The following is a 144,179-nucleotide window of genomic DNA, read 5'->3' as shown; positions in this document are numbered from 1 at the left end:
AAAACAGGTTTGAGAACCATGTTGCACTTTTGCTCTCACTAAAGAGCAAATTTCAGAGAGACAAGGGCGGGAACAGTAAGCATGAATTTAAAAACAAAAATTTCAAAGCATTACATTGATAAAGAAATGAGTAATCAATAAAAAAATATAGTTTTAACAGATTCTGGCAGCTGAGCTAACTACTGAAACCTTAATTTCCATTGTGGTTAAGAAGTAGTGTAAGAGAGAAAGAGATTAAGTTTCAAGTTCTGATCACTAGGAAAACGAGTCACAGCAAAGCAGAGTTTGGCTTAACTAATGCTGACTTTACTTTAGCTTCTGGTGGCACATACTTTGAGCTGGCCTTGGCAGAATCCCTAAAAATATGGGCTAACGTGGGTTGCTTTCAAATCTGTTTTTTCCTCTTTTCCAAGCTTGCTTTGTGGAAATGATTTTGGTGAGGAGGAAGAATAGGTGTGTGTCTGGGTAACTCAGTCTTAGGGTTCACACATACAGTCTTTCTCTCGCTTTTTATTCTCACAAATATGTTTCCTTCTTCCTTGTGCATACATTTCATCTTTCTCAAATATACACACACTCTCACTCCCTCACACACAGTCACTCCCTCTAATTGTCACACACATCTCTCTCTCTCTCGCACACCAGTCTCTCTCTCTCTTTTTCTCTTTTTCTCTCTCTCTCTCTTGCACTCATTCTCACACACTTGGGCACCTGAGGTATTAACAAAAGTCATACAAAAGACGACCTACAGAAAGGCAAAGCTGAAACACACCATGTAAAAGTTAAATGTTTACTACAGGAGAGATATTTCAATCATAAAGCCCCAAGCACACAAAAAATCCTTATAACATGGACATCATTAGATGCAGGAACAAACAACGCTGTTGTCAAAATCAGGTAGAAATATGCACTAAGCTGAAGAGAGAAATTACACTTCCTTTTACTGATAAACTTTTAATAAAGGATTATCTTACTGATAAGATAATCCTTTATTAAAAGTTTATCTTAAAATTGAAAAGAATAAAATAAATCCTATATAATACTTATCAAGCATCAAAATAAATCTGACAGAAAAACTCAACTTCATAAAGGGATCTTCACTGAATAAGTAAGGAATAATACAGCATCACATGAAAGTGGGAAGGTTAACCGCTACATTTACAAAGCGGGTCAGAATCCTACAACAATAAGTTTTCACTGAACATTTCAGAAGTGTAAGAAACACTCAGAAGATATCTTTTTCCCACTGCTCAGAGCTTTGTAGTAAAACTTTTCTTTAACTGCTGATTCTAATATATTCATACCGGCAATCTGAAATAGTAAGATTAGATTGCTTACAGTGTGGCCCTTCAGCCAAACCGACCCGCAACCCACCCAGACCCATTCCCCTACACCTAACACTACGGGCAATTTAACATGGCCAATTCACCTAACCTGCACATCTTTGGATTGTGTGAGGAAACCGGAGCACCCGGAGGAAACCCACACAGACACAGGGAGAATGTGCAAACTCCATGCAGTCAGTCCCCTGAGGTGGGAATTGAACCCAGGTCTCTGGCGCTGTGAGACAGCAGTGCTAACCACTGTGCCACCATGCCGCTCACAAAAAATGACATTAAGTTGTATTCTATTCATTTTTGATATTACGTTTTTAGCCTAGCAGTTTACGTATCTGCTGAAAGTATACTGCTTAATTTTTGACTAAAATTATAAATCATTTAAGAGTTTGATATAATTGAAATAAATGTTATCCTCTTAAGTGGTCAGGCGCATGAAGAGAGAAATTCCAGACCTTAAAATGTCTGGGACATTTATAGCATTATTAAGGCTTATTAAAATTAAGCAGACGGTTGAATTATTTAATTAAATGTTCTCTTGCCATGTGGTATGGAAATTTTAATCCTGCTGACCCAAAACTAAGTATTTGTGGGATTGACTGGCGTGAACTCAGCAGATATGTCATCAGAGAAATTCTCCTAATCTAAATAGACCGAGTTTACTGACACCAGTGCATCTCTGCTAGGTGCCACTTTTAACCACACTTTTAAGGAGGGGAGATGCCAGGGCTTAAGGGAGGTAGAGGTCAGGATCCAGGAAAGGTGAGGGGAGTGATCAGTAAGGGGTATGGAGATATGGGATGGGGAGGAGGAAGGCGGAGAAGTAGGGACCAGGGATAGCTGGTTGGGGAAATTGTAACCAAGATCCTGGAAGGAAACGGAGGAGTGGGGGAGGGAGAGAAAACTGAGGAGGAGGTTTTTTGGGGGGAGGGATAGAGAACAAGAGAAGCCTCTATGATTTCCCCCGCTTCCTCCTGGTCTAATGTGCGCTGTCCAGTCTTCTCCCACAGCCCCCTCCAATCATCCCCCAGTCAATCCTGGAAGTCTTTTCTGCCACGGAACCTTGTTCCAATGTCATGGCTGCTCTGTGCATTTGCCTACGTTTTTGTAAATGATGCAGCGCTGGAGAGGGTCTGGTTACTGCAGTAGGGATAATGGAATCTTTCTCAGGATGCCAGCTGGTGACTAGTGGAGTTCTGCAGAGGTCCATGTTAAGACCACAACAATTCAAGTTATACATGAATACTTTGGACAAAGGAAGTGGCAGCATTATTGTTAAGTTTCCATGTGTGCAGGCATGCGTCTGCATGACGATGCAGGCCCATTTGTTTCAGTGTCAACAAACACTGTCTTGATATAAAGGGGCAAATGGTCTATGGGTTATTTACAGTCCTAAGACCTAGGAGCACTATTAGGCCATTTGGGTTATTGAGTCTGTTCCGCTATTTGATCATAGCTGATATGTTCCTCAACCCCATTCTCCTGCCTTTTCCCTGTAACCTTGATCTCCTTACTAATCAAGAACCTTTCTACCTCGGTTTCACTTGGCCTCCACAGCCCTCTGCGGTAATGAATTCACAGATTAACCACCCTCCGGCAGAAGAAATTCCTCCTCAATTGCGTTCAAAATGGTCATCCTGAGGCTGTACCTGTGTGTTCTAGTCTCTCCTACTCATTAGTCAGTCGGATAATCCTCTATCTATACCAGTAATACCATGGGCTCTTACTTTATTTTTCAATCTCTTGTGCGGCACCTTGTCAAGGCTTTCTGCAAATCCAAATCATAGAATCCCTACAGTGTGGAAATAGGCCCTTCGGCCCAACAAATCCACACTGACCCTCTGAAGAGTAACCCACCCAGACCCATTCTCCTACTACTCAATATTTACCTCTGACTAATGCACCTAACCTACACAATACTGAACACTATGGGCAATTTAGCATGGCTAATTCGCCTAGCCTGCACATCTTTGGATTGTGGGAGGAAACCTGAACACCTGGAGGAAACCCATGCAGACCCGGAGAAAATGTGCAAACCTCACACAGTTGCCTGAAGTAGGAATTAAACCCTTGTCCCTGGCGCTGTGAGGCAGCAGTGCTAAAAGTGACTCAGTGGTTAGCCCTACAGTCTCACAGCACCAGGGACCGGGGTTCAAATCCGGCCTCAGGTGACTGTATGTGTGGAGTTTGCACATTCTCTCTGTGTCTGCTTGGGTTTCCTCCCACAATCCAGAGATGTGCAGGTTAGGTAAACTAGCCATGCTAAAGTCACCCATAGTGTTCAGGGATGTGTAGGTTAAGGGGCATTAGTCAGGGGTGATGATAGGATAGGGGAATGAGTTACTCTTCAGCTGGCCGGTGTGGACGTGTTGGACTGAAGGGCCTGTTTCCACATTGTAGGGATTCTAAATGATTCACATCCCTGGCTTTCCATTGTCTAACTTGCTTGTTATATCCTCATTTATTTGGCATGAAGTTGTTGTGATGACTCCATCCTATTTTACATGCACTGACAAATACATTTACCTTCATAACTGCTAGATGAACCTACATGTTAACCTTAAGAGAATCACAAGTCCCTAGAAACAGGGATGGTACATTTTCCAGTCCTCTAGCACTCTCCCTGACTCCTCCAATGGTGCTTCAATCTCCTCAGCTATCTCTTTCACAGTTTTGGGATGTAGTCCATCTGGCCTGGGTGATTTATCAATCTTTAGATCTTTCAGCTTCCCCTGCACCTTCTCAATGATGGCCACTACTCTCACCTCTGTACCTGACTCTTGAAGTTCTGTTATGCTGTTGATACCTTCATCTGAAACTGATACAAAGTATCTATTCATTTCCTTAGCTATTTCTTTGTTCCCCATTACTATTTCTCCAGCCTCATTTTCTAGTGCTTCAATATACATGCTTTCCTCTCTATCCTTTTAGAGTCTAAAAACATCCTTGCAATCTTATGCTACTAGCTAGTTTACTCTCATATTTCAACTCTACCCATTATTGCTTTTTTAGTTATCCTCTGGAAGCAAAGGCTTCCCAACAATCTTTATCACATTGTATGATTTTTCATTTGCTTGTCTGCTATCTCTGACCTGCCTTGTCAGCAATAGTTGCTGCATCTTCTCTTCCTTATAAATTTCTGTTGTGCTTCCCGAATTAATCCCAGAAACCATTGCTACTCCACTGTCTTTCCAGCATGGTTCCCCTTCCTATCAACTCTGGCCAGCTCGTCCCTCATGTCTTTATAGTTATTTTTACTCAATTGTAATACCATTACATCTGATTCCAGCTTCTTCCTCTCAACTGCAGATTATATATTCTATTATCAATACTATCTCCTCAGGATTCCTTCACTTTAAGCTACCTAATCAAATCTGCCTCATTTACACGTTACCAAAACTAGAATTACCTGTTTCCTAGTGGACTCTACCACAAGCTGCTCCAAAAAAAATCTTAGTGACATTCCACTAATTCCTTTTCTTGAGATCTGCTACCAACTTGATTTTCCCAGTATACTGCATTTTGAAGACCGCCATGATGATAGTAGGAGTACCTTTCTTGCATGCCTTTCCTATTTCCTGATTTATTTTCATCCCCACATCCTAACTTTTTTTCCTTTGCAGTTCCTAAACTCTACCTGCACACTCTAAGTCTTGTAGCCCCATATCACTTCTTGCTATTGATTTAATTTTTTTTTACTAAAAGACTACCCTGTCCCCTCTCAGTCCTTTCAGTAGGTTGCCTTTTCCTTGAATATTTCATCCCCAGTCCTGATACATAGCAGCCATATCTCAGCCACCAATTTCAATCTGTATTACAAGCTCATTTACCTTGTTTTCATATATTGCACATACTTATATACAGGTACAGGACCCTTTGCTCTGCAATGACTGCCGCCGTGCCCCCCAATAGTTGTCCCTTATGTGCTGTGAAGTTAAATTCCTGACTCTTTCCATATTCTGTCTGGTAAAACCTGCCCAGACATGATCCTATGCTCAAACTGTGATAATTTCAGGGAGGTGTAGAGAGAGGTTAGAATGGGGACTGGCTTTTGGGGTGGAACTAGCTGGGACAGTAACAATATTCTGGACTGTTGACTGGTATCTCGATGTCACTATCCACCTGCATTCTTGAATCAGTTCAGTCCTCCCCCTCTCTCTTTTCATTCTAACTTTGGGTAAACCTCACAGCAAGTGTCAGAAAATAAACAAACACTGAGAATGGCAGAGAAACCCAGCCAGTCTGGCAGCATCTGCAGAGACAGCGAAACAGAGTTAATGTTTCCAGTCTGTGCATTTGAGCTTCTGCAGGCCCCAAGAGGTGACCACATTCCAAAAGGTGATTTGTTCCTGATAATGGTAGGCAGTTCCTACAAGGATTCCCAAACAGTACCCGCGTTTATGAATAGGAGCTGTGTGTCATATGTGAGGATGTGGAGCTGGTGGAAAAAATATATTGCTGACCAGCGGCTGACCACCCTCCCTGAGTAGGACAGATTCAGCAACAGCAAACAGAGTTTATAATTATCTGTTTAATCTGAATCATAACATCAGTTTCAAGTTCAATCTTTGTCACTCAGTAATATATTTACTAAACTTTTCAGATCTGTTTCCACATCTCTCAAACCATTTCAAACATTTTGTCAAGACCTGCTGTGAAGAGATTATTAAAAGTCATGCATTACAAATTCACACGAACCATAATCATAGTGGTATACAGCATGGAAACAGGAATTTTGATCCAACTTGTCCATGCTGACCAGATTTCTAAAAGTGGCCTCATCATTGTCTTGTACAACCATAACATGATGTTGTAACTCCTATACTCAATGCTCTGATCAATGAAGGCAAGTGTCCCAAATGCTGTCTTCACCACCTTGTCTGCCTTATCAAGGAATTATGAACCTGGAGTCCTAGATCCCTCTGTTCAACAACATTCCCTATGGCCTTGCCATTAACCATGTAAGTGCTGCCCTGGTTTCTCTTACCAAAATGCATTAGTGTGTATTTAACTAATGTAAACTCTATATACCACTCTTGATCCATTGATCAAGATCTAATTGTACTCTTAGATAACCACCTTCTCAGTCCACTACACCACCAATTTTGGTGTCATCTGCAAACTTACTATCCAAGTCTCTTATATTCTCATCCAAATCATTAATATAAATGAACAACAGTGGACCCAGAATCAATCCTTGTGCCATACTGCTGGTCACAGGCCTCCAGTCCAAATAACAATCCTCTAACATCACCCTGTGACTTCTCCAGTTGAGCCAATTTTGTATCCAATTTGCCTTTTTCCTCCCGGGATCCCATGTGATCTAACCTTATTAACCATGCAGGCCCTTGTCGAAGGCCTTGCTGAAGTCCATATAGACAACACCTACCGCTCTACCTCCATCTATCTTCTTGGTTGCCTCCTCTTCGGAAAACTCAATCAAATTTGTGAGAAACAATTTCCCATGCACAAAGCTAACCTTAATTGGTTAGCCTTTCGAAAATACATTGCCTTTCGAAAATACATGTAAATCTTAACTCAGAATCTCCTCCAACAACTTACCCACCACTGACATCAGACTCAGCGGTCTACAGTTCCCTGACATTTCCTTGCAGCCTTTCTAGAACAATGGTACAATATTAGCCACTCTCCAGTCTTCCATCTCTTTGCCTGTGGCTGTCAAAGATATAAATATCTCTGCAAAGAAGCCCCACAATCTCTTCTCTAGGATACAGCTGATCAGGTCCAGGGATTTATCTACTTTTATGATTTTAAGAACTCCAGCACCACTTCTTCTGTAATGTGGACTCTTTTCAAGATATCACTACTTATTTCCACAATTTCCCCAACTTCGATGTCTTTCTCCACAGTAAGTACTGAGGTGAAATGTTCATTTAGTATCTTGTCCATCTTCCACACACAGACAGCCTCATTGATCTTTAAGGGGCCCTATTTGCTTCCTTGTTACTCTTTTCCAGAAATGCACATGAAAAGCTTACAGACCAGAAGTGTTCAGCTATTGTGCATTGGCACCTCCCTTAGTCCTGAGGGGATGGTGACACCGGAGTGAGGTCAAAATCCCTGCTGAGCATCATGGTGAGCCACTAAGTGAAAGTATCCATGACACAAGTGATGCAGTTAAGATCTGAATGCATATCCAGCAGTTACTGACTGTTCTATTGGACTTGGCTGTTCATGGTTACTGTTAGCTGATGCAGGAAACAGCCATTCACTTGCTAAATGGGGCCATCATATTAAACAGGATGTGGGCAGCCTTGTCTGCTTTTCAGTTCAGTCTGTGCAAGTTATCTGGTAACTTTGCCAGATGTTCTGTTGCTTCTTGCGACATCACGATCAACTTGTAACGGCCAGGTCTAGAGGCTCATTTTCTATATTGAACTCAACATTCCTGATGAAAGGCTTTTGCCCGAAATATCGATTTTCCTGCTCCTCTGATGCTGCCTGACCTGCTATGCTTTTCCAGCACCACACTCTTGACTCTAATCTCCAACATCTGCAGTCCTCACTTTTGCCTGGACTCAACAGGGGCCTGCTCTTCAGTTCTCCATGTATCTGGGCTCTTGGTTGTTTGGTTCATTACTTGACATCTTTCCCTTCCTATGATCTTTTTCTCTCATGCCACGATCCCTATCCCCTAACCTTCCACTGAGCTCTGACCATTGATGGATTGAAACTCGCTCCAGTGTTCCTGGCTCCTGCCTTAGGCTGTAGGATTCCCCACTAGGTGGTGCTCAACCTCTCAATCTGACCAAATGCTGGACAGGAAACAGAGTAAATGAATTCTATTGAGGTCTTGCAATTAAATCTGGCAGTGGTCTCTGCACTCATGGTGTTTCTCGATTTTCCAATTGCTGACTGTTCCACACACCCCTCCACCAGCCTGTTCTGTAAAACCCAGGAGTGTCAGTGTCTGGATCCTAAGCAGAAATATCCCCTTCTATGGCTCATTAAAAAGGTGTCCCCTGCCTTATACAAGTAGAGGAAACACACACAAACACCTGCTTTTCACTGTCAGTCACTGTATGTTGCGTTTTGAAACAGATTCAGGAAGACAGACTCTGAACCACACTGGCATTTGTCAAACAACAGTTCCCTGCAGCACACCAGAACTGCAAAAAGAGGAAGAACACCTCTACAATATATTCACCAAAAACGTATACCCCCGCAATTTCATCAACAGATGCCTAAGGGAAAGACAACAGAATGAGGACATGCCACAACCCAAAGGACTAGCCATGTTACCATACATCAAGAACATTTCTGAACTGACAGCCAGACTACTACGACCACTAGGACTCATAACAGCACACAAACCAACAGCCACTCTCAGACAACAACTCACCAGGACAAAGGACCTGATACCTAGCATGAGCAAAACCAATGTAGTGTACAAAATCCCATGCAAGGACTGTACAAAACACTACATAGGACAAATAGGAAGACAGCTAACGATCCGTATCCATGAACACCAACTAGCCACGAAACGACACGACCAGCTATCCTTAGTAGCCGCACACGCAGATGACAAGCAACATGAGTTCGACTGGGACAACCTTACTATTATAGGACAAGCTAAACAGAGAACAGCCAGGGAATTCCTAGAGGCATGGCACTCATCCAAAGATTCTATCAACAAACACATCGACCTGGACCCAATATACCGGTCACTGCAGCGGACAGCTGGAACTGACAACCGGCAGCGGCAGAGACAAACCACTATAAATGCCGGAGGAAACATCACAGAAGCAGTTCACAGGAGGCTCCCAAGCACTGAGGATGTCACCTAGACAGGGGACGAAACGGCTGCAACACAAATTCCTAGCTCGGCGAACAGAACCACAACAACAGTTCCCTCTTGTAACGAAGAACAGCTTTTTCACCCAGTTCCTGTCTTCTTTTGTAGGTGTCCTCAACGAATGATAGTCCTCTCTCTGATGCTCAGAGGCCAGAATCTTCAACGTTACACAGGTCACATTGAGTTCCAGTTCTCATAGGTGCCCACACAGTGTATTACTGAACTCTGTAGTGTGCACCCCAGGAAGAGCTGAGTATGGTGAGGGACAGTCAACTTGGTACTACTTACATCACTTCAAGCACCCATGGACACACCCTATTTTCTCAGACAGATTTAGAGAAGTGAGAGAGCAAATCTCATAAACCCAATTTCAGGGCAGCATGAAAATACTGAACTAACTAAGGACTGATGCCAAACAGTTCCATCTAATGTTGGTCATTATCAGGAAACTCACCTGTACTTAATATGAGCAATTGTGTCACTCACCTTAATTGCATAATCATCTTTAGCATTTTTACCAACCTTTTCCTAGCTACAATCAGTTCTGAAAAAGGGTCATTGGACTCAAGATGTTAACTCTGCTTTCTCTCCAGAGATGCTGTCAGACCTGCTGAGTTTGACCATCAATCTCTGTTTTTGTTTCTGATCCCCAGCATCTGAAGTTTTTTTATTTACCTTAATTGCAGTTTGTGGAATTATTGTTTCTCTAACATAACACAGAAAACACACACACTCAGCTTCACCTTCACAGTAGATGTTTAGGAGTTCCTTGTGGTCAGGGCTCTGTCTGCCTGTTAAGGTTATGCACAGGCTCGATTAGTGTCTGTCCACTGAAAGCCTTGTTCTGTAAATGTGGTTTTAAATGAAAGAAGCAAAGAGAAATTTCACATTTCAAACACATATTCACAGTTGGGTTTGGATTCTCATCACGTAGCCAAACACAACATCAGCTGTAGCAGAAGAAGACTGAATTATTGTATTTTTCCACTATATTGCACAGAATGAGGTCTCATTGCATACTGGGCCTATGGATGAATTTCTGCCAACATTGAGGACAGTCAAAATCTCCTGGGCCAGTTGTCTGGTTCCATACTCTCTGAATATATTTCAAAAAGAAACTGTGCTGACAGGGTACTGCCACAAGGCCCTGGTACAAATGGAGACACAAAGCACTGGTTAATTAGTCCTCTAAAGCTCCAGGGTCCAATGCCGCAACAACTGAAGAGGCTTCGCACAGCACCAGAAAGAAACTGAGAAACCAGAACATGAAGTGAAATTCTGAGAAACACCAGATTGTTGTGAAATTGGTGTGTACAAAATTGTAAATGGGAGAAAGCATTGTGTGGTCCTTTAAAATATTTTTTTTGGTGCTTTGAGTTAAAATGGTTGAATATCAGTTTAAAGTGCAGATTCACAGAGAGTGCCAATATTTTGTATCGATCATTTTACCAAGACAAGTCTTTCTAAATTTAGCCTATCAAATTAAACCAAGCACTTAACTACAGAAAACCTGTTAAGTTTAAATCTGATGATTTTGACAACCTAGAACCAATCTGATTATAAGAAATTAATAGGTCTTCAAGGGTAAAATATGAAAAATTTGGAAAATCAGTGACAGCCAACTGCCATCTGCCAAGAGTTAATAACTTTCAGTTCTCAGAGAAAGCACCATCTAATTAATAAGAGTACCATTGCACTCTTAGCTAATATTCCAGACAGTAAAATTCACAGTAAAATTCTGGAAGATGTATCCTAGCTGTAATTTGGAGAGACTAAGTTTTATTTTCAGTTGTATTTTATTGGAACAGTATAGCATTAGGAATTTGTTTTATTAGGGAATAGTTAGTAGTTAGAGGGGAATTGTTTGGTTTGTTAGTTGTTCTGTCAATCTGTTCACTGTTGGAGCTAAATAAATAAATTGTTACTTGTTGACTGTACAGTGAGTGAAAAGATTTCATTTATCCACTCCTTTATAACAGATTGGAGGGTGAGAGGTAGGCTATACACTTTTCACACTTTTAACAGATTATAAGGTGAGGTGAGCCTCTCTGGGTGTTTCAGTTTTAGTTATTAGAGAGGAGTGAGTTAGGGATCTGGACATATTTGGAAGGATTTGAACAGATTTAGGGTATGAAATGTCCCAGCAGATTTAAACAGACTTGGGTACTAGTGTCCTTGACCTTTAAATAAGACTTAGGTGAGAAGTGGAAAATCTATTTAATTTTGGTTATTTGTGGTTGGTTAAATCAAAAGTGGAGGAAATGGCTCTTAATATTGCTAAAGAGTTCTGGGGTTTGAAGATGCTTCCCAAGTTTGCCAAGAAAGTCTAGAAAGACAGAAAAAGGAGAAACTTTTAGAATTTGCAAACAGGTTAAAATTGGGTTTAACTAGGGACAAAAGGAAAGCTGAAATTGTAACAGATTTAGCCAAGCATTTAGGTATGCAGTGGAGTTAGAAAATAAATTACAATGAGACAATTGGAGTTAGAAACTGAACTGAAAAGTTTGAATTATGGTTAAAGGCAGAAGAAAAAGAAAAGGAGAGAGAGGAAAGAGAAAAGGACAGGAAAGCCCTAGTAGAAGAAAGGGAAAAAGAGAATTTGAACTTCAGAAGTTGGTGATTAGACAGGAAAGTCGATGGAGGTGAGGGTAGAAGATAGGCTTAGTGAGAAGGATCGTGATGATGAGCAAACCCATTGTAGCCAAAGGCCTGATAGGGATATATACAAATATGTCAAACCATTATCATAATTTGATGAAAAAGATGTAGGAGCCTTTTTCATTTATTTTGAGAAGTTGGCTAAACAGATGAACTGGCCAGAGACTGTGTCTGCTCACTAGCCCTGCCTATCAACTTGGTCTGAATCTTAATTCAGACCAAGTTGATAGGCAGGGCTAGTGAGCTGTTTGCAGTGCTGTCAGAGGACGTGTCAAGAGAATATTAAGAAGTAAAAAGAGCTATTTTGAGTGCCCACAAATTGGCACCAGAAGTATATAGACAACGGTTCAGAAATGTAAGAGAGCAACCAAGTCAAACTTGTATCGAGTTTGAAAGAAGCAAACAGAGCAACTTTGATAGATGGATGAAAGCATTAAAGATAGAAAAGACATATGAGGCTCTTAGAGATATTGTTCAGCTAGAGGAATTTAGAAACTCACTTCCTGAAGTGATAAGAGCTCATGTTGAGGAACAGAAAGTTAAAACAGCAAGAAGAGGTGACAGATGAATACACATTAATGCATATTTGAAACCTAGTTTCCAACAGCTATTTCATTCCATGAGGGAAAGAAAGTGGGAAAAAGGGAGATCCTTCAATGAAAACCAAAAAGTAAAGTGGGAACACTTTACTACAGGTGAAAAAGGAAACCCAAGAGGGTGGAAAAGAGGTGAAAGACCTCAGTTGTTTTCACTACAATAGAATGGGACACACAAGGTCACAGGCTGGTAGTTTAAGAAAAGCACTAGGAAAATGGATGTGGTAAAAGAGGCTAAACCAGTGGGATTAGTTGAGGTAGTGAAGAAAATCCTGAAAGAAGTCGAGGAGCTGCAGAAGAGTGCACTGCTTCGTCAGGCTGGATAGTAAGATAGCGCCCGATCTTTTCAAAGACTTCTGGGTAAGATTTACTGAGGTAGAATGGGGAGTATGTAAAGAAGTTAAAATATTGAGAGATACTGGAGCTAGTCAGTTTGTAATAGTAAGAGATTAAAGTATTTGCACTCCTGAAATGTTACCTGAGAGAGTGATAATCTGTGGAATAAATGGAGAGAGAGCAGTGTTCACCACTGTAAGATAAGGCTAGAAAGTCCAATCAAGATAGGGGAAGTGATAGCGCGAGTGATAGAAAGAGTGGCTATTCCAGGAATACAGTTCTTGGAAACGATATGGCCAGATCAAAGGTGGGAGTCATGCCTATTGTAGTGGAGAAGCCAAAAGGAAACTAGGGAACTGAAAAGTTATGAGGAGAATAACCTGGAATTTTTCTGGACTGTGGTGACAAGATTGCACAGTCATAAATTAAAGCAAGAAAGGAAAACCAATGAGAAAGACGAAGGAATTGAGGTCCAATTAGCTGATATCCTGTTTGCTGAAATGGTAAAGGAAGAAACAGCCCCAGCCTGTTCAGCCTCTTCCTATAGCTCAAATCCTGTAACCCTGGCAACATCCTTGTAAATCTTTTCTGAACCCTTTCAAGTTTCACAACATCTTTCCGATAGGAAGGAGACCAGAACTGCATGCAATATTCCAACAGTGGCCTAACCAATATCCTGTACAGATGCAACATGACCTCCCAACTCCTGTACTCAATACTCTGACCAATAAAAGAAAACATACCAAAAGCCTTCTTCACTATCCTATCTACCTGCGACTTCACTTTCAAGGAGCTATGAACCTGCACTCCAAGGTCTCTTTGTTCAGCAACACGCCCTAGGACCTAATGGAGTTACAACAAAAAGATGAGACAATAAAAGATTTCTATAATAAAGCTTATTCTGAAAAGGAATCAGAATGATTTCTGAAGGATAAAATCTTAAGATGGAAATGGAGACCTTGGCAGGTTAGTGCAGACGAGAAATGCGTGGAGGTTCACTAGATTGTGTTCCTGGTAGCGTTCAGACAGGGAGTATTGTGGGTGCACATGAATTACCTGTAGGAGGTCATCCAGGAGTGAGAAAGACTCAGGCTAAGATAAGAAATATTTTCATTGGTCTGGATTACATAAAGATGTAGTTGAAATTTACCATACATGTCATGCATGTCAAATAGTAGGAACGCCACAGGCAGTGATCAAACCAGCGACTTTGATGACAATTCCTGCATTTGAAGAACCTTTCATATGGGTTGTGACTGATTGTGTAGTCCCCTCCCTAAAACGAAAAGTGGGAACCAGTATTTACTAACCATAATGGACACGTCTTCCAGGTTTCCGGAGGCAATTCCATTACGGAGTGATAAGGCAAAAAAGATTATGGAGAAGTTGCTTGCTTTTTTTTTAATCCATTATGGATTACCCATGGAGATTCTGCCAGGCTAAGGGTTCAATTTTACTACCAAATTATTTAAGGAGATCATGGATTCTTTAGGCATTAAGTGCATATCATGCTGAATCACAGGGAGCATGCAAAGGTAGCGTCAGACCTGAAAAATCATGTTGAGGGCTTATTACCAGGATTACCCAAATGATTGGGATAAAGATATCCCATTTATATTATTTGCTATTCGGGATGCTTCAAATGAAGCGACCCAGTTTGCACCATTTGAATTAATATCTGGACACGAAGTAACAGGGCCTTTAAGATTAATTAAGGAAAAGTTGATAAGTCTGAAATCAGAGATCTCATGTTTAGATTACGTATCTGAGCTAAGAGAAAGGTTAAACAGAGTAGGTGAATTAGCTAGAAACATTTGAAGGTGGCACAGCACATATGAAGCAAGAGGCAGATAAGAAATTGAAAATTTGTATGTTTGTCTGTGTGGATAATGTATTGATGAGCTTACCAGTGGTAGGAGATCGCTTCAAAGAAGTGTTTAGTGGTCTCTATCAGATTGAGAAGAAGTTAAGTCACTGAATTATCTGGTAAAGATGGCAGATGGAAAAAGATTTATTGGGTATGTCATGTGAACATGCTGAAACAGTATTATGACAAAGAAAGGGAACCGGAGAAACAGATCATTCATGATGAAGGGCTTTTGCCCGAAACATCGATTTCCCTGCTCCTCGGATGCTGCCTGACCTGCTGTGCTTTTCCAGCACCACTCTAATCTTGACTCTGATCCCCAGCATCTGCAGTCCTCACTTTCGCCCAAATATTAGTTACTGCCAGTAAGAGTGAGAAATCAAATCCAGAAGTTTTGGATTTTGATGTGCCTCAGAGTAAATTGACTATTGAGGAAGTCCTCAAGAAATGGGATAGAGTGGTGAGCTATCTGTCTCAGGAATAGAGAACTGAATTGAAAGACATATTGCAGCACTATGAGGAAGTATGTAGAAATAGAATGGGGAGGATTAATACCATAGTACCTGAGGTTGACACAGGGAATGCTGTTCTGATAAAACAACACCCCTACAGCTGAATCTTCTCAAAGATGTACAGGTACAGAAGGAAGTGGAAGCAATGCTCCAAGAAGACATCAGCGAGCCGAATCAAAATGAGTGGAGTTTGCAGCTTTTGTTGGTTCCCAAACCTGATGATAAGTTGGATAAGCCACTTAGTTCAAAAAGTTGGATTTACTCCGTGGTTCCAGGCAAGTACTTTAGAGAGAACAAAAGAAATTTCTGCTTTTGTAACCCCAATTGGGCTGTATCAATTTAAAGTAATGCCCTTTGAAATGAAGAATGCACCGGCCATATTTCAAAGACTTTTGAACAAGGTTATGCATGATTGATTGATTGTGCCATCTATATCGTTGACTAAGTGACCTTTGGCCATTCGTGAAAAGATCACATGGCACATTTGGCAGCGCTTTTTGAGAGACTACAGAAGGCAAAGTTGGTCATAAATTTAACAAAGATGAAATTCACAAAGGCAGAAGTGACGTTCTTAGGACAAGAATACCAGACAATTTTGTTAGAGTCTTATGTTAGAAGCATTTAATTTACAGATTGTACATGGTGCGGGTTGAGAAAATGTTATTGCGGATGTATTATCGTTGGTTTAAAAGAGATATGTATATATTATATATAAGATAGATATGGTAATGTTTAATAATATATAAATAGAATTTGTATAAAATGTATAACTTTAAATTAATGAGCATTGGATATAGTAATATAATGGAGATAAGGTTTAAATAAAAAGGATGCCATCTTTTCATAATGAAAGTTCATTTTTCTTAAGGGGAAGGTGTTGCGAAGTTAGTGAGTGTAGAATTGTAAAATTGTAAAATGGGGGAAAAGTATTGTGTGATCTCATTAAAAGATGATTTTTTTCAGTGCTTAGAGTTAAAATGGATGTCTGAACAGCAGTTTAAATTACAGGTGCACAGAGAGCATCAGAATTTAAACATTCTGTATCAAACGGCCAAACAGCATTTTTACCAAGACAACAAGTCTTTTCAAATTTAGCCATTCAAATTAAATCAAGCACTCAGCTAACAAGAACCTTTTAAATTTAAATCTAATGGTTTTGACAACCTAGAACCAATCTGATTGTAAGAAATTAATAGGTTGTCAAAGATCTAAAAGATGTGGGCATTTGAAAAATCGGTTACAGCCAACTGCCATCTGCCAAGCGATAACAACTTTCAGCTCTCAGAGAAAGCACCATCTAATTAATAAAGGTACCATGGCACTCTTAGCTAATATTCCAGACAACTGACTTCACAGAGCAAACACACCTGACAGAAGAACTGACCCACGAATTTGATGGAGAGGCATTCGTGATACAAGTATTTGAAGGAGGAGATGTTCCTGAAAAAAGATCAGTGGAGAAGGCACTGAACATTCTGGAAGATCTATCCTAGCTGTAATTTCGAGAGAGTAAGTTCTAATTTTTAGTTGTACTTTATAGGAACAGCATGCCATGAAGGTTTCATTTTATTAGACAATAGTACTTCGAGGGGAATTGTTCTGTTTGTTAGTGGTTCTGTTAATGTGTTCACTATTGGACCTAGATAAATAAATTGTTACTTGTTGATTGTAGAGTGAGTGAAAGGATTTCATTTTATTTTAACCACTCCTTTATAGCCGACTGGGGGGTGAGAGGAAGGTTATACCACTTTTCACACTTCTTTTAACAGATTATATTATTATAAGGCGATGCAAGCCTCCCTGGGGTTTCAGTTTTAGTTATCAGAGAGGGGTCAACCTCCGCTTTATAACAGGGTGCAGGGAATGACAAAGTTAGTTTCCCTTTCAGGACTCCCTCTGGCTGAAGATTTACCCTTTTGGACCTTGAGAGGTGGTTCAAAACGCAAATTGGATTTAAAAATTGCAATTTTACAATATGGAGCCATAATGTAGCAAGCAGGGCTCACAAACATAATTCAAAAAGTAATCAGCTCAGACCACATTCACATAGTTCAATAAATAGCTGGAACTTATAATAAAGAGGGTAAATATTTCTTGCAAGTACAAACTGAAATGTGAAAGAGTTCTCTGGGAGGAATATACACAACAGTTAAAGATGAATCAAAGTGCAAAGGGAGATGTAAAAAAAACAAAGCAGCAGAGAATACAGTCTTAGTAAACCTAACACAAAATATTTCATGTCATTTAGCTGCAACAACAAAGACAAAATAAAATAGAACTACCAAACTCAACACTGAAGAATATAGTCCAAGGCAGAAACTGTTCTGGTCAGGATCACTTCAAGTACTGTGTTCAATTTTGTCTTCATAAAATAGGAATAGGAGGAGATAATTGAGCCCATGGAACTCATTGTTTCATTCAGTAAATAAATCAGCAATAAGGTCTGTATCATAACTCAATCTGTTCGAGTTTATCCTTGAATCCTAAGCAACAAGCTCAGTCTTAAAACTTGTAATTGTCTTCTGGTGTCAGATTTTCACTTTGGTTGTCATTAATGCATATGAACATTCAAGACTGAGCTCTACCTACAAGTTAATCCTTTATTCCCCAGAATCATTCTGTTGAATCTGTGCTGATCTCCCTCCATGGCCATTACATCCCTGCTATGGTGTGAGATTCTGAATCAAAAACATTGCTCTGGGTGGAATCTAACCTCATCTGAATATAACTTTGCATTCCAGGCTCTGAGATAAATGACAACAAAGTGTGGAATTCCTGGGAAGAAACAGTAATATTGAGCTAGATGCATTCAGAATTAGAACAACAAATATTGCTAAAACTTTGATCCTTATTATTTCTATTTCCAGACTCCCTCTGCTGGAAAATGTCTAAGATATTTTAAGTGGATAAATATACAATGCAATTTTCAACAGAATGCACCTTGCATTAGAACTTTATTCATATTTTGCACAAAGGCCCTAAATTTCCCTGTTTCTTCACAGTTCTAAACTCCTCACCATTGAGAAAATACTCACATCAATCATTCTTGGATTCAAAGTGGATGATGCTACACTTCCCCCTCCTGGACTTCATCTCTTCATTGCATGTCAACAACTGGACCTCATCGGAGAGAAGTAGGTCAAGTGAAGGACCATGAGTCAGGGTTGGCGTGGTGAGAACATAGAAGAATGCTGAATTCAAAGAGAGTACACAAAGTGGGTTATACTCTCCACTTTTCCGTACGCTGGATCTGCATCTTAGTCTCTCTCCTGATAGATCAGGATTGTTTGAACATTAAATATTGACTTGAACAAAGTTCACCATTTCTTCAAATAGCATCATGACATCCTAAATATCCACCCGAGAAACAGGTGGAGTCTTAGTTTAACATCTCAGCAGAAAGACAGCCCCTTAATAGAGTTGTATTCCCTTAGTTCTACATTGAAATGTAAACTCTCTGGAGTGGGGCTTGAATCCACAAACTTATGACTCAGAGGTGAATGCTGTCACTGACCCAAGACAAATGCCATAGCAAGCACACTCTGAGGAGGAGAAAACTGGTGAACATTTCCAAGCTTAAGAGGTCAAGAAATGTAGGCAAGTATGAACTTATTCACCTTTAATAACAGGAATAGGAAAGCAGATTAAAGGGCATGAGGCTTGTTAGTATTGATGTTCAACGAGATTTCGAAAGTGCAAGGTGTACAAAAAGTTAGTGTGCAGATACAGTAAGCAATAAGAAAGGCAAATAACATGTTTGCCTTTATTGTAAGGGGAATGGAAAACTGTTCAGGAGTAAAGACATCCCATTATACTTGTACTGGATTTTGGTACAACTCCATGTGGGTTACTGTGTGTAATTCTTGTCTCCACAGTTTAGAAAATACATACAGGCCATTCTACTATAACATGAATTTGTTATAATGCAATTGACAAATTTAGGACAGTGTTACTAAAGCATGAACTTTTAAAACATGTTGGCTGTAACACAATTACATCGCCAACACTTCAAGCACTGTTTTTAAAGCATGATTTTTTTACAACACAGGGTTGCACAAGAACACAACCGTTGCATTATAGAAGAACCATCTGTATGTGAATTGGAGGGAGTACAGCAAATTTTCATTAAATTAGTCCCTGAGATGACAGGGTTGTCTAGGACAAAATTAAGAAGAATGAGAGGTGATCTCATTTAAAATACAGGATTCTAGACAGGCTTGATAAAGTAGACATAGGTAATCGAGAGAACCTTACGGAGATCTCAGTGAATAACAATGAGAAGAGTGAGACGGTCAATACAGGACTGAAGGTATTGTATGCATGCATTGTAAGAAATAATGTAAATAAGCTGGTAGTGCAGATCGAAATTGACAAGTATAATGTGGTGGGCATCACGGAGATGTGGCTGTAAGGAGGGGGTCAGGACTGGAAGCTAAATATCCAAGGATATTTTGTTTTATATGCTTTTGCATTGTTTTGGAGCTTTTGAAAAAAAGTCAAAACAACAGCAGTTTTAAAAGAACAGACAAAGGAAGCACATGGTGAGGTCAGTGCAGGAGAGAGAGAGAGATAGACAGACAGAGAGAGACAGACAGAGACAGACAGACAGAGAAAGAAACTGACACTGCCAATGGATAGAAAGGGTTTGGAGGGATATGGGCCGGGTGCTGGCAGGTGGGACTAGATTGGGTTGGGGTATCTGGTCGGCATGGACAGGTTGGACCAAGGGGTCTGCTTCCATGCTGTACATCTCTATGACTATGAAAAAGACAGGCAGGTGGGCAGAGGGGGTAGGGTTGTCTTATTAGTAAAAAATGAAATTAAATCAATAGCAATAAACAAAGTAGGGTGGGATGATGTAGAATCTGTGTGTGAGTAGAGTTGAAGAACCACAAACGTGAAAAACCATAATGGGAGTTATCTACAGGCTTCCAAACAGTAGTCAGGATTTGGGGCATAAGACACACTAAGAGATTGAAAAGGCTTATAGGAAAGACAAGGTTACTGTGATCATGGAGTATTTCAATATGCAAGTGGACTGGGAAAAACAGGTTGATAGTAGATTGCAAGAAAAGGAATTTGTGGAATATTTACAAGATGGCTTTTTGGAGCAGCTTGTGGTGGAGCCCACTAGGGAAGAGGTAATTCCTAATTTAGTGTTGTACAATGAGGCAGACTTGATAAGGGAGCTTAAGGTGAAGGAACCCTTCGAAGGCAGTGACCATAATATGATAGGATTTACTCTGCAATTTTAAGAGGGAGAAGGTGGAGTCAGATATAACTGCATTACAGTTGAGTAAACTGCAAAGGCAGGAGGGAGGAGCTGACCAAACTTGACTGGGAGAGGAGCCTAGCAGGAAAGACAGTTGAACAGCAATGGTAGGAATTTCTGGGAGTAATTCAGCTGACACAGCAAAAATTAATCCCAAAGAGAAAGAAGCATACCAAAGGGAGAATGAGGCAACCATAGCTGCCCAGGGAAGTCAGGGACAGCATAAAAGCAAAACAGAAAGCCTATTATGTGGCAAAGGGGGAAGCCAGAGGATTGGGAAGCCTTCAAAGACCAACAGAGAGCAACGAAGAAAGAAATAAGTAGGGAGAAGATTAAATAAGAGGGTAAGCTAGCCAGTAATATTAGGAAAGGTTGCAAGGATTTCTTAAGATATATAAAGGGCAAATGAGAGGCAAAAGCAGACATTAGGCTGCTGGAAAATGATGCTGGAGAACTGGTAATGAGGAGCAAAGAAATAGCTGAGAAACTGAATGAGTACTTTGCATCAATCTTCACAGTAGAAGACACAAGTAATATCCCAAAACATAAAGAGAGTTGGAGGGCAGAAATGAGTATGGTGGCCATCACCAAGAAGAAGGTGCTAGAAAAACTGAAAGGTCTGAAAGTGGACAAATCACCTGGACCAGGTGGGCTACACCCCTAAGTTCTGAAGGAGATAGCTGAAGAGATAGTGGAGCCTTTAGTAGTGATCTTTCAGATATCACTGGAGTCAGGGAGGGTCCCAGAGGACTGGAAAATTGCTAATGTAACCCTTTATTTCAGAAGGGAGTAAGGCAAAAGATGGGAAATTATAGGCCGATTAACCTGACCTCCATCACAGGTAAGATTTTGGAGTCCATTGTGAAGAATGAGATTTCTGAATACTTGGAAGTGAATGGCAAAATAGGGCCAAGTCAGCTTGGTTTCATCAAGGGGAGGTCACACCTGACAAATCTGTTAGAATTCTTTGAGGAGGTAATGAGAGAATTAGACCAAGGAAAGCCAATTTATGTTATCTACCTGAACTTCCTGAAGGCCTTTGATAAAATGCTGCATCGGAGGCTGCTGAGTAAGATAAAAGGCCCATGTTGTTAGAGGTACTAGCATGGACAGAGGATTGGCTATCTGGCAGAAGGCAGAGAGTGGGGATAAAAGGGTCCTTCTCAGGATTGAAGCCAGTGATTAGTGATGTTCTACAAGGGTCAGTGTTGAGACCACAACTTTTCACTTTATATATTAATGATCTGGATGAAGGAACTGAGAGCATTCTGGCTAAATTTGCAGATGATACAAAGATAGGTAGAGGGGCAGGTAGTATTGCGGAGGCAGGGAGGCTGTAGATAGATTTAGACAGGTTAGGATAGTGGGCTAAGACGTGGCAGATGAAATACAATGTGGGAGAGTGTGAGGTCATGCACTTTGGTAGGAAGAATAGAGGCATTGACTATTTTCTAATGGGGAGAAAATTCAGAAATCTGGAGGACAAAGGGACTTGGAGTCCTAGTCCAAGATTCTCTGAAGGCAAACTTACAGGTTGAGTCGGTAATTAGGAAGACAAATACAAAATTGTCATTCATCTTAAGAGGACTAGAACATAAATGCAGAGAAATACTTTTGAGGCTTTATAAGACTCTGGTCAGACCACACTTAGACTATTGAGAACTATTTTGGGTCCCATACCTCAAGAAAAAGGGCGGTATGGTGGCTCAGTGGTTAGCACTGCTGCCTCACAGCACCAGGGTCCCAGGTTCAATTCCAGCCTCAGGCGACTGCCTGTGTAGAGTTTGCACATTCTCCCCGTGTCTGCGTGGGTTTCCTCCGGGTGCTCCAGTTTCCTCCCACAGTCCAAAGATGTGCAAGTCAGGTGAATTGGCCATGCTAAATTGTCCATAATGTTAGGTGCATTAGTCAGAGGGGAAATGGGTCTGGGTGGGTTACTTTTCGGAGGGTTGGTGTGGACTGGTTGGGCCAAAGGGCCTGTTTCCACACTGTAGGGAATCTAATCTAAGTCGCAGTATTGTGGGCGGCACGGTAGCACAGTGGTTAGCAGTGCCAGAGACCCAGGTTGAATTCCCGCCTCAGGCGACTCTCTGTGTGGAGTTTGCACATTCTCCCCGTGTCTGTGTGGGTTTCCTCCCACAATACAAAAAAATGTGCAGGTTAGGTGAACTGGCCATACTAAATTGCCCATAGTGTTAGGTGAAAGGGTAAATGTAGGGGAATGGGTCTGGGTGGGTTGCACTTTGGCGGGTCGGTGTGGACTTGTTGGGGCGAAGGGCCTGTTTGCACACTGTAAGTAATCTAAAAGCGGGTTCAGAGGAGGTTCACGAAAATGATCCCAGGAACAAAAGGCTTTTGAGGGATGTTTGAGGACTGTGGGACTGTACTCGATGGAGTTTAGAATGACGAGGGGGGATCGGATTGAAACTTCCAGAATACTGGACAGAGTGAATGTTGGGAAGATGCTTCCTTTGGCAGAAGAGATGAGAACCTGTGGGCACAGCCTTAGAGTAAAGGGAAGACGCTTCAGAATGGAGATAAGAAGAAACTTCTTTAACCAGAGAGGGTGAATCTGTGGAATTCACTGGCACAGAGGGCTGTGGAGGCCAGATCATTGAGTATATTTAAGTCAGAAATGGATACGTTCTTGATTGCAAAGGGGATCAAAGTTTATAGGCAGAAAGCAACAGATTGGGGTTGAAAAACCCTATCAGTCCTGATCGAATTGTGGAGCAGACTCGATGGGCCAAATGGCCTAATTTCTGCTCCTATGGTTTTATGGTCTTATGTGGGCTATGAAGCAGTTTGTGGCAGAATCAGATTAAAATTCTGGTGAGCCCTCTTTGATGCTGAGAGCATTGTGCTTCAGCTCTCATGTTTTTGTCAAGTGGCATGATGAGTTTCTCACTTGGTAGCAGGGAACGTACCAATTATGGGAGGTTATTACTTGTTAAACGCCTTGTTAATGCCTCAACTGTCTTATTAACATTCATCATTCCATCTTATCAAACACAGTGAAAAAGCTAAAGGCCGTAAAACTCGACATTGAAATCAGAACAAGTATATGGCAACTTCAGCTTCCTCTGATGGGCCTCCATGTTGCTTAGAATCAAACAGCATCTCCAGGCATGATCCACAGGTACCAGCTGCGTGCACCAACTGTTGACGGGCATTGGTCAGCCCCTCTTGATCATCATGGCATCTCTCTGATATTCTTGCACGCTGCTCAGAAAGCAGAGACGTGTTGCAGGGCATATCAGCAAATGGCATTGAAAGGCTGAAGCAAGGACATTTTACACATAGGGACGGCACCCAACTCACAGATCTGACTAGGCTGCATCTCAGGGCTGCTTGCTCGCTTTCTTGGCACTCACTCATTTAGTTCTTTCCCAGGGATCTGGCACTTCTTGTCTGGAGCTGGCTAGCTGTGTCATTCATGAGCCATGATCAGTCACCTGCCTGCCCATAACCTCCAAACATTTCTTATTCATGTACTTATCTAAATGTCTTTTAAATGTTGTAACTATATCTGCATCCACCACTTCCTCTGGAAGAACATTCCGCACACAATAACCTGTCCGATGAAGAAAAGCATGCTGTATGCCTTCTTCACCTGTGATCTACTGACCTGTATTTCCATCTTCAGGGAACAATGGACCTGAACACCTAAATCTCCCTATCCATCAATTTTCCCCAGGATGTTTCCATTTACTGTATAGTTCACTCTTGAATTGCATCTTCCAAAATGCATCACCTTGCAACTCTGCCAATCTTAGTGTCATTTGCAAACTTGCTAATCAGGCAATCTACACCTTCCTCCAAATCATTTATCTATATCACAAACAACAGTGGTTCCAGCACGGATCCCTGTGGAACATCATTGGTCACAGCTCTCCATTTTGAGAAACTCCCTTGCACTACTGCTCTTTGTCTGCTGTTACCCAGGCAGTTCTCTATCCATTTAGCTGGAACACCCTGGACCCCATGCGTCTTTACCTTCACTGTCAGCCTATCATGGGAAACCTGATCAAACACCTTACTAAAGTCCATGTGTATGACATCTACATCCCTTGCCTCATCAACCAACTTTGTCACCTCCTCAAAGAATTCTATTGGGTTTGTAAGATTGGTTTTGTACTTTCCTGTACAAAACTATGTTTCCTATCATTGATAAGCCCAATTTCTTCCAAATGGGAATAGATCCTATCCCTCAGTATCTTCTCCAGCAGCTTCCCTACCAGTGACATCAGGCTCACAGATCTGTAATTACCTGGATTATCCCTGCTACCCTTCTAAAACAAGGGACATTATTAGCAATTCTCCAGTCCTCAGGAACCTCACTCATGTTCAAGGATGCTGCAAAGATATCTATTAAAACCCCAGCTATTTCCTCTCTCGCTTCCCTCAGTCACCTGGGATTGTTCCATAAGACCATAAGACATAGGAGTGGAAGTAAGGCCATTCGGCCCATTGAGTCCACTCCGCCATTTATTCATGGCTGATGGGCATTTCAACTCCACTTATCAGCATTCTCCCCGTAGCCCTTAATTCCTTGTGACATCAAGAATTTATCAATTTCGGCCTTGAAGCCATTTAGCGTCCCGGCCTTCACTGCGCTCTGCGGCAATGAATTCCACAGGCCCACCACTCTCTGGCTGAAGAAATGTCTCCGCATTTCTGTTCTGAATTTACCCCCTCTAATTCTAAGGCCTTGCCCACGGGTCCTAGTCTCCTCGCCTAACGGAAACAATTTCTTAGCGTCCACTCTTTCCAAGCCATGTATTATCTTGTAAGTTTCTATTAGATCTCCCCTTAACCTTCTAAACTCCAATGAATACAATCCCAGGATCCTCAGCCGTTCCTCGTATGTTAGACTTGCCATTCCAGGGATCATCTGTGTGAATCTCTGCTGGACATGCTCCAGTGCCAGTATGTCCCTCTTGAGGTGTAGGGCCCAAAAATGGACACAGTACTCCAAATGGGGCCTAACCAGAGCTTTATAAAGTCTCAGTAGCACATCGCTGCTTTTATATTCCAACCCTCTTGAGATAAATGACAACATTGCATTCGTTTTCTTAATCACGGATTCAACCTGCATGTTTACCTTTAGAGAATCCTCGACTAGCACTCCCAGGTCTCTTTGTACTTGGGCTTTATGAATTTTCTCACCGTTTAGAAAGTATTCTTTTTTCCAAAGTGCAAGACCTCACATTTGCTCATGTTGAATTTCATCAGCCATTTCCTGGACCACTCTCCCAAACTGTCTAGATCCTTCTGCACCCTCCCCACTTCCTCAGTACTACCTGCCTGTCCACCTAACTTCGTATCATCGGCAAACTTTGCTAGAATGCCCCCTGTCCCTTCATCCAGATCATTAATATATAACGTGAACAGCTGCGGCCCCAACACTGAACCCTATGGGACACCGCTTGTTACCGGCTGCCATTCCAAAAAAGAACCTTTTATCCCAACTCTCTGCCTTCTGTCAGACAGCCAATCCTCAATCCATGCCAGTAGCTCACCTCGAACACCATGGGCCCTCACCTTACTCAGCAGCCTCATGTGTGGCACCTTATCAAAGGCCTTTTGGAAGTCTAGAGAGACCACATCCACTGGGTTTCCCTGGTCTAACCTACTTGTCACCTCTTCAAAGAATTCTAACAGGTTTGTCAGGCACGACCTCCCCTTACTAAATCCATGTTGACTTGTTCTAATCCGACTCTGCTCTTCCAAGAATTTAGAAACCTCATCCTTAACGATGGATTCTAGAATTTTACCAACAACCGAGATTAGGCTAATTGGCCTATAATTTTCCATCTTTTGTCTTGATCCTTTCTTGAACAAGGGGGTTACAACAGCGGTCTTCCAATCATCCGGAACTTTCCCTGACTACAGTGACTTTTGAAAGATCTATAACGTGGAAAGATCCACAAAGATGTGGCCTTTTAGAATGGTGACTTGTAAGTCTTTGATTTTTAAAATTGACGTGTTACAATAAATTATTGTGCCAGGTCCATTATTCAAATGCTAAACTAAATGTTTACAGAAACCTATCTTTCACTTCAAGCATCATATTTTGTGTCAGATACGTTCTAACATTTACATGACTTTGAGCCCTTTTAATGTGAGATCTTACAAAAAGGGTTGAAAGGTCTGTGAGTTATTTATAATAACCTCAGACTTGATTGAATGCTTATACAGTACTCTGATAGATTCAGGGAGGTGGAGACAGAGTTTGGAAAGTGAGCTGGTTTTCAGGGTGGAGCTAGCTGGGCCAGAAACAGTTACAAGTTAGCCAGGACAGACCTAAAGAGAGAGCTAAGAAGAGCCAGGAGGAGACATGAGAAGTCATTGGCAGATAGGGTCAAGGAAAACCCTAAAGGGGTTTATCAGGTATATCAGAAATAAAAGAATGACTAGAGTAAGATTAGGGCCAATCAGGGACAGCAGTGGAGTCCGAGGAGATAGGAGAAGTACTAAATGGATATTTTTCATCAATATTCACACTGAAAAAAGACAATGTTGTCGAGAAGAATACTGAGATATAGGCTACTAAACTAGATGGGATTGAGGTTCACAAGGAGGAGGTGTTAGCAATTCTGGAAAGTGTGAAAATAGATAAGTCCCCTGGGCTGGATGGGATTTATCCTAAGATTCTCTGGGAAGCCAGAGAGAGGAAATTGCAGAGCCTTTGGCTTTGATCTTTATGTCATCATTGTCTACAGGAATAGTGCCAGAAGACTGGAGGATAGCAAATATTGCCCCCTTGTTCAAGAAGGGGAGTAGAGACAACTCTGGTAATTATAGACAAGTGAACCTTATATCGATTGTGGATAAAGTGTTGGAAAAGATTAGAAGAGACAGGATTTATAATCAGCTAGAAAGGAATAAATTGATTAGGGATAGTCAATATGGTTTTGTGAAGGGTAGGTTGTGCCTCTCAAACCTTATTGAGTTCTTTGAGATGGTGACCAAATAAGTGGATGAGGGTAAAGCAGTTGATGTAGTAGATATGGACTTCAGTAAGACCTTCTTAAGGTTCCCCACGATAGGATATTGCACAAAATATGGAGGTATGGGATTGAGGGTTATTTAGCGGTTTGGATCAGAAATTGGCTAGCTGAAAGAAGACAGAGGGTGGTGGTTGATGGGAAATGTTCATCCAGGAATTTGGTTACTAGTGATGTATTGCAAGGATCTGTTTTGGGGCCACTGCTGTTTGTCATTTTTATAAGTCACCTGGATGAGGGCGTAGAAGGATCATTTAGTAAATTTGTGGATGACACAAAGGTCGGTGGAGTTGTGAATAGTGCTGAAAGATGTTGCAGGTTACAGAGGGGCATAGATAAGCAACAGAGCTGGGCTGAGAAGTGGCAAATGGAGTTTAATACGCAAAAGTGTGAAGTGATTCACTTTGGAAGGAGCAACAGGAATAAAGAGTAAGATGGTAAGATTCTTGGTAGTGTAGATGAACAGAGAGATCTCAGTGTCCATGTACATAGGTCCCTGAAAGTTGCCACCCACGTTGATAGGGTTGTTAAGAAGGCATATGGCGTGTTAGCTTTTATTGGGTAGAGGGATTGAGTTTTGGAGCCATGAGGTCATTTGCAGCTGCACAAAACTCTGGTGCAGTCGCACTTGGAGTATTGTGTATAGTTCTGGTCACCACATTACAGGAAGGATACAGAAGCTTTGGAAAGGGTTCAGAGGAAATTTACTAGGATGTTGCCTGGTATGAAGGGAAGGTCTTATGAGGAAAGGCTGAGGGACCTGAGGCTGTTTTTGCTGGAGAGAAGAAGATTGAGAGATGACTTAATTGAGATATATAAGATAATCAGAGGGTTAGATAGGGTGGACATTGAGAGCCTTTGTCCTCAGATGGTGATGGCTAGCATGAGGGAACATAGTTTTAAATTGAGAGATGAGAGATATAAGACAGATTCAGAGGTAGTTTCTTTACTTCGAGAGTAGTAGGGGCATGGAACACCCTGCCTGCAACAGTCGTAGACTCCAACTTTAAGGGCATTTAAATGGTCATTGGATAAATATATGGATGATAATGGAATAGTGTAGCATAGACAGACTTCAAACTGGTTCCACAGGTCGGCACCAAAAGGCCTGTACTGCACTGTAATGCTCTATGTTCTATGTTCAGTACTCTGGCACTGGTGACTGGTGTCCTAATGTTACTATCCACTTTTATTTGAATCAGTTCATCCGTTCCCTTTATTAAAGTTTTAGTGAAAGAAGAGAGGTTAAAACTTCCCAATAACTCTATGATGTTTATTATGAGGAGAGAATTGTTCCAGCAAGAGGCTTATGGGTAAGGATTAATTATTGGTAATTGTTGTAAAGACTCAGACTAGACACTGGAATATGATCAGTTACTATGGAAACATCTTCGTCCTCTTCTCATTGGTTTGTGAGGATAACAATGTAATTGATTACTAGTGATACTAACATTTAATTGCAAATTAGCAGGAATCTTATGAAATTAAAATTTGATTCCATGTTGCTACCACTAGACAATGTGGGCAAGGTTTTCAAATTATTACAGCAGCAAATGAGATATATCAAATTCTCAAGCTCCTGAGTGAGGAGAGATGCACCACCTGGTTAAGAAGGTTAATTTACAAAGGATACCCCCCCCCTTGTGAGGACCGTTCACCAATATTAAATGAACTGATGCTTTAAAAGAAGTCAATTTAACTAGGCTTTCTTGCATCATCCAAAAGAATGAATGAATTAATTATTAAACATGAGAAGAACACCATAACACATTAAAACAGATTAGAAATACGAGGTGAATTCAAAGAGATAGAAGTTAAAAGATAAACGGTTCAGTTTCTGCATCATTAATTAATTATATTAATTATTTATTACATATATTAATTATATACATTAAGTATATTAATGGTAATAGTTAGTAGATCAGTCAATTTTGAGATCCTTGGCTTTTTAGGCTGACTGAAATTCTTTTGACGTGGAGGTGCCAGTGTTGAACTTGGTTGACAAAGTTAAAAAATCACACAACCCCAGGTTATAGTCCAACAAGTTTATTTGGAAATACACACTTTTGGATCACTGCTCCTTCATCAGATAACTAGTGGGGCAGATCATAGGACACAGAATTTATAGTAAAAGATCAAAGTGTCACACAACTGATGCGATACATAGAACAGACGTAGATTGCTGTTAAGCCTTTAATCACTTAGAATGGGGTTGCAGGTTTTGATTCGTTAATATTTAAATCCCAGAACTTTTTTCACATCACAACTTTTTTCACAAGACTACTTAAGGTTTTATAAAACAAAAGTGACATTTCAGCTCAGATAACGCATTAAAGGTGTGAAGTAGAGGCTAGGCTGTCTGTATCCCAATCTTGAGTCAGACTCTATTTCCAAAGCAGGCATTGATGGAATGTCACATGGACTGACCGCCTACAAATTGTGTGTTTTTTGAACAAGTTGGAATCTATCTGCAGATAAAAATCTGCAAATGCAAATTCATCTCATAGACTTATGTGTGTGTGTGCACGCGTGTGTGTGAGGGAGAGAGTGAGTGAGAGAATGTGTGTATGTGGGAGAGAGGGAGTGTGTGTGTGTGCACACGTGTGAAAGTGTGTCTTTGATAGAGTTTGTGTGCAAGTGTGATGGAGTACATACCTATGAGAAGGTGTACGTGTGAGTGTGGGTGTGTGTGTCTGAAAGACAGCGTGTGTATGAGGGAGGGTCTGTGTGAGTATGATCATGTGTAAGTGCATGTGTGTGTGAAGTGCATAGTGTAGTGGGGTGACCTGTAGTGTGGCGTGAACCCAAGGTCCCAGCTGAGGCCATCACCATGGCTACCGAACATATTAACGAATCAAAACCTGCAACCCCATCCTGAGTGATTAAAGGCTTAACAACAATCTATGTTTGTTCAACACATTGCATCAGTTGTATCTTACTTTGATCTTTCACTATAAATTCTGTGCCCTATGATCCTGCCCCACTAGCTAACTGATGAAGGAGCAGTGCTCCGAAAGCTTATACTTCCAAATAAACCTGTTGGACTATAACCTGGTGTTGTGTGATTTTTAACTTTGAAATTGTTTTGCCCTGTTTCCTTTTGATTGGCTAGCTAGCTTTCAGCACTCAGAGTCCTTTGCCTACAAAACAGGGGTGACTAGTGATGGTTCTTCCACTATGATCTTCACAGCCCACTAGCACTTGATTGCAGCTAGTACATGAATATATCAGCTCACTTGTACACTTCTTCGATTAATACACACACACCAAAACTAAACTAGCCTTTATTCATGTGCATTTTTGAAAAGGGATGATTTAAAATGTGTCTCTCGGCCAGATTGCTTTCTTTTTATCCCATCACGTTCACGCACTGAGATTACTCTCAAGAGGTTACAAATTGGTTTGAAATATATTTCTCTCTTTTAAGTCCATCCTTTTGAAAATTTTGCTACGTCTTGTCAGGTCTGATATTCCAGAGCGAATTTTGTCAAAGACTGGTTCTGCAATCATTGAAACAGCCACACTGATATCAACCTCCATTAGAACTGGGTGACCATTTAACCAGATATTGACTGTGAGTGGTTCTGATTTGGATGTGGACTTTCCATGGTGTGCACTTTCTTGGATACCGGCTTATGAGTTCTCTTACTCAGTTTAGGTCTGGTGGGATTCTTTTGCTGTCTTGGATCCCTATACCAGCAGCAACTGCAATGGCCTGCCCACCGGATCCTGAAGAAAATATTAACCATTTGGCTGAGGCTTGGCTTTGTTTTGGGGTTTTACTGTGGGCTGACCTGGAATTCATCTGTTCAGGATATGTCCTGAGTGAGGCTATGTACAGAGGGACCTCGATTATTCGGCATTCGATTAACCAAGTTTCGGATGATCCGAACAAGATTGCAAGGTCCCGATGTGTTGTTAACCATATTATCTGGCTTTGATGACCCAGCATTCGATTAATCGAACGAAACACTCCCTGTCCGTGTCCTTCAGATAATTGAAGTTCCTCTGTAATTGCTTTTACGCATATGGTATTCCTCAAGCTCAGTTAGATTGGTGAAGTTCCACTTAAATACTCTGCATCTCATATGCTCCACTTGCCGCATTTTCCAATTATAAAGCCAATTGTAGCGCCTGTTTGAAATCCAGTTGGGCTTCAGCTAGTAGACGCTTTTGCATGGTTATATCATTAATCTCACATACCAAATGGTTTCTCAGTTCTCATTAAAGGTTAAACCAAAGTCACATGCCTCTGCCAATCATCTTAACCCTCGTCAAAAATTCTGATATGGATAGTTGTTGAGTAAAACTGATAGCATCTCACAACTAGAGGATGCTTGGGGTCATAATATTCCTTAATGAAATCTGTCAAGTCTTGAAAAGTTTTAGTATCTGGTGCCTCAGGTTCCTAATACCTGAAAAAGCTGCGGGTCCACAAGCTGTTCCAATGTTATTTGCCCCGAAAAACTAACGCATTCTTTCCACATCCTGGGCTCAGTCTTCGAGGCAGGATTGAATGAGTCAAGCTTCCTAAAAACGGCTTGATGCTTCATCCCAACTCAGAGACAATGGTAGCGAGCACATATCTTCAGAAGAATGCTTTTTTTTCTTTGTTGCCACTGAAATTATTCCAGACAGGCCGGTTATCCCGCCACCAAATCACCCTTTAATTACATATGGAGATTCCTTGACACTGATCCAGCTCCCTCAGAGCCAGCTCTGGGAGTGAACAGGATGTCTGACACTCCTAATTATTATCTGTGAGCCAGGGCTCCCTGATTAACTAATTTAACAGTCCCAATTAGAGAACTCATATTCTATGAGGACCACCTGGCTGATCTCATTACAATCATTATAGTCTTGGTACAATATCGGACATGATACTGAGGGTGACAAGTGCATCCAAGCTGAGTGCATGAAAACCAGTAAAATTGATTTATAATAAATTTTGGTTCAACAACTTACACATTCAATGTGCATTGCCACTTTATCTTTCTTCTTTTTGTTCCTTCTTAGTGATAGTTAGTGTGGTCTTGCAACAGTAATGTCTTTCCAGGTGTATATGTAACATTGAGCCAGCAGAAAATTCAAGACAGAACAAAGCACTTTAGGGAAAATGTAAGCAGGGTATCTAATGTTTGTGTAAGGATTTGTAACTTGGGCATATTCGCTGAGCTGGGAAGTTGATTTGCAGATGATTTGTTCCCTGTCTAGGTAACATCTTCAGTGCCTTGGAGCCCCCTGTGAAGTGCTGTTGTACTGTATCTTCTGGAATTTATCTGGTTCTGTCTCTGGTGCTTCTGGTTGACGGTTCCGGTTGTTTGCTGTATTGGCCGGTATATTGGGCTGAGGTTAACATTCTTGTTGATGGAGTCCGTGGCTGATTGCCATGCTTCTAGAAATTCTGTGGCTGTGCTATGTTTAGCTTGTCCTATGATCATTGTGTTGTCCCAGTTGAATTTGTCATCTGTGTGAATGGCAACTAGGGACAGCTGGTCATGGCGTTTAGTGACTAGTTGGTGTTTGTAGATGCGGATTGCTAGTTGTTTGCCTGTTTGCCCTATATCGTGTTTTGTGCAGTCTTTGTATGGAATCCTGTAAATTACGTTAGTCTTGCACATGATGGGTATAGGATCTTTTGTCCTGGTGAGTTGTTGTCTGAGCATTTCTGTCAGTTTATGGGTTGTCATGACCCGAGGTGGTCGGAGGAGTCTGGCTGTCGATTCCGCAATGTTGTTTTTGTAAGGTAGCGTGGCAAGTGAGTTAGGTCGTGGCATGTCCTCATTGTGTTGTTTGTCTGTTAGGCATCTGCGGATGAACTCTGTAAAGTGTTCTCCCTCTTCCCTTTGTAGGTTGGGAGTGCTACGGTGTGTTGTAGCACTTTTGAACTGTGTTCTCGATTTATGTTCTCTTAATGATAACAAAAGTGTCGACTACTTATCTGATCAAGAGTTTGGGTTGGATTTGTGTAGGGCTGTTTGTTCCAATCTTAGCATCAGTGCTTCTGCTTTGAGCTCAGGGATAGGTGAGCCCATAGGTGTTCCATGAATCTGTTCATATATTTGGTTGTTGAATGTGAAGTGTGTCATCAAGCTCAGGTCTAGTAGTTTGCGTATGCAGTCCTTGTTGATAGATTAGATTAGATTCCCTACAGTGTGGAAACAGGCCCTTCGGCTCAACCAGTCCACACCGACCCTCCGAAGAATAACGCACCCAGACCCATTTCCCTCTGACTAATACACCTAACGTTATGGGCAATTTAGCATGGCCAATTCACCTGACCTGCACATCTTTGGACTGTGGGAGGAAACTGGAGCACCCAGAGACTCACAGAGAATGTGCAAACTCCACACAGACATTCGCCTCAGGCTGGAATTGAACCTGGGACCCTGGTGCTATGAGGCAGCAGTGCTAACCACTGAGCCACCATGCCACCTGTTCTCTGTCACGTTGGTCTGTTCTGCTTGTTCAGGAGGTTGGCTATTGTCTGTCTGGCTAGAGTTTTGTCAACTGAAGTGAACAATGCCGTTGCATCAAATGAGATCATTGCTTCATCTTTGTCTATGTTTATGTTCTTGATGTTGTCTAGGAATTCTTGTCATGATTGTATGGAGTATTTGGATCTGCTAATAAGATGTTTTAGTTTTTGTTGGAGTTACTTTTCCAGTTTATGCGATGGGGTCCTCGGGAGTGCCACAAAGGGTCTAACTGGTAAAACTGGTTTATATTAATTGGGTAATCCGTAAAATGTGCACTCGGAACTAACAGACTAACCAAAGAGACACAGCAAACAGTCAAACTATTGTACCTTTACAAACAAAGAAAAGACAAATGAATAATCTCAACACCAAAGAGAGAGACTCCTTAAAAACATTTAAAAATTAGAAGAACATAATCATAGTACCAACGGACAAGGGCAGAATGACGGTTATCATGAACAAGACTGAGTATATCCAGGAAGCAGAGAAACTACTTGCAGATACCAACACTTACCGACAGACAGAGTGTGACCCCATGCCACAGCTAATCAATAGAACAAACAACACACTATGGAACCTTCAAAAAATGGACTAATAACTAAGATTGACCTACAAAGGATGAAACCAGAAAGAAACAACACCCCAAGATTTTAAGGATTATCCAAAGTACACAAACCAGATAGACCACTTGGACCCAGGATTGGCACAAACAGCCTTACCACAAATCCAACCCAAACTCTGCATCAGATATGTGGATGACACTTTTGTTATCATTAAGAGAACAGAAATCGAGAACACACACCAGATTATCAATACCATACTCACAAGGATCTGATTTATGAGAGAGGAGGAAACCAACAATCAACTCCCATTCCTGGATGTGATGGTACAAAGAACACAAAACAGGGCATGCACCACAAAAGTGTACAGGAAAGCCACACACCGACCAGGTCCTGAATTACAACAGCAACCACCCGAACACACACAAGACAAGCTGCATTAGGACCATGTTCAAAAGGGCTACAACACACCGTAGCACTCCCAACCTACGAAGGGAAGAGGGAGAACACTTTACAGAGTATTCGCCAAGAATGGATATCTTCATCAGCAGATGTCTAACAGACAAACAACACAATGAGGACATGCCATGACCTAACTCACTTGCCACGCTACCTTACGAAAACAACATCGCGGAATCGACAGCCAGACTCCTCCGACCACCCCGGGTCATGACAACCCATAAACTGACAGAAATGCTCAGACAACAACTCACCAGGACAAAAGATCCTATACCCATCATGTGCAAGACTAACGTAATTTACAGGATTCCAAACAAAGACTGTACAAAACACGATATAGGGCAAACAGGCAAACAACTAGCAATCCGCATCCACAAACACCAACTAGTCACTAAACGCCACGACCAGCTGTCCCTAGTTGCCATTCACACAGATGACAAATTCAACTGGGACAACACAATGATCATAGGATCATAGCACAGCCACAGAATTTCTAGAAGCATGGCAATCAGCACGGACTCCATCAACAAGAACGTTAACCTCAGCCCAATATACCGGCCAATACAATGAAGAACCAGAACCAGCAACTGGAAGCAGCAGAAATGGAACCAAATAAATCCCAGAAGACACAGTACAGCAGCGCTTCACAGGAGGCTCCAAGACACTGAAGATGTCACCTAGACAGGGGATGAAATATCTGTAAATCAACTTCTCAGCTCAGCAAATATACCCACAACCATGATAGGGTATTTAATATTTACTATGGCTAATTCTTCTAACTATCCTCCAAGGTCCATATTTTCACATTATATTCCTTACAATGTCAAAGTTTTGCATATCTTTCATTTCAGGTTCAACTGAAACTTGTGTAGTGAGCAGTGAAGAAGGTTATCTCAGAGAACAACAGGACACTGATTAGATGGGCCAATAGGCTTAGGAGTGGCACATGGAGTTTAATTTAGATAAATGTGAAGTTTTGCATTTTCGTAAGGAAAACCAGGGCAGGACCTATATAGTTAATGGTAGGATCTTGGGGAGTATTGCTGAACAAAGAGACCTAGGGTACAAATGCATAGTTCCTTGAAAGTGCAGTCACAGGTAGACAGGGTGGAGAAGGTGTTTGGCACACTTGCCTTCATTGGTAAGAATACTGAGTATAGGAGTTGAGATGTCATGTTATCATAGTACAGGACATTGGTCAGGTCACTTTTAGAATATTGCGTATAATTCTGGCTACCCTTCTATAGAAAGGATGTTGTTAAACATGAGAGGGTGCAGAAAAGGATTACAAAAATGTGGCCGGGATTGGAGGGTTTGAGTTATAGGGTGAGGCTGAATAGGGTGGGGCTTTTTTCTCTGGAGCATTGGAGTCTGATGGGGGATCTTATAGAGGTTTATAAAATCACGAAGGGCGTGGATAGGCTGAATAGCCAAGGTCTTTCTCCGAGGGTGAAAGAGTCCAAAACTAGAGAGCATAGGTTTAAGGTAAGAGGAAAATTATTTAAAAAGGACCTGTGGGGTAATTTTTTCATGCAGAAGGTGGTGCGTGGATGGAACAAGTTATCAGGAGAAGTAATGGAGGTTGGTACAATTACAACATTTGGATGGGTATATGAATAGGAAGGGCTTAGAGGGATATGGACCAAATGCTGGCAAATGGGACTGGTCAGATTGGGATGTCTGGTCAGCACGGACAGGTTAGATTGAAGGATTTGTTTCCGTGCTCTATGACTTTATAACACACAGTGTTTACTACTGAAGCAGTTTAAAGGATAAGAATGTGTTGAGCACACACATTTGTCTTTTTATCTTCCCACAATATGACCATAAGAGAGGCCTATCCTCTCTAGGGTTTAGAAGAATGAGAGGACATCTAATTGAGGTATATAAGACGCTTACAGGGATTGACAAAGTAGGCATACAGAAGATGCTTCCTCTTGTGGGGTAATCTGAAATGAGAGTTTATAGTTTTAGGATAAGAGACAGCAGATTCAAAACAGATAAAAATGAATTACTTATTTAAAGGGTTGTGAACCTGTGGAATTCACTACCCGGACTGTGGTGGATGTCAGGACATTAAGTGAATTGAAGGAAGAGATAGACAGATTTTTAAGGAGTACTGGGTTGAAGAGGTGTGGAGCACAGGCAGAAAAATGGAGTTGAGGCTGAGGTGAGATCAGTCATTATTATATTAAACGGTGGAGCAGTCTCATGGGGCTGAATTGCTGACTTCTGCTCCTCGTTCTTAAATTCTTATACGTAATCTGAAGGAACTTCAGCCAGAAGTGTGTCATTTGTACATGATAGATTATCCCTCTTTTATTGTCCCTGGATCAAGGTAGATTTCTACTTGTTCAGTGTGATCCCGCAAGCTCTCTAATCTTTTAGGTTCCAATAATCTTGTACCATGAGCTCATTCACACTGTCCAAAATATTCCTTCAGATGAACCTCGAGTTTGAATCCACTGCTGGGTGCTTGCAGACTGTGACTTGATGGCTTCAGTGGAAAAAAATTACATATTAGTCTGCCTCAACACGTATCTCATCAAGCACACATTGCAGCGCTATCTCCCACAAGAAGCAAACCTTGCCCCAGAGTTGAAAGAATTAGGAGAATGGATGAATATAGGAGCAACTGAGACTTCAGAAGCATGAAAGAGGGTTAAAACAGAGGGGAAGAGAAACATGATGAAATAATACGGACACAAATAAAATGGCTATTTAAAAAGTATAAATAGACAAACAGGACATGTTACTCTAGAAATCAGAATTTCTGCTATGTCAGTACAGAAGTGACAGCAAGTTTAGGAAAAGCTTGGGATAACGTTAATATTATAGAGATCTAAAAAAACATTCACTTGTAGTGTGTATAGAGGTTCGTGCTGAATCCTGTAGAAAAAGGTGCGACTGGCAATAAGAAAGAAACAGATACCAAATTTTGCATTGAACAAATGTATTAATCTCTGGGATACAATGGGATTATGGATTGGTGGGAGATGTGTAGTAATGGATCAGTGTATACTGTCAGGAAGACCTGCAAGACAAGTGTCACTAAAGATACTTCACACTGTAACAATTACAAGATGGATTCCACGCAAGGATTCTACTGCAGCATTCTTGATATGTGTTACATGTTTCTCACTAACTGTCTGACATCCTTTCCTACAGCAACCTTTCAATGTGATGAGTCTATCAAGTCAAGTATTGATTTAAGATTCACTAACAGAACTGCAATTGCATTTCTAAACTGAAAGTTGACTTCTCGGCAGATGACACCAAATTTGGAGGTGTAGTAGACAGTGAAGAAGATCACCTCAAAGTGCAACAGGATCTTGACCAGATGGGCCAATAGGAAGTGGTAGATGGAGTTTAATTCAGATAAATGCGAAATGCTGCATTTTGGAAAAGCAAATCAGAGCAGGACATATACACTTAATAGTAAGGTCCTGGGGAGTGTTGCTAAATAAAGAGACCTTGGAGTGCAGGTTCATAGTTCCTTGAAAGTAGAGTCACAGATAGATAGATAGTGAAGAAGGTGTTTTGGTGTGCTTTCTTTTATTGGTCAGAGCGTTGAGTGTAGGAGTTGTGAGGTCATGTTGCAGCTGTACAGGACATTGATTAGGCCACTTTTGGAGTATTACATTCAATTCTGGTCTCCTTCCTATCAGAAGGATGTTGTGAAACTTGAAAGGGTTCAGAAAAGATTTACAAGAATGTTGCCAGGATTGGAGGATTTGAGCTATAGGGAGAGGCTAAACAGGCTGGACTGTTTTCCATGGAGCTTTGGAGGCTGAGGGGTGACCTTATTGAGGTTTATAAAATGATGAGGGGCAGGGATAGGATAAATAGACAAGGTCTTTTCCCTGAGGTGGGGGAATCCAGAACTAGAGGGCATAGGTTTAGGGCGAGAGGGGAAAGATATAAAAGGGACCTAAGGGGCAATTGTTTTCACGCAGAGGTTGGTGCATGTATGGAATGAACTACCAGAGAAAGTGGTGGAGGCTGGTACAATTACAGCATTTAAAAGACATCTGGGTGGGTATATGAATAGGAAGGGTTCAGAGGGATATGGGCCAAGTGCTAGCAAATGGGACTAGATTAGGTTAGGATAGCTGGTTGGCATGGATGAGTTGGACCAAAGCTGTATATCTCTATGACTATGACTCTAACTTCCATCTGAATTTCAGAAACAATTTGAAAAATCACTGGGTTCAGAACTGAACTTGTAATTGTCCAGGTAATTTCAGGTGTAAAGTAAAATGATGAAGTAATATAGGCCTCTCAGTTACATTTTTACAAACCGTCCCAACTATCTGACTTACTTGTTCTGATTTTTACCTTTGAATCTTTACCTTACAGCTAAAGGAGAACTCATCTAGGCTAAAATTCAGTATTCACTGAGGACAGGGACCTGTCGGATGTTTAACTACTCGAGGTCAAGTCGGCCTAAGGAGGGAAGAAGTGTTGGGTATTCCAAAAGGTATTAAGGTGGACATGTCCCAGGTCTGGATGGGATCTATCCCAGGTTATTGAAGGAAGCGAGAGAAGAAATAGCTGGGGCCTAAACAGATATCTTTGCAGCATCCTTGAACACGGATGAAGTCATGAAGGACTGGAGAATTGCTAATGTTGTTCTTTTGTTTAAGAAGGGTAACAGGGATAATCGCAGTAATTAACCCGTGAGTCTGAGATCAGTGGTAGGGAAGCTGATGGAGAAGATCCTGAGGGATAGCATTTTTTCCATTTGGAAGAAAATGGGCTTATCAGTGATAAGCAACATGGTTTTGTGCAGGGAAGGTCATGTAGATGTCATATACATGGACTTCAGTATGGCATCTGATAAGGTTCCCCATGCTAGGTTGATGGAGAAAGTGAGGTCGCATGGGGTCCAGGATCTATTAGCTAGATGGCTAGAGAACTGTCTGGGCAACAGGAGGCAGTGAAAGGGAGTAGTGAAATAAACAGCATGGCTTTGTGTGAGGAAGGTCATAGAATCATAGAGTCCTACAGAGCATGGAGATAGGCCCTTTGGCCCAAACTGATCCATGCCGACTAAACTGTCTGTCCAACGCTAACTCTATTTCCCTGCACTTGGCCCATATTGTTCTAATCCTTTCCTGTCCATGTATTTGTCCAAATGCCTTTTAAATGTTGTAAATGTACTCGCCTCAACCACTTCTGCTGGCAGCTCATTCCATATGCGTACCACCATCTGTACAAAAAAGTTGCCCCTCAGGTTCCCTTTTTATTCTTTCCCTTCTAACCGTAAACTGATGCCCTCTTGTCCTTGATTCCCCAATCCTGGGAGAAAGACTGAGTGCATTCACCCTACCCATGCCTCTCATGATCTTATAGGAGGGCTGAAGAAGGGCTTATGCCCGAAACGTCGATTCTCCTGTTCCCTGGATGCTGCCTGACCTGCTGCGCTTTACCAGCAACACATTTTCAGCTCTCATGATCTTATAAACCACTATAGGGTTCCCCCCTCAGTTTCCTATACTCAAAAAAGTCCTAGCTTGTCCAACCTATCCCTAGAGGTCAGACCATTGAGGCCAGGCAACATCCTTGTAAATTTCTGCTCCACTCTTTCCAGTTTAATAACATCCTTCCTATAACAAGGTGACCAAAACTGAACATAATACTCCAGTTGTTGGTAATATATATAAATGATTTGGAGGAGAATGTAGATGACCTGATTAGTAAGCTTGCAGATGACACAAAGATTGAAGGAACTGCAGGTAGTGAGTAGGATTGCCAGAGGATACAGCAGGATAGATAGGCTAGAGACTTGGGCAGAGCAATGGCAGATGGAATCTAATCTCGACAAAAGTGAGGTGATGCATTTTGGGAAATCTAATGCAGGAGGGAGGTCTACGATAAATGGCTGAACCCTTAGTAGCATCAATGTAAAGAGAGATCGAAACATACAAATCCACAGTTCCTTAAAAGTGGCAACATGAGTAGATAAGGTGGTCAAGAAGGCATATGACTTTGGTTGGGCATCAAGTATGAAAATTGATAAATATTGTTACAGCTATATAGAACTTCAGTTAGACCACATTTGGAATATTGTGTACAGTTCTGGTCACTACAATGCAAAAGGATATGGAGGCTTTGAGGAGGGTTTGGAAACGGCTTACGATGTTGCCTGGTTTGGACGATATTAACTACGGGGAAAGATTGGGCAAAATTGCTTTGATTTCACTTGAACATCGAAGGATGAGGAGCAACTTGTATAGTTTACCTGACAGGCAGGTTTTTTTACATAGAGGGTAATAAGTGCCTGGAATGCACTGCCAGAGAAGGTGAATACAATAGCAATAATTGAAAAGCATCTTGACAGATATATGAATAGGTAGGGAAAAGAGGGATACAGACAGTGTAAAGATTTTCAGGTTAGAAGATCATCACATGTCGGCACAGAGTTGGTGGGCTGTTTCTGTGTGTTTCTGTTCTCTGTTTTTTGTGACAGACAATTTCACAGACTCACTAATCTCTGTGTGAAGAAATTTCTCCTTAATTCTGGATTCCTTGGTCATCCACAGCATCCTTCCTGCATTTACCCTGTTAAAATTTTCCTTCTAATACGATCCCTTCTCATTCTTCTAGTGAATATAGTCATAACTGATCCAGTCTCTCCCTGTAGATCAGACTTGTCATTTCAGGAATCAGAGTGGGAAATCTTTGCTGGCATCCTTCCTCAGATAAGGAGACCAAAACTGCACCCAGCACTCCAATTGTGGTCTCACTAAGGCCTTCTTTGGTTGCAGCATTCCTGCTCTTGTACTTGAATCTTCTTACTATGAAGGCTAACAGAGCATTTGTCTTCCTAATTGCTTGTTGTATCTGTCTGTCTACTTTAATTTGCCTTTTTTTAGCAACTGCTGTAACTGCATTCTTACTTTCAGATCTCTTCTCATTCCTGTAATTTCTCATGATTATATCCCCGGTCAAACCCTTTATAGCAAGTGTATTCTCTCTTAGGTACACAGACTCACTCAGCACAAATACTCCAGGTGTGGTTTCACAAAAACCATGTATAACTGCAGTATGACATGCCGACTTCTGAATTCAAATCAACTTTTATTGACTGGTGTAAAAGGACAACCAGATCCCTTTGCACACCCACATTTCCCAATATATCGCCATTTTTTAAAAAAAACTTGGTTTTTGTTTTTCACATCAAAGTGATAACTTCATATTTATACACATTATATCGCATCTGCCACATGTTTTCCCACAAACTGAACTTGTCTGGATCTCCATGAAGCCTCCTTGCATCTACCTCATAATTCATAATTCCACCAATTTTGTGTCATCAACAAACTTAGAAATATTCCCTAATCCAAAGCATTTAAATGTACCATGTGAAGCACTGATCTCTTCAGTATCCCATAAGTCACCACCTGTCACCTGGAAAAAGACACATTTATTCCTGCAATAAAATAAAACAAAGAACTGCAAATGCTGGAAATCTGAAACAAAAACAGAAATTAGTGGAGAAACTCAGCAGGTGGCACGGTGGCACAGTGGTTAGCACTGCTGCCTCACAGCGCCAGAGACCCGGGTTCAATTCCCACCTCAGGTGACTCTCTGTGTGGAGTTTGCACATTCTCTGCGTGGGTATGCTCTGGTTTCCTCCCACTGTCCAAAAATGTGCAGCTTAGGTGAATTGGCCATGCTAAATTGCCCATAGTGTTAAGTGCAGGGGAATGGGTCTGGGTGGGTTGTGGGTCAATGTGGACTGGTTGGGCCAAAGGGCTTGTTTCCACACTGTAAGTAAGGTCTGGCAGCATCTGTAGAGAGAAAGCAGAGTTAACACTTGGGTTCAGTGAAGTGTTCTTAAGAAGGGTCACTAAACCCAAAGTGTTAGTCTATTAACCCAAATCCTATGTGCTTTAATTTTACTCACCAGCCTCTTACTCTGGACCTTTTAAAAGTCTTCCAAAATCCAAATACATCATATCCACTGGCTCCACTTTACCCACTCTACTAGTTACATCCTGAGAAAATTCCAGTAGAATGCATAAGTATGATTTTCCTTTCATAAACCCATGTTAATTTTGTCATATCCTATTATGCTTTTCAAATATTTGGTTAGCATGACTTTTATAACATGTTCTCATATTCTATTATTGCTCTCTTGATCAATATCTTTTCCTCTTCTGCTGAATTTATTTTGCTACTACCTGAATTTATTTTGTAAGTCGTGGTTTAGTCCCCTTTCCCATTTTAATTTTACATCAGATAGGAATGAATAAATGGTGTAAATTATGCATATGTTCCTCTACTAACTGTTTTAGCAAGATCCCCAATCCATCATTGCCAATTCATGCCTCATGGCCTTGTAGTTCCCTTTATTTAGGTTCAGGATCCTAGTTTTGTATTCATCTTCTTCAGTTTCTATCTTAATGAACATTTCTGTTACTTTACAGTTGCTTTTCCCCAAAGGACCCCATAAAACAATGCTATCCCACAGCTTTTCTGATATGTCTGTCCCTCCTAAATTTTCTAATAGCTCAAATGTTCAGTTCTCATCCTTGGCCACTCTCCAGTCATGTCACTGTATCATAACCATGTGTGACTCTTTACGCTATGAATTCATCCACCTTATTGTAAATGCTCTGTGCATTAAGACACAATGCCTTCAGACTTGTCCTTTTAACCTTTGTATTCTTTTCTTTATTTTACACAAGGACCCACTTGTTTTTTTGCTCTTATTTATTCTGCCTTCCACTTCTGGTTCTTACTTTTCCATCTTTTGTTTCTAGGAGAAAGTGAGGACTGCAGATGCTGGATTTACCAGAGTTGAAAAGTGTGGTGCTGGAAAAGCGCAGCAGGCCAGGCAGCATCCAAGGAGCAGGAGAATCGACGTTTCAGGCATAAGCCCTTCTTTTGTTTCTATCCTTGTTCCCTCCTTCTTTATCTCCCTGTTCAGGTTCTCATCTCAGTGATCTCAACAAAATTCCATATGGAGGTAGATCTGACACAGAGATATAGCTTCTGTGTATTCCAGGCTCTTATTCTGTCCTTCCTGCTGAACCACTTGCTCTCATTGTCAATAGGGAGAAAGTGAGAACTGCAGATGCTGGAGATCAGAGTCTAAAAGGGTGGTGCTGGAAAAGCACAGCTGGTCAGGCAGCATCTGAGGAGCAGGACAGTCAATGTTTTAAGCATAAGCTCTTCATCAGAATGTCATTTTCAACAGTCCCAACATTCTTGTCCCTATGTCATCTACCTTCCTTGCAGTCAGCTTATTTTAACATTATCCTTGTAGCTGTCCCTCACTTTTCTTCCCTTATAATGCCAGGAATGTGATGCCACTATACTGGCTGAGTGATAATTGCACACTGTGCCCAGAATCTGTGCAGTTCCAAGCGCACCTGCCGAATAATATTCAATATTCTCTCTTTGCCACTGAAACATTTGAGGCTCGAGTATAATTCCCTGGGACAGGCAAACTGGCTTCCCACTTTCTACCGATCTCCTTGTCAATTCCAAATGTGTGTCTGGTGCATCCCCTGAAACTAGCTTTTAAATAATATTTGTAAGTTCCATAATTGGACTGAACGGAGAGTGCAACAGGTTCGTGATCTTTGCCTCTGCCACCCTTGGTCAACATAGCTGGCACTGGGAATGATGTCAGGGAATGCTACTCTGGCTGGCACAAGTGTTTGGTTAGCACGACTTTTATATTCTGTTACTGCCTCCCTTGGTCAATACCTTTCCTCTTTTGCTGAATTCTAAGCTACTACCTAAAATAAATTTATTTTGTAAATATTTGTGAGCCCTGTCTCTGATCTGACCTTTTGGGGGAAAATGAGGGGTAATAGGAGATTGATGGGTAGGATTGGGAGGAGCAGGAAACCTGCTTTGGGGTGTGAAAAGAAGGAGACAGGATAGGCAGGGTAAGGGGGATGGAGGGGAATCAACATCGAAATGATTTTCCACCTTGTCTTCTTCTATTATTTGGATCACATTTTCTTCCTGTTAGATATAGATGCTGTTCTCTAACAATTAAATCTGGATCACACTCTGTTTAAAATTAGATTTGAGTCACATTTTCTCTGATGTGCATAAACTGTTCTCTGACAATTAAATCTGGATCACACTCTGTTTAAAATTAGATCTGAGTCACATTGTCTCTGATGTGCATAAACAGGCTCCGTATTGTTCCAAGCCTGAAACAGTTAATCTTCAGCTAGAGTGAGTCATGGAAGTGAAACTCATATTGTTACTCTTACACCAAGTGATTATAAGAATTTTACTTGTTGCTTTTACTCCTCGGTCTCTCTGCTGTTGTGTGAAACCTCTTCAGCTGCGTTACCAATGGATCCTGGAGTTTTACAGGATGAATTAACCTGTAGTATGTGTCTCCGGGTGTACCAGGACCCTGTGACATTACCCTGTCAGCATAGTTTCTGTTTAAATTGTATTGAGAGAGCGTGGGCCCAGACAGCAGGGCCAAAAAATTTTGAGTGTCCTCAGTGTCACCGGAAATTCAAGCACAAGCCCACTTTGGAGAGAAATGCCACACTGTATAGTATAGTGGCAGTATACAACCAGAAAAGTTCCCCTGCTCATTCACCCAATATATTTTGTGATAACTGTGATGATAAACCATTCCAAGCTGTGAAAACATGCCTTACTTGTTTTGCTTCCTTTTGCTTCCTTCATTTAAAACCACATTTGCGGAACAAGGCCTACCAAGATCACATGCTCATTGTACCTGGGACTAAAGACGTTACAATGAGACAATGTAATGAACATAAGAAGATCCTCGAGTTTTACTGTGAAGATGAAGGTCTGTGCATATGTGTTTCCTGTACAATAATAGGGAAACATAAATCCCACACACTGCTGAGCCTGGATCAGGCACAAGCAACAATTAAGGTGAGTGACACAATTTCTGATACTAAATACAGTGAAGGAGAGTTTTCTTCTTAATGACCAACATTCATTGGAACTGACTGATGATGATGCTGATTTAGTCCAATGTTTCTTGACATTTTGCTTTGTCATGTCTGGATTTATGGCAGTTTATTTTTTTATCATTCAGATTTTCTCTCTCCTTACACAGGAAACAAGATGGGCAGTGGGAAGGGTGTGAGAGCAACCCAGGGTGGTTGACCCTCACCCACACTTGACTCCTGTGGGGATTGAGAGAACAATAGACCTCAATCATTCACTTTGTGGGCTCACGTGAGAACTGGATTCCATGACATAGTTCTATAGAGTGTGCTGCAACCTGGTGTAACACTGGAAGGTCCTGCTTAAGAATCAGGGAGAAAACTTCCAGTAGTGGGGGAGTAATGGACACCAATAGGTGTAGATTTATGAATTGGATGGAAAAAGTATTCCTTACTACAAGAGGGAAATGTTGCTTGAAAAATGTCTCCATTTAAAATTATAGCGTTATAGAATTATACAATATGGAAACTGAAAATTTGGTCCAACTTGTCCATGCTCACCAAATATGCCAAATACATCTAGTCCCATTTGCCAGCATTTGGCCTATACCCTCTAAACCCTTCCTATTCACGTACCCATCAATATGCCTTTTAAATATTGTAATTGTACCAGCCTACACCAGTTCCTCTGGCAGCTCATTTCATACACACATCACCCTCTGTGTAAAAATGTTGTGCTCAGGTCCCTTTTACATCTTTCCCCTCTCACCTTAAACCTGTGCTTTCTGGCTTTGGACTCCCCTATCCTGAGAAAAATACCTTGGCTATTCACACTACCCATGCCCTTCATGATTTTCCTCTTAGTTGATTCCTGGAAATGGAGGTCCTTAGTTAATGTGAAAATGCATACTCAATGTGTGACTGTGAAAAGAAACTATGTCGTTACTCTGTTTATACAAGGCATGGAGTGGTTTTTTTGCTGAGGGCCACAGAAAGGAGTATTACTGCGCTGAGACTAAATACTGAGGGCCTGAGATTTACAGAGAGGGAGTGGAGCAGCTGTCACAGCCAGAAAATCTCCAATTGCTGGGAATGTGGAGACCTCGCAGAATTCCTTTACTTCCGTCTCCTGCCAAGCAGCTGGAATTGAGAGCCTGAGCGCTGCCAGGTTGGAATTCCTGCTGTACAAGGCAGGAGCTGGGTGGCCCAGGATAACCCTGGACAATCAGAGGCTCAGTGGCAGGTTGGGATGTTTCAGAGCATGAGACAGAGAAAGAGAGAGATAGTGGGTTCAAGAGAGATGGAGAAATGGTATGACAAAGAGGTAATGAGATGCAGAGAGATTTTGGATGAAGTGATAGAGAGATGGTGTGAGAGAGAAAAATGTTAAGAAGAAAGAGATGTGGGGAAAATGAAAGATGATGAGAGAGAGAGAAAGAGAGTAAGAAACAATTACTGAGTGAGATTGAGAACAACACTAAGGATGAAGCAGTCGGAAGGAGAAAGAAGATATATAGGTTACAAGAAGGGAGAAACAGCAAACAGAACAAAGGATAGTAAATGAAGAACAAAAGTATGAATCAGTTAAAACAAATAGGAACCATCTAACAGTTGATTGGATTGTTACCATTGTAATCACTCTGTACCCAATCCTGTTAGGAATGACAGAATGTTAGCTTGTTCATTTAAGATCATAAACATTGTTTCCTTGCCCTATGTCAAACCCACTAACAGTGAAAAATAGGGGCTAAAAGGAAGGAGAAATTTAAAAAACAATTGTGACAGGAGAAAAATGTTAAGCAAACTAAAAGTTGCTACATTTCCTGAACTAGACAGCCTGCATCCTATGGTCTTAAAAGAAGTGGCTATCCAGATAGAACTTGTAATCTTCCAAGTTTGCATGGAAGATTTTCACAAAGACGATATTCTGTAGCCAGCAGTGCATAGGAACATGCATCACTGGAGGTCCCAAACTCAGATACAAAGATCTTCTGTATCTTTGAGCCTGTAAATCAGATACAAACTACTTAGGGAAATTTAACAATTCTAGACAGATCAATTAAAAACTCTCCGTCATTAAGCAATCTCAACATTTGAGAAGAAAGCATCAGATCCTTCCATGACAAGTAAGCATTCCCCAAAGATAGTGCCTTTATTCATTTATCAATGGCATTTTCACATGTAATATTTGTAAATGATCTGCCATCCAACCTAATCAGAGAGCAATTTATCTCCTTGATGAATATGTTTATTGAAGTAAAGGGAGAATCTCTCATTGTCCAGTTATAGAGTCATAGAGATGTACAGCATGGAAACAGACCCTTCAGTCCAACCTTCCATGCCGAGCAGACATCCTAAACAAATCTAGTCCCATCTGCCAATAATTGGCTCATATCCCTCCTATTCGTATATTCATCCAGGTGCCTTTTAGATGTTGTAATTGTACCAGCCTCCACCACTTCTTCTGGCAGCTCATTCCATACACGTACCACCCTCTGTGTGAAAAGGTTGCCCCTTGGGTTCCTTTTAAATCATTTCTCTCACCTTAAACCTGTGCCATCTAGTTTTGGACCCCTACTCCAGAGAAGAAATCTTGTCTATTTATCCTACCCATGCCCCTCATGATTTTATAAACCTCTATAAACTACCCCTCAGTCGCCGACGCTCCAGGGAAAACAGCCCCAGCCTATTCAGCCTCTCCCAAGAGCTCAAATCCTCCAACCCTGGCAACATCCTTGTAAATCTTTTCTAAACCCTTTCAAGTTTCACAATGTCCGTCAGGATTCCCTCCAACAACTTGTCCACCATTGATGTAAGTTCCCTGGCTTTTCCTTGCCACTTTTCTTAAATAGTGGCACCGCGTTAGCCAACCTCCAATCTTCCGGCACCTCACATGTGGCTAGCGACGATACAAATATCTCAGCAAGGGGCCCAGCAATTACTTCCCCTGCTTCCCATAGAGTTCTAGGGTATACCTGAACAGGTCCAGGGGATTTATCCACGTTATGCATTTTAAGATGTCAAGCGCCTCCTCTTTTGTAATATGGACACTTTCAAGATGTTGCTATTTGTGTCCTCACATTCTCTATTGTCCATTACCCTCTCCACAGTAAATACTGATGAAAAATACTTGTTTAGTATCTCCCTCATCTCCCACAATTCCACTCATAGGCAGCCCTGCTGATCTTTAAGGGGCTCTATTTTCTCCCTGGTTACCCTTTTGTCCTTAATATATTTGTGTAATCCTTTTGGATTCTCCTTAACATTATTTGCCAAAGATATCTAATGTGCCCTTTTTGCCCTTCTGATTTCCCCCTTAAATATTCTCCTAATGCCATTATACTCTTCTAGGGATTAACTTGATCCCCGGTGTCTATATCTGATATACGCTTCCTTCTTATTCTTGCCCAAAATCTCAATTTCTCTTGTCAACCAGCATTCCCTACAACTACCAGGCTTACTCTTCAACGTAACAGGAACATATAGCCTCTAGACACTTGTTATCTCATTTTTAAAGGCTTCCTGTTTTCTAGCCGTTCCTTTACCTGCAAACAAGTATGCAAGCTGGCCTAACACCTATCATTAGAAAGATGCTGGAATCCATTATTAATGAAGTAGTTATACAATATTCTGTAAAATGCAAGACAAGCAAGCATAGTCAACAAGGTTTTTTAAAAAGGGAAATACTGTTTGTATTGTTTCGTATTTGAGTTCCTTGAGGATGGAACAAACAGGCTGGATAAAAAAATAAACAAATAAATAAATTGTATTTGGACTTCCAAAAGGCATTTGATGAAGTGCCAGATAAAAGTACTGGCAAACAAGCAAGAAACAAAGGTTGGGAATAAATGGGCCATTTTTCATGTTGGCAAACTTTAACCAGAGGCGTGCCACAGATGGATAATCAATATTTTGCAATTTATAATAATGGCTTTGCTAAATGAACATACTATATTGTTGCCAAATTTCTGATGATACAAGACAGGTAGTCAAGCAAATTGTAAACACATAAAGATTCTGCAAAGGGATATAGCTAGGTTAGGAGGTAGGTAAAAAATTCACAAATGTATTATAATGTAAGAAAATGAGATATCCACTTTGTTAGGAAAAACATAAAGCAAAGTAGTATTTAAACAGAGAGAGAATAAAGAATGTTGCAGTACAGAGAGATCTGGATGTCCTCGTACATTAAGCACAAAACATTATCACGAACATACAGTTAAGTAATTAGAAAGGCAAATGGAATGTTAGCTTTTATTGCAGGAGAATGGACTCTGAAATGGGGAAGCCTTGCTGTAACTCTATAGGGCACCGGGAAACCACACTTGGAATACTTCATACAGAGCAGTTTTCTCTTAAGAATGATACTTTTGGAGACAGTTCAGAGAAGATTTATTCCTGGAATGAAGAAAGATTGAGTAGCACTGGGCCAATGCTCCTTGAAGTTAAGGAGAATGAGGTGTGACATTATTGAAATAAGTAAGCTGTGAGGGGACTTGACAAGATAGATGTAGGGAAGAATTTTCTACCTCATGGAGAAAATCTAGAATTGAGACAATAGATTCAGAACAGGAAATTGTCCATTTAAGATGGAGATAAAGAATTTCTTAGAATGTTGTGAAACCTTCATAATTCTGTGGCCCAGAGAGACGAGGAGGCTGCCATTGAATATATTCAGCATATATATCAGATGGTGAGGTTATTGAAATCTTGAATGGGGCAGATGGTGGTTTAGTACTAATGTCACTAGCCTAGTAATCTTGCAGCCCAGATGAATGTTCTGGGGACACTGGTTCAAATCTCACCATGCTGGTGGTGGGATTTTATATACCCTTAATAAATCCAATTTTTTTTTTTATTGTTGAAAACACATCTGGTTCCTTAATGCCTTTTAAGGAAGGAAATCTGCCATTCTTACCTTCTGATTAGATTCAATTCCCTACTGTATGGAAACAGGCCATTTGGCCCAAGAAGTCCATACCAACTCTCTGAGGAGTAACCCACCCAGACCCATTCCCCTACTCTATATTTACCCCTGACTAATGTACCTAATACATTGGGCAATTTAGCATGACCAGTTCACCTGACCTGCATATCTTTGGACTGTGGGAGGAAACCGGAGCACCCAGAGGAAACCCATGCAGACACGGAAAGAATGTGTAAACTCCACATAGTTGCTCAAGGCTGGAATCGAACCCGGTCACTGGTGCTGTGAGGCGGCAGTGCTAACCACTGAGCAACGCGCCTCCCAACTTATCTTACATGTGACTCTATATTCATTGTTATGTGGCAAGCAATAGATTCAAGAATGATTAGGGAGAGAACAAACACTAGCTTTCCTATTGACAGTCACATCCCATTAAAGGTATGGGGAACAGAGATAAATGTGGAGTTGAGGTCAAGCGCATCTTAATGAATGGAAGAGCAGGCTCAAGGGCTGTATGGTCTACTCTTTATTTAATTTTTAATTTTATTTTTCATGGGATGTGGATGGTGCTGATTGGGCCAGAATTTATTGTCTCATCCCTAATTGTCCCTTGATCTGAATGGCTTGCTAGAGTGTTTTTAGAAGACATTTAAGGGTCAACCATTTTACTGCAGATTTGGATTTGCGCGTAGGCCCAAACAGGTAAGAAACGCAAATTTCAGTTCCGAAAGGACATTAGCGAGCCAGATGGGGTTTTACAACTAACAACAACAACAAAGGTTATATACCATTGGGCTATTTTATAACCTCAGATTTTTATTGCAATTCAAATTTCACCATCTGCAATTGTCAGACTTGAACCCCTGTCACCAGAGTATTAGCCTGAAGTTCTGGATTACTAGTTCAATGACATTACCACTGCCTTCCCCAAAGATACAAATCCAAGGATCACAGACTTAATGGGACTACCTTACAAGTCTTAAGAGTTTGGAAGACAGTACATTAAATTATTCTTCTCAGATAACAGCTATCATGTGGATGTACCAACTAGAGAAGTTGCAAAACCTGACCTACTCTTGGGAAATAAGGCAGGGCGGGTGACTGAGGTGTCAGTGGGGGAGCACTTTGGGGCCAGCGACCATAATTCTATTAGATTTAAAATAGTGATGGAAAAGGATAGATCAGATCTAAAAGTTGAAGTTCTAAATTGGAGAAAGGCCACTTTTGACGGTATTAGGCAAGAACTTTCAAAAACTGATTGGGGCAGATGTGTGCAGGTAGAGGGATGGCTGGAAAATGGGAAGCCTTCAGAAATGAGATAAAGAGAATCCAGGGAAAGTATATTCCTGTCAGGGTGAAAGGAAAGGCTGGTAGGTATAGGGAATGCTGGATGACTAAAGAAAGTGAGGGTTTGGTTAAGGAAAAGAAGGAAGCATATGTAAGGTATAAACAGGATAGATTGAGTGAATCCTTAGAAGAGTATAAAGGCAGGAGGAGTATACTTAAGAGGGAAATCAGGAGGGCAAAAAGGGGACATGAGATAGCTATGGCAAATAGAATTAAGGAGAATTCAAAGGGTTTTTACAAATACATTAAGGACAAAAGGGTAACTAGGGAGAGAATAGGGCCCTTCAAAGATCAGCAAGGCGGCCTTTGTGTGGAGCCGCAGAAAATGGGGGAAATACTAAATGAGTATTTTGCATCAGTATTTACTATGGAAAGGATATGGAAGATGTAGAATGTAGGGAAATAGATGGTGACACCTTGAAAAATGTCCATATTACAGAGGAGGAAGTGCTGGATGTCTTGAAACGCATAAAGATGGATAAATCCCCAGGACCTGATCAGGTTATTCTGGGAAGCTAAAGAAGTGATTGCTGGGCCTCTTGCTGAGATATTTGCATCATCGATAGTCACAGGTGAGGTGCCGGAAGACTGGAGGTTGGCCAACTTGGTGCTACTGTTTAAGAAGAGTGGTAAAGACAAGCCAGGGAACTATAGACCAGTGAGCCTGACATCGGTGGTGGGCAAGTTGTTGGAGGGAATCCTGAGGGACAGGATGTACATGTATTTGGAAAGGCAAGGACTGATTAGGGATAGTCAACATGGCTTTGTGTGTGGGAAATCATGTCTCACAAACTTAATTGAGTTTTTTGAAGAAGTAACAAAGAAGATTGATGAGGGCAGAGCAGTAGATGTGATCTATATGGACTTCAGTAAGGTGTTCGACAAGGTTCCCCATAGGAGACTGATAAGCAAGGTTAGATCTCACGGAATACAGGGAGAACTAGCCATTTGGATACAGAACTGGCTCAATGGTAGAAGACAGAGGGTGGTGGTGGAGGGTTGTTTTTCAAACTGGAGGCCTGTGACCAGTGGCGTGCCACAAGAATCAGTGCTGGGTCCTTTTTGTCATTTATATAGATGATTTGGATGTGAGCATAAGAGGCATATTTAGTAAATTTGCAGATGACACCAAATTGGAGGTGTAGTGGACAGCGAAGAAGGTTACCTCAGATTATAATGGGATCTTGATCAGATGGGCCAATGAGAAGTGGCAGATGGAGTTTAATTCAAATAAATGCAAGGTGCTGCATTTTTTGAAAGCAAATATTAGCAGGACTTATAACTTAATGGTAAGGTCCTAGGGAGTGTTGCTGAACAAAGAGACCTTGGAGTGCAGGTTCGTAGCTCCTTGAAAGTAAAGTCGCAGGTAGATAAGATAGTGAAGAAGGCATTTGGTATGCTCTCCTTTATTGGTCAGAGTATTGAGTGCAGAAGTTGGGAGGTCATGTTGTGGCTATGCAGGACATTGGTTAGGCCACTGTTGGAATATTGCAGGCAATTCTGGTCTCCTTCCTATTGGAAAGATGTTGTGAAACTTGAAAGGGTTCAGAAAAGATTTACAGGGATGTTGCCAGAGTTGGAGGATTTGAGCTATAGGGAGATGCTGAACAGGCTGGGGCTGTTTTCCCTGGAGCATCGGAGGCTGAGGGGTGACCTTATAGAGGTTTACAAAATTATGAGGGCATGGATAGGATAAATAGACAAGATCTTTTCCCTGGGGTAGGGGAGTCCAGAACTAGAGGGCATAGGTTTAGGGGTAGAGGGGAAAGATATAAAAGAGACCTAAGGGGCAACCTTTTCAAACTGAGGGTGGTACGTGTATGGAATGAGCTGCCAGAGGAAGTGGTAGAGGCTGGTAAAATTGTAACATTTAGAAGTAATTTGGATGTGTATATGAATAGGAAGGGTTTGGAGGGAAATGGATTGAGTGCTGGCAGATGGGACTAGATTGGGTTGGGATATCTGGTTGGCATGGACAGGTTGGACCAAAGGGTCTGTTTCCATGCTGTACATCTCTATGACTCTATGCGTTCGTGGTTTACAACACAACACAGCAACTCCAGTTATAGTGAATATTAACTCCTTATTGAACTTGATTTGATTCCCTGTTAATGGGTGTGAATACAAAATACCAATTTTTATTTGATAGTTTGGAGACTGTTCACATCAGTTACAGAACTAGCTATAACGGGTGACCAGTTACAATAAGATAGCATTCGTAATTTCATAATTTGATCAGATGCTCGGTCTGTAAATTTCAGTGTGTTATATTCAGTTAATTTAATTCAATGCAGACACAAAAACAAAAGAATTCAAGCATGCAAAGCAACACATCTCTGTCTTTGTATATCGGATAGCATGAGCTTACATACACAGAGTACGTTATCTTCTTCCTGTTCTCCAGCTTTGTAATTAATCTACTGTAGCTATCTGATCAGCTGCCTCGAAACAGAAGGGGAAGAAATAGGCCATTCAGCCCATCAAACCTGTTCCAGTATTCAATTAGATCATAGCTAATCTTCCATATATTCAATCGGAGGAAGTTTCTTCTTATCTCACCCAGGATGTCAGATCAGTAGTCTGAAAATATAGTGTCTGTGAATACTTCAAGAAGGTTGATGGTGAGGTAAAGCTATTCAATGACACTTTTCTCTGCTATCTGTATATCCTTTAATATCTTAGCATCTAGATGTCTATTGATCTCTATCTTGAACAAGCTCTATGCTTTCCTCCCTTCCATTAGACAACTTTGTCTAACTGGTTTTACTGAGTTACAACTATCCCCATCCTAGCCCTGAACTCATATCTATCTTTTGTTTCTGTCATATTTCACTCAATTTATACAAAAACAGAAATTGCTGTCGAAACTTAGCAGGTCTGATAGCATCTGCGGAGATAAAACACAGTTAACGTTTCAAGTCCATTGACCTTCAGAATTTCTGTTTTGGTGTTTGAGATCGCCAACATCCATAACTTTTTTTTGTTTTATCCTATTACATTGATCCTATTCCTACTAAATTGCTTGGTCACCCAACATCCCTTTGAGTCCTGACATTAGCTACAACTATGATGTTTTACCCCATCATCCTTGCAAACTACTGCTCCATTTCCAACCTCCCTTTCCTCTCTGAATACCGTAGAAGAGTTGTCATTTCCCAAATCCATTCACATCTTTTTCAGAACTCTATGTTTGAATACTTCCATAACTTTATTGCTCACATTGCAGCCTCCTTCAAATTGGCAAGACCAAACACAGACTGGGAGACTGCTTTATGGAACACCTCTGCCCTGTCCATCAGAATGACCACAATCATCCAGTTGCTTGCTATTTCAATAAATCATCTTGTCGTTAGCTAACATTTTTGTCTTGGACCTAGCAATATTCCAATGAGGCACAAAGCAAGCTCAAAGAATAATGCTTCACTTGCCACTTAGGCATTTTACAGTCTTGAGATCTTAACACTGAATTTCACAATTCCAGAAACTGACTGCATTATGCCAATTCTTCATTTTCTTAGATTCCTTCCTCCCCCCATTACCTCGTCTTGTTTACTTTGCTCTGAGTAAAGAGGAGCCATTCTTTCCCTTTCAAGCCTAATTCATACCTATTTTCAATCTATTTTTCTCTTTTATCTCCATTAACAAGCCTTTGTCTTTTGTGCTGGGCCTCTCCACTAACTACCCTTTGCTCCTCCTCTCTTCCCATGTTAAAAGAACAGGAAAGGCCTTTCAAACACCTTTCAGTCCGAAAATCTCGTAAGTCACAAGTGACATCTTTCTGACCGTGACAAAGGTAAACTATTCAACCCTATCCTTCTTAGCTTGTCCGCAAGCCTTTGATGTAGTTTACTATGCAGTCCCCTGCCAGAACCTCTACACTTGCATCAAATTAGGTGGAATGGCATTTACTTGGTGCCATTCATTTCATTCTATTAACAGCTAGTGCATCATTTGCAATGGCTTTGTTTCCCAATTCTAAAACATTACCTCTAGTAACCCACAAGAATGTATCCATGGCCTCCTATTGTTTTGCTGTGTACATTTCTTTCCCGTGGCAACATCAGCAGAAAGCATAGTGTTAGTTTTCACATGCTTTACCTTCTTGAAGCATTCACAGACACTATATTTTCAGACTACTGATCTGACATCCTGGGTGAGATAAGAAGAAACTTCCTTCGATTGAATATATGGAAGATTGAAGCTATTGTCTTCTGCAACAAAATTCATTTACTAACTGCTAATACATGTCCCTGTCTCACCACTACTTACAGCTAAGTTTCTGACAGAGATCTACAGCTCAGAAAAAAAATCCTATGGCCCATTACATCCCCAACGGTCAAAAACAGCTACCTATTCCAATTCCATTTTAATGCACATGGTCAGTAGCCTTGGTATCACGAAAAGTGCACAGCTAAATATTTTAAAAATGTTATGAAAGGTTCTGTGTCTACCATGTTGATCGGCACTGAGTTCCAGATTTGCCCCACCTTCTGGGTGAAAAGGCCTCAACACTGATCCCTGTGGGACCTCGCTTTAGAGGAGATTTGAGGAAAAACTTTTTCTATGACTCTGTGATGGGTTTGTTACTGCCGGAGTTGACTCTTCCAACACTCTACTGATTTCCTTCTAATGTTGCACTCACAACATGTTATGAAAGTTTGAAGCCATTTTCCTGATTTGGACCAAATCTCGTTTTCGCTACATTAGGTTTTGGTTTGGCAATGCCACAATTTTAAAATTCTCATCCCTGTGTTCACATCCCTTTGTGGTCCTTTATCATCCTCAGCTTCCTTTTTCCCATCATTGATGGTCAGACTTCACCTCCAGAATTCCTTGTCGAAGATCATTGTCTGTAAACCTCTCCCTCCTCTCCATGGAAGGCTTCTTAAAACCTAACTCTAATGAAGCATTTATCATAAGCCCTAATATATCATTCTTTTACTTGGGATGAAGTTTTGAATGATTATGGTCCTCTTAACCATCTGTGATGTTTTACGATATTAAAATGTAATATATAAAGTTTGTCATAATTTCTAAGTCTTTTGAAATGCCTTCACAGGTTGAATTGGAGGCAGAAATTGAGAAGCTACAGACAGAACAGGAAATTTATTCCAGAAAACAGCGAGATTTGGAGACTTCAGAAACTGACACTAAGGTACGAAAAAGTAGGACTGGATTTGGAAAGGTTTTCTCTGCTCGCTGAGTCAATGAGCACATCGGAAACAGACCTTTAAAAGCAGTTCTCTTGGGGTAGAGTCACTGACCACATTGAATTATCCTGAGCTAGATGTGAGGGGGAGCTGTTTAACTCTCCCTGCACCTCCAAAGGAATATTATTCCATCATTCGGACACTTGATTGACTGAAACACACACAGATAAAGGCTGGCAATTGAAGAATTGTCCCTGGAGCCTCGATCATAGGAATATAGAAAGGAGGAGGAAGGAAATCCCATTAGACCCAGTGACCCTGACCCATGCAGAGAGAGTTCATTCACATACCCACTGATCCACCATGAACCATGTCCTGACCTGGGAAAGACAAACAGAAAAGAAAATAAACACCTGCAACCAATTCAGAACAAACCTGAGGAAATTACTCCAGCTCTCTTTAAAAGGGTGGGAGTAACTCCATATCTACCACATGATCAGGGAATCTGTTCCAGAGGATAGTTTGTTTTAATCACCAGTTCATAAGAATACATGAAAAACACATGGATTTGGTGCAGAAGTAAGACAAACATTCAAGCCCTGCTCTGCCGTTCACTAAGATAACGGCTGAGATGATTTTGACCTTAACTCCGCTTTAGGTCTAACACCCACTCTAATCTATGCATTTTATTCACAGGATGTGTATCTGACTGTCCTGATCCATCTCAGTCATCCCATCCAACAAAAGGCTGCAGAAATCCCTCTACCGTTTTAACATCCCCATTAGGTCCCTCTTAGCCAGCCTTTCTCTCAATACCTGACCCCTTGGAGCTGATCTTCTGAACTAAAATCCATCAGACTCTGTATTATTCTGGTCACCATCCACTTCAGGATCTCAATTTCCTTCAAAACTGGAGCCATCACTCCAGGTGTGGATGGACCAAGTGGCAGTACCATCCCCAGACTAAGTCTTTGAAACTCCAGGTAACACTGACAAAACCCTATTTTCCCTCCTCGTTTTCTACCCTGCTGCTTGTCTATCTTTAACAGTGATGAACTGGTGATTTAAACAAACTATCCTGTACCTGGAAAGTGCCATATGCTCAGGGTAATGGCTGAGAGGGAGTGCTGTTTGTAATGAGAGTTGATTTTGGTTTCAGACACAGATCAATGACCTGAAAGAAAATCTACTGAAGAGTTTCTCTGAATGGAGGAGAAAGCTGGAAGAAGATGAAGCATCTACCATGTCACTGATTGATGAGGAGGGTCACCAAGCTCTCTCACGGATTAGAAGCTGTTGTGAAGCATTAAAGAAGAGGACAGATCTGCTAAAATTAATAGATAGGGAAACCCAGAATCTGGTACGAAGGGACCATCTCTCCTTTATTCAGGTACATCTTCAATATAAACAGGACCATGACTGAGATATCAGATATTTGAGGCTGGTGGAAGGCTGAATTGTTTGAAGTTTGTTGGGGCCCAGCATTGAAGCTGCCCCCTCAGCCCTGCCATTGGACTGTTGGTGCTCCCCACTTCAGTCCTGCCCTTAGTGCGTTGATGCTACCCCCCTCAGCCCTTCTCTCAGAATATTGGCGCTGCAACTTCAACTCTGCCCTTGGAATGTTTTTGTCACCTGCCAGCCTGCCCTCAAAATGTTGGTACTATGGACGTAAGTTTGCTTTCTAAGCTGGAAGGTTCATTTTCAGATGTTTTGTCACATCATCATCAGTAAGCATTCAGTGAAGCATTAGTGGCATGGCCCACATTTTATTTATGTGTTTAGATTTCTTTGGGTTGGTGATGTCATTTCCTGTGGTGGTATCATTTCCTGATCATTTTCTCAGAGGGTGGTAAATGGGATCCAAGTCAACATGTTTATTGATAGAGTTCCGGTTGGAGCGCCATACTTCGAGGAATTCTCGTGCATGCCTCTGTTTAGCTTGTCCTAAGATGGATGTGTTGTCCCAGTCGAAATGGTGTCCCTGCTCATTTGTATGTAAAGATACCAGCGAGAATGGATCATTTCTTTTTGTGGCTAGTTGATGTTCATGCACCTAGTGGCTAGTTTTCTGCCTGTTTGTCCAAAGTCGTGTTTGTTACAGTACTTGCAAGATATTTTGCAAATGACATTAGTTTTGCTTGTTGTCTGTATAGGGTCCTTCAAGTTCGTTAGCTGCTGTTTTAGTGTGTTGGTAGGTTTGCGGGTGACCATGATGCCAAGAGGTCTGAGTAGTCTGGCATTCATTTCTGAGATGAAGAAGAGAGTGGCGAGGGTTTCTGGATGTGGTTTGTCTGCTTGTTTTGGTTTGTTGAAGAGAAATCAGTGGACTGTGTTTATTGGGTACCTGTTCTTTATGAATACACTGTATAGCTGATTTTTCTCTGCTCTTTGTAGTTCCTCTGTGCTGCAGTGTGTGGTGGCTCATTGAAATAATGTTCTAATGCAGCTCCATTTGTGGGTGTTGGAATGATTGCTTCTGTAGTTCATTATTTGGTTTGTATGTGTTGTTTTCCTGTAGACGCTGGTTTGAAGTTCCCCATTGGCTGTTCACTCTACTGTGACATCTAGGAATGGCAGTTTGTTGTTGATTTTCTCCTCTTTAGTGAATTTTATGCCAGTAAGGGTATTATTGATGGTCTTGAAGGTTTCCTCTAATTTGTTTCATTTAATGATGACAAAGGTATCATCCACATAGCGGACCCAAAGTTTGGGTTAGATTGTTGGCAGAGCTGTTTGTTCGAGTCTCTGCATTACTATCTCTGCTAAAAACCCTGATATCGAAGATCCCATGGGTGTTCCTTTGGTTTGTCTGTAGGTTTTGTTGTTGAAGGTGAAGTGGGTGGTAAAGCATAGGTCCACTAGCTTGATGACATTGTCCTTGCTGATGAAGTTGGTGGTGGATCCCATTTAGCACCCCCTGAGAAAAAGAACAGGAAATGACATCATCACAGGAAATGATATCACCAACCCAAGGAAATCTAAACACATAAATAAAAAGCGGGTCATATCACCAGTGCTTCACCGGAGGCTCACTGATGGTGCTACCTAGTATGGTGAGGAAATGTCTGAAAACGAACCTTCAAGCTTGGCGAACAAACCTACATCCAGAATCTTAACCTGAGCTACAAATCTTCTAAAAACTTGTGAATGTTGGTACTATCCCGAGATAGAGTGCAGTGAAATGTGAATTATTCCCTATTTCAGTGACTGGGCCCACCTGCTGTTCAACACTGAACTCTTTCTCTCAATCACAAATTCATTGTTTGGTTCCTTTGTGTGTTGCTTTGTTTGTTCATTGACTGATTCGATCTCCTTCCTTTATTCGCAGAACTCAAGGCAACTCATTTCCAGGTAAGTTCCTCTCAGTCGTATAGTGGCTGCTGTTAGGGAACCTTCCTCTGGGAGAAGAGTGTAAGTAGAATATAGGTGTGAAAACCTTCTTAGATACAGTCCTTTCAAATGGTGTGAATATTGAGTGATGTTCCACTGTAGTTTGGCGGTGTTATCGGCTCAGACAAACTGTTGGAAATGATGCTGTTTCGGACTGCTTGATGGAGCTTCTCAGAAATCTGAGAGAAAGCTGCAATATTCATTATCTAAATGCCTTTAGATGAAAAAAGCTGGCTGTAGTTAGGGACACATTGTTACGTCCTTGTCATAGAATCGAAACAAAAGATTTGGGTTTACATTAAAATGAGTGCTGATAAGATAATGGTCTTTGGGTTGCAATGGGTGTCTCCTGCTTCTCCTAATTCACAACGAGTACGAAAAGGAGCAGATCATTAGCACTGACCTTGGAACAGTCAGCTCTTTCAATCCCTGAGCTGCTGCTCGGCAGCACTAGGCTCCCTGACCCAGAAACATAGAAATTAAGAGCAGGAAAAGGCCATTTGAACCAGATGCATCTTTTAATATGACAGGCTGATTCTCTATCTCAATACCAAACTTCTGATTTCTCTCCATGTCCGTTGATGCCTTTAAAACCTAAAAAAAGTGAGTATCACTTTCTTGAATATATTCAGTGACTTGACATCCAAAGTCTTCTGTGGTAGATAACTTCACAGGCTCAATGTACTTTGAGTGAAGGCATTTTTCCTCATCACACTCCTAAATGCCTGTGCCATATCCTGAGACTGTGACCACTGATTCTAGACTCCCTAACCAGGGAAAACATGCTCCCTGCATCTAGTCTGTCCAGCCCTGTTAGAACTGTAATGTTTCTATCCTCTTTCATCCTTCTAAACCTTCATTAGTATAGGCCTAGTTGAACTAATCTCTCCTCGGAGTGTCTGTGTGGCAAATATATCTTTTCTGAGGTAGGGAGACCAAAACTGCACACAATACTCTATGTATGCTCTTACCAAGGCCTGGTATAATTGCAGTAGGACATTGCTACTTCTGAAGTCAAACTATCTTGCAATGAAGGCTCGTCTTTAATTTGCCTTCCTAATTGCTTGCTGCAATTGCCCAAATACTGTCATTGATGAAGGGCTTTTGCCGGAAACATCAATTTTCCTGCTCCTCGGTTGCTGCCTGATATGCTGTGCTTTTCCAGCACTGTTGTAATCTTGACCCAAATACCGTCGTTGACTAGTGTACAAGGACACCCAGATCCTTTTGTACATCCACACTTTCCAATATATCACCATTTGGGCGGCACGGTAGCACAGTGGTTAGCACTGCTGCCTCACAGCGCCAGAGACCCGGGTTCAATGCCCGCCTCAGGCGACTGACTGTGTGGAGTTTGCACGTTCTCCCCGTGTCTCCGTGGGTTTCCTCCGGGTGCTCCGGTTTCCTCCCACAGTCCAAAGATGTGCAGGTCAGGTGAATTGGCCATGCTAAATTGCCTCTAGTGTTAGGTAAGGGGTAAATGTAGGGGTATGGGTGGGTTGCGCTTCGGCGGGGCGGTGTGGACTTGTTGGGCCGAAGGGCCTGTTTCCACACTGTAAGTAATCTAATCTAAACTTAAAAAATAGTGTTTCTCTCTATTTTTCACACTAAAGTGTGTAACTTCACATTTAGTCATATTGTATTGCATCAGTCATGTGTTTGCCGACTCACTCAACTTATCTAAATCACCGTGAAGTCTCTTTGCATCCTCATCACAACTTGTACAGTTTTGGGACATCAGCTAGTAGTTCCTGCTTGCCAGTCAGAGGAAGACTAATTTATTTCCATGCTCTGTTTTCCATCTGTCAGCATTTCTTGACTCATGCCAATATAAAATACCATATGTCTTAACTCTGCCCACTAACCTCTTCTGAGGGACTTTATCAAGAACCTTCTGAAAATGCAAATACACCATATCCTCTAGTTCTCCCATATCTATGCGACTGGTTACATTGTCAATCAAGTGCAACAGATTAGTTAAGCATGATTTGTCTTTCATAAAATGACACTGGCTTTGTCCAAAACCATTAAGGCTTTCTAAATGATTTGTTATTACATATTTTGTAACAGACTCTAGCATTTTCCCACTACGATGTTAGGCTAACTGGTCTGTAATTCCTGGATTTTTTTCTCCTTCCCTTTTTAAATAATAGATTTAGATTTTGTCATCCTCCAACTTGTAGTAACTATTCCACAGGCTATGGAATTTTGGAACATCACTACCAATGTATCTAATACTTACAGGTCCACTTCCTTTAGTATTTTCGGATGTAGATTGTCAGCCTTGAATCCCATTAACTTGCCTAGCACAATTTTCTTAATAAAACTGATCTTATTCAATTCCACCTTTTCACAAGACTTGTGGCTCCCGAATATTTTAGGAGGTAGCAGCAAATTACTGCAGATGCTGGAATCTGTACTGAAAGCAAAAAATGCTGGAGATAACATGGGTTAGGCAGTATCCATTGAGACAAAGCAAGCTAACGTTTTGAGTCTAGTTGACTCTTCATCAGAGCTGATATGAAGTGTGGAGGGGGCAGGATTTATGCAATAGTGACAGGAGAGGCAGGAATGCTGGGAAAGAAAGCATGTTGATAGTTCAGATTAAGTGATTGGAATGTGAGTATGGCAGAACAATGGCATATCTATCTGCAGCTGTGAAAGAACAGACAGTCCCACTGAGGTAGGGGGAGAGAGCAAGGACACGGCGACAAACAAGTAAAGCTAAAAGAAAGGGAAGGAATGGGAGTGAGTTCACAATTTGAAGGACTTAAACTCAATATTATCTCCAGAATGTTGTGAAGTGCTAGTCTGAAGATGAGATATTGTTCTTCCAGTTTGCACTGGGATTCACTTTGACATTGCAGCATGCTGAGAATAGACAAGTGGGCTTGAGAGCAGGATGCTCTGTTAAAATGACCAGCTACAGGAAGGTTGAGATCATGCTTGCACATAGACTGGAGGTGTTCTGCAAGGCAGTCACCCAGTTTGCCTTTGGTTTCTCCAATGTAGATTAGGTCACATCAGGTGCAGCGAATACAATACACAAGATTGGAGGAGGTACAAGTAAAATGCTGCTTCATCTGGAAAGACTGTTTAGTCCCTTGGATGGTAAGCATGGAGGAGGTGAAAGGGCAGTTGTTACAGCTTCTGCAGCTACATGGGAAGGGTGGTGTGGTGTTGGTGTTCGAGGAATGGACTAGGGTGTCCCAGCGAAATGCAGATGGGGGAGTGAGGGGAAGATATGTTTGGTTGTGGCATTTTGCTGGAGTTGTCTGAAATTGCAGATAATAGTCCTTTGAATGCAGAGGCTGGTGGGATGAAATGTGAGGACAAGGGGAAACCGATCACGTTGTTGTAAGTGATGGGAAGGGGCAAAAGCAAAAGCACAGGTTATAGGTCGGAGGCAGTTGAGGGCCCTGTCAATCACAGTGGATGGGAAATTATGGTTATGGAAGAAGGAAGCCATGTCAGCAACATTGTTTTGGAAGTTGGCATTATCTGAACAGAACGACATAGACAAAGGAACAGGGAGAATCGCATAGAATCCTTGCAGGATGTGGGGTGTGAAGAACTGTAGTGAAGGTCAGTACAAGGGTCAGTGGCTTTGTAGTGGATGGCAGTAGATAGTTTATTCCCCAAATAGAAATAGAGAAGTCAGCGTAAGGAAGGTAAGTTTCAGAAATGGATAATGTGAAAGTGATAGAAGGGTGGAAATTAGAGGCAAAATGAACAAAGTTTTCAAGGTCCAGGTAGGAACATGATGCAGCACTGAAACAGTTGTCAATGCATGGAAGAGTTGTTGGAGGGGACCAATATAGGACTGGAACAAGGATTGTCCCATATACCCAATAAGGAGGCAAGCAGAACTAGCACCTATAGCCACTCCTTTGACTTGGCAGAAGTGAGATGAACTAAAGAAGAAATTGTTTAGTGAGAGAACAGGTTCAGCCAAGCAGAGGAGAATGGTGGTCAATGTGGATTGTTCAGGCGTCTGGTTGAGGAAGAAGCCGAGAGCTTTCAGACCCTCCTGGTGAGGAATAGTGGTATAGAGGGATTGGACATCCATGGTGAACTGGAGGCAGTCAGGGCCAGGGACTGGAAATATGTCCCCACCTTAATGAACTTCAGACCTGCCACGACATTGAACTGATTTTCCATCGCCTCCGTCTCTGCGCTCACTTCTTCTGGCAGGAATCCTCCCCCCAACTCTATTCCACCAATCCCTTCACCTGCCTGCAGGATTCACCCTCCAATTGGAACCGTTCCTCTGGCTTCTTGCCTGCTCTCAATTCCTTCTCTGAAAACTGCTGGCGTGACATTGGCCATCTCAATGTCTCGGCTCCTCTCATCCACTCTAACCTGTCCCCTTCTGAAATTGTCGCACATCACTCTCTCAGGTCCAACCCCAACCCCATTGTCACCTGATGCACTTATCTTTACCTGGAACAGGCTCAATGCCAACTCCCTGACACTTCTTCCTACCTGGAGGAGAAAGTGAGGTCTGCAGATGCTGGAGATCAGAGCTGCAAATGTGTTGCTGGAAAAGCGCAGCAGGTCAGGCAGCATCCAGGGAACAGGAGAATTGACGTTTCGGGCATAAGCCCTTCTTCAGGAATGAGGAAAGTGTGTCCAGCAGGCTAAAATAAAAGGTAGGGAGGAGGGACTTGGGGGAGGGGCGTTGGAAATGTGATAGGTGGAAAGAGGTCAAGGTGAGGGTGATAGGTCAGACTGGGGTGGGGGCGGAGAGGTCAGGAAGAAGATTGCAGGTTAGGAAGGCGGTGCTGAATTCGATGGATTTGACTGAGACAAGGTGGGGGGAGGGGAAATGAGGAAACTGGTGAAATCCGAGTTCATCCCTTGTGGTTGGAGGGTTCCTAGGCGGAAGATGAGGCGCTCTTCCTCCAACCGCCGTGTTGTTGTGGTCTGGCGATGGAGGAGTCCAAAGACCTGAATATCCTTGGTGGAGTGGGAGGGGGAGTTGAAGTGTTGAGCTACAGGGTGGTTGGGTTGGTTGGTCCGGGTGTCCCAGAGGTGTTCTCTGAAACGCTCCGCAAGTAGCCGGCCTGTCTCCCCAATATAGAGGAGGCCACATCGGGTGCAGAGGATGATGTGTGTGGAGGTGCAGGTGAATCTGTGGCGGATATGGAAGTTTCCTTTGGGGCCTTGGAGGGAGGTGAGGGGGGAGGTGTGGGCGCAAGTCTTGCACCTCCTGCGGTTGCAGGGGAAGGTGCCGGGAGTGGAGGTTGGGTTGGTGGGGGGTGTGGATCTGACGAGGGAGTCACGGAGGGAGTGGTCTTTACGGAATGCTGATAGGGGAGGGGAGAGAAATATATCCTTGGTGGTGGGGTCCGTTTGGAGGTGGCAGAAATGACGGCGGATGATGCGCTGTACATGGAGATTGGTGGGGTGGTAGGTGAGGACCAGTGGGGTTCTGTCCTGGTGGCGGTTGGAGGGGTGGGGCTCAAGGGCGGAGGAGCGGGAAGTGGAAGAGATGCGGTGGAGGGCATCGTCGACCACGTCGGGGGGGAAATTGCGGTCCTTGAAGAAGGAGGCCATCTGGGTTGTATGTTTTTGGAACTGGTCCTCCTGGGAGCAGATGCGGCGGAGACGAAGGAATTGGGAGAATGGGATGGCGTTTTTACAGGGGGCAGGGTGGGAGGAGGTGTAGTCCAGGTAGCTGTGGGAGTCGGTCGGTATGTAGTAGATGTCCGTGTTGATTCGGTCGCCTGAGATAGAAATAGAAAGGTCGAGGAAGGGGAGGGAGGAATCTGAGACTGTCCAGGTGAATTTGAGGTCGGGGTGGAAGGTGTTGGTGAAGTGGATGAACTGATCAACCTCCTCGTGGGAGCACGAGGCGGCGCTGATACAGTCATCAATGTAGCGGAGGAAAAGGTGGGGGGTGGGGCCAGTGTAGTTGCGGAAGATGGACTGTTCCACATACCCTACGAAGAGGCAGGCATAGCTGGGGCCCATGCGGGTGCCCATGGCTACTCCTTTCGTTTGGAGGAAGTGGGAGGATTGGAAAGAGAAGTTGTTCAGGGTGAGGACCAGTTCAGTCAGTCAAAGGAGGGTGTCAGTGGAAGGGTACTGGTCAGTACGGCGGGAAAGGAAGAAGCGGAGGGCTTTGAGTCCTTCGTGATGGGGGATGGAGGTGTACAGGGACTGGATGTCCATGGTGAAGATAAGGCGTTGGGGACCAGGGAAGCGAAAATCATGGAGCAGGTGGAGGGCATGGGTGGTGTCCCGAACGTAGGTAGGGAGTTCTTGGACTAAGGGAGACAGGACCGTGTCAAGGTATGCGGAGATGAGTTCGGTGGGGCAGGAGCAGGCGGAGACAATGGGTCGGCCAGGGCAGTCAGGTTTGTGGATTTCCTACCTCCCCATGGATCATGACCCACATCCGAACGTCAGGCAATTGTTGCCAGGACTGTTACTGACCTCATTACCTCTCATATTCGCCCACTGCCTTTAATCTTATAGTCTCCCAACCCTGCACAGCCTGCTTCTACCTCCTTCCCAAGATCCACAAATCAGACTTCCCCAGTAGACCCATTGTATCAGCTTGTTCCTGCCCCACTGAGCTCATTTCCTCATGGGCGGCACTGTGGCACAGTGGTTAGCACTGCTCCCTCACAGCGCCAGAGACCCGGGTTCAATTCCCGCCTCAGGCGACTGACTGTGTGGAGTTTGCACATTCTCCCCGTGTCTGCGTGGGTTTCCTCCGGGTGCTCCGGTTTCCTCCCACAGTCCAGAGATATGCAGGTCAGGTGAATTGGCCATGCTAAATTGCCTGTAGTGTTAAGGTAAAGGGGTAAATGTAGGGATATGGTTGGGTTGCGCTTCGGCGGATCGGTGTGGACTTGTTGGGCAGAAGGGTCTGTTTCCACACTGTAAGTAATCTAATCTAAATCTAATCTAATATAATCTTACCTTGATTCTATCCTCTCTCCACTTGTCCAGACCCTGTCAACCTACATCCACAATTCCTCTGATGCCCTTTGCTTTATTGACACTTTCTAGTTTCCTGGCTCTGACTGCTTCCTGTTTATTATGAATGTCCAATCCCTCTGTACCTCCATTCTCCACTAGGACAGTCTGAGAGTTCTCAACTTCTTCCTTGACCAGAGGCCTGGACAATCCCTATCCACCACCACTCTCTTCAGCTTGCTGAACTTTTCTGTCACTGAACAATTTCTCCTTTATTTTATCTCACTTCTACCAAGTCAACTGAGTGGCTATGGGCACCTGCATGGGTTCCAGTTATGCTTGTCCTTGTTCCGGTCCTACACTGGCCCCCTCCCACAACTCTTTCTTCAGGACGACTGCTTCAATGCCGTGTCATGTTCCTTGAAAACTTTGTTCATATTACTTCCAATTTCCACCCCTCTATAACTTTCATATCATCCATTTCTGACATTTAGCTTCCTTTCCTTAACCTCCCTGTCTTCATTCGGGGAATAAAATGTTCACTGCCATCCATTACAAAGCACTGACTCCCATAGCAATCTACACCACTGCTCCTCACACGACATATCCATAGGATTCCATATCATTTTCCCAGTTCCTTTGTCTATGTTGTATGTGTTCAGATGATGCCACCTTCCAGAACAGCGTGGCTGACATGCTACTTCCCTACTTCCCTAACTATGGTTTCCTGCCCGCTGTGTTTGACAGAGCCCTCAACCACCTCCGACATATCACCCATACTTCCGCACTTGCCCCTTCCGATCACTCACAATGGCACGATCGGGTTCCACTTGGCCTCACATTTCATCCCAGCAGCCTCTGCACTCAAAGGATCATTCTCCGCCATTCCAGACAATTCCACAGAACACCACCAGCAATCACATCTTCCCCTCACTACCCCCTCTGCATTTTGCAGGGATCATTCCCTCTGGGGCACCCTGGCCCAATCCTCGACCACCAACACCACACCCCATGGCAGCTTCCCATGTAACCACAGAAGCTGTAACACCTGTCCCTTCACCTCCTCCATGCTCACCATCCAAGGGCATAAACTGTCTTTCCAGGTGAAGCAACATTTCACCTGTATCTCCTCCAATCTTGTGTATTGTATTCGCTGTACCCGAAGGCAGACCGGGTGACCACTTTGCAGAACACCTCCAGTGTAGGTTAATGCATGATCACAACTTTCCTGTAGCTGGTCATTTTAACAGAGCATCCTGCTCGCACGCCCACTTGTCTGTTCTCAGCATGCTGCAATGCCCCAGTGAATCCCAGCGCAAACTCAAAGAACAACATCTCATCTTCAGACTAGGCACTTTACAATCTTCTGGACTTAATATTGAGTTCAACACCTTCAAATTGTGAACGCACTTCCATTCTTTCCTTTCTTTTAGCTTTACTTGTTACATTCTGTTACCATGTCCTCTCTCCCCTACCCCAACCCCAGTGAGAATGTCGATTCTTTCACATCTGGCAGTTAAACACACCATTGTTCTGCCAATCTTACATCCCAGTCACTTAATCTGAATTATCAACATCCTTTCTCCCCCAGCACTCCTGCCCTACCACTGCATAAATGCTGTCCCTCCACAATTCATATCAGCTCTGATGAAGAGTCATCTCAACTCGAAATGTTAGCTTGCTTACTCTCCATGGATGATGCCTGACCCACTGAAATCTCCAACATTTTTTGTTTTCATTTTAGGGAGGTTATTTGTTCTGTCTTTTGTGAAGATGGAACCAAAGTCTACGTTCAATTCTTCTGCTGTTTCTATACTTATTTTGGTCACCACCTGGAACGTATTGTTGGGCAGCAAATTTGGAATATTTATTAGGTTTTGACTGTTTTTCACAAGAGCTTCATTCATGGAATGGGACAGAGCTACTGAAATCATGTGCTTTAAAATCACTGCCCCTATTCAAACCCCCAACTCTTTATGAGAATCAACCTCTCAGATAATCTCATTGAGCCTGAAAGTCTGTTTTTTCTCCTTTCCTCATGTGTTCCTGCAGAGAACAGTAGGGCACAGACTTGGGATAATAACTATTATTAATCATGGGAAAATGAGTCTCCAGTTTCGAGAAACTGAACTGAATAAAGTGGATTTGAAAACCACAAACTGATGTGAAGTGGAAGTGAATCAGGTTCCTTCTGCACTGGCTGAATTATAATGTTACTGTGTTCCCTGTTGAACCTGCCTCAACCCTTTGCAGGGCACTCAACTGTATTTCTCAACTAATTAATTTTACTAGGACTACACCTGGAAGAAGTAGATTCCATGGAAAGATCCCAACCAAGGTAATTAGGGTCTGGAATCAATGAGACCAGTCAAGAAAGCTCCTCCCAATTTTACAATCCCTCTAAGTCCCTGAAGGTTTATAATATTTACCTCAACATGTGGCGATCAGTGCGAATGAAGGGAGACTGTAAATTCCGGGATTCTGACATTTTCAAAATGGGTTCCTGCAGGGTGTCAGTTCAAACATTAGAAGGCATGTCCGTTTTTGCTGATCTCGTTCCCCTTTAGGTTTCTGATCTGAAATGTCCCTGCTGATAAGATCATTCTTTTCTCCTCCATTACAGAGTGACTGACACTCGGAGGATCACAAAACTAAATGTTACAGAACTAACTCTGAACCTGCCCAGTATTTCTCAATTTATCCAGGAGAGGCTGAATGGATGGGAAAAGTACCAGTCAGACATTTTGCGAATTGTTGGTAAGAAGGTGCAGCTTTTCTATAATCTAAGAGAATGAGATTAAATTGGGTTAGTTGTGTTCAAACAGCAAGGAATACTTCTGAACTTAAAAGTCAGCTCCTTGTGTATATGGATCAGGAGCCTGAGATTCATTCTCAGTCCCCTGTGACACCTGCTTGAAATATTCTCATTGGAATGAGCCACCGTGTTCTGGATCAGTGGTGCTGGAAGAGCACAGCAATTCAGGCAGCATCCGAGGACAGGCAAAATCGACATTTCGGGCAAAAGCCCTTCATCAGGAATAAAGGCAGAGAGCCTGAAGCGTGGAGAGATAAGCTAGAGAAGGGTGGGGGTGGGGAGAGAGTAGCATAGAGTACAATAGGTCAGTGGGGAAGGAGATGAAGGTGATAGGTCAGGGAGGAGAGGGTGGAGTGGATAGGTGGAAAAGGAGCTGGGCAGGTTGGACAAGTCCGGACAGGTCAAGGGGACAGTGCGGAGCTGCAAGTTTGAAACTAGGATCAGGTGGGGGAAGGGGAAATGAGGAAACTGTTGAAATCCACATTGATGCCCTGGGGTTGAAGTGTTCCGAGGCGGAAGATGAGGCGTTCTTCCTCCAGACTTCTGGTGGTGAGGGAGCGGCGGTGGAGGAGGCCCAGCACCTCCATATCCTCGGCAGAGTGGGAGGGGGAGTTGAAATGTTGAGCCACTGGGCGATTTGGTTGATGAGCCACCGTGGTCAGGGAAGGGTGGGGTTACACACCTCTTAAAGAGACCCTGTGCCTCATAGAACTATCAATGAAATAACTCCACCGAGGCCAATATCCTGTCAAGAAGTCACCCTTTATTTATATATTGAGAATCCTTGACACCGATCCAGCTCCCTCAGAGCCAGCCCTCAGAGTGTACATGATGTCTGACTCACCTATTCTTATCTGTCAGCCAGGGCTCCCTGAGTGAACCAGACAGTAACAGCCCGAAGCAGGAAACTCTGCTATATGAGGTCCACTTGGCTGACCTTGTTACAATTATTACAGTCAGAATCATTATAAGCACATGCTGTAAACAGCAATGATGAAATTCAACATTGCCTCCAGTTTGCCAACATGGCTTTTCACTGTCTGAAGGACAAGCACCTCAAATCTGGCAATGAGCTCATGGTCTACAGAACAGCTATAATTACCTGCATTTCTGTTTGAACAGAGCTGTAGACAATGTCTGTAGACAATTCCCTAGATTCAATGACCAGTGATGCTCTAGTAAAATCCTTCAAATCCTGGATGGGTGTGTTGACAGTAATATCCTCTCTCAGCCAGACATCCTCAGCACAGTTAATCCATGAAATTGCGCAAAGCACATTTCACATAAGACATCCTAAACAATCTCTCTGATCCAAGATTTGTCACAGTAAGTGGTTACCAGGAAGGCACAGGAAATGCTTCAAGGTTGTCCTCAAATAATCCTTTAAAAAATGCAATATTCCTACTGATATGTGTAACTCTTTTGCCGTGAACCACCCAAACTGATGAATATAGTTCGCAAATGTACCAATCATCTCAAGCATTTCTAACAGATAAAGGCTAAGTACAAACAGTGAAAGGGATATGGGAAAATGTGAACATCCCACTCATCTTCCGCCTCAAACACCACCCTGTGGCACAGTGTGCAGAACCAGCTTTGAACTGTTTAGCTATCTCAGAACTCACAATTCTTAGTGGAGAAAAGTCATCGTTTGTAAGGATAGAGTGAAAAAGTTGGAACTGAACTGTTCTCATTACAGAAAAGAAGGCTAAGAAGAGATTTGATAGAGGTTTTCAACTTCATTAGTGGATAGAGTAGATAGGGAGAAATTATTCTCGCTTATTAAAAAAAAAGAGGCGGCGTAGATTTAAAGTGATGTGCAAATGAAGTAAAGGTGATATGAGAAAAAAACCTTTTCAAACAGCAAGTAGTTAGGATGTGGAATGCACTGCCAGGAAATGTGGTAGAGGCAGATTCAGTTGAAGCAGTCAGGAGGGCAATGGATGATTATTTGGATACAAACACTGTACAGGGATATGGGGAAAAGGAAGCAGATTGGCAATAGGTAAAAGAACTGATGCGGGCATAATGTGGCGAAAGGCCTCCTTCTTTGCTATAATTATTCCATGATTCTTTCACCTCGAGGAACTATCCAAGAAGGACGATGTAAAAAGACTTACATTTATGAAGCAATTTTCACAACCACATAACTAGGAGCAAGGGAGACCATTTGGCCTCTTGAGGTTGCTTCATAAGACGGATAACTGGAAGCGGCAGAGACAAACCACTATAAATGCTGGAGGAAACATCACAGAAGCGCTTCACAGGAGGCTCCCAAGCACTGAGGATGTAACCTAGACAGGGGACGAAACATCTGCAACACAAATTCCCAGCTCGGCGAACAGAACCACAACAACCTATCTACTTATTGTAGCCTTTGATCCTCTGGCCTAAGAAGAATCTATCTATGTTTGTTCTTATAAATACTCAATGACCTGCCTCCACCACCCTCTGAGGCAGAGTTCCAAAGTTACACAAGCCTCTGAAAGAAAAAAATATTCTGTCTAATTTTTCAATAGTGCCCTCTAGTTCACAACTCACCCGTAAGAAGAAATGTCCTTTCCACATCACGCTTGTCAAGAACATTGAAGAGCAGGCACACTTTAATCAAGAGAGCCATTTTAAACCACTGGAAACAAGCCCAGCCCACCCAATCTTTCCTCATAAGACAGCACGCACATTCCAGGTATCAATCTATGAACCTTTCTGTACTGCCTCCAACACATTTACATCCTTCCTTAAGTAAGGAGACCAAAACAGTATTCCAGATGTGGTCTCACTAATGTCTGTGTAAGTGAAGTATGAAGTTAAAAATCACACAACATCAGGTTATAGTCCAATAGGTTTATTTGGAACCTCTAGCTTTCGGAGCTTTGTGGACACAACCACCTGATGAAGGAGTGGCGCTCCAAAAGCTAGTGCTTTCAATTAAACCTATTGGACTATAACCTGGTGTTGTGTGATTTTTAACTTTGTACACCCCAATCCAACACTGGCATCTCCATATCATAAGTGAAATATGGTATACTTATTTTTATGTTCAATTCCTCTCGTAATGAAATAAAACATTCCATTACCTTCTTAATTACTTGCTAAACTTGGGGTGGGATGGTGGCTCAGTGGTTAGCACTACTGCCTCACAGCGCCAAGAACTCAAGTTTGATTCCAGGTTCAGGTTACTGTCTGCGTGGAACTTGCACATTCTCCCCATGTCTGTGTGGGTTTCCAAAAGGTGCTCCGGTTTCCCCCCACAGTCCAAACGTGTGCAGTATAGGTGGATTGGCCGTGCTAAATTGTATCATAGTGTCCAGGGCTTTTCAGGCTTGGCAGATTAACCATGGAAAACATGGAATGGGGTGGGACAGAATGGGATGTTCTTCTCAGGGTTGGTATGGGCTGAATGGCCTGCTTCCACACTGTAGGGATTCTCTGATTCTAACTTACATACTCATGTTTAGTGATACATATGATTAAACATTTAGCACTTTCTGCATCTCAGAATTCAGCAGTAGGCTATTCCAAAGAATTTTGAGTCAATAAAGTTTTATTTTTGAAATGCAATCACTGTTACAATGGAGGAGCATATGAAGATGGAATCTATAAACCACCATGAGTGACTGGAAGTAGGATAGACCTTGCAGGCTCACAATTTCCAATCACTCTGTTTTTCTTACTATGCCAGATTCCACTGAATACGTGAAACCATCAAATGTAACCGACTTCACATACAGACCCTCTGAAGAAACTCCTGTCCCTGAGGATCTCCCCCAGCCATCATTTGAAATCAGCAAGAAAGCAGAAACATCCCAAGGTATGTTTTAATGCTAAATAAGGATCACACTGACTGTAATTTATACTTAGCATGTGCATTTATCTACTTAACCCTTGTTTTTCACTTCAGTCTTTTCATTTCTATTTATCCCTTTCTTTTTGGTCACATTTCTTCTGGCAGTGTCTTGAGTTTAAAAAGCAATTTTTATTAACTTTTATAAAACAATTTTGTATAGACAAATATCAATGATTCTATTGACTTGCTCGCTGAGCTGGTAAGATTGTTTGCAGACATTTCGTCACCATACTACGTAACATCATCAGTCTGCCTCCAGTGAAGTGTTGGTGTTCTGTCCCACTTGCTATTTATCCGCCCCGGGTTTGTTGAGGTAGGGTGGCATCATTTCAGGACTTGTTTCTTAGTGGTTGGTATATGTGGTTCAACTCTACATGTTTGTTAATGGAGTTCTGGATTGAACGCCAGGCCTCCATGAATTCCTGTGCATGTCTCTGTTTAGCTTGTCTGAGGATGGATACATTGTCCCAGTCAAATTGGTGTCCTTCCTTATCCATGTGTATGGACGTTAAACACCCACAAATGGAACTGCATGAGAACATTGTTCAAGCAAGACGTAACACTTTGCAGCACCCTGGAGCAGGGCAGAGCTGATGAAGTGCTCCTGTACTGACTAATCAAAAACAATGGCTATCCAAAAAGCGTAGACCGCGGTACCTACACAACAGACCACAAATGGAAGACACAACGTGCCCAGAAACAAGTGTTATCCTGCCATATATCAAGGACATATCAGAAATGACCACCAGACTGCTCCGACCCCGAGTTATTATGGTAGCCCACAAACTAACAACTACACCACGACTGATTAGTATAACGGAACTCAAACCCACAACTAACAGGACCAATGTTATACATAAAATACCATGTAAAGACTGCCATAAATATAGCTTAGAGCAAACTAGAGGAAAACCAGCCATAGGGGTACGAGCAGCAACTAGCCACAAAGAGATGTGATCACCTATCACTTGTGTCCATACACACGGACAAAGAAGAACACCAATTCAACTGGAACAATGTATCCATCCTAGGACAAGCCAAACAAAGACATGCACGAGAATTCGTGGAGGCCTGGCACTCAACCCAGAACTACATTAACAAACATGTAGAGTTAAACCCCATATACCGACCACGAAGAAACAAAACTGGAAATGATGCCACCCACCTCAACAAACCAGGACACATAAATAGCAAGGGGGCAGAACACCAATGCTTCACTGGAGGTGTACTGATGATATTACCTACTAACGTGATGAAACGTCTGCAAACAAACTTACCAGCTCAGTGAGCAAGTCAACAACTTCACCCACAAACTGAGCTACAAATCTTCGCAAGAACTTCAAACAAAAGTCAATTTAAAGCAGCTTTAACAACATGGAATACCTTAAAGTGCTTTATCGCCAATTAAGTCGTGTATTTGAGCCATGAGCTAATTGGAACAGGGATAAAAAGATTAAAATGACAAGTGGATGCTCAAAGAATGGATCAGTAGAAATAGGTTCAAATGCATGGGACACTGGCACCACTTTGGAAAAGCAGGGAGTTGTTTCTGTTAGCACAGGAACCACATGAATTATGCTGGTACCTACGTTTTGGCAAATTGAATATCTAGGTCTGTAGAGAGAGCTTTTAAGTGAATAGTGGGGAGGAGAGTATTGTTGTATGGAAAGGTTTAACAAAAAGGATAAGGAGAGATAGGAGTGCAGGTTAGTAATGAGAATGGTTGTTATCAAAAAATGAAAATAACAGATACATTTGAACATCCTATTGGACCAAAGAATTGGACAAGAGTAGGGAAATTGGCAGGAACAGGATACTGATTAAGGATGATCAGCCATGATCATATAGGATGGTGGTGCAGGCTCGAAGGGCAGAATGGCCTACTCCTGCACCTATTGTCTATTGTCTATAATTGTTAATTGAACAAACCTAAAGGTATTATTTCTGAATGTGTATAGTATTCAGAATAAAAGTAACGAGTTAACAGTGCAAATTGTGACAAACATGTATGATTTGGTGGCGATTACTGAGATGTAGTTATAAGAAGACCCGGTCTGGGAATTGAATATTTGAAAACTGTAATTTGGAATGATGGGAAGGAGGTAAAGGACAGGATTAATGCACATTCTCCCTGCGTCTGTGTGGGTTTCCTCTGGGTGCTCTGGTTTCCTCTCATCATCCAAAGATGTGCAGGTTAGGTGAATTGACCATGCTAAATTGCCCATAATGTCTAGGGATGTGCAGGCTAAGTGGATTAGCCAGGGGAAATGCAGGTTTACAGGGATAGGATAGGAGGCTGGGTCTGTCTGGGACACTCTTTGGAGATTCGGTGTGGACTCAATGAGTTGGATGGCATGCTTCCACATTGAAGGGATTCTCGAATTCTAACTTACATACTCATGTTTAGTGATACATATGATTAAACATTTAGCACTTTCTGCATCTCAGAATTCAGCAGTAGGCTATTCCAAAGAATTTTGAGTCAATAAAGTTTTATTTTTGAAATGCAATCACTGTTACAATGGAGGAGCATATGAAGATGGAATCTATAAACCACCATGAGTGACTGGAAGTAGGATAGACCTTGCAGGCTCACAATTTCCAATCACTCTGTTTTTCTTACTATGCCAGATTCCACTGAATACGTGAAACCATCAAATGTAACCGACTTCACATACAGACCCTCTGAAGAAACTCCTGTCCCTGAGGATCTCCCCCAGCCATCATTTGAAATCAGCAAGAAAGCAGAAACATCCCAAGGTATGTTTTAATGCTAAATAAGGATCACACTGACTGTAATTTATACTTAGCATGTGCATTTATCTACTTAACCCTTGTTTTTCACTTCAGTCTTTTCATTTCTATTTATCCCTTTCTTTTTGGTCACATTTCTTCTGGCAGTGTCTTGAGTTTAAAAAGCAATTTTTATTAACTTTTATAAAACAATTTTGTATAGACAAATATCAATGATTCTATTGACTTGCTCGCTGAGCTGGTAAGATTGTTTGCAGACATTTCGTCACCATACTACGTAACATCATCAGTCTGCCTCCAGTGAAGTGTTGGTGTTCTGTCCCACTTGCTATTTATCTGCCCCGGGTTTGTTGAGGTAGGGTGGCATCATTTCAGGACTTGTTTCTTAGTGGTTGGTATATGTGGTTCAACTCTACATGTTTGTTAATGGAGTTCTGGATTGAACGCCAGGCCTCCATGAATTCCTGTGCATGTCTCTGTTTAGCTTGTCTGAGGATGGATACATTGTCCCAGTCGAATTGCTGTCCTTCTTTATCCATGTGTATGGACGTTCAACACCGATAAAAGGAGCTGCATCAGAACATTGTTTAAGCGAGACTTAAAGCATTGCAGCACCCTGGAGCAGGGCAGAGCTGATGAAGTGCTCCTGTACTGACTAATCAAAAACAATGGCTATCCAAAAAGCGTAGACCGCGGTACCTACACAACAGACCACAAAAGGAAGACACAACGTGCCCAGAAACACGGGTCACCCTGTCATATATCAAGAACATATCAGAAATGACCACCAGACTGCTCCGACCCCGAGTTATTATGGTAGCCCACAAACTAACAACTACACCACGACTGATTAGTATAACGGATCTCAAACCCACAACTAACAGGACCAATGTTATACATAAAATACCATGTAAAGACTGCCATAAATATAGCTTAAAGCAAACCAGAGGAAAACTGGCCATCCTTTGACCTTCTTCCGAAATCTCTTTGGATGTTGTTCTCTCCTGGCTGTAAGAATCTGTGTTTGAACTTACCTTTTTGCAAAGGGATTTTTTTAGGGTATGTTACTGTATTGGAGCAGTTCATTAGTAATTGTTACTGTATTGGATTGGTTAAGTTTTCCAAAGTTATGTTATTCTAAATTCTGTTTTCTTTTGTTCATGTTTCAACTGTAGTGTTTAAATAAATTGTTTTGCTTAAAGCTGAATGGTTTGAGCAGCTGCACCAACTAGCCACAAAGAGATGTGATCACCTATCACTTGTGTCCATACACACGGACAAAGAAGAACACCAATTCAACTGGAAAAATGTATCCATCCTAGGACAAGCCAAACCAAGACATGCACGAGAATTCGTGGAGGCCTGGCACTCAACCCAGAACTACATTAACAAACATGTAGAGTTAAACCCCATATACCGACCACGAAGAAACAAAACTGGAAATGATGCCACCCACCTCAACAAACCAGGACACATAAATAGCAAGGGGGCAGAACACCAATGCTTCACTGGAGGTGTACTGATGATATTACCTACTAACGTGATGAAACGTCTGCAAACAAACTTACCAGCTCAGTGAGCAAGTCAACAACTTCACCCACAAACTGAGCTACAAATCTTCGCAAGAACTTCAAACAAAAGTCAATTTAAAGCAGCTTTAACAACATGGAATACCTTAAAGTGCTTTATCGCCAATTAAGTCGTGTATTTGAGCCATGAGCTAATTGGAACAGGGATAAAAAGATTAAAATGACAAGTGGATGCTCAAAGAATGGATCAGTAGAAATAGGTTCAAATGCATGGGACACTGGCACCACTTTGGAAAAGCAGGGAGTTGTTTCTGTTAGCACAGGAACCACATGAATTATGCTGGCAAATTGAATATCTAGGTCTGTAGAGAGAGCTTTTAAGTGAATAGTGGGGAAGAGAGTATTGTTGTATGGAAACGTTTAACAAAGAGTGTAAGGAGAGATAGGAGTGCATGTTAGTGATGAGAATGGTTGTTATCAAAAAATGAAAATAACAGATACATTTGAACATCTTATTGGACCAAAGAATTGGACAAGAGTAGGGAAATTGTTAATTGAACAAACCTAAAGGTATTGTTTCTGAATAGTATTCAGAATAAAAGTAACATGTTAACAGTGCAAATTGTGACAAACGTGTATGATTTGGTGGCGATTACTGAGATGTAGTTACAGGAAGACCCAGTCTGGGAACTGAATATCTGAAGGTACTGTAATTTGGAAGGATGGGAAGGAGGTAAAGGACAGGATTAATGCACATTCTCCCTGCGTCTGTGTGGGTTTCCTCTGGGTGCTATGGTTTCCTCTCACCATGCTAAATTGCCCATAGTGTCTCGGGATGTGCAGGCTAACTGGATTAGCCAGGGGAAATGCAAGGTTACAGGGATAGGGTAGGACGATGAGTCTGTGTGGGACGCTCTTCGGAGGTTCGGTGTGGACTCAATGAGCTGGATGGCATGCTTTCACACTGAAGGGATTCTTTGATTCTAACTTACATACTCATATTTAGTGATACAAACAATTGAACATTTCACACGTTCTGAACCTCAGAAATCTGCAGTTAGGTTATTCCAAAGTACTTGGAGCCAATAAACTTTTATTTTTGAAATGTAGTCACCGTTGCAATGAAGGAATGTATAAAGAGGCAATCTATAAACCACCATTGAATGGCTGGAAGTAGGATACTGCCTGAACTGCTGTGCTTTTCCAGCACCACTCTAATCCAGAATCTGGTTTCCAGCATCTGCAGTCATTGTTTTTATCTGGAAGTAGGATAGACCTTGCAGGGTCATAATTTCCAATCACTCTGTTTTTCTTACCATGCCAGATTCCACTGAATATATGAAACCATCAAATGTAACCGACTTCACATACAGATCCTCTGAAGAATCTCCTGTCCCTGAGAAACTCCCCCAGCCGTCATTCGAAATCAGCAAGAAAGCAGAAACATCCCAAGGTATGTTTTAATGCTAAATAAGGATCACACTGACTGTAACTTGTACTTCATTTGCTCATTTATCTACTTTTTTTTCAACAGAAGTCATAAGGGCAGAGGTGCAGAAGAGTCTAGGAAGGTTCTAGTTTAACAGTGGAAGGGGAGTGGCCAGTTCTTCCAGTTAAGGTTTTTTCTAGTTTGTTTTAGCTGCAATCACAAGATATATGAGTCCAAGGGAATTGCAAGCTTCAGTAAAGAACTCCTTTAACCTTCTTCCGAAATCTCTTTGGATGCTTTTTCCTCCTGCCTGTAAGAATCTGTGTTTGAACTTTCCTTTTTGCCAAGGGGTCTTTTTAGGGGATGTTACTGTATTGGAGCAGTTAATTAGTAATAGTTACTGTATCGGATTGGTTAATTTTTCCAAAGTTAAGTGCTTCTAAATTCTGTTTTCTTTTGTTCATGTTTCAACTGTAGTGTTTAAATAAATTCTGTTTTGCTTGAAGCTGAGTGGTGTGACCAGCTGCATCACACCTGGAGTACCCATCTCACGTTTACCTTTAAAATAAGAAAAAGGTAGGGTCTAGGCTACCTTCTTAAAATATTTTGAGGTGGTCTGGCCTGCTCCATAACATCACCACATTTCAGGAAGGATGTGGAGTCTTTGGAGAGGGTGCAGAAGAGGTTGACCGGGATGCTGACTGGATTAGAGGGCATGAGCTTTAAGGAGAGGCTATAAATATTTGGGTTGTTTTCTCTGGAACAGCGGAGGCTGAGGGGAGACTTGATAGAAGGCTATAAAATCATGAGAAGCATGGATAGCATTGGCAGTCAGAATCTTTTTCCAGAGTTGAAATGTCTAATACTAGGTGGGGGCATACAATTAAGGTTGTTGAGGGTTGGGGGAGCTCAAATGACATGAGAGCGACAAGCTTTTTACACACAGGGTCTGGAATATGCTGTCGGGGTAGAGATGGAGGTAGATACGATAGGGGTATTTAATGGACAAGATAAACACAAGAATATGAAAGGAATGGAGGGATATTGACCAAGGGCAGGCAGAAGGTGTTAGTTAATTTGACATCATGTTTGGTACAACATCTTGGGCTGAAGGGCCTGTTCCTTTGTGCTGTACAGTTCTTTGTTCTATGTGTGACTCAAAAAATGGTGTGGGAGAAATGGGTTCAAAGTTATGGGACATTTGGAAAAGAGACAGCTGTTCTGTTAGAACGGGATCCATTTGAATCATGATGGGATCAGAGTTCTGGTGAATTGTGTATCTAGGATTGTAGAGAGGACTTTTAACTAATTAGTGGGGTAGGAGCCTATCATTCCATGGAATTTTTTTTAACAAGTGCGAAGAGAGGAAGGAGTATAGGTTAGTGATGAGGCTGGTTGTTAGCAAAAATAAGGGAACAGATGGAGTGTGTGAACCATATTGGACCAAGGAATTGGATGAGAGTTGGGAAAATCGTTAATTGAACAAATTTAAAGGCTTTGCATCTGAATGTATATAGTATTTGGAATAAAATTAATGGGTTAACAGTGCAAATGGAGATAAATGCTTATGATTTGGTGGCTATTACTGAGATGTGGTTATAGGAAGACTCGGTCTGGGAGCTGCTTATCCAAGGGTTCTCACTGTTTTGGAAGGATAGACAGAGAGGAAAAGGAGATGGTGGAGATATGGATTAATCTGTAGTGCAAAATTACTTTGGCATTGGAGGTCAAGATGAAGAATCAATCTGGAAAGAAATAAGAAATAGCAAGGGACAGAAGTCTCTTCTGGGAATAATCTACAGGTTCTGCAGCAGACGTCCTACAGTAGGATTTAGCATAAACCAGGAAATACGCGGAACTTGTAAGAAAGATTTGACATTAGTCATGAGTAATATTAATATTCATATAAACTAGATTAATAAATTGTCAAAGGTAGACTTGAGGCAGAGTCCATAGAGTGTATTTCTTGGAGCAATATATTGGAAACCAACCAGGGAGCAAGCTATTTTGGATACAATATTGTGTAATGAGATGGGATTAGTAAATACTCTCATAGTAAAAGATCCTCTAGAAAACTGTGATCACAACATGCTGGAATTTCAAATTTAGCTTGAGGATGAGAAAATTGACTATTGTTCTGGTATTAAGCAAAATTACACAGGTACAAAGACAAATTTGGCCCTCAAGGACTGTAGAGAGGACCTTTAGCTAAATAGTGAGGTGGGAAAGTATCGTTGCATGGAAAATGTTTTAAAAATGTGAGGAGTGGTATTGAGTTGAATTGAACTTATTGTCACGTGTAACAAGGCACAGGGAAAAGCTTTGTTTTGTGAGCAATACAGGCAGATCACAGAGTTAAGTAGCATAGATAGCAAATAGTAGGTAAACAGTAGCAAAAACAAAAACACAGGTACAGGCAAATGTTAAGAGTTTGTGAGTCCATTCAGTATTCTCACAACAGTAGGGTAGAAACTGTTGCAAAAGCAGCTTGTGCGTGTGTGTTCAGGCTTCTGTACCTTCTTCCCAATGGTAGAGGTTGTAGAAAAATATTGCCAGGGTGGGATGGATCTTTAAGAATGCTAGCAGCCTTTCCTTGACAGCAGGCCTGGTAGATGGATTCTATCGATGGGAGGTTGGCCTTTGTGATTGTCGGGGCCGAGTTCGCCACTCTCTGTAACCGTCTCCGATCTTGAATGGTACAGATGCCATACCAGGTAGTGATACATCCAGACAGAATGTTTTTGATGGCGCACCTATAAAAGTTGGCAAGGATATTCGCTGTCATGCCAAATTTCCTCAGCTGCCTGAGGAAGAAGAGATATTATTGGGCCTTTGTAACCAGTCCGTCCACATGAAGAGTCCAAGAAAGCTTGTTGTGGATGACCACTCCCAGGAGCTTGACACTCTCCACTCGTTCCACCTGTGTGCTGTTAATGTGTAGAGGGGCATGAATGACATCCTGCCGCAAGTCAATAATGAGTTCCTTAGTTTTGCTGGCATTTGAGAGCTAAGTTGTTCTCAGTGCACCATTTTTCCAGGTCTTCCACCTCCCGTCTGTAGTCTGTTTCGTCGTCATCTGAGATTCAACCTACTACAGTGGTGTCATTAATGAACTTGTAAATGGAATTAGTCTGGTATTTGGTGACACAGTCATGGGTATACAGTGAGTACAGTCGGGGGCTGTGTACGCACCCCTGGGGGACTCCAGTGTTGAGTGTTAGTGACGATGGTGGAGGTAGGAGTGCAGGTTAGTGATGAGGCTGGTTGTTAGCAAAAATGAAGGACGGGGGATCTAAGATGGCGGCGATCTGAGAAGGAGCGGGACGGTCCTTTAACCCGCCCAACCCAGGTCATCGGGATTTCTTGGGACTCCAGAAAGATCATGGAGTCCCAAGAAACGTCTAAAAATTAACTTACCAGTATTTTCAGCCGTACAAAGATGCCAAAAAAGGGAGGAGAAGCATCCGAGGCCGGGCCTGCAGTTCAGCCTGCAGCAGCCTCAGAGTCGATTATTCTCCAGGACCTGGTGAGCCAGCTCTCGAAATCTCGTGATGTGCTGGGGAAATAGATTGAAGAAAAGTTGGCTCCAATCTCTCTCATGCTGCAGAAGCATGAGCAGTAGCTGGGAGACCTTGAGAAGAGGACGGATGAGGTGGAGCACAGGGTCACAGTGGTGGAAGCTGATGCCAGTTCATTCAAGGAAGAGATCCAAGCCCTGAAGACGCAGATCTGTAATTTGCGTTACCAAGTGGATGATCTTGAAAACAGGGGCAGAAGAAAAAACATTCGGATCATCGTCTGCCTGAGAGTAAGGAAGGTGAGCGGCCTGCGGAATTTGTTGAGGACTAGCTTCTGAAATTCCTTGACTTGGAGGCTGGCATGAGAGGATTGAAGATAGAGAGGGCTCACTGGTTCGCAGTGCGGTGATTGGGTCTGGGTCAACGTCCTTGTCCTCTCCTGGTGCAGTTCCATCATTACCGGGATAAGGAGAGAGTCATGGAGGCTTCCAGACTCCAGGGGAAGGATCCAAGGGCTCTAAGATCATGTTTTTTCAGGACTGCTCAGCGGTGGTAATCCAGAAAAGAAAATCTTACAACGGTGTCAAGAGAAGACTGAGGGAGCTTGGGATTCCTGAGATATCCGGCAGTGCTTCGCAACACCTTAGATGGATCCATATATCTCTTTGACACATCGGAGAAGGCAAGAGACTTTGTGGATAAACTAACCTATTTTGAACAATTGTAGTATGTATAAATAGTGTTGTTTGGATATGTGTCTATCATTCGGTAAAAGAAATGGAGGAAGTCCAGTTGGAGCTTTATTTTTCTTTTCTTTTTCCTCTATTGGTAATAATTTGGTTTAAACTATGTCTGGCGCTGGTTAAGATGTACATTTTCAATTTCTAAGTTAGGATATACCAAAGGATGGATGGGGTATTTATTTCCCCCTTTTTTTAAAAAAAAGCATTTTTTTTATTCATATCGATATTCTATGGGGTGTTTATTCTTTTCAGCTTGTGTTTGTGGTGCGGCTCTAGCTGGGAGAAATAAAGGTGATTGGGATGGTTAGATGCCTACTTATGGGCAGTTCAGGATGGGTGGCTGCCCCCTCTGGGCAGGGGATGAATTCCCCTACTCGGCGCTGTTGGTGCTTTATATGTTGGTTTGTTTTCTGGTTTTTGTTGTTTTTTAATTTATAATAGTTTTGTAGGTTTGTTAAATGTGGTGGTTTTAGTTTATGTAGTTTTTATATTTGGTAGATCATGTGACACTAAGGCTCAGCAGTTTGTGGTTCGGGTTCCTCCTCTCTGGAATTTAAATGAAATTGCAGAAGATTATGGCTAATGATTTGATTAAATGGTGTACCTGGAATATCAAGGTAAGTCACAAACCAATTAAGAGGAAGAAGGTACTCGAGTCTTTGAAAGGAGAAGGTGGATACAGGAGACATATTTGGATGACAAGGAGCATCTGAAATTACAGCAGAATGGTTTTGACTGCGAGTTTATTTTTCATCATTCAATACCAGATGTAGGGGAATGGCTATATGGGTTAGGAAAAATCTCGCTTTTAAATTGTTGGAATGCGTTAAAGACACATACGGGAGGTTTGTAGTTCTTAAAACCTTGATAAATGGGGAAGAATACAGTGTTTTAAATGTTTATTGCCCCCCAGCTCATCCCCTTAAATGTTTGGTAGATGCTTTTTCTAAACTGATAAGTCTCAAGTCCTGGCACATCATTGTAGGGGGAGATTTTGACTGTTTCATGAATCCCACAGTAGACAGGTTGCCTAAAGATCCCTCGATACCCTCTGAACAAACTAAACAGTTAGTGGTCTGTGTGGAAAATTAGGGTTGGTGGACGTCTGGAGGCGTCTCCACACTACAGGTAGGGATTTTACGTTTTTCTCCAATCCACCCAGATGTCACACAAGGATTGATTTTTTTCTGACCCCTGCGGTAACCCTGGATCTGGTGGCATCTTGCACGATTGGAAATATTACCATCTCTGATCATGCTCCAGTGTACCTTATGGTTAAGACTAAGGACATTACAGTGGGTTCAATGTACTGGCGAATGGATCCCTTTATCCTCATGAATAGGAAGTTTGTGGAGTATTTCTCTAGGGAATTTTGGGCGTTCCTAAACATCAACATAGGCTCGGTTGATAGCTCATCCGTTCCTGGGAAACTGCCAAAGCCTATGGTAGGGGGTTAGTTATTTCATATTCCACCAGTAGGAAGCGGCAGAAGGGTGAGCAGCAACGTCTTCTTGAAGAACGGTTGAAGGCAGCCGAGAAGGCCTACTTTGACAGATCCTCATTGGTCAAACTACAGAGGATTACGGTGCTGCGGTCTACACTAAATTCCGTGCTCATGCAGATGGCAAAAAAGGAGCTGGCTTTTGCAAAGCAAAGATTATATGAGCATGGTGACAAGCCAGGCAAACACTTAGCATACCTTGCCAGAAAGAGGAGTGCCCCACAAACCATTACAGTGATTAGGGAGGGGTCTGGGAACCTAACATGTGATTAATGTGGTGTTCCAGAGATTTTACTCTAAGTTATATCAGTCTGAGAATTGTGAGGAGGGGCCGGCCAAAATGGAATCCTTTTTTTAGAGATCTGGTCAGTGCAGTCTCAATCAACAGGTGGGAATCAGATAGCTTCCCAGTCAGATCTGGAGTCAGGCAGGGCTGCCCCCTCTCTCCTGCCTTGTTTGTGTGCTGCATAGAGTCCATTTGCCGAGTCCATCAGGAAGGATGCGAGCCTGAGAGGGGTGACTATTTCTGGCAGCGGGAGCCTGCAGGTTAAGGCCTCCCTGTACATGGATGACGTCGCCGTTTTCTGCTCGGATCCGCTGTCCGTGCGCAGACTCATGTGCATTTGTGACCAGTTCGAACGGGCCTCAGGGGCCAAGGTAAACCGAGGCAAGAGCAAGGCCATGCTCTTCGGGAACTGGGCCGACCAATCCTCGATCCCCTTCACCGTCAGGACCGACCACCTGAAGGTGCTGGGTATTTGGTTCAGAGGGGCTGGGGCGTGCGCCAAGTCTTGGGAGGAGCGTATCAGCAAAGTGAGGCAGAAACTGGGCAGATGGAAGCTACGGTCGCTCTCCATCGCGGGAAAAAACCTGGTCATCAGGTGTGAGGCACTGTCATTGCTGTTATATGTGGCACAGGTTTGGCCTATTCCCAGAACCTGTGCCGCTGCAGTCACCCGGGCCATCTTCCAGTTTATATGGAGGTCAAAGATGGACCGGGTCCGAAGGGACTCACTGTATAAAGATCTGGGGAACGGGGGAAAAAATACACCCAATGCCACCCTCACCCTGATGGCCACCTTTGTGTGTGGCTGCATCAAGCTGTGCGTGGATCCCCGGTACGCAAACACCAAGTGTCACTACGTACTGAGGTTCTACCTGTCCCCGGTGTTGCGAAGGATGGGCCTGGCCTCGCTGCCGTGGAACGCTCCGAGTAGTTGGACCGTTCCGTATCACCTGTCCTTCGTGGAGAAATTTATGAAAAAAAACACCTTTGACCACAAGTCCATTAGGAAGTGGTCAGCACGTAGTGTCCTTGAGATCCTTCGGGAAAAGGAGAGGGTGGATCCTATCGAGCGGTTCCCTGAGCAGACTGTCAAAGCCATTTGGCAGAATGCCTCATCGCCAGAACTTTCCAACAAGCACCAAGACATGGCTTGGCTGGTGGTGAGAAGGGCTCTGCCTGTGAGATCCTTTATGCACGCCCGGACTCTCAGCCACACCGCACGCTGCCCTCGAAGCGGCTGCGGGGGGTACGAGACTGTCACACATCTCCTTCTGGAATGTGCCTATGCAGAGGAAGTCTGGAGAGGAATGCAGTGGTGTTTGTCGAGGTTCGTCCCGAGCAGCGCCGTGACGCGGGACTCCGTGCTCTACGGTCTGTTACCCGGGACGCACACCGAGACGAACATCAACTGTGCCTGGAGGATCATCAACTCGGTGAAGGACGCTCTCTGGGTGGTCCGAAACCTGCTGATCTTCCAGCTGAAGGAGTTGACCCCGACTGAGTGTTGCAGACTGGCACATTCCATGGTCCAGGACTACGTGTTGAAGGATGCGCTGAAGCTTGGGGCAGCTGCCGCCAAGGCGCGGTGGGGAAAGACCACTGTGTAAAGTCTGCCTGCCTAACGAAGAACAGGGGGCCCATGCAGTCATTTGGGCTCTGCTGACGCCTCAGCTAATTATATGGGCATATGATCAAAAAATGTACAGACCTGTATAAAAATGATAAGTTTTGATCTCTGTATGTAAATGTTTACATACGTATGGCATGACCAATTGTACAGACCATCAAATTATTTATGAATAAAGTATATTTTTGAAAAAAAAATCTGAAGCTCCCGGGTGTGACTCGGGAACAGTCCTTTCTCAATGCCCCATTATCAGAGCAAGAAGTGCAGGAAGCTGTGAGGCAGCTTCAGAATGGAAAGGTGCCCAGTCCTGATAGACTTCTCAGTGAATTCTACAAGGAATTTATAAATATACTGTCAGGCCCGATGCTGAATATGTTTAATGATTCATACAGTCATGATTGTCTCCCACCATCTCTGAGAGAGGCCAATATTTCACTTATCCTTAAAAAAGGGAAGGATCCGGAAGACTGTGCTTCATACTGGCCCATCTCAATCTTAAATATGGACGTTAAGACCTTCTCTAAGGCTAGTGTGTTAGGGTGTTACCTTCTATTATTAAAGAGGGTCAGATGGGCTTTATAAAGGGTCTCAGATCCTCCAATAATGTTAGGAGGCTGCTTAACGTAATTCAAGCATGCCAACAGCAGTCAATACAGGGATTGGTGATTTCTTTAGATGCAGAGAAGGTATTTGACCGAGTTGAGTGCCGTAGCTTTTCTATACTCTACAGCGGTTTGGTTTAGTTTGGGCGAAGTCTTCATAAGATGGGTGTTAGAAACGAAAATCGCTTCTCAATAATCGCTCTAGACAAATTCAGGAAAACAAAGTTTTATTAGCAAGTCTGCAGAGTTGGGCACCCTTCTAAGAAAAGCGCGCCGAGGCTAACAATGTCTTCTGATTAAATACAGGACAAGTCCCTCCCCTCTGTGGCTCTAAAGAGTCACGAGGTTCACATTCTAAACCGTTCAGTAATTTTCCATTCTATATCCTTATCTTAAAGTCTACAGCAGATGTCTCCCGAGTTGTTTTTTTTTCTTACCCTGTAGTCTTATCAGTCAAGGACTTATTCTTCTCTGTCAGAGTTAGTGGTCCTATTAACTCTGTTTTTCTATTCTGTGTGAGTGGTCTTATCAATCAAAGACTTGTTTTTCTACTCTGTCAATGTGAGTGGTCTTATCAATCCGTAGCAGCAGATGTCTCGTCTTTTATTACAGAGAAGCATGTTTTACCCTACCCCTATGGCTCTATTCCCCTTAGACTCTGGGGTCATGCACATCTCAATTGTTTGTACCGAAATCGTCTCTCACAATGGGTAAAGGTTCTCTGTGGTATACCTCTCGCCGCGGTCATTACCACTTTCACCACTGCTTTTTATGTTGGTGATTGAACCATTGGTGGAGGCCATTCGTGGGGATCCCAGTATATCAGCTCCAGAAGTGGGATCAAAATTACATCAGATCTCGTTGTATGCAGATGATGTCCTAATTTTTTTTGACATATCCAGCAGTTTCAGTCCCTTGCCTGATACAATGCATTCGCGCGTTTGGCCCTTTTTCAGGGTATAAAATTAATTTTGTGAAATCACAGGCTATGCCTATGGGTGGTCTTACGAAGGAGCTAGCTCTTGAGGGTGACTATAGATTCCTATTTAGGTGGTCACAGGGGGGGTTTTGTGTATTTGGGCATATTCATTACTCCAGTTCTGGATTGGCTGTTTAAAGCCAATTTTACTCAATTATTTGGAAAAATTAAACAAGATCATCAAAGATGGGAGTCTCGTGGTTGGGTTGGATAGCACTTATTAAGATGAATATTCTCCCTCGTTTGCTATACCCTACAAGGATGCTCCCCCTGATTTTCAATAAACAAACACTCAGGAGACTGAACGGCTGGTTCAGCTCCTTTATTTGGCATCATAAGCGCCCCCTCATTAAATTAGCCAAACTGCAGTTGCCTCACAGATTGGGGGGAGTGGACCTTCCAGACATTATAAATTACCAATTAAGCTCACTTTTGACCTACTTGAGTGATTGGGTTTGTGGGGATCCTCTTTCAATATGGCTAGATATCAAAGCCTCACATGCAAGGTGCCCCCTTATCAGTTTGCTGTTTTTGGACAAGATGAGGACAGTTAGGGAATATTACTATAACCCAATAGTCATCAATACTGTTAAAATATGGAGGGCAATTCGGCAGAGGGAAGGCAATATTGGCAAAACATCTTTGTTTACACCTTTAGTGGGTATGCCGGGTTTTCAACTGGGTATGATAGATTCAGGATTTAAACGTTGGGCAGCTAGGGATGTGTCTTGCATGGGCGATTTATTTGAGGGAGATGTAATGATTTCCTTCGGAAGTACGAGTTATCTAATGGACATCTATTTCATTTTTTTCAAGTTAGACATTTTATTCAAAAAAAGATCACACTTTTGACTGATCCCTGCAAATCTGACATGGGGGGTGCTAAGGGCTAAGAGTACTCTCTGTCAGTACTTTATATCATCAGCTGGGGGGGTGCCACCTCAGATGAGTCTGATCGACTCTGCAAGATGTTAAGAGAACTGGGTGTTGAAGTTTCCTTAGAGGCATGGGAGGATATTTGGGAGAATGCAAGGAAGATATCAATTTGCAATAGGACCCATGCTTTACAGCTGAAGATTCTTCACAGGGTCCACTTGGCTCCAGAACGTTTGTCAAAGTTTAAACCAGAGGTATCTTCAGCATGTCTGAAGTGCAAGGTCTGCACGGGCACTCTTACCCATTATCTTTGGTCTTGCGATAGGCGTCAAACATACTGGAGTGCTGTGGTGGGTGCAATGGAGAGGACTTTGGGTGTAGGGGTGGAGAAGGACCCTATCTCTCTCCTTTTGGGCCTACCCACTGTATTTCCTACAGGTGTGCATAAGAAACAATTTTTCAATATTCTCACATTCTGTGCAAGGAAGAATATCTTGCTTGATTGAATATCCGAAAACCTCCCAGGCCTGTCGGGTTGGTGGAAGATTGAAATGGAGCATATTCCCCTGGATTTTCTCACAAATATGGTACACCACAAAACTGAGAATTTTTACAAGACATGACAGTCCTTTTTGGAATACCTGGACACAGATTTATCTGCCACACTAACAAGGGCTTTTATATAGCTGTAACAATTGTGTTTCACGAGTCCAATACCCAGGAGGGAGAAACTGTGAATGCATGAGTGTTTTCTTTGGCTGGGCTGAGTTATTACTATTTATTTGTTTGTTGTTGGTTATTTAGTTATTTAGTTAAATAGCTCGTTTAGGTTTTTTATAATTTTATATTTTCTATATATGTTTACACATTTGTACATGAGGGTGGGTTGGTTTTTTTTTATTATTTGGGTTTTTTTATACTGTTTTGAATTACATTGTTTTGTACTTGTAATATTAAAAAATCTATTTTTTTCTCAATAAAAATATATTATAAAAAGAAATGAAGGACAGATAGAGTGTGTGAACATCATATTGGACGTAGGACAGTTGATGAATAATAGCAGATATTTAAGGAGATATTCAACTCTTTCCAACCAAAGTATATTCCAGAGGGGAAAAAAGACTTAGAGGGGAGAAAGCATCTGGGGCTAAGTAAGGAAATTGAAGGCAAAGGCAAAAGGTAAGGTATTCCATATTGCAAAGATCAGTGGCAGGCTGAGGGTTGGGACACTTTAAAAGACAAACAAAGGGTTACTGAAAATGTAATAAAAAGAACGAACGTTAATCATGAAAGAAAATTAGTGCAAAATATAAAAATGGATAGCAAATGTTTTTACGGGTATATAAAATAGCTACGTTGAATGTTGGTTCCCTCAGAGAACAACACAGGGGAGTTAATAATGGGGAATACAGACATGGCAGAGACACTAAATCAATACTTTGCCTCAGTTTCATGGTAGGGGACAACAAAAACATCTCAATAGTATTGAATTGCAGAGGTTATAGCTAATAAGGAATTTAAAACAATTGCCATCACTAGGGGAAAAGTACTGAGCAAACTATTGAGATTGAGGTCAGACAAGTCCGCAGGGCCTGAAGGTCTACATCCTCGGGTCTTAAAGGAGGTTGCAGCAGAGATATTGTATCCATTGGTTATAATATTCCAAAATTCCTTTGATTCTGGAAGAGTTCCTGTGGATTAGAAACATGCTAGTATAATGGCCTTATTCAAAAAGGGAGGTAGAAAGTAGGAAACTACAGACCAGTTGATTTAATGTCTCTCATTGGGAAATGGTTTAAAATTAAATATTGATTCAATTATTTGGAAGTAGTAAATAGTAATATTTAGAAAAACAAAACACAATCTATTAGAGATGCCATGATTTGATGAAGAGTAAATAGTAATTGACTAATTGCTAAAATTCTTCAGAATTGGAACAAACAAAGTGGATAATGGAGGTTCCAATGTAGTATATCTGGACTTCCAGAAGGCATTTGTTAAAATTCTCCATAAAAGGTTAATACACGAGATAATATCACACAGGATTTGGGGAATTATATTAGCTTGGATAGAGGATTGGTTAATCAACATAAAGCATAGAAGCAACAAAAGTGGGTCTTTTTCTGGTTGGAAAGCTATCAGTAATGGGATGCTACAGGGTTAGAATGTACTATTGCCAAATTTACAGATGACACTAAAATAGATGGAAAAGTAAGTTGCAATGAATAAATAAGAAGTTTACAAATGGATATGGTTAGACTAGATGAATGAGCCAAATTTGGCAAATGGAATTTAAGGTAGATTAGTATGAAATTATCCATTTTGGAGAAAAGAATGAAATGGCAACTTATTACCTAAGTGAAGAGAAAGTTCAAAATGCTTTGCCATAGAGGAATCTATCTAGGTGTCCTCATACACAACTTGCAGAAAGCTAGTATGCACATACAGTAGGTAATAAGGAGGGCAAATGGAATTTTGTTTTTTATTGCTAAAGGAATGGAGTATATAATGTAGGGAGTGTTGCATATGTAAGACTATATCTGAAGTACCACATACAGTTTTCTTGCCCTTACTTGAGGAAGGATTTAATTACATTGGAGGCAATTCATAGGATGTTCACTAGATTAATTCCTGAGATTGTTTTAAGAAGACAGATTGAGCAGTTTAGACCTATACTCACCAGAGTTTAGAAGGAAGAGGGGAGATCTAACTGAGGTTTATAAAATGCGAAAGGAGATTGACAAAGTAGATACAGAGCAAATGTTTCCTGTTGTGGGCTATTTAGAACAAGAGGTCATAGTTTTAGGGTAGGGGGTGCCAGATTTAAAGCAGAGATGAGGAGGAACTACTTCTTTCAAAGGTATGTGACTCTGGAAATCACTTCCCCAGAGTGTGGTGGACGTTAGGACACTGAATAAATTTAAGGGGGAGATAGACAGGCAGCTTTTTAATTAGTCATAGGTTAAAGGATTATGGCAAGTAGACAAGAAAGTGGAGTCAAGGGCAAGCGGAGTTGAGTCACAATTGTACTAAATGGTGGAGCAGGCTCGAGGGGCCCGATTGCCTACCTCTGCTCCTAGGTTTGATGTAGCCCCTGTTGTAACCTAGGAATATTTAAAGATTGAATCTATAATCCACTATTGACTGACATGACGGAGGCTGGACCTGATTACATCACATATTTTAATCAGTCTGTTCTTTGTTAATGGTACCAGATTCCACCAAATATAGAGAGACATTGAGCGCAACTCACCCCCTAGAGGGTTCTTCTGGAGCAGTCTCTGTTGTGGAAAATGTCCTCCAGCTACCAACTGATATCAACAGAAGAGCAGGATCATCCCAAGGTATGTTTAAATTCTGAAGCAGGGATCACACTGACTTAATTTAAATCTAACACTTTCCTTTTTAGCGCATGCATTTCGTGTAAGGCGTTAGAAGTTCAGCTGGCTGCTCTTGTTCCCTCCTGTCTAATCTGAGTTGGTCCTGGTTTTAGAAACAGCACCAGAGGAAGTATTGGTGAATTTAGAATCAACAAGGAACAATAGTTTAATGCACAGAATTTTATCTTAGTTCACAACTGAATCCTCACTGCTGTGTACAAACTGACCAGGTTTTTAATCAGGCTATGTTCAGGACGGGGAAATAATAAGGAGATAGGTGTATGTCCTATGATTTGTGTGTTCTCAGTACAGTAAGTGGGGCCATAACTGTGAAGCTGTGGGATGTGGCGTGTGTTGGTGGGTCCCTTCTATTGTGTCTGTGCACTGTGCTAGAGCCTTGTGTAATCAAACTGCTTGTTGTTTGGTTAATCACTAGCCTTTGCACATTGTCTATAGCACTACCACTGGGGCCGACATTCTGCTATTTAACAAGGGAGTTCAATTTGAGGCCATTTATATACTATGGGAAGAATTCAGCCTAGTGGCTAATACAGGGCTGACAGTGCCCGAAATATATTTACACTCCTACCCTGGAGCTGTTAATCAATGATCTGAGTGAACTAACTCTGTCTGATCAATCTCTTTTCTCCTCTTTAGGGAAAAGCTCATTAACCCTGGATCCAATGACAGCAAACTACAATTTGGTTCTATCTGATGATCTGAGATCAGTAACATGGACGAAAACTGAACAGCCCTACCCACATCACCCAGAGAGGTTTAAAGATTGTCCTCAAATCCTCTGCTCCCAGAGCTTCTCCTCAGGATCCCATTCCTGGGATGTGGAGACTGATGGGGATTATTGGAGAGTAGGGATTGTGTATGAGAGCATAGAGAGAGAGGGGAAAATGTCTTATCTTGGAAACAGCTATAAGTCCTGGAGTTTGGATTTTATTGCTGGTTATGTCACAGCCCGGCATAACTCTCAGTTCATAGTCCTTCCATTGCTTCCGTCTGCAAACAGGATCCGAGTTCATTTAGACTATGAGGCTGGGACTTTGTCATTTTTCCAGGTCACTGACTCACTGAAACATTTATACACCTTTCAATCCACATTCACTGAACCTGTGTTTCCAGCATTTTATAGTTGGGACAAATCCCTAAAATTGTTAACTCATCCTGACATCTGAGACACTGTGTCAAGATTTGAGGTTTCAGCAAATTCGGTGATATAATTTCCAGTTTTGTAGCATATTGAGTTTTGCATATTCAGTCAAAAGCACCTCTTTTGCACCAACATGGATGGGGTCCTTTTGTGCTCAAATTGGAATGAATAGTCATTATCAAACACATCACACATGAAACTTAACCTGTTGAATTCTAATTGATTTTATGGTTGTCTTCAAAGACAAAGAATAGACCCGTTTCTGTGTACATCTCAAGTATATGTTAAATTATCAGTAACAGTTATTATTGTATCCTGACAATTACTGGTAATAATAGCTATTATTCTACACTTAAAATGCTGTGAAAACCAATAAATGTTTATGAACTCTTCTACCTTGTGGAATAATTTATTCCCTCGCAGTTGGCATCACTGATATAGAGGGCAGAGTGTTAGCACATTTGGTAGCACAATGCTTTTCAGATAGCAACCTTTACTTTTCTGAATTTTAATGTTGCTGTAATAAGCATATCATTGCATCAGGTTCATTTTCAAACTTTAGACTTGATGAATTTACAGAGATCTGTCCTTGCTCTTTGAACATCACAATTTGTTTTGGACACAGAGGCAATTTAAATGGCTTTGTTAAAAATCACACAACACCAGGTTGAAGTCCAACAACCTGTTGGATATAACCTGGTGTTGTGTGATTTTTAACTTTATATACCCCAATCCAACACCGGCACCTCCAAAAAATGACTTTGAACCTCTTTTGTGAGGGATAAGTGGTCTATGGGTATTTACAACTTGCTAGATTGGATCCAGGGCTCACAATGTGATCAATTCAGTGAGTTGTACACAGACTTTGAAATGTGGCCTGGTTTTTGGGGTAGAACCAGCCAGCACAGTTACAGAAATCTGGGCCTATTGACCAATGTCACTATCCACCTGTATTCTGGATCAGTTTGCCGCCTCCCTTGTCCAAAGTTAGGATGAGAAGAAATATGTTAGTATCTCACAGCAAATGTCAAAAAATAAGATTGTGTGAGGAGAAAATGGTGTGAATAAAAGGCTGATAGGTAAAGACATAATTGTTATGGAAAATTAGCCTTTAAAGGGATCTTTGAAGGGGTTGAATAAAAATATAAAGGAAAAGACTTTGTGGTGTTAATGGATAAGGCTGAAGATGTCGTAAATAGTCAGGGGTAGCCCATCCAGGAAATCCTTCCACTTAATTTTCACCTTATGACATACAGCTCCCCTGGGAATTTTTGGGGCATTGAATTGATGAGAAATTCCATTCAAATGGAAGTCAGTGCGGACAAGATGCCTTTGCCTCCTTGACACACTCAGTACACTGAAGCGGCATGCTACTGTCAGGGTCACAGACTCAATCATGAGCCAGGATAAAAGATGTGCCAGCTCCTCGAGAGATATCTAGCCCACTCCATACTCTAAGCTGAGAGATTGCTTTCATGCCTGGCCCTAGTACTGCCAGTTTGATCAACTTCCTCTGTAAGATGCATAGGAAATACTCATGCAGATGGACCTGAGATACCCCAGATGCACACCTCTTCTAAAGTGAAGAAACACCAAAGACCCGTTAACTTTAATCCGATACTCTGTGGCAGTGTATAGAAGTCAGATCCAGATGAGGAAGTACACCATGAAGCAGAATGTTTGCACATCCAAAAATAAATATTGATAATATGCCCTGAAGATGATTGACAATTCACTTCTCTGGGAATTGTGGGCAAGGTCCAAAAGCAGATAGATGTTGTGGCCCAGGTATGCATAGGACTGGTCAGGATGGATCATGTGGGTGAGCACTGTGCCAAAACAAGCAGGCAAAGATTTTGTAATCCATGCTGAGAAGAGGGACTGAAGCCAAATGTTGCAGAGAAGTCCAATTTGACCCTGCGATGTTGTGGATAAAGGGATGTAACCACCGGTGGTTGAGTTTGAGAAAAGACTGAGTGGACAGGACATAATGGGCTTTTGCATCCAGAGCTAAGATTTGCTGCTGGCTTCTGATGTTCAGCATTGGTAAGGATATGCCCTAGTATTACCATGAGGACACAATAACCTGGCCAAGGTTTACCAATTCACTCCCTTTCACTTTTTTCAAGTCTGTGACTGTGACAGTGCCCAGGCTCCTTGGCTAGCAGGGGATGATGACGGAAAGTGGGAAGCAAACATGGTCAGATCCCGAAGAGATCCCCAGCCAGTGGCCACCTCTGGATGGAATTGTACCTTGCGCCGGGAGCTTGCTTTCTCCTGAAGGTGTCTGGTTTGTGAGCAACTACTCCAGAGCGGAGAGGAGTGATTCATTTCCCCACCCATCACAGATGCTCCCTGGCTAGCAAGAGCCTACAATGCTGGACAGAGTCAGGCTGGACATTTGCGGAGACACCAGTGTGGTGCAGAGGGGCTACACAGCCAGAAATCCTGATGTGGACTTCCCTCCAGTAAGTGGGAGAGAGCTGTGGATGTGTGTAGAAACTGTCACACATCTCCTTCTAGACTGTGCCTTTGCAAAGGAAGTTTGGAGAGGGATGCTGTGGTTTTTGTTGGGGTTTGTCCCAAGCAGCTCTGTGCTGCGGGACTCTGTGCTTTACTGTCTCTTCCCTGCCACACACAAGATGGACATCAATTGCACCTGGAGGACCATCAACTCAGTGAGGACACTCTTTGGTCTGCCTGAAACCTGTTGGTCTTTCAGAGTAAGGAGTTTGCCTTGACTGAGTGTTGTGGACTGGCATATTAAGGGGTCCAGGACTGCGTGCTGGGGGGCACAGTAGGGACGGCTGCCGCAGAGGCGTAGTGCGGAAGGACCACAGTCTGGGGTCTCCCTGCTTAAGTTGAGTGTGGGGCTGTTTAGTTATCAGACCTCCTGGTGCCTCAAATGCATGTAAATAGTGTCTTGTTCATGTAAGAGACACCTTTGGTTTGTTTGTTGGATAGAGTCAAACTCCAGTGTTTATTTGTTTCTTCATACACAGAGCCGAGCTGCTTCAGTTACTGTATATGAATGGAAAGATATTTATTTGAATAAAATATACTTTGAAGTAAAAGAAAAGTCACTCTCAGTGTGACAGGATCAGACTGTCAGGGTCATTGTCCATGTGACAGAAGCAGACTGTCAGTGTCGGTGCGACAGGAGTAGACTTGTCAGGGTTAGTGTCAGTGTGACAGGATCAGACTGTCAGGGTCAGATGGTCAGGGTCATTGTCAGTGTTAAAGGTATCATGAAATTGGCAACAGTGTGGCCTTAAAGTGGAAGATCAGCCAAGTTTGAGCTGAATAGCAGAGACTGCATGTCCTGTTCCTGCTCCGATTTCCAAAGTGCCTACATCTAAAGAAACCAAAAGGCCAGATTATATTTGGGTTTGGACACTGGAAGGGAATAACTCAGGAATGAGGGGGGCTGAGCTGGGAGTCTTGGAATTTGAAACTCATTTTCTCCTCCAGTCAGAGAGAGCAGGGCTTACAATTGGCAAAGCTGTGCGGAGGCCACAAATAGATTGCCAAGAAATACAGGCATGCTCAGGGTGATAAAGTGATTGATGGAATATCACAGAAGTATTATGGTACAGACGGTGACCATTCAGCCCATCCAAACATTCTCTGGGCATCTTGACTTTATGTTGAACTCTTGTCATTTCTCCCCATAACCATGCACTTTGTTTCCATCTAGTGCCCTCGAATAACCTTCCTCCATCACTAGACAGTACCTTCCAAACCCAGGCTATTCACTGTCTGAAAGAAGCTTTGCCTCACCTCATATTTGCTTCTTCTGCAAAACACTGTGTTATCAGGTTCTTAATCCTTTTGCAAGTGGGAAGTTTCCCCTTATCTACTCTGTTAATCAAATCTCTCTTTTTTCTTTTCCTTTCCATGGAAAACCATCCCAACATTTTCAGTCTATCCTCAGATCTGAAGTTTTTTGGAATCAATCTCATAAACCTTTTCCTGCATTCTCTCACTACAATGCATTCACATCCTTCCTAAAATGTGGCAGTCAAAACACAAGTTGAAATCTAACCTAGCATCTCACAAAATCTCCCTTGTTCCGGTACTCTATGCCCCTAATTAATAAAGCCTAGAATACTCTCTGTATGTCCTGCTCCATTTAATGACTTATGTACGTGTACACCTGGACAAATACATGAATAGGAAGGAAATAGAGGGATATGGAAGGGCAAAATGTGTCGGCGCAGGTCCGAAGGGCCTGTTGCTGTGCTGTATTGTTCTTTCTTTGTTCTTTGACTGTCTTTGACAGTCAGCTAATTTTGGATCCATACTGCTGCTGACCGTTTATCTCTGTGAAAGAGAAACTAGTGTAGCATGGTACAATTGCAACATCCAGATGGGTACACAAAGGTTTGGAGGGATATGGGCCAAATAGGACTAGATTAATTTAGGATATCTAGTCAATATGGACAAGTTGGACTGTTTCTGTGTTGTACAACTCTATGACTCTAAAAGGCCATTTTTGACAGCTCAGCATTGATTGCCCCTGAACCAAAAGATGTCTCCCTGATGACCTGACTTTCCTTCAGAATATCGCACAACATCCCATGGAATTCCACGGTCAGTGTGTCTAACCTCTGAGCCTGAGAACTGTTGAGAACTCACGTAATTGTATCCAACCTCAGTGCTGACAAAAAGGACCAATCAAGCTTAGGGATGCATTGAGTCACTTGGCTACTTGAGGCTCTAATTAATTAATCAATGATTTGATTTTGATTTGGCTTGTTGACTAAAATATATATAGTTTGATAACCTAAAACATAAGACTGTACGCTATGGTAAAGACATTGAGTTTTTCCTGTGAGACAGACAGATTGAGAATCTCAGGAATGAGATTATGAACCAATCAAGGACAGCAATAGAAAGCCATAATGTGGAGGTGCTGGTGTTGGACTGGGGTGGACAAAGTTAAAAAAAAATCACACAACGCCAGGTTATGGTTCAACTGGTTTATTTGGAAGTACAGGCTTTCGGAACTCTGGTCCTTTGTCAGGCAGCTAGTGGAGCAGGATCATAGGACACAGAATTTACAGCAAAAGTTCTGGGATTTACATATTAATGAATCAAAATCTGCAACCCATTCTAAAAGATGAAAGATTTAACAGCAATCTAGGTTTGTTCAATATATTGCATCAATTGTATGAGACTATGATCTGTTGCTATAAATTCTGTGTCCAAGGATCCACAATAACACGATGACTTAACAGGACAAAACACTTCTTTTTTTTTGAAAATACAACATTAAATACATATAGCAAGAGAGATGTAATATTGCTGTTCTGAGGATGGGTCACTGGACCTGAAATGTTAACTTTGATTTCTCTTCACAGATGCTGCCAGACTTGTTGAGATTTTCCGGCAACTTCTAGTTGTGTAGAATGAAAGGTTGTTTATCTGTTTGCAGGCAGCATTCAAACATGATGGTTGAATTGGTAACATAAACAGATGCAAATGCAAATATCACAGTGATTGCAGAGGCATTTCTTCATTCTCCAAACTAATGTTTCTGTCTTTGTCTCTCAGGGATTAGCGTTTGCTTAGCTACTCTCCTTTTTATGTATTAATATACAGTCAGTTTCATACTCCTGACTAGTTTACTTGTGTTTTTACATTTCATCTGATCAATTTGGTTATCCTTTGCTGATTTTAAAACATCTCCTAATCCAGAGATTTACAATATTTTTGCAACATTATTTGACTCTTCTTAGGGACTAAAAATATACAAGCAACTGTGGATGCTGGAAATCTAAAACAAAAACAGAAATTGCTGGAGAATGTCTGTCTGAAAGCATCTGTGGACAGAAAGCAGGGTTAATGTTAACTCTACTTTATCTCCACAAATGCTGCCAGATCAATTGAGTTTCTCCAGCAATTTCTGCTATCTCTTCTTAACAAAGTTACTATTCTTAATTTCCTAAAATGCAACAGATGGACCTTTAGTACTTCTATTTTATGAAATGCTTTGAATAATATCTTGAAATGCATTGTTCTGTTTATTTTCCATATCTATTATATATGAAGGTGTTGTATCAGTTCCAGTGAGTCAAAGGTTAAATTTTCAGTCATATATTAAAAAAAAAGTAAATGTGAACAACAGAGAAATGAATAACAAACAAGGCATTCAAACTGTTAAGGCTAGAAGCCTTGTAGGGCAGAAACCACACTATCAGAGACCTTGGGTAATGAACAGAAAATGCCTATGAAAGACTGTGGGAAAACAAAGATAACATGAGACACACAGACATTGAAATGTGGTAATTGTAACACTTATGCTGTAATTTGTATAAAGTTTAAAAGTGCTCTGTAACTCACCAGAGCGCAATTTATTTTTCTTAGTATTAAGGCTTCTTCTCCCTATGTACGTACGTCATAAATGATAGTTGTCTTGTTTCTTAAAGTCCTCTTAACAATTTGTTAAGTTGACCTCGTATTAATCCATTTCTCCAAAAGTTTTAGTCAGTTCTACCTGCATGACTATACATTGTACACAAGAATTCAGAGCAGGGTTAGGCCATTCAGGTCCTATAGCCAATTATGTTCTTCACTAAGATCAGTATTTCTATGTTGTTGTATTCCAAACAAATTTTTGGATTTGAAATGTTAACTCTGTTTCACTCTCCACATATATTCTGATAACTGCTGAGCTTCTCCAGCAATGCCTTTTATTTTAGATCAGCATTTTTAAACATTTCAAATTTAAAGCACCTGCAGCATTCTACTTTTGGTTTGAAGGTTTTAGTTTTCTGCGTTTCAGTCTGGGCACCTGATTTTTACCCCATTAACATCAACGCATGGGAAAATCGAGCCCTTTTAAAAAGAACATTAACTGGTGCCAAGCCAAGAGACTCAGTCTGCTTTGGTGATGAAAAACTTCATGGACAATCTCACAGTGGAATAAGCTAAGGGAATAGTCTGGAGCCCTATCAGTTGAAATCTTCAAGATCCACACTTTCCATGGTCAAGACCATCTCAGCAGGTTCATCTGTTGTAAATGTTGGTAGAATCTGGGATATTAGATTCTGGTTCTGACTAAAGCAGATCAGAAAAGTCATCCAAACGGCCGCCGTTTCGCTGGAGCTGGACGATGCCCCAGTTGAATTGCTGGTGATTCTAGCAAACTGTGATTAAAGACTTGGGGAGGTGGAGGAGGGATGTTGTTTCAGCGCGGAAAGGCTCCATTCCAAACAAGAGTGCATTCTGACAGCCGATGCTCGGAAATGAGCTGACCGCCAGGAGATATGCCACCGACCCCCAATCACCTCACCACACCTCACAATCCGGAGAAGGGCTCCTCCCTTTCCCATTGCTTCCCCCTCCACCCCCCGGTCTGTCCGCGGGAACCACACTCCCGCTCCGGACAACTGGGCGCCATTAGCGCGAACACCACTGCGCAGGTGCAGCAGGAGGTCTCGAGGGCGCGGCTCTAACCGCCCCCCGCATTCAAACGGCAGCGCGCGCGCGCGCGCGGCGGCCACTGGCCACTGGCTCAGGGTGAGATAGTCCAGTCGCAGAGCTCCGCCCACGTGTACCGGCGTCGTCATCGAGAGGCAGAGGCTGAGACTTGGCCCAGGAGAAATGAGGCAGAGTGGAGAGAAGAAAAAAAGGCGACCATTGAATGTGGGAGAAAGTGTTAGACATTACAACTCTGGGGAAAAAAAAGTCTCTGACTGTCAATCCTGTCTATGCCAATCATAATTTTATAGACTTCTATCAACCTCCCCACGACCTCCAGTGCTCCAGAGAAAACAACCCACATTTTACTAGCCTCCTTACAGCTCACACCCTCTAATTCAGTCAGCATCCTGGTAAACCTCTTCTGCACCCTCTTCATAGCCTCCACATCTTTTCTGTGATGTGGTGACCAGAATTGAATGCAAAAATCTTAAGTGTGGCCAAACCAAAGTCTTATAAAGCTGCAACATGACATCTTGGCTCTTGTACTCAGTTCCCTGACCAATAGAGACAATCATTCTATATGTCTACTTTACCACCCAACTCTTTCAGGGAGCTATGGACTTGAATCCCTCTGCACATCAGTGCTGTTCAGGGTACAGCCATTAACAGTATACTTTTCCTTAATATTTGATCTTTCAAAGTGCAGTGCTTCACATTTAACTGGATTAAACTCCATCTGCAATTTCTCTGCCCATATCTACAACTGAACTATATCCTGTTATATCTTTTGACAACCTTCTACACTATCCACCACTCCATGAGTCTTTGTATTGTTTGCAAACTTATTAACCCACCCATCTACATTTTCATCCAAGTTTCATATATCACAAACAGCAGAGGTCCCAATATAGATCCATGCGGAACACCACTTGTCACTAATGGATGCATTACTTGTAATTTTCCAAAAATCATTGGATTCTGGAGAAGTACTGGAGGATTGGAAAACTGTCAATGTGACACCCCTATTCAAAAAGGAAGGGAGGCAAAAAAATGGGTAACTATAGTCTGATGAGCCTAACATCTATTGTTGAAAGATTTTGGAATTAGTTATTAAGGAAGTAATAGCAACACATTTGGAAAATCATTGTCTAGTCAACATCAGCATGACTTCATGACAGGGAAATATGTTTGATTAATTTATGAGAGTTTTTTGAGGAAGCTTCAAGCATAGTAGATAGAAGGGAGTCAGTAGATATGTTGTATATGGATTTCCAGAAGGCATTCGGCAAAGTACCTCAACAAAAGTTTTTTTTTAATGTACTCTTGGGATGTGGGTGTCTCTGGCTAAGCCAGCATTTATTGCCCACCCCTAATTGCCTAGAGGACAGTTAAGAGTCAACCACATTGCTGTAGGTCTGAAATCACATGTTGGCCGACCAGGTAAAGATGACAGATTCCCTTCCCTAAAGAACGTTAGTGAACCAGATGGGCATTTCTGAAAATTGACAATGGATTTCTGATCATCATTAGACTCCTAATTCCAGATTTAAAGAGAAATCAAATTCCACCATGACAGGATTTGAATCCAGATCCCCAGAACATTAGCTAAGTTTCTGGATTAGTAGTCTAGTGATAATACACTAGGGCATGGCTAGAAGATTTACTAATGGGCAGGGAACAGTGAGTGGGGATAAGAGGTTTCTCTTTCAGGTTGACAACCTGTAACCAGTGGGGTTCCATGGGGATCAGTGCTGAGATCACAACTGTTTAAAATATACGTTAATAACTTGGAGGAAGGAAGTGAAGGTACTTTAGCTAGATTTGCAAATGACACAGAAATACATGGAAATGAAAGTTGTGAGGGGATGCAGTTTATAGATATTAATAGGTTAAGTAAGTGGGCAAAATTTTGGTAATTGGAGTGGAAAAAAAGTGAAGTTGTTCATTTTGAAAAGGAAAACAAAAGAAACAGTATTATTTAAATGGAGAAAAGCCACAACACAAGGGAGTTGGGGGTATTTGTGAATTAAATGCAGAAAGCTAGCCTAGAGGTACAGCAAGTAATTAGGAAGGCTGATGAAATGTTGGCCTTTATTTCAAGGGAGTTGGAGTTAAGAGTGGGGATGTCTTACTGCAAATGTACGAGGTGCCGGTGAAACCACAGCTGGAGTACTGTGAGCAGTTTTGGTCCCTTTTTTAAAGGAGTTTCATTGGAAGCAGTTCAGAGGAGGTTCACTAGGATGATCCCCAGCATGGAGCGATTGTCTTATGAGCAAAGACTGAACAAGTTGGGACTCTACTCACTGGAATTTAGAAGATTGAGAGATGATCTCATTGGAACAAATAGGAATCTTAAGGAACTTGATAGGGTGTATGCATAGAGGATGTTTCCCCTCAGGGGACAATCTAGGACCCGAGGACATAGGCTCAGAATAAAGGAGTGGCAATTTATGACCTTGATGAGAAGGAATTTCTTCTCTGAGTGTTGAGAGTCTTTGGAACTCCATCCCACAGAGAGCTGTGGGGACAGGTCCCTTCGGTATATTGAAGACTAAGATAGTTATACTTTTGATAAGTAGGGGAATCAAGGGAAACAGGGAAAGGGCAGGAAAGTGGATGTAATAAATGTTGGATCAGCCATGATCCAGTTGAATGGTGAAGCAGGCTTGACTGGCTGAATCACCTACCGTTGTTCCAATTTCTTATGGTCCAGAGGAGAGACAGGTTGTTGGTGTGGATTCTTTTATCTCATCAAAGTTGTGAAGGCAGCACACTACTTTCTAGTCAAGGTGTAAGGAAATGTCTCTCTGAGTCTTTCTTCTCTTCTCCTTGTGAATCTTCTGTTTAGAGAAAGCAGCATTTTCAGGACTGCCTGATGAGGGCTCCTGCCTATATGGGCTGTCTAATGAGGATCCCCACTACCCCAACACACTTTCACTATACCTTGTTTCTAGGGGCAGGTAATTTGCTCTGTGTCAATCAATTGCCTGAATCCTTTTGACTAATGGCTATGGGATGGCTATTCATGATACTGGATGACTGTTATCCCCTTGCCCACCTCCTTTTGAAGGTTACTTTCCATTCCTTCTAAGAACAAAACCTTCTTATTTTTGAAAACATTGCACACATAATAGTGTAGTGTGATGCCTGATTAAACATTTCTTTATGCTAGTAGTTGGTTAGTTACTGTGTTGACAGTGACAATAACATATGACAAAAACAAGACCTCATGTTATACAGGAAATCAGAAATATGCAATACTGAGTAAACACGGGTTTAAAGAGGACCCATATTTCCAACAGTCCCCCTTTGAGAAGGAAATATACCTGTTGACTTCTCACAACTAATTTTTAATGAACCTATTTATTTCTAAGGTAAGGTTCAGTTCTTCATTTTCTTGATTATATATTGAAGATAACAGAAAAAAGCCAATAGAATTATTACTATCATACTTTGAGCAGCTACTAACTATACCTCAATCAAGGGATCTGACTAACACTAAACCTGGTCAAATTAGAAAGCACTCTGAGTTTTTAATTTCTTCTTCTATTTCTTTGTTCAACTGGACTGTTTAAACCAGATGCTCTTCCATGGTACTGGTCCTATCTCAAATTTATCTGATGTGCTGAAATAAAGGGGAAATTGGGTAGCCAAATTGAGATGGTGTTAGTACCTCATTCTTCATAAAGATATTAACTTTTAGCATTGTCATGACACGGGTACCTCCCCCCCCCCCCCCCCCCCATGCTTAATTTAAACCAGCAACACAAAAGATTTATCCTGTGCAGTAATCTGTGAAAATTTGAGAGGCGAAGAACTATCCCAATGATCGCTATTTAAAGTAAAAATTACCAACTTTATTTCTTAAAGTATAACAGAGAATAATTATCTAACAATTCCTTTCTCTAACCTATCTTTTACCTTTCCCTTCTACAATACTAGTCCGATAAAACCCCCCAAATAAGATTGACCAAAAATGCAACTTGCAAAACCAGCCAGCTGTCGAATCTTCTCTTTATGTCTTCCTCTGTCTTCTTTTCTTCTTCTTAGGGATTTCTGTGTCACAGGTCATGGATCAATAAAGGTACCTTTAAGAGAGTTATTCTCAGGGCAGCGTGCGTGTGTCACCTCTGTCACCTCTGCTTTTGCAAATTTAGTTTTATTTAAGTTTATCACCAGTTTTGCTTCTCGTAGTCATTCAAAGAGCTCTGCTAACTGTACCATGTAATTTTTCCAGGACTTACTATGATCACTACATCATCCAAATAGACTGCACAGTTTGTTAACCCAGCTACAACTCTGTTCATGGGTCTTTGGAATGTGGCGGGTGCGTTCGTCATTCGAAAAGGCATCGTGTTAAACTGATTTAGCCCATTTGGGGTTACAAATGCAGAACTTTCTTTTGCCATCTCTGATAAACGTATCTGCCAGTGACCACGCAGTAAGTCCAGCTTGATGATGTAAGTGGTTTGTCCGACTTTCTCGATACAGTCCTCCAATCTCCGTATTGGGATGTGAGTCTGATTTTGTAATGACGTTGACCTTCTGATAATCCACTCAGAATCGTTGAGTCCTGTCAGGTTTGGGAACTAAGATGATCGGCGAACTTCACTTGGTCTTGGTTTGATGATGTCTTTGTCGAGCATGGTCTCCATCTCCTTCTGGACCTCTCTGGCTTTGAAAGGGTTAAGCCGATAGGGGTGTTGTTTTATTGGAGCAGTATTTCCTATGTCTGCTTCATGTACAATATCATTTGTCCTCCGCATCTGATTCTTATATATGTCCTTATACTGCAGTAACAAATCTTTCAGCTGTGTTCTATGCTCTTGAGACAGATAGCTTACTAACCTATCCCACTCCTCAAGGACTTCTCCATTTTTAAATCTATTTTGAGGCACATCACAATCCACATCATCTGGATTTGATTCCTCGCTCTGCGGGGCAGTAACTAATACCTTTTTTTACAGTTCTTTCTCTCTAATATAATATGGTTTCAGCATGTTCACATGACAGACCCAATACCTTGTTTTTCTATCTGGCACCTTTACTGGATAGTTCATCTGACTCAACTCTTTCTCATTTTGAGAGGGACCACTAAACTTGCCTTTGAAGGGATCTCCTATCACTGGTAACACTACTAGCATATCATCCTCTCAGGAAAATGTCTGAGTCTCCAAGCTTTTATCTACCACCTGCTTCATTCTACACTGTGCCCTCTTTAGGTCCTGTTTAGTTAACTCACCTACTTGATTTAGTCTCTCCCCCTTCCCTCCGATACATAATCTTAGTGTGAGATCTCCAACTTTGGTCCTGTCAATTTGTCTTTAATTAATTTCAAAGTGCCTCTCAGTTCATAACTGAATATTAACTCAAAGGGAGTGAACGGAATAGATTCATTTGGAGCATATCTAATGGGAAACAATGTGAATGAAATGCCTTTACCCCAATAATTCGGGTAATCCTGACAGAATGCTCTCAACATGGTCTTAAAGGTCTGATACCATCTTTCTAAAGCTCCCTGGGTTTCAGGATGATACACACTGGATTTTAAGTGCTGTATATCTAAGCTATCCATAACCTCCTTAAACAGCCGAGCAGTAACATCTGACCCTTGATCCAGCTGAATCTCTCTGGGTGGCCTGTACTGCGTGAAGAAAGCTACTCTGCCACCTGTTTTTACCTTGATACTTCATAATGGAATTGCCTCCAGAAATCTGGTAGACACATCCAATATGATTAGCAAGTACTGGTTCCCACTTTTATTTCTCGGGAGGGGATCTACACAATCAATTATAACCCGTGTGAAAGGTTCTTCAGATGTGGAAATTGGCAACAAAGGGGCTGGTTTTATTACTGCCTGTGGCTTACCTATCATTTGGCATGTATGACACGTATGGCAAAAGTCAACCAAATCCTTGTGCATTCCAGGCCAATAAAAATGTTTTTGTACCTTAGTGTGAGTCTTTAGTATCCTGAGGTGACCTCCTAGGTCAGGTAGTTCATGTGCTACCCATAACACCTCCTGTCTGTATGCTACCGGCAACACAATCTGGTGCACTTCGGCCCATTTCTTCTCTGCACTAACCTGCCATGGTCTCCATTTCCGCCTTTGGATTCTATCTTTCAGATAATAATCCTCCGGAATATTCTTTGCTTCCTTTTTGAAGTACACATCCACATGTGTACTATTGTCTTGTCTTGTTGCAAGTCCCGTAGCCTTCCAGGAATAAACACTTCTGTCTGACCCTCTGCCTGTTCAGGTTTTTCCTGCAACATTACATCAAACAGGATATCTGCGAACTGAACTCCCTCATCTTTCTCTTTACTTTTGGATTTGTGCTGTGACTTATGATAGTGGGATCTGGTTATCACACAATCGGGGAAAATACCAGGATATTTCTGTTTTAACTCCTCAGTTTCTTGGTCTTCCTTGAGCATCTCAACAAGTGGTGTCACTCTCACCTTGGATCCTGCCAAACCATTCCCAAGAACAAACTGAATTCTTGGAACTGACACTCTGTCAATCACTATCACTGTAACTTCCCTAGTCTTAAGTTCCCCAACCTGATCTTACATAGGGGAACGCTAAATTTCTGTCCATCTATCCCACAAATTACCACACTCTTGGGTAACATCAGAAAGAGTGAATATTCGCTTGTCCCTTACTATCAGCGATTGGTTAGATCCTGTATCTCTCAAAATTATAACTTCTTGTCCTTCTCCCCCTGTTCTTTCCGAGTAAACATTACCCACAGAGTGAATTCTTTGTAGAGATCAGGTATTAACTCTGTATCCAGCCTCTGCCGAGGCTGTGCACTCTCCTGCATCTCCTCGGCTTCTTCTTGGGCTCTCCTTTACTACCTTCAGTAGTGCCACTGGCTTAGTTTCTTTTACTACAACATTTCCCACAGTGCCTTTCTTTAATGACCATCACTGTGACTTTACGTGTCCCACCTTTTGGCAATGAAAGCACCTTTTCCCAGTGCCCTTCTGAAACCACTGGCACTGTAATTTTCTGTGTCCCACTCCCACACCTGAGTCTTTCCTGTCCACCCTCTTGGACTTCTTTAACCTGTGGTGAACTCTTATCAGTTTCCTCTATTCTTGATTCTGTAGTGTAGGATCTCCCCTTCTCCCAACTTCTATCCCTCACAGGACGAAATTCTGGTCAGAAACTTGTCTTATGCACCAACATGTACTCATCTGCTAATTCTGCTGCCCTTCTCACTTCCTGGACTGTCTGTTGCTCCGAGTTAATTCTTACCATCTCTGGAAGTGAGTTTTTAAACTTCTCCAGCAGAATAATCTCTCCTAGAGCCTTAAAGGTCTTATCTATTTTCAAAGCACGCACCCATCGATCAAAATTATGATGTTTAATTCTTTCAAACTCAACATAAGTCTGACCTGTTTTTTTCTTTATGTTTCTGAGCCGCTGTGTATATGCTTCTGGTACCAATTCATAAGCACTTAAAATAGCTTGTTTAACCTCTTCATAATCTCTTGACCCCTCATCTGACAGCATGGCAAACCTCACTAACTCTGCCTACCAGTTTAGTCTGAACTAGCATTACCCATAAATCCTCAGATCACTCCATCTGTCTAGCCAATTTTTCAAATGAAATAAAGAAGGCATCAACATCATTTTCATCAAAATGTGGCAGAGTTTTGACATATTAGTATATATCCAAACTATTAAATTAGATTGGCAGGGGGGTGGGAACCAGAACTACATATCTGAGAGGGGAGGTAGTTGTAGATGGGGCAGTGACAGGATGTAGTGAATCTATCAGGGAGGTTTTTCATGTGATGAAACAAAGGGATTGGTTAAAGTGTGTCTGCTTTAACGCAAGGCGTGTCAGAAATAAGAGTGATGAACTTAGAGCATGGATCAGTACTTGGGACTATGATGTTGTGACCATAGCGAAGACGTGAGTTTCACAGGGGCAAGAATAGTTGCTAGATGCTCCAGGGTATGGAACATTTAAAAAGAACAGGCAAGGCGTAAAAAAGAGGATGGGGTATAGTATTACTAATCAGAGAGTGTGTCATAGCTACAGAAATGAAGGTTGTTGAGGAAGGTTTGTCTACTAAGTTAGTATGGGTGGAAGTTAGGAGTAACAAGGGAGCAGCCATGTCTTTGGGGGTTTTCTACATACCCCCTAATAGCAGTAGGGAGATCGAAGAACTCATAGGCAGCGAGATTTTGGGAAAATGCAGATGTAGCAGGGTTGTTGCTTTGGGTGACTTCAACTTCCTCAATATTGACTGGAACCTCTTTAGTGTAGATGGTTTGGATGGAGTTGTTTTTGTCAGATGTGTTCAGGAGGGTTTCCTTACTTAGTATGTAGACAGACCGACGAGGGGAGAGGCCATTTTGGATTTGGTGCTCGGCAATGAGTCAGGACAGGTGTCAGATTTCACGGTGGGAGAACACTTTGATGACAGTGACCACAAGTGCCTCACATTTATCATAGCCATGGAGAGGGAAAGGAGCAGTTAACCATGAGAAGAAATTTAATTGGGGAAAAGGAAATTATGATGCTATCAGACAGGAGTTGGGAAGTACATATTAGGAGCAACTATTCCACAGAAAGGGTACAACAAACATGTGGAAACTGCTTAAGGAGCAGTAGTTGCGAATGATACATAAATTTGTTCCTCTGAGACAGGCAAGAAGGAGTAAGATTAAGGAGCCTTGGATGAGGAGAACAGAGGAGCTTCTCGTCAAAAGGAAGAAGGCAGCTCACATAAGGTAGAGAAAGCAAGGATCGAGCACAGCCTTATAGGATTACAGGTTTCCTAGAAAGGAGCTCAGAAATGGACTGAGGAGAGCCAGGAGGGGGCACGAAAAAGGCTTGGTGGGAAGGATTTGGAAGAACCCAAAGGCATTTTACTCATACGTGAGTAATAAGGGAGCGATCAGGGAGAAGGTAGGGCCGGTCAGGGATAGTGTAGGGAACTTGTGCATGGATTCTGACCAGATAGGGGAAGTCCTAAATGAGATTTTTGCTTCGGTTTTCACTAAGGTAAGGGACCTTGCGAATGAGAACTTGAGGAACCAGGAAACAGGATTAAACAGATTGAGATTGAGGAAGTTGATATGCTGGAAAGCTATACGGGAGATGTTACAGAGATAGGAAAACAAGGCTGCAAATGTTAACAGAGATAGCAAAACAAACTTTGGAGACATTACAGAAATGGGAAAACAAGGCTGGATATGTCACAGAGACAGGCAAACACGGCTGGAAATATTTGACATAATGAAAACAGAGGCTAGAGATGTTACAGAAATAGAAGATCAAGGCTGTGCACACTTACAGAAGTAGGAGAGCGAGGCTGGAATGCTACAGTCAGTCTTATGTCTGTGGTTTTGGAAAGGTTTTGGAAAGAATTCTGAGGGATAGGATTTATGACTATTTGGAAAAGCATAGTGTGATTAAAAGCAGTCAGCATGGCTTTGTGAGGGGCAGATCATGCCTCACAAATCTTATTGAGTTCTTTGAGGAGGTGACGAGGCAGGTTGATGAAGATCGAGCAATGGATGTATATATGGACTTCAGCAAGGAATTTGATAAGGTTCCCATGGTAGGCTCATTCATCAAGTCAGGAGGTATGGGATACAGGAAGATTTGGCTATCTGGATTCAGAATTAGTTGGCTGACAGAAGGCAGAGACTGGTCGTAGATGGAAAGTGTTCTGCCTGGTAGTGAGTGATGTCCCGCAGGGCTCTGTTCTTGGGCCTCTGCTCTTTGTAGTTTTTATAAATGACTTGGATGAGGAGGTTGAGGGGTAGGTTAGTAAATTTGCAGATGACACAAAGGTTGGAGGTGCCGTTGATAGTATTGAGGGCTGCTGCAGGCTGCAGCACGACATTGACAGGATCAGAGCTGGGCAGAGAAATGGCAGATGCAGTTCAACCTGGATAAATGCGAAGTGATGCATTTTGGGAGATCAAACTTGAAAGCTGAATATAAGATTAAAAACAGGATTCTTGGCAGTGTGGAGGAACAGAGGGTCTTGGTGTTCAAGTGCATAGGTCCCTCAAAGTTATCACCCAAGTGGATAGGGTTGTTAAGAAAGCAAATGGTGTATTGGTTTTCATTAACAAGGGGATCGGGTTTAAAAGCCACGAGGTTTTGCTGCAGCTGTACAAAACCCTGGTGAGACAACACTTGGAATATTATGTCCAGGTCTGTTCGCCTTACTATGGGAAAGATACGGAGGCTTTGGAGAAGGTGCAAAGAAAGTTTACCAGGATGCTGCCTGGACTGAAGGGCTTGTTTTATGAAGAGAGGTTGACTAAGCTCAGACGTTTCTCTCTGGAGAGAAGGAGGAAGAGAGGTGACCTGATCGAGGTATACAAAGTAATGAGAGGCTTGGATAGAGTTGATAGCCAGAAACTTTTCCCCAGGGCAGGATTGACTGCCATGAGGGGTCATATTTTGAGATGTTAGGAGGAAGATATAGAGGAGATGTCAGAGGTACGTTCTTTATGCAGAGAGTTGTGAACGTATGGAATGCGTTGCCAGTGGTGGTGGTAGAAGTAGAGTTATTTGGGACATTTGGTGACTGCTGGATATGCACATGGACAGCGGTGAATTGAAGGGACCGTAGATTAGGATATTTTATTTTCGATTAGGATTAATCCTTGGCACAACATCATGGGCCAAAGGGCCTGTTCTGTGCTATGCTTTTCTATGTTCTATATCACTACCTTCTCTTTTAATCTTCATCCTGTTAATTTAACTTTGCTGATTAAGTTGCAACTTCTCAAGTTCAAATTCTCTCTCTTTTTGTCTCTCCCTTTCTTCTCTCTCTCTTTGCTCAGCTAAGAACCTTCTCTTTTTCCTCTCTCATTCTCTTCTCTCTTTCTTTCTCTTTCTCCCTCCTCTTCTCTCTCTTTCTCTTTCTCTCTCCCTCTCTCTTTTCTCTCTCTCTCTCTGTTTATCTTCTAACTCCATTTTCCTTAATTGCTATTTAGTTTTTCTACCTCTACTGCACTTGTCTGTTTCTCTGACAGACCAAGTGTTTGAATCATTCCCTTAAAATTTCAGCTTTACTTTTGTCCTTGGTTAAACCCAAATTTAATTTCTTCTAAACTTCCTTGGCAAATTTGAGAATCATCTTAAAATCCCAGAAACTCTTTAGCAATTTTAAGACCCATTTCTCTCACTTTTAATTTAATCAACCATAAGTCACCAAAATTAAGTAAATTGTCTTATTGACATTTTATTTAAAGATCTAGGACACTAAACTGCAATTGTTAAATCTGCTGGGATTTCTTTGTACCCCCAAGTCTATTCAAATCTGTCTAAACCAGTTCAAGTCCCAGACTAGCCCTCCAAACTGTTACAATACAGCTAAACTGCTCTGCTTAATTTAAACCAACAACACAGAAAAGATTTATCCTTTACAGTAATCTGTGAAAATTCAAGACGGCAAAAACTATCTCAAAGGTCACTATTTAAAGTAAAAATTAACAACTTTATTTCTTAAAGTATAACAGTGAATAATTAACTAACGACTATTAATAACTCATTTCTCTAACCTATCTTTTACCTTTCCCTTCTACAATACTAGTCTGACAAAGCTCCCGATTAAGATTTACCAAACATGCAAGTTGCAAAACCAGCCAGCTATTGAATCTTCTCTTTATATCTTCCTCTGTCTTCTTTTCTTCTTCTTAAGGAGTTCTGTTTCATAGGTCATGGATCGATAAAGGTACCTTTAAGAGAGCTATTCTCCGGGCAGTCCGAATGTGTTGGTTGCTTGGCAGTTCTCCCTCAACTGTTCAATTTTTCCCAGTCTTATACCCCCAAAGCATCAGGCTCTTAATATTGTCAGTACACTGAATTCAAACTTGATTTGAGTTTGTTTTTTTTGGGGGGGGGGGGGTATAATTTAAACTGATTGGCTGCCTTCGAGTTTGTTTTTGTCTACACTAGCTGCTGGACCAAAATATTACATTATATCTTGTTCAAAACACTTGGTGCTGTCAAGTAGTTCTGCTAGCTTTTAACTTTCTTACAGGTACAGTACACCCACATCTTCATAACAGCATTGTGATGTTATGTATGGAATTTCCTATCACAGTCGTTTCAGTGGATTAGAACCAGAAGATAGGCTTCCAAATAGAATAAATATCTCCCCCTTGGACTCCCTGTTATTCACTTGCCTTTTTGCTTGCGACAAGTTGTTGATTTTCGCCTCCTCTTCTCCCTCATTCTGCATTGAAACGATCCCGTCATCCTTTGAGGGCTTTGACTCATCCTTAGCTGATTATAGTAAACTAAACATGCAGATGATGCATGGACCTAAATGATTCTCCAGCTCTCCCTTGTACCCATTTTATGCAGTTTTCTTATTAAGTATTTTCTTCCCACAGCCTTCAATCATTCCCAACCAATACTATTTTTACTTTAATTCTTATCTACCTCTCACCATCTAGATTGTTTTAAAATCAGCTTCTTAATGGATTATGTGTCAGTGAAAACTCAGTTTCTCATTCTTCAGGTCACAATGACCATTTTTATGTTTATGTATTTGAGATCCATTCTTACGTGCATTTTCATTGTGCATTCCCTCTTGATAGTTACTTCAGACGTGACAATCACTTTTGCGTACTTATATAGGTATCCCAAGATTATGCTATACATTCTTGACTTTCAAGTGGGCTGATGGTAGGGAGGAAAGGTGAGGTGGGGTGCTTGTAATATGTGTATCTTCTCCTCTTGGTTCTAATGTTTCAAGTGGAGGAAAATCATCTAATTTAGTTTTTTTGTTTAAAAATCCTAATAGGTACGAACAGAAATGTGTCCAAACAACAGTCAATTAATTTCATCTACACTTTCCTTTCACTTAGTATATTCTCATGTTCATCAATTTGATGCTGTGTCACTTTTTCCCCGTCACTATTCTTTTATTCTCAGTGGGACATCCTATTAGGTAACATACTAGATTCAGGAGCTCTGGAGAAACATTACTGTCCAGTATTTTTAAGAAAGGTATGTTTTCAGAATATCCTTAAAGCAGAAATCAAACATTACTATCTGGTTTTAAGCATTAGGTTTTAAGCATTACCAAATCTCACTGTTTTGTTCTTTCTTCCAAAATATGTTTACAGTTTTCTCAGAAGTAGTTGCTAAATTGTGCTAGACATTTATTTCTTTTAAAATTATCCCACATTGAAAAATGGCACGTACAGACTTAAGGGTTTCTTTTGTGCAACCTCTCTAGTGTTGTAGGGCTCATAGATTTTGTTAGTGGTCAATTAAATTTTTTCCAAACATCTTTCCCAATTTTAATGCAAATTAAAACCACCTAGACAGTTTCTGTTGGCTCTTATTGTAAATTAATTTTGAAATATTAAATTGTATTTGCCCCCTTAAGTTCAATTAAATTCCCTATTGTGTGTTGAACTGGCAAATTGTATCGAGTTACTTCATCAATCTCCATTTCAGAAGCAACTTTGATCAGGTTTATGGTTTTAAACTGTGCTTTTGTTTTGGAGACATAAGTAATGGTAGTTAGTTCAGGGTTTTCCTATTCCTGTTGTCTCAGCAAGACTCTCACCATGTTCTTGAACCTGTTTGAAAGCAAAAAAAGAAAGTCAACTAGCTGTAGAAGAAGCGAAATGGATTAATGATGTTCAAATGTATCTGTACATTTAGAAATCCAAAATTGAATCCTGTTCAAAAATCGCACATCTAGCCAACTAGAGGACTGTAATAAGAATTGAAAACCATTTCGCAGAAAGAATGATCTCTCTGCTGTACTGAGAAGGTGCAGGGCCTAAGTCACCAGATGACGTCATGTCATTGTTTGCATATTTTGCTTTAAAGTACATCAGTTTTCTGAATCTAATTGACTTTTCAGATTTTTATTGTCTTAAATAAAACTTTTTTGATATTTAAGATGACCTTCCAAAAGCAAAATATTTCTTAATCCACTTTGAGTTCAGATTGGACATCTTCCAAAATGTGGCTTATCTATGTTTTGAAAACTAGCTGAATTCTTTTCTCATATCAAGAAATATCGTTTTACAGCACTTAAATCCGTAAAAAAATCAATTAAAAAATTAAATTGGCAATGCTTCAGTAGTGTTCTGTTGAATGTAAGGAATGCTGTCATTGTAAAGGGAACTCGGTGAATACAATCCAGTTTTCACAGGGTGCTCATTCATCAAAACATAGAGGTCTGTAGCCCAGAAAAGACTTTTCAACTCCATTGAGTCTGCACTCGTGGATTGGTACATTCAGACTAGAATATTATAGCCATTACAGAAATGTGTCTAAAGGAGGGACAGGACTAGCAATTTAATGTGCCAGGGTACAGGTGCTTTAAGTGGGACAGAGCTGGTGGAAAGAGGGCAGTGGGAATTACATTTTTGATTAAGGCGAGTATCACAGCAGTAATCAGAGATGAAATAACTGAAGAATCATCCTGTGAGGCTTTGTTGGTGGAGCTGAGAAATAAGAAGGGGATGGTGACGTTATTGGGATTGTACTACAGGCCACCAAATAGTCAACTGGAATTAGAGGAACAAATATGCAGGGAGCTTGGGGAGACTTGCAGGAGCAGTAGGGCTATCATAGTATGGGATTTTAATTTCCCTAACATAGACTGGGATTGCCATTGTGTTAAGGGTTAAGATAGGTGCAATTTGTTAAGCACTTTCAAGAAAGTTTCCTCAAGCTGTATATAGAAGGTCCGACTCAGGAAGGGGCAAAACCTGACCTACTCTTCGGATTTAGGGCAGGACAGGTGACTGAGGTGACAGTGGGGAGAGCACTTGGGAGCAGTGACCATAGTTCTATTAATTTTAAAATAGTTATAGCGAGGGACAAAACTGGTCCACAGGTTAAGTTCTAAATTGGTACAAGATGAATTTTGATGGAATTAGACCACAGCTTGCAGGGGTTGATTGGAGCAGTTTGTTTGCAGGCAAAGGGACCTCTGGCAAGTGTGAGGCCTTTAAAAGTAAGATACGCAGAGTTCAAGGTCTATATATTCCTGTGAGAGTGAAAGGAAAAGTTGACAGGAATAGGGAACCCTGGATGCCAAGAGATATTGAGGCTTTGACCAGAAAGAAAGAGGTATGGCTCAGGTACAGGCAGCCGCGATCAATGGAATCCTGGAGGTATAAAAGGGATACAGGAGTTTACTGAAGAAGGAAATCAGGAGGGCAAAAAGGGGGCACAAGGTATCCATGGCTCAGAAGATTACAATGAATCCGAAAAGGTTCTTTCAGTATATTAAAGGAAAAAGAATAATGAGAGAGAGAATAGGGCCCCTCAAAGACCAGAATGGGCATGTATGTGTAGAACCACAGGAAGTGGGTGAGAGTCTCAATGAATACTTCTCCTCTATGTTTACCATGGACAAAGACATGAAGACTTAGGAACTTGGGGAAGTTAGTGGCGATATTCTGGGGACAGTCCATATCACAGTAGAGGAGTGTTGGATGTATTAGAATATATAAAGGTTGAGAAATCTCCTGGTCCTGACTAGATATATCCAAGAACACTGCAAGAGGTTAGAGAAGAAATTACGGAGGCCCTGGCTTATATTTTTGAATCATTGTTGGCCATGGGTGAGGTGCTGGAAGACTGGAGGTTAAGGAATGTTGTGTCCTTAAAGAAGGGCTGCAAAGAATAGTCTGGGAACTATAGACCAGTAAGCCTAACATCTGTGGCAGGTAAGTTACCTGAGAAGATTCTGAGGAATAGATATATATGCATTTAAAAAGACAGGGTTTGATAGGAGTAGTCAGCACGGCTTTGTGCATGAAAAGTTATGCCTCATAAATTTGTTAGAGTTCTTTGATGAAGTAACCAGGAAGGTTGATGAGGACAGGGCAGTAGAAGTAGTCTATATAGATTTCAGTAAGGCCTTTGATAAGGTTCCACATGGTAGGCTGCTCTGGAAGGTTAGATTGCATGGAATCTGGGGGAGCTGGAAAGTTGGGTACACAATTGGCGTGGTGGTAGGAAGCAGAGGGTAATAGTGGAAGGATGCTTGTCGAACTGGAAGCCTGTGACTAGTGGGGTGTGTCGAGGTTCGGTGCTGGGCCCATTAATGTTTATTATCTGTATCAATGATTTGGATGAGAATGTACAAGGCATGATTAGTAAGTTTGCAAATGACACTAAAATAGGTGGTATCGTAGATAGTGAGAAAGGTTGAGGTGAGTAGATTCATTCGCTGAGCTGAATGGTGATTTTCTGCAGATGTTTTGTTGCCTCGCTTGGTGGCATCGTCAGTGCATCCTCGATACGGTGTTGGTGGTCTGTCTTGCCTGGTATTTATGTGTCTCTGATTTTTTGGTACACCTGGTTCTGTATCAACTCACCATTGCGAGACATGAACAGTACTCTCTCATTTCCAACCACATGAATTCAACTGGAGTAATGTAACCATCTTAGCACCGGCTAAACAGAGAGAATTCCTTGAAGCGTGGCACTCCAATCGGAACTCAATCAAAAAACACATTGAACTGGATCCCAGTTCAATGTGGGCGGCACGGTGGTACAGTGGTTAGCACTGCTGTCTCACAGCGCCAGAGACCCGGATTCAATTACCGCCTCAGGCGACTGACTGTGTGGAGTTTGCACATTCTCCCCGTGTCTGCGTGGGTTTCCTCCGGGTGCTCCGGTTTCCTCCCACAGTCACAAAGATGTGCAGGTCAGGTGAATTGGCCATGCTAAATTGCCCGTAGTGTTAGGTAAGGGGTAAATGTAGGGGTATGGGTGGGTTACGCTTCGGCGGGTCGGTGTGGACTTGTTGGGCCGAAGGGCCTGTTTCCACACTGTAAGTAATCTAAAAAAAGATACAAAACCAGAAGTACTAAAAAAACAGAGACACATAAATACCAAGTGGGGCAGACCACCAACACCGGATTGAAGGGACACTGATGATCTCACCTAACGAAGAGACGAAACATCTGAAGACAACCATGCCAGCTCAGCGAACGAATCTACGACTTCATCCACAGTCCAAGGTATAAGTTTTTTCTAAAACCCTCATGAGGAAGGTTATCAGAAATTGCACTCAGTCTTTCTCCCAGGGTTGGGGAATCGAGGACGAGAGGGCATCGGTTTAAGGTTTGAAGGGAAAGAATAAAAGGGAGCCTGAGGGGGCAACGTTCTTATATGGAGAGTGGTATGCATATGGAATGAGCTGTCAGTGGAAGTAGTTGAGGCAGGTATATTAGCAACATTAAAAAGGCATTTGGACAAAGACATGGATAGGAAAGGTTTAGAAGGATATGGGCTAAGTGCAGGGAAATGGGTTTTAGCGTGGATGGACATTTTGGTTGGCACGGATCAGTTTGGGCCAAAGGGCCTGTCTCTGTGCTGTAGGACTCTATGACTAATCCCAGTAGTGGCTTTCCAGCACTTGGTCCATAGCCTTGTATACCTTGGCAAGTGCACATCTAAATACCACTTTAATGCTATGAAGGTTTCTACCTCTACCATTCCCACTATCCTCTGGGTGAAAAAAAAGGTTTCATCACATCTCCTCTAAACTTTGTGCCCATTACCTTAAATTTATGCCCTCAGTCATAGATTTCAGTTATATATGGCACTAGTGAGACTGCACAATATTGATCGCCTTATTTATCAGTTGGAGGCCAGTTCAGAGAACGCTTATTCGATTAATACATGAAATGGATTGTTGTCTTATATGGAAGGTTTAGAGAGGCTATAGCTTGTATCCGCTGGAATTCAGAAGAGTAAGGGGTAACTTTACTGAAGCATATAAAATCCTCAGGAGTTTCAGCAGGGTGGATGTGGAGAGGACATCTTTTAACGGAGAATCCAGAACTAGGAATCATTGCTTAAAAGTTGGGCATTGCAAATTTATAACAGATAAGAATTTTTTGAGGGTTTACAAAGTTAAAAATCACACAACACCAGATTATAATCCAACGGGTTTATTTGGAAGCACTAGCTTTCAGAGCGCTGCTCCTTCATCAGGTGGTTGTGGAGAATGTTGTGGAGAATCATCCACCTGGTGAAGGAGCAGCACTCTGAAAGCAAGTGCTTCCAAATAAACCTGTTGGACTATAACCTGGTGTTGTTTGATTTTTAACTTTGTCCACCCCAGTCCAACACCGGCATCTCCAAACATGACTTTTTGAGAGTTGAAAGCCTTTGGAATTCACTCCCTGAAAGGCTGGTGGAGCAGAGTTCTTGAAAATTTTGAATTTACTTTCTTGTTTAGTAATCAGTTAAAAAGATCACAGGGAGGTGGAAATGTGGAATTGAGGTTACAGCACAAACTAATCAGCCATGATTTTATTGACTGGCAGAATAGACTCAAGGGACTGTATGGCCTGCCTGTATGCTTGTAAAATCGACCAGATATATGATCAAATATATTCCTCTTTCAACAATGAAGTATGTGCTGGTATGGACAATGATTACTGGCTCACCTTGCCCCACTCTGTGGCCATTGGAATATTGCAACATATTGCAACATTGGTGGAGTTGTGGATAGTGAGGAGGGCTGTTGTCGGCTGCAAAGGGACTTAGATATGATACAGAGCTGGACTGAAGAGTAGCAGATGGAGTTCAACCCTGCCAAGTGTGAGGTTGTCCATTTTGGAAAGACAAATAAGAATGCGGAATACAGGGTTAACGGTAGGGTTCTTAGTGAGGTGGAGGAACAGAGGGATCTTGGGGTCTATGTTCATAGATCTTTGAAAGTTGCCACTCAGGTGGATAGAGCTTGTAAGAAGGCCTATGGTGTATTAGCGTTCATTAGCAGACGGATTGAATTCAAGAGTCGTGAAGTGACGTTGCAACTGTACAGGACTTTGGTTAGGCCACATTTGGGGTACTGTGTGCAGTTCTGGTCGCCTCACTTTAGGAAAGATGTGGAAGCTTTGGAGAGGGTGCAGAGAAGATTTACCAGGATGTTGCCTGGAATAGAGAATAGGTCGTACGAGGATAGGTTGAGAGTGCTAGGCCTTTTCTCGTTGGAACGGCGAAGGATGAGGGGTGACTTGATAGAGGTTTATAAGATGATCAGAGGAATAGATAGAGTAGACAGTCAGAAACTTTTTCCCCGGGTACAACAGAGTGTTACAAGGGGACATAAATTTAAGGTGAAGGGTGGAAGGTATAGGGGAGATGTCAGGGGTGGGTTCTTTACCCAGAGAGTGGTGGGGGCATGGAATGCGCTGCCTGTGGGAGTGGTAGAGTCAGAATCTTTGGTGACCTTTAAGCGGCAATTGGATAGGTACATGGATGGGTGCGTAAGCTAGGACAAATGTTCGGCACAACATCGTGGGCCGAAGGGCCTGTTCTGTGCTGTATTGTTCTATGTTCTATGTTCTGTAGGATTGAAGAGCAACAACAGTCCAGCCAGCCCTTAAGATAAGTTTTGATTGTGGCCTTAACTCTACTTTCCTTTCATTCCCTTGACCATAGCTCCAGGGAGGCAGCATAGCATAAAGAGAAAAGGTAGCAGGAGGAGTTGGCTATTCTGTCCATTGAGCCTACTCAGTTATTCAATATGATCATGGCTGGTCATTCAACTCTGTTGAATGGTCATTCCTGATGAAGGGCTTTTGCCCGAAATGTCGATTTTCTTGATCCTCAGATGCTGCCTGACCTGCTGTGCTTTTCCAGCACCACTCTAATCTAAACTCTGGTTTTCAGCATCTGCAGTCCTCACTCTTGCCCTTCAACTCTGTATCCTGTTCCTAATTTCTCCCCATACCCTTTGGTCCCTTTAACCCTAAGAACTATATTTAACTCCTCTTTCATGAAAACATTCAATGTTTTGCTTCAATTGCTTTCTGTGGCAGAGAATTCCACAGACTTACCATTCTCTTCATCTCAGTCCTAAATAGCCTAACCTATATTCTTAGGCTGTGACCCCTGGTTCTGGACACCCAAGTCATTGGAAGCATCTTTCCTTAATTTATACTGTACAGCCATCTCAGAATTTTATAGGTTTCTATGAAATCTGTCTTCATTCTTCCAAATTCTAGTGAATGTAGTCCTAACCAATCCAATCTCTCTTCATAAGTCAGACCTGCCATCCCTTTAATCAGTCTGGTAAACATTCATTACACTCCATGCATAGCCAGAACATTCTTCCTCAGATAAGGAGATGAAAACATCAGACAGCATTCCAAGTGTGGTCTCACCAAAGCTCTAGAAATTCAGCAAGGTATCCCTGCTCCTGCACTTAAATCCCCTCACTATGAAGGCCAACATATTATATGCCTCCTTCACCATATACTTCAATTACATGCTAACTTTCAGTGACGGGTGTACAAAAACATGGGTGTCTCACCGCACCTCCCCCTTTTAAAATTTGTCACCATTCGGATAATCTATTTTTCTGTTTTTGCTACTAAAATGGATAACTTCACATTTATTCACATTACACTTCATCTGCCATGATTTACCCAATCACTCAATCATTCCAAATCAAACTGAAACACCTCTATACGCTCCTCACAGTTCACCCACCCAGTTTGCTTTGCGTAATCTGCAAACCTAAAGGAATTACATTTAGTTCCTTTATCTAAATCACTAATATATTGTGGATAGTTGGGGTCCAAGCAATGATCTGTACACTATGCCACTCGTCATTGCCTGTCATTCTTACACTTTGTTTCCTGTCTCTAACATTACCCCCAATCCCATGTGTTATAATTTCAAATGATAATCTCGTTTGTAGGACCTTGTTAAAAGCCTTCTGAAAGTCTAAGTAAACCTCATCCACTGGTTTCCCCTTATCGACCCAACTGATTACATACCCTCAAATTTCTCATAGATTTTCATAAATCCATGCTGACTGATCCTGTCACTGTTTTCCAAGTTATTTGCTGTGAAATTCTTTAAACTGGCTGGATGATATCAGGGAGTTCTGAGTGCCATTTGCACAATGATGGCCTGTTACCCATCCATGGCTGCAAATCTGATGCCTTAGACACTTTGGCTGTCTGAGAAATGGTGAATTGGATAAATGATGTTTTTAATTTGAGATGAACTCGCAGGCAGTTATGGACTGCAGATTGTGAGATGCCACACATGTCTCCAGGTGAACTTTGAAAGGAGTTGGCAGCAACAAAGCCCTACTGTGATATTCTCTGATACAGGCATAATTCTTCATCCCATTCTGAAGTGCAGGAGATCTGCCTGCAGGTAATCTCCAGGCAGATGTAGGTGATGGCTCTCCTAACCATGCAAAGGCGTTCATGACACTGTCTTTCTGCAGCTGGCTGTAACATCTTGGGTAAAGCCTTTGTTAGTAGACTGCTTGATAAAACCGAAAACCCTGTGCGGCTTGCTTGTTCATAGTTGCAATTCAATCCCCCGGCCCTCGTGTCTTTTTTCTGTTGGTGTTGTTTATCTCTCTTCCCATACTTCTCTATCTTCTTAAAATTGGTGAAACATCTACCATGCAAGTATTGATCTGTGAGAAAATCTCAGGAATGACATGTCTTTTTTTTTCATTTGAGATCTTGTCACAGTTAGTGTAACCTTTGGGTCCATACTGGGACCTCACATGTTGGGTGAAAGTAAGCCCCACAGCCAGCTATATATAGTGAGATGCTTCCTCCATGACCAATGACTGATTTTCCATTTCCTGATGCTGCCATGTAAAAGATATTTGTAGTTTTCTACATTATGCTAATTCACATATGAAGGGAAAGCAATCTAACTCTTAGTGATCTATACTGTGATATTCTTTGCCATACATCCCTAGAGTCTTGGAATCTAGTCGGCGTAACAGTTTGTTCTCTGTCCTTTACTTTCATATAGATGGACTTGTCAATGGTCCTACAAGGTTGAATGTAGCATAACCCTTTCAGTCCTGTCATCACTCAGAATCACAGAATTATTATGGTCCAGAAAGAGACCTTTTGGCCCATTATGCCTGCAATGGCTCTATTGAGGACCAATCACTGGTGATTTTTAGATGCAGTTCTTGACAAGGGTGAATGAATGATTGAAGTTGACATGATTGGAGTGTTTGGAGCTTTAAGAACGTTTTCATCTTTTGTTTTGCAGTGTGTCAAAAGCCCTAAACTGAGTCCTTCCACATAGTATAGTAAAATAAGGAACTGTGGGTGCTGGAAATCTGAAACAAAAACAGAAATTGCTGGAAAAAGTCAACAGATCATGAAATAACTCCACAGAGGCTGGTATCCCGTCACCAAGTTACCCTTTATTTAAACATGGAGAGTCCTTGACACTGATCCAGCCCTTCAGAGCCAGCTCTCAGTGTGAAGAGAACTTCCGATTTGCCTGTTTATATTTGTCAGCCAGGGCTCCCTGATTGGACCAGATTAACAGCCCCAATCAGGGAACTCATATTCTAAGAGATCCAGCTGCCTAATTTCATTACAACCAGTACAGATCTGGCAGTATCCATGGAGAGAATGCAAGTTAATGTTTTGAAGCTAATCACTCTTGAAACCTGTTTTAGAGAAAGATGGTTTTTGTAAAGTCTTCCTTCAGGTTGTTCACTCTCGACACTCCCCCTGTAGAATACACTCAACCCTGCCCTGTAACTATAGATAGCCACTTTCTTTCCTCTGGCTTCTCTTTTTTTTCCTTCAGTCTGCAGCTGTGACTATTGGGTCTTCTACTATCTCCTATTTCTGCTCTTCTCCCTAGTCCTACTTCCAGCAGATTTCAGTGACCAGCCTTGCCCTTAGACTGCCCATTATTCTGTTCACCTGCTCTTCCTCACTCCCAAGTACACTTAATTGTGTTCTCCACCCTAAATGTGGAGCTTCCACGCTTCATTGTCCACTTTGCCCCATCTCTGTGACTCTCTCCAATGTATCTCATTTTGCTCCTTCTCCACCCTGAGAAAAATCATCCCTTTTACATTTGATTCCTTACTGTTCCTTTCCACTTAGTATATCTTCCTATGAACCTTTTCCATTGATCCCTTTTATTTTGTTGTGAGCCCTTTCTATTTCATCTCTCATTGCAGTCAAACTGTCTGCCTTGGCTAAGTTTTTCTGACATTATTCAGTGCGGCTGTCTTGCTTGACTGGGGTGGTGGGCCCATTCACCTTCACCCATTACACTGCTGGTGTTTAAGAACCATAAGCAAGACCACTTATGGCTGAGACTTCTCATTAACTGATTGATATGGACAGGCTTCATCCCTTATACTGATAGCATTTGTACAAAGAAATTGACAAGGTTGTGAAATAACTAGAGTTCTTTACTCACTACTGCTTGGAAAATGAAGTCTACCTTGCCAGGTACATGCTTCATATAGATAGTTATTTTTGTGTAAATATGCATTACCTGTTTTCTTTGGATAACAAGTTTGTGCCTGTGAAAATAATTGACCTGCATTGAGACCTGGACAAAATCTGGGCTTAGGCTGAAAAATGGCAAGTAAACACAGAAGTTTCAGGCAAACACTGTTTCCAACAAATTGAATCTAACCATCTGCCATAAGACTATAAGACATAGGAGCAGAAGTAGCATTCAGCTCATGCTGTCTGCTATGCCACTCAATGAGATCATAGCTGGTCTGATAATCCTCAAATCCACCTTTGTGCTTTTGTCCCATCATCCTTGATTTCTTTACGGATGTAGACTCTGTCTGTCTCAGCATTGAATATACTTAATGTGTCAGCCTCTACTATAATGAATCTACATACTTACTACCCTCAAAAGAAATTTCTCCTCATCTTTGTCTTAGATGGGTGTGTGTCTGTAAGGGTGTGTGTGGGTGTCGTATGCGCGTCTGTGTATATGTGTGTCCGTGTGTATGTGTGTATAGGAGTACCTGTGTGTTTGTGAGAGTGTGTGTGTGTAGGAGTATCTGTGTGTGTGTGTATAGTGCAATGGTGGTCACCTGTAATGTGACATGAACCCAAGGTCCCGGTTGAGGCCCTCCCTATGGGTACCGAACTTAGCTATCAGCCTCTGCTCGGCCACTTTTCACTGCTGCCTGTCCCGAAGTCCACCTTGGAGGATGGTCACGTGAAGGTCCGAGGCTGAATGTCCTGGACCACTGAAGTGTTCCCCAACTGGGAGGGAACCCTCCTGTCTGTTGATTGTTGTGCGGTGCCCATTCATCCGTTGTCGCAGCCTTTGCCCTGCTGAAATTGTATGTGATTTTTTTGTGACTTATTCACAAGGACACCTCTGTGTTGTAGCTTTCTGCAGTCTTTCTCCATTTAAATAATATTCAATTCCTTTTCTTTCTGCCAAACTGTATCATCTCAAATTTTCCCAAACCGTATTCCATCTGTCAAATTTTTGTTGAACCTGTCTTACCCCCAGCAGACTATTTTTGTGTCTTCTGCAAACGTGGCTACAGTACGTTCACTTTCCTCATCCAAGTCATTAATATTTCTTGTAGGTTAATTGTGGACCCCACACTGATCCCTGAGGCTCTTTATTAGTTACAGATTGCCATCCTGAAAATACCTCCCTATCCTAACTGTTAGTTAGCCAAACCTCTATTCATGCTAATGTATTACCTTCAAAAACATGGATTCTTATTAAGTAGCCTAATTTGTACTTTAATCAAGTCGCTTCTGAAAACTGAAATATATTATTCATACACTGCAGAAAAGGTCTACTACCTCTTTGTTTCTGTGCAAACCTGTACACACCAATCCCATTTTCCATTATGGCCCATAGCTTTGAATGTGATGACAGTTCAAGTATTCATCCACTTATTTTTTAAAGATTGTGAGGTTTCCTGTCTTTACTGTCCTCCCATGCAGTTCATTCCACGTTCCGATCATCCTCTGGGTGAAAATATTTTCCTTAAACCCTCTCTGAACCTCTTGCTTAAAATTATGTCCCTTGTTACTGATCCTTCAACTAAGAGAAGCAGCTGCTTTCTATCCACTCAGTCCATACCCTTCATTATCTTATGCACCTCAGTCAGGTCTCTCTTCAGCCTTCACTGCTCTAAAGAAGCAACCTGAAACTATATAGTCTCTATTTGTAGCTAACATCACGGAGGCAATAGCCTAGTGGAATTATTGCTGGATTATTAATCCAGAGACCCAGAGATCTGGGGACCAGGGTTCGAATTCTGTCATGGCAGATGGTGGAATTTGAATTCAACAAAACTCTGGAATTAAGTGTCCAGATGACCAGGAATCCATTGTTGATTGTTGGAAAAACTCACCTGGTTCACTAATATCCTTCAGGGAAGGAAATTGCCATCCTTACCTGGTCTGGCTGACATGCAATTCCAGACCCACAGTAATGTGATTGACTCTTAACTGCCCTCTGGTCAATTAGGTATGGGCAATAAATGCTGGCCTAGCCAGTGACTCCCTCATCCTATGAATGAATAAAGAAAAACATATGCCAATCCAGGCAACATGCTAGTGAATCTCCTCTGCATCCTGCCAGTGAAATGACATTCTGCTTATAATGTGGTTACCAGAACTACACACACTACTCCAACTATGGCCTAACCAAGGTTTTGTTCAGCCCCAACATAATCTCCCTTCTCTTATAACTGATGAAATGACTGATAAACACTTTACCATCCTGTTACCCTGTCCCTCGGAGTTTGTGAGGACTGCAGGTGCTGAAGAAGTCAGAGTCAATAAAGTGTGGCACTGGAAAAAGCACAGCAGGTCAGGCAGCATCTGCGGAGTAACAGTCCTGATGAAGGGTTAAGCCTGAAATGTCCACTTTCTTGCTCCTCAGATGCTGCCTGACCTACTGTGCTTTATCGACATTGTCAATCTGTCTTGCCACCTTCACGGATCTGTGGACAAGAACCCCAAGATCCCTCTGTTCTTCTGAACTTCTCAGTGTCCTGCCATTCATTGAGTATTCTTTTGTCTTGTTACTTCCAAAATGCAACACTTCATATTTATCAGTTAAATTCCATCTGCCACTAATCTGCCCATCTACAATCTGTCTATGGTGTCCTGTAACCCAAGACCTTCTTCCTCACCGTAAACTGCCTGGCCAATCTTCATGTCATCTGCAAATTTATCATTACCCCCCCACCCCTCCCACAACATGTACACACACACACACACAAATACACAATAACACACAAAAGGGACCTAGCACTGATCCTCTGGTATATGACATTCTGCTTATAATGTGGTTGCCAGAACTACACACAGTACTCCAGCTATGGCCTAACCAAGGTTTTGTTCAGCCCCAACGTAATCTCCCTTCTCTTATAACTGATGACATGACTGATAAACACTTTACCATCCTGTTACCCTGTCCCTCAGAGTTTGTGAGGACTGCAGGTGCTGAAGAAGTCAGAGTCAATAAAGTGTGGCACTGAAGGGGTAAATGTAGGAGAATGGGTCTGGGTGGGTTACGCTTCAGCGGGTCGGTGTGGACTTGTTGGGCCGAAGGGCCTGTTTCCACACTGTAGGGAATCTAATCTAATCTAATCTAATCATTGGACATGTGCCTCCAGTCTCTCAAATAACATTCTTCCACCACCCTCTGTCTTCTACTAGGCTGATTTTGGGTCTGTCTTGCTAAGTTACCCTGGATCCTATGTGCTTTTACCTTTTTTATCAGTTTCACATGTAGGACTTTGCGAAAAGCTTTGCTGAAATCCATGTCAACTACACCATCCTCATCTACCCACCTGATTGATACCCGAAAAAAATTAGATCAAATTTGCGAGGAATGACCTCCCTATGACAAAGTTATATTGACTATCCCTGATCAGACTTTCCCTCTCCATGTGATGATTAATTCTCTTCTTCAGAATTTTCTTCAATAGTTTCCTTCCCACTTACATGAGACTCACTGGTCTATAATTCCCTTCTTGAAAAGTGGAACTACACTAGCTGTCCTCCAGTTCTTTGGCATCTCCTGTAGCCAGAGAGAATTATAAAATATTGGATCAGAACCCTTGTAATTTCCTCCCTTGTCTCCCAGAGCAGCCTGGAATACAACTCATCTGGACCTGGGGGGTTTCCCATTTTTAAGTCTGCCAAATCTTCAATAGCCCTTCACTCTCTATGCCAATCTGCTCAAGAACCTCGCAGTCCCTCTCTCCCCAATTTCCTCCGGAGTGAAGACAGAAGTGAAGTTCTCATTTCACCAATGTCCTCTGGCTCCACAAATTACCCTCTTGGTTCCTAATGGGTCCGACCTCTTTCCCCTTAATGTATTTAAAGAATATCTCGGGATTTTTCCTAATTTTATTGATGAGTTTTTTTTAATGCTCCTTTTTGGTGTCCTAATTGCTTCCTTATTTTATATTTCACTAGGACCTGTATTGATTTGCACCTACTTAAAGCCTCGCTTTCTCTTCTTATCTGAATACTCCGAGGCATCCCGGATTCCCCTGGGTTTGTTGCTCCATATGTCGTCTGCGGGATTTTGTTCAAATAACGACTGAAATCGGGAAGTGATAAAAATGGCCCCTTCATTCAGCAAACACAGTAGCGCCATTTGAGGCCGTGATGGAATCCTGAAGTACGGTTCTTGCAGTCGCTTCTTTATACACAGTTCTTACATATATTACATTGTTTTACCCACTGTACTCATAGGTTTGAGTGACTTCTGTCGTGGGGAAGCAGGAGATAGTTTCAGCATTTGCTAAGTGCTGGCTCCAACTCCTGATAGTGTCTGTCTAGTTTGCTGGCATAATTAAGAAGTGTTCGTCCTTTTGTCTTTTAAGTTGGTAAATGTTAGTAAAAGTACTAGGCTATATGTTCTGGATAAGTTAGAAATTATACATGCACTTAATAAAAGAATAAAGGATATTAAACTGAATACTGCAACTGGGTCATGAGATTCATCTTGTCTTAACATGCGATTTGTTTACTATTTCATTCATTCATGCAATTTCACAGAAGCTCTGTTTTGACGGTAAAAGGGATAGCAGCCTAGTTTAATGTATTTATTAGTTGGAGAAACTGTTTAATGTTCTGTAATCTAATCAGATCCTGAGAGAAAGGTTGATAAGGGCTGATTAATATTATAATCTTTCCATAGTTTCGGGCGGGTCAGAGAGATGTGGTGTCCGGGAGGTTGTTTTAAAAATAGGTTAGTAGTCTTCGATATGTATTCGGAGGTAGTAGCTTTTGATGTAAATAGCTAAAAATCACACAACACCAGGTTATAGTCCAACAGGTTTAATTGGAAGCACACTAGCTTTCGGAGCGACGCTCCTTCATCAGGTGGTCGGTAAATAGGTCTTGTAAGTGTTGAAAGTGTATAGGAGCAGTAATGGGTTCGGAAGTAACGTTTTAATTTAGTCCATCTTGCAATAGTAAAATCCTCAACAAAAACGTGGTTTTATGAATGAATGAATGAAAACGTGTTGTAGCAAATAACGGGTTAGCGAAGGGTCATGAATGAATGAATAGGAATGACACCGTGGGTGGCACTGCTGCCTCACAGCGCCTGTCGACCCGGGTTCAATTCCCGCCTCCGGGAATTGTGTGGAGTTTGTACATTCTCCCCGTGTCTGCGTGGGTTTCCTCCGGGTGCCCCGGTTTCCTCCCACAGTCCAAAGATGTGCAGGGTCAGGTGAATTGGCCATGCTAAATTGCCCGTAGTGTTAGGTAAGGGGCAAATGTAGGGGTATGGGTGGGTTGCGCTTCGGCGGGTCGGTGTGGACTTGTTGGGCCGAAGGGCCTGTTTCCACACTGTAATGTAATGTAATCTAATCTAATTAATGAATGTAGTGAGCTGGTGAGTGAGTTAGTAAAGATGCCTATAACACAATATCTCACACACCCTAAAGGGAACACGTTGGGCCTGTAGTCTCCCCATTTCCTTTTTTTGAACACCGTTGTTTTGCTGCAGTTGTTCCAACAAGTAGCTGTTCCAAGTCTACTTTAGACCACAGACCATAAGACCATTAGGCATAGGAGTGGAAATTAGACCATTCAGCCCAACCAGTCTGTTCTGCCATTCAATCATGGCTGATAGGTTTTTGAACTCCATTCTCCCGCGTTCACCCTGTAACCTTTGATCCCATTGGCAATCAAGAACTTATTTATCTCTGTTTTAAATATACTCAATGACCTCACCTCCACAGCCCTCTGTGGCAATGAATTCCACAGATGTACCACTCTCTGGCTGAAGAAGTTTCTCCTTATCCCTATTCTAAAGGCTTTACTCTAAGGCTGTGCCCTCTGGTCCTTCTCTCTCCTAACAATAAAAACATCTTCCCAATTCAGTCCAGCTGTTCAGTATTCTGTAAGTTTCAATCAGATCCCTCCTTATACTTTTAAACTCCATTGAGTATTGTCCTACATCCCTCAAATGTTCCTCATATGTTAAACTTTTCATTCTTCAGATCATTCTCGTGAATCTCCTATGGACCCTCTCCAGGGCCAATACATCTTTCCTATTGCTCACAATACTCGAAATGTGGTCCAACCAGAGCTTTGTAAAGCCTCAGAAGTGCATCCCTGCTTTTATATTCTAGTCCTCTCATTGTATTTGCCTTCTTAACTACCAACTCAACCTACAAGTTACCTCAAGAGAAACCTGGACTAGGATTCCCAAGTCCCTTTGCACTTCAGATTTCTGAATTTTCTCCCCATTTAGGAAATAGTCCTAGCAAAGTACATGACCTCACACCTTCCCATGTATGTCAACTGCCACTTCTTTGCCTACTCTCTTAACCTGTCTAAATCTTTCTGCAGGCTCCCTGCCTCCTCAAGACTACTAACCCCTCCATCTATCTATGTATTATCTGCACACTTAGCCAGAATGCCCTCAGTTCCTTTATCCAGATCATTAATGTATTAAGTGAAAATTTGTGGTCCCAACACTGACCTTTGAGGAACACCACTGGTCATGAACTTCCAACCCGAGAAGGACCCTTTTATCCCCACTCTCTGCTTTCTGCCAGACAGCCAATCTTCTATCATATTTAATCTTCTCCCCCCTTATTCCTTTATTTGTTGTCCTCTGTCAGTCTTTGTAAGCTCCCAATCCTCTGGCTTCCCACTGTCCTTCACCACATTATGTGCTTTCTCTTTTGCATTTATGCTGTCCCCGACTTCCCTTGTTAGCCACGGTTGCCTCATCCTCCTTCTAGTATGGTTGTTTTTCCTCAGGATGAATTTTTGCAGTGTGTCCCAAATTACTCCCAGAAACTCCTGCTATTGCTGTCTTTCCTACTTGGCTCGTCTCCCAATCAATTCTGGTCTGCTTCTCTCTCATGCCTCTGTAGTTGCCTTCATTCAACTGTAATACCGTTATGTCTGATTCCACCTTCTCCCTCTCGAACTGTAGAGTAAATTCTATCATATTATAACCACTGCCCCCGAGCAGTTCCTTCACCTTCAGCTCCCTTACCAAATCTGCCTCATTGTAAGACACTAAATCCAGAATTGCCTGTTCCCTAGTGGTCTCCACCACAAGCTGCTTCAACAAGCTGTCTCATAGACATTCCACAAATCCCTTTTTTTATAATCCACTACCAACCTGATTTTCCCAGTCCACCTGCATATTGAAATCCCCCATGATCACAGTAACCTTACCTGTCTTACATGCATTTTTTATTTCTTAGTGTATCTTGTGCCCCAAATCTTTACTACTGTTTGGAGACCTATACATAACTCCCACTATGCTTTCTTACTTTTGCAGTTTCTCCACTGTACCCAAACGGATTCTACATCATCTGACCCGACTTTGTTTATTGCTATTGATTTAATTTCATATCTTACGAGCAAGGCAACCCACCCCCTCTGCCCACTTGCCTGTCTTTTCGATAGGATGTATATCCGTGGATATTTTGCTCCCAGTCCTGATTCTCTTGCAGCCACATGTCTGTGATGCCCACCACACCATACCTGCCAAATTCAACCTGCCAATTTCGATACTTTGGCAAGATCCAGCCTTAATTTGGTAAAATCTGCCTTCCCCCATTCCAAAACACTTTTTTACAGACCATCTTTTTCCTTTTCCATAACTAACTTAAGTTAGACTGTGATGTGATTGCTATCACTAAAATATTCCTCCACTACCACTTTGACCACCTATCTGGCTTCATTCCCCAGAATTGTGCTGTGCTGTCATTTGTTGGATGTTCTACATGTGATAAAAAGCTCTCCTGAAAACATTTACAGGAAATCTGTGCTCTCTAAACCCTTTACATTATCACTGTCCCAACTAATGTTGGGGAAGTTCAAATCCTCTAATGATACACACTTCAGTGAATTATCTACATATCTGCACTCCATTGCCTGTTGGTTGTTTGGGGGCCTGCAATACCCTCTAACCAATGTGATTGTCCCATTTTGATTCCTAAACTGTATGCAGCAGCCTCATTTAAAGACCCTTTCAAGATATCGCTCTGTTCACTACAACAAATGACTCCTTAATAAAGCAGCACCACCTCTTTTACACCCTACCCTGTTCTGCCTGAAGATCTTATATCCCAGAACGTAGGGTTGCCAGTTCTGGTCCTCCCTCAGCCATGTCTCTGTAATGCTAACAATATCGCAATTTCACATGTCAACCCAAGCTTGATCTGACTGATCTGACCAATCTGTCTTATCTATAATAGCTGAAAAATGTGTTGCTGGAAAAGCGCAGCAGATCAGGCAGCATCCAAGGAGCAGGAGAATCGACATTTCGGGCATAAGCCCTTCTTCAGGAATAAGGAAGGTGTGCCAAGCAGGCTAAGATAAAAGGTAGGGAGGAGGGACTTGGGGGAGGGGCGTTGGGAATGCGATAGGTGGAAGGAGGTTATGGTGAGGGTGATAGGCCGGAGAGGAGGTGGGGGCGGAGAGGTCGGGAAGAAGATTGCAGGTCAAGAAGGCGGTGCTGAGTCCGAGGGTTGGGACTGAGAAAAGGTGGGGGGAGGGGAAATGAGGAAACTGGAGAAATCTGCATTCATCCCCTGTGGTTGGAGGGTTCCTAGGCGGAAGATGAGGCGCTCTTCCTCCAGGCATCGTGTTGCCACGGTCTGGCAATGGAGGAGGCTAAGGACCTGCATGTCCTTGGTGGAGTGGGAGGGGCGGTTGGGTTGGTTGGTGCAGGTGTCCCAGAGGTGTTCCCTGAAACGTTCCGCAAGTAGGCGGCCTGTCTCCCCAATATAGAGGAGGCCACATCGGGTGCAGCGGATGCAGTAAATGATGTGTGTGGAGGTGCAGGTGAATTTGTGGCGGATGTGGAAGTGTCCCTTGGGGCCTTGGAGGGAAGTGAGGGGGAAGGTGTGGGCACAAGTTTTGCATTTCTTGCAGTTGCAGGAGAAGGTACCGGGAGTGGAGGTTGGGTTGGTGGGGGGTGTGGACCTGACGAGGGAGTCACGGAGGGAGTGGTCTTTCCGGAATGCTGATAGGGGAGGGGAGGGAAATATATCCTTGGTGGTGGGGTCTGTTTGGAGGTGGCGGAAATGATGAAGGATGATACGCCATTTGCAAATTCACCTGCACCTCCACACACATCATTTACTGAATCTGCTGCACCCGATGTGGCCTCCTCTACATTGGGGAGACAGGCCGCCTACTTGCGGAACGTTTCAGGGAACACCTCTGGGACACCCACACCAACCAACCGAACCGTCTCGTGGCTGAACACTTTAACTCCCCCTCCCACTCCGCCAAGGACATGCAGGTCCTTAGCCTCCTCCATCGCCAGATCCTGACCACACAACGCCTGGAGGAAGAGTGCCTCATCTTCCGCTGAGGAACCCTCCAACCACATGGGATGAATGCAGATTTCTCCAGCTTCCTCATTTCCCCTCCCCCCACCTTATCTCAGTCCCAATCCCCGGATTCAGCACCGCCCTCTTGACCTGCAATCTTCTTCCCGACTCTCCGCCCCCACCCCCTCTCCGGCCTATCACCCTCACCCTCACCTCCTTCCACCTATCGTATTCGCAGCGCCCCTCCCGCAAATTCCCTCCTCCCTACCTTTTATCTCAGCCCGCCTGGCACACCAGCCTCATTCCTGAAGAAGGGCTTATGCCCGAAACGTCGATTCTCCTGCTCCTCGGATGCTGCCTGGCCTGCTGTGTTTTTCCAGCACCATATTTTTCAACTTTGGTGTCCAGCATCTGCAGTCCTCACTTTCTCCTGAGGCGAATCATTAGCCAAGATTGCGAGCTTTTTCAACTGGTTCGAACCTGTGCAGAATATACAGCTGTGGAATAAAAGTTTCTCACTGAACTGCAGACAGCAGCATTCCTGTGTCCTTTAGTTCTAATCGGAGCCTAGTAACTACAGTATAGAATACATGAAACCAGGCCACCATCTACAAGGATAGCTGATTGCATCCTGGTAGTGACACTGGCCTGGTAATCCAGAAACCTCGACAAATAATCTGGGGACATGGGTTCAAATTGCAATGTCACTTATGGTGAAATTTGAATTCAGAACAATCTGGACTAAAAGCTAGCCTTATGGTGACCATGTATCATTTGTCATTAAAATCCCCTTTGGTTGCAGCCATACCTAACACAAAGGAAAATGGTTATTGTTGGAGGTCAACCATCTCAGCTCCGGGCTACCACTGTAAGAAATCCTTAAAGCAATGCCCTCTGCTTTTCAATGTTTGACTGCTTCATCAATTACCTTCCCTCTATCATTAGGTCAGAATTGGAGATGTTCGCTGATAATTGCACTATATTCAGCACCATTTACATAAATCCAGATGAGAAGTTGTCTTTGCACATTTGCAGCTGGATGTGGAAAGTTAACCAGGAGAAAGTGAGGACTGCAGATGCTGGAGATCAGAGCTGAAAATGTGTTGCTGGAAAAGCGCAGCAGGTCAGGCAGCATCCAGGGAACAGGAGAATCGACGTTTCGGGCATAAGCCCTTCTTCAGGATATAGTGGTAGAAGGTCAGGCAGCATCCAAGGAACAGGAGAATCGACGTTTCGGGCATAAGCCCTTCTTCAGGAAGCCCTTCCTGAAGAAGGGCTTATGCCCGAAACGTCGATTCTCCTGTTCCCTGGATGCTGCCTGACCTGCTGCGCTTTTCCAGCAACACATTTTCAGCTCTGATCTCCAGCATCTGCAGACCTCACTTTCTCCTGATAAGTGGCAAGTAGATTTGTGCCACACAAGTGCTAGGGAATTACCATCTCCACCAAGAGAGAATCTAACCATCTAACCACTTATGTTCAATGGTATTTACCATTGTTGACACCTCACTATCACCATCCTGATGATGGCCATTGGTTAGAAACTGAACTAGACTTGTACATAAATACTGAACAGGTAAGACACTGAACTTCTGAGGCAAATAACTCATTTTCAGTCTCTCCAATACTTTTCTGCCATCGACAAAGCACAAATCAGGAGTGGGATGATATACTCCTCTCTTGCCTGTATGAATGCAGCTCCAGTAACATTAAAGCTTGATATCATCTTGGACAAATCAGCTTGCTTGATTGGCACCACATTCACCATCTTCAACCATTACTGGAGCACAGTGTGTACCATCTACAAAACACACTGCACAAAAGCATCAAAGCTACTTTCACAGCATTTTCCAGATTTGCAACCTCTACCATCTCAAATGACAACGGCAGCATATGCAAGGGACCAGGACCATCTACCTGGTCAGGTCCACGCCCCCCTACAACCCACCCTCCCATCCTGGCACTTTCCCCTGCCACCGCAGGAACCGTAAAACCTGCGCCCACACCTCCTCCCTCACCTCTATCCAAGGCCCTAAAGGAGCCTTCCACATCCATCAAAGTTTTACCTGCACATCCACTAATATCATTTATTGTGTCCGTTGCTCCCGATGCGGTCTCCTCTACATTGGGGAGACTGGGCGCCTCCTAGCAGAGCACTTTAGGGAACATCTCCGGGACACCCGCACCAATCAACCACACCGCCCCGTGGCCCAACATTTCAACTCCCCCTCCCACTCTGCCGAGGACATGGAGGTCCTGGGCCTCCTTCACCGTGGCTCCCTTACCACCAGACGCCTGGAGGAAGAACGCCTCATCTTCCGCCTCAGAACACTTCAACCCAAGGGCATCAATGTGGACTTCAACAGTTTCCTCATTTCCCCTTCCCCCACCTCATCCTAGTTCTAAACCTCCAGCTCAGCACTGTCCCCATGACTTGTCCAGACTTGTCCGACCTGCCTACCTCCTTTTCCACCTATCCACTCCACCCTCTCCTCCCTGACCTATCACCTTCATCCCCTCCCCCACTCACCCATTGTACTCTATGCTACTTTCTCCCCACCCCCACCCTCCTCTAGCTTATCTCTCCACGCTTCAGGCTCACTGCCTTTATTCCTGATGAAGGGCTTTTGCCTGAAATGTCGATTTTACTGCTCCTCTGATGCTGCCTGAACTGCTGTGCTCTTCCAGCACCACTGATCCAGAAACTGGTTTCCAGCGTCTGCAGGCATTGTTTTTACCTCTATGTAAAATCAGAGGCAAGCAGTTGTTTACAAAGGTTGTTCCTATTTGTAAGCAAAGTTCCTGAGCCTCCCCTTTTTGTTTTTACACAAAGTTTTCTCTTTGTTTCTGTTTGCATAGTGTTGGCACAATACAGGACCTTGATGATATCAAGAGTTCTAACTGTATCAAGTTTACAGCATTCAAAATAGTAAAAAAAGGATTTTGTTTCAAAACTTGCATATTCTCTGTACATTCTCACATTCAAAAGGATGTTTCTTCTGTTCTTTGCTAGTGATAGCACCTCATGCAATATCAATGCATAGAACCTTGAGCCAGCTAAATGTTCAAACTAGTAAGAAACATATTTGAGAGAAACATAAGGACGGCATTTAATTCTGTCTATGTGTAAATCCTAAAAATATCTCCAAAGCTCCATATTCCCACAATACATTCCTCACAATGCCCTGTTTTGTATACGTTTCAATCCAGGTTCCAATGAAACCACTCCCCTTCTCTTCGCCTTGGCTGGAAAGAAAATGCCGAGAACTCTTGAATTGATATCCACATTGAGTCAGTATCTTCACAAGAACTGGAAAAATAAAGGGAGCTGGATTGACAGCATATCCCCTGCACAAAAGCTTATCTTATCATGTTGATGCTTCTTGGAGTCAACAGCCAGAAAAGGTGAAAACATTTACTTCACACAAAGGATAAAGGGTCAGGTCAATTGGCAAACCCCAGTATTATCTTTATCTATTACCCTGCTGATTAAAATTCTGTATTTGTCTTTAATAAACTTACCCGCAGCTGTAAATATTTGTGGTCAAGAATTACAGATTTACTGGCCTCAGAAAAGGAACTCCTTTTTGTTGCTGTCTTAAATGTGTAACCCCTTATTCTGAGATTGTGCCCTCTGGGCCTGCGCTGTCCCAAAGGGGAAACAAGCTATCCATATCCAACCTGTCAAGTCCCCTCAGAGTCTTTAAGGGCGACACGGGTGGCACAGTGGTTAGCACTGCTACCTCACAGTGCCAGAGACCCGGGTTCAATTTCTGCCTCAGGCGACTGTCTGTGTAGAGTTTGCACATTCTCCCCGTGTCTGCGTGGGTTTCCTCTGGGTGCTCCGGTTTCCTCCCACAGTCCAAAGATGTGCAGGTCAGGTGAACTGGTCATGCTAAATTGCCCATAGTGTTAGGTGAAGGGGTAAATGTAGGGGTATGGGTGGTTTGCTCTTTGGAGGGTCGGTGTGGACCTGTTGGGCTGAAGGGCCTGTTTCCACACTGTAAGTAATCTAATCTAATCTATTCTTGTATATTTCAATATGTTTGCCTCTCATTATTCTAAATGCCAATTACTACAGACTCATTCTCTCCTCATAAGACAGTCCCTCTATACCTTGGTTAGCCTAGTGAACCTTCTCTGGACTGTCTCCAATGCCAGTATATCTTCCCTTAGGGAAGGGGACCAAAACTGATCACACCATTCCAGCTATTGTGTGATCGGAGCCTTGTATAGTTTTACAAAGCCTCCCTACTTTTTTTTAAGATTTAGATTTACAATAAAGGCTAACATTCTATTTGCCTTCCTTATTATCTACTGAACTTGTATGCTAACTTGTTCTGGTTCATGCATGAGGATGCCCAAATCCCTCTGTTCCAAAGCTTTTAGAAATCTTTCCCCATTTAAATAATATTTACCTCCTCTATTCTTCCTGCAAAACAGCATAACCTCACTTTATTCCACATTGTATTCCATCTGCCAAGCTTTTTCACTTTTGCTTAACTTGTCTATATCCCTCTGCAGAACCTTTGGGTCATCCTCACCATATTTACCTTTTTTTTTTGTGTGTCTACAATATATTCACTTTTTTTTCATGCAAGTCATTCATGTATATTGTAAACTATGGTCCCAGTACTGATCCCTGTGTTGCTTCACTAGTTAGAGTTTGCCATCCTGAAAATGCTCCCTTATCCCAATTCTCTGTATTCTATTAGCTAGCGAGTCATCTATCGATGGTAATATATTACCTCCAATATCATCAGCTCTTGTTAAGTAGCCTAACCATGGTACCTTATGAATCACCTTTTGGAAATCCAAATATAGTACATCCGCTACTTCTCCTTTATTAATATTGCTTCTTATCACCTCAAATAATTCTAGTAAATTTGTCTGGCATGTTTTCCCTTTCATACAGCTATGCTGACTCTGCTTGAATATATTATTCATTTCTAAATGCTCTGTGATTACATCCTTTATAACAGACTCTTATCTACCTCATAACTGACGTAAAGTTAACTGACGTGTAGTTACCCTTTTTTTCTGTCTCCTTCCCTTATTAAATAAAGATGTTACTTTGGCAGTTTTCCGATCCTCTGGGACTTTTATAGAATCTAAGGATTCCCGGAAGATCACAACCATTACCTCCACTATCTCTGTAGCTACCCCTTTAAAATACTAGGTTGCATCCCATCAGGACCAGTAGAACTATTTTGAAGAACTAATTGTCCAGTGATACTTGTATTTATTTTCTCTCATCCTCTTGTCCTTGAAACACAATTAAGGCCTTAAACTGTGAGGACCGATACAAAGTATTTATTTAGCTCCTCGCCATTTCCTGGTTGTCCATTATACTTTCTCCAGCATTGTTCTCTCAGAGGCCTATGTTTGCATTTGATTTCTCTCTTCCTTGTTACATATTTAAAGAAGCTCTTGCTGCCTGTCTTGATATTGCTTAGAAGTTTAACCTCAAAGTTTATCTTCTACCTTGTTGTTTGGTCGTCTTCTGTTCATTTTTATAACTTTCCAATCCTCTGGCTTACTACTAATCTTTTATCATGTTATGTAGTTTTTTCTAACTTTCCTAGTCTAGCTTGTACCGTTCCTAGAGTCCCACTTCCTCATGGGGATATATCTTTGCTGTGATCGTGAATTATTTTCTTAAATGTTTGCCAATATTCCTCAACTGCCTTTGCTGCTAATCTCCTTTCCCAGTCCACTCCAGCCGGCTTGCACTGATTTTTTTTAATGTAATCCCTACTGTGTGGAAACAGACCATTCAGCCCAGCAAGTCCACACTGACTCGTCAAAGAGCAACCCACCCAGACTCATCTCCCACCCCCACCCTATCCTTGCAACCTGCATTTTCCATGGCTAATCCACCTATCCTCTACGTCGCTGGACATTATGGGTAAGTTAGCATGGCCAATCCACCTAACCTGCACATCTTTGGAATGTGGAAGGAAACCGGAGCACCCGGAGGAAACCCATGCAGACACGGGGAGAATGTGCAAATTGCACACCGACAGTCACCCAAGGCTGGGATTGAACCCGGGTCCCTGGCATAGTGAGGCAGCAGTGCTAAACCACTGAGCTACCCATATTCCTTTGTATTTACCCTTATTTAATTTTAACACAGTTGCTTCGACTCAAGTTCCTCCCTCTCAGATTGAATGGTAAAATATACCATGTATGATCACTGGCTCTGAGGGGATCTTTGACTCTGAAATAATTTATTAGACCTACCTCATTATATATCACTCGATGAAACAAAGCCTAATCCATGGTTGGATCCGCACTATTATTTCAGAAAACAGACCTGAATACACTTTGAATTCTTTCTCATAGTTACCTCTACCAATGTGACTATCCTAACCTGACAGTCCATGAAGACTAAAATGATGCATGATTGACATACTGCCATTGTTACATATCCTCATTATCTCCTAAGTTAATCTGTCCCACTCTATAGCCAATGCTTGTAGGCCTATGGACTACTCCTGCGAGTGTCTCCTACTCTTTATTTATTTCTTACCTCCACCCATATGAATTGTACGTCTTACAAACTACGATAATTTCTTTCTATCATTCTTATTCCATCCCATACCAGCAATGTGATTTCAACATCCTTTCCTTCCTGTCTGTCCTTTTTAAAAGGTCTGTCCTGAAGAAGGGCTTATGCCCGAAACGTCGATTCTCCTGTTCCCTGGATGCTGCCTGACCTGCTGCGCTTTTCCAGCAACACATTTTCAGCTCTGTCCTTTTTAAAAGTCACACGCATCTGAAAATTCTAGTTATTTGATTTGCCAGGACTCTGGTCCCAGCAAGATTCAGAGAAGTACATCTCACACTTAACAGCTCCCTTCTGCCCCAATACTGATGTTTATGCTCCATGAACTGAAACCTATTCCACCCACTCCAATCTCTGTCTTTATTTACCTGATGTCTCAGGTAGTAATCTGGAAATTCTTCCTTGGAGGTTCTGCTTTCTAATTTAGCTCTTAACTAAATCAGAAGATCCTCTCTTCTAGTCCTATCAAGGTCATTGGCACCAGCATGGGTGACAACTACTTGATTACTTCCTTCTCCTAGTTCCTCTCCAGCCCCAAGGAGATGTCATATACCCTGACAACAGGCGGTAACACAATCTATGAGACTCCTGCTCATGAGTCCAGAGAATAGTATCTGTCCCTCTCATTATACGGTCACCAGCAGATGAAGTATAATTTGGATAAATGTGAGGTATTGCATTTTGGTAATACAAACAAAAGTAAGACCTATTCAATTAATGGAAGGGCCCTGGGTGGTGTTGAATAACCGAGAGACCTAGGTGTTCAGGTACATAATCCTTTGAAATTTACATCACAGATAGACAGGTGGTTAAGAAGACATTTAGCAAGCTTGCCATTGTTGCTTAGACATTTGAGTATAGGAGTTGGGATGTCATGTTGAGATTGTACAGGACATTGGTGAGGCCTCTTCTAGAGTACTATGTGCAGTTCTGGTTGCCCTGATATATGGGATGTTATTGAATTGGAGACAATTCAGAAAAGACTTAGCAGGATGTTGCTGGGAATGGAGAGTTTGAATTATAAAAAGATAGACTTTTTTCATAGGACTGTCAAGGGTGATTTATAAAATCATGAGGAGCATAGATAAGGTGAATAGCAAGGGTCTTTTTTTGAAGGTGTGGGAGTTGAAAACTGGGGGGCATATTTTTAAGGTGAGAGGAGAAAGATTTAAGAAGGATGTGAGGAGGGATCCAAGATGGCGGCGATCTGAGAGGTCTGCTTTGCTGAGCTCTCCGTCTCAGTTCAGGCAAAGGAACACTCTCACCTCCCCACTTAAATTATTTCTATGAAAATTCGGCATTTAGTGAGCTCTAGAACTTATAGAATGTATACAATTTTAAAAAATAAAGTTTGTTTTATTAAAGAAACATGACAAAAGGTAAAAGTTCAGCAAGTCCCAACACACAGGATGCTCAGCTGAGAAGTTGGGCACTTCCGCGGCTGCAGCTCCCTGCATTAGTCCATCGGAGTCGCTCACTCACCAAGACCTGGCAACAGAGTTTGCGAGACTACGAGATAGGATTGAGTCATCGATTGAGGAGGAGTTCCGTGCCAGACTGGACCTGATCGCGACCATGCTCCACAAGCATGAGGAGCAGCTGGAAGGCCTCGGACACCGAATGGAGGAAGTGGAAAGAAGGACCGCAGCTTTGGAAATCGTGACCAACTCTTCAAAAGAACAAGTTCAAGTATTGGAGAAGCAGCTCCTTACCTTACGGAAGCAAGTCGCCAACCTCGAGAATAGAGGTAGGCGGAAGAGTATTTGCGTTGTGGGTCTGCCAGGGGGAGTAGACGGCGACCAGCCAGCTTCTTTGAAAGTTGGCTGCTGCGATATCATGGTTTGGAGGCTGCATTGGACTGGGTGGAAGTTGAAAGGGCACATCGAGTCATGGTGCACAGGCCTGGCTTGGACCAGTGCCCTCATTCAGTCCTAGTGCGACTCCACAACTTACAGGGACAAAGTTAAAGTCACTGAGGCCTCCAGAATAAAGGGGAAGGATCCACAGGCCTTAACTTACGAAGGTTCCAAGATAATGTTCTTTCAGAACCTCTCTGCAACTGTAATTCGTAAAAGGAAGACCTTTAATGAAGCCAAGAGACTTGGTATTCAGTATTCCCTGAGGTACCTGGTCGTGCTTCGCTTCCCTGACGATGGGTCCATGCACTCTTTCGACTCTTCAGAAAAAGTGAAAATTGTTTGGACACTTTAAAACAGATCGGATCACTTAAAAGATGTGGGCAATAGTGTTTCTTTTTCCTTTTTCTCTCTCCTTTTTTCTTTAAGAAAATGTTGCTGAATATTTTCTGATATTAATGGGTGTTAATGTATATTTGGGGATGGGTAGAGTGTCTACTTTTAATTTCCTTGTTAATAATTTTTCCTTTCTCAAGCTGGAAGGAGGTATGAAAGTGTTTTTAGGATATGTTATTGTCCCCTGTGGGCAGGGAGCAGAGCCCCTCATTAAGTGTTTTGCATTTGGTTGAGTTTGTTTGTTTTTTGTTTATGTAGTTGTTAGTATGTTAGATGCAGTAGTTTTAATTTATGTATTTTGTTTTAGGTTTCACGGGTCTTTTTCTGTTTATGTTAATAAATCGAATTCTTCCTTTTTGGAGATTAAATGATGTTATAAAGAGTCATGGCTGTATCCTCCAACGGTGTACTTGGAATATTAGAGGGAATCATTCCCCAGTTTAGAGGAAAAAGGTGCTTTCTAGTCTTAGATAGGAGGATATTGTCCTTTTGCAGGAGACTCATCTCAATGATAAAGAACATTTGAAATTGCAGCAGGGTGAGTTTGATCAGGTGTACTTCTCCCCCTTTAATAATAGGAGCAGGGGTGTGGCCATACTCATTACGAATAATCTTTCATTTAAGTTGATAGATCAGATTAAAAATGACTATGGGTGGTTTGTCATTCTTAAGGCCTCAATACAAGGAGAAGAATATGGTATTTTGAATGTTTATTGTCCCCCAGCGCACCCCTTTACATTTTTGATAGATGCA

At 42.1% G+C, this 144,179-nt stretch overlaps 2 protein-coding genes and 1 pseudogene across 4 annotated transcripts in view; all 3 read left to right on the top strand.

Annotated features, from left to right (window-relative positions):
• LOC148147580 (E3 ubiquitin-protein ligase TRIM7-like) overlaps positions 1-161 on the top strand; it is a 1,299-nt pseudogene extending 1,138 nt beyond the window's left edge.
• Positions 1-11,090, top strand: part of LOC122556784 (uncharacterized) — a 14,212-nt gene extending 3,122 nt beyond the window's left edge. The window contains exon 3 of one of the 2 annotated variants that reach the window (XM_087995469.1): positions 8,400-11,090. The gene's annotated coding sequence lies outside the window, so the exon portion shown is untranslated. Of the gene's footprint in view, positions 162-8,399 lie in introns of those variants that run through there. The other variant, XM_043703953.2, reaches the window with a different exon arrangement.
• Positions 11,091-45,120: 34,030 nt separating this feature from the next.
• On the top strand, positions 45,121-129,403 carry LOC122556785 (E3 ubiquitin/ISG15 ligase TRIM25-like). Of its 2 annotated transcripts, none has more exons than XM_087995061.1 (10): positions 45,121-45,795; positions 57,146-57,241; positions 58,396-58,626; positions 60,565-60,587; positions 70,180-70,313; positions 74,054-74,182; positions 76,850-76,978; positions 79,826-79,954; positions 93,278-93,406; positions 129,259-129,403. In XM_087995061.1, exons 1-10 carry the CDS (start codon positions 45,232-45,234, stop codon positions 129,387-129,389), a joined length of 1,695 nt encoding a protein of 564 aa, XP_087851187.1. In that variant the 5' UTR covers positions 45,121-45,231; the 3' UTR covers positions 129,390-129,403. The 2 variants fall into 2 exon arrangements, with proteins under 2 accessions (XP_087851187.1, XP_043559889.2); XM_043703954.2 differs by lacking the exon at positions 129,259-129,403 and adding an exon at positions 94,100-94,990 and having other exon boundaries at positions 45,124-45,795.
• Positions 129,404-144,179: the final 14,776 nt, after the last annotated feature.

Source organism: Chiloscyllium plagiosum, unplaced genomic scaffold (genome assembly GCF_037043375.1).
Source record: "Chiloscyllium plagiosum isolate Xiang-an unplaced genomic scaffold, Cpla_swu_hap1 HiC_scaffold_16, whole genome shotgun sequence".
Lineage (NCBI taxonomy): Eukaryota > Metazoa > Chordata > Chondrichthyes > Orectolobiformes > Hemiscylliidae > Chiloscyllium > Chiloscyllium plagiosum.
This window is presented reverse-complemented; position numbering and strand designations above follow the sequence as displayed.

Bases quoted from the DNA above. Each gene is read 5' to 3' on its own strand.
- LOC122556785 (XM_043703954.2), top strand. From the start codon at position 45,232: ATGGATCCTGGAGTTTTACAGGATGAATTAACCTGTAGTATGTGTCTC. The intron at 70,314-74,053 runs GTAAGAAGGTGC...TTACTATGCCAG, and splicing joins AGACATTTTGCGAATTGTTG to ATTCCACTGAATACGTGAAA. The intron at 93,407-94,099 runs GTATGTTTAAAT...TCTCCTCTTTAG, and splicing joins AAGAGCAGGATCATCCCAAG to GGAAAAGCTCATTAACCCTG.